The sequence below is a fragment of the Lithobates pipiens genome, unplaced genomic scaffold (assembly GCF_037356315.1).
Source record: "Lithobates pipiens isolate NorthernLeopardFrog02 unplaced genomic scaffold, aLitPip1_a1.2 Scaffold_13, whole genome shotgun sequence".
NCBI classification, from domain to species: domain Eukaryota; kingdom Metazoa; phylum Chordata; class Amphibia; order Anura; family Ranidae; genus Lithobates; species Lithobates pipiens.
Window position 1 is genome coordinate 227,983,475 of NW_027507718.1, and position 144,179 is coordinate 228,127,653.

At 44.5% G+C, this 144,179-nt stretch overlaps 1 protein-coding gene across 2 annotated transcripts; it reads left to right on the plus strand.

Annotated features, from left to right (window-relative positions):
- Positions 1–16,593: 16,593 nt before the first annotated feature.
- ACSBG2 (acyl-CoA synthetase bubblegum family member 2) lies at positions 16,594–106,395 on the plus strand. 2 transcript variants are annotated; one of them, XM_077476300.1, is made up of 15 exons: positions 16,594–16,728; positions 55,761–55,890; positions 57,122–57,204; positions 65,457–65,707; positions 65,789–65,877; positions 74,469–74,589; positions 74,922–75,002; positions 77,119–77,268; positions 77,369–77,545; positions 77,646–77,827; positions 79,332–79,565; positions 81,286–81,503; positions 82,774–82,913; positions 91,244–91,490; positions 104,677–106,395. In XM_077476300.1, the coding sequence occupies exons 2-15, from the start codon at positions 55,784–55,786 to the stop codon at positions 104,787–104,789; spliced, it is 2,193 nt and encodes a 730-aa protein (XP_077332426.1). In that variant the 5' UTR covers positions 16,594–16,728; positions 55,761–55,783; the 3' UTR covers positions 104,790–106,395. The 2 variants fall into 2 exon arrangements, with proteins under 2 accessions (XP_077332426.1, XP_077332425.1); XM_077476299.1 differs by lacking the exon at positions 16,594–16,728 and adding an exon at positions 53,461–53,648.
- Positions 106,396–144,179: the final 37,784 nt, after the last annotated feature.

Genomic DNA, 144,179 nt, shown 5'->3' on the forward strand with positions numbered 1-144,179 from the left:
TATTAGGTAATAAATGGCGGGTGCCCTGAAACTATAAAAAAATAACTAACCAACCAGCGTCACCTGTAACAGTTATATGGTGATCACTGGTGAAAGGGTTAACTAGGGGGCAATCAGGGGGCTTTATGCGGTAGTATATGGGGGTCCCTGGCGCTATAAAAAGCTGCGGCGAACCTAAATACCTACCTGCCTAACTAGCGTCACCTGTGACATTAATACAGCGATCAGAAAAACGATCGCTTATTAGGCTGGGTTCACACTGGAGCGATGCGGGAACACCACGAATCCGCGACGGGTTCCCACATCACACTGCCCTATGCGAACTGCTGGGAGTGTCAGTGAAATGTTAATGACACCCCCAGATCAGTTCGCATATCGCAGTGCGATCTGCAAACTCGGATCGCATGGTGTGAACACCCATGCGATCCGATTCTGCTGCGGACCAAAAAAAGGGTCCCGTGCGAGTTTGCGGCGGGTGCGGCGGGTGCGATGCGTATTCAGCCATACTATCCTAATGGCTGAACTCGAATCGCACAGAGATCGGATGTGATTTGCACTGCAGTGCGAATCACATCCGTTCTCATAAACCGCTGCAATGTGAACCCAGCCTTAGTGACACTGGCGACGGGGGGTGATCACGGGGTTAAACCTTTATTGGGGGGGTTAGGGGGGTACCTTAGAACTAAAGGGGGCTAACCCTAACTGCCCTAACAGTTATTACAGTCACAAATGACACCCGCCGGGTGATCAGGGGGTTAAACCTTTATTAGGTAATAAATGGCGGGTGCCCTGAAACTATAAAAAAATAACTAACCAACCAGCGTCACCTGTAACAGTTATATGGTGATCACTGGTGAAAGGGTTAACTAGGGGGCAATCAGGGGGCTTTATGCGTTAGTATATGGGGGTCCCTGGCGCTATAAAAAGCTGCGGCGAACCTAAATACCTACCTGCCTAACTAGCGTCACCTGTGACACTAATACAGCGATCAGAAAAATGATCGCTTATTAGGCTGGGTTCACACTGGAGCGATGCAGGAACGCCACGAATCCGCGGCGGGTTCCCGCATCGCATGCCTCCCGGCGGCAGTTCACACTGCCCTATGCGAACTGCTGGGAGTGTCAGTGAAATGTTAATGACACCCCCAGATCAGTTCGCATATCGCAGTGCGATCTGCAAACTCGGATCGCATGGTGTGAACACCCATGCGATCCGATTCTGCTGCGGACCAAAAAAAGGGTCCCATGCGAATTTGCGGCGGGTGCGACGCAAATTCAGCCATACTATCTGTATGGCTGAACTCGCATCGCACAGAGATTGGATGTGGTTAAACCTTTATTGGGGGGGTTAGGGGGGTACCTTAGAACTAAAGGGGGCTAACCCTAACTGCCCTAACAGTTATTACAGTCGCAAATGACACCAATGCAAAAAAAAAATAAAAAATGCAATTGGTGTCACTGTGACTGGGGGTGCAGGGGTGATTGGGGGGGTGAGAGTGTGCCTGGCATGTTCTACTGTGTAGTGTCGTGTTGGTGCAACTCACCGATCCTCTCTCCTCGGTGCCGGAACGAAAAATACCGACACGGAGGAGAGATTACATCACTTCCTCTGCCTGTGTTTACATTACAGGAGAGGAAGTGATGTCACGCCTCACTTCCATTCGTCAGGAGCGATCGCGAGGGGGTGGCCATGAATGAATGGCCGCCCCCTCATCCCGGATCGCTCCTGAACGGATACCGACCGCCGCAGGCACCGGGGGGGGGGGGGCCCGATCGGGCCCCCCACCCGCGGGAAGGCAGGGACGTATATAAACGCCCATATGCCTGCCCGTGCCATTCTGTCGACGTATATCATCGTGCGCCGGTCGGCAAGTGGTTAAGGTACGCTTGCCAACGAACTGCATGGCAGGTCAACATATGTCTGGTCAAGCATGTGGTGCCCAAGCAGCTGATGTTTTGGCCATGCAAGATATGCTTGAGACATATGTTGCATATAGCAGCGGTGCGATCTGATGCACTCCTCTCAAAAAAGTCCCACACCAAAGAACTTTTGGAATAACGTGCAGAGGCAGCACCCTGCACAGGCGGAGCTCTGTGTTGTGATTTAGTCAGTGTGCTGCCCTTAAACTGGCCCCTGGAGGGCATCCTGCCTCATTGGAGATATGCCTCCTCCTATTAGGCAGCCACGTGAAGTCAGTGCCCTCATCATCCCCTCCCTCAACATCACTGGAGCAACCCTGGCAGTATGCTGCAGCTGGTGGAACATGACTGCCAGATTGCTGTTCTTCTTGGGCATCCCCTCTCTCTGGGCTCACGGTACCGCCTTCCTCTAGCTGGATATCATCATCAGAACCTTCAAAACGCTGGGCATACTTCTGGAGCATGTACCCAACACTGTGTTCAAACAATTCGGGGGACTCCTCAGGATGACATGGTGGATCTAGGGAAGGAGTGACTGAAGTCATTGAGACGAGGGAAGAGGCCACGTTGGCAGCTGCTTTGCCAGTACCCTGAGCCTGGGTGAGAGGATGAGGAGGGCTTGGTCATCCACTCTACTAAGTCTTTGGCGTGTTGTTGCTCAACATGTCCAGCTGCTGAAAATAAGGACAAGCGTGTCCCATGGCCACGTGCTGATGACGATGCACCGAGTCCACGACCAGCACTGTTGCCTCTAGACACAAAGCGTGCTTGCCCTCTTATTGGCTCGTGACTGTCTGCCTCTCCTTGTTGGCTTTCCAGACATACTAATGGCCTACAGGGAGATGAGAACACCAGCAATTCGGGTAGCTTTAGGTGCACACTGAGCAGATGACACAGTACACCGACTGTAATTACTGCAGCTGCCTGCGGTACAGGATCAGCAGGACACCAGCAATTGGGGTAGCTTTAGATGCACACTGTGCAGATGACACATTACACGACTAATTACTGCAGCTGCCTGCCTGTTGTATAGGATCTGAAGAACACAAGCAATTGGGGTAGCTTCAGGTGTACACTGTGAAGGTGGCACAATACACCGACTAACTGCTGCAGCTGCCTGTGGTATAGGACTAGAACAGCACCAGCAATTGGGCTAGCTTCAGGTGTACACTGTGCAGGTGGCACAATACACCGACTGTAATTGCACTAGATTCAAATGAAAACACTGTCTCTGTGTCTGTCTCTATGACCCACCAAAACATACTACGCAAGGCCACCACGCAGGTGGCCTATATATATATATATATATATATATATATATATATATATATATATAGTGTGGGGCGTGTACTAAATCCCCTGAGCCTTAATTTGCCACAGGCATCCTGCCTGTGGCCAATTATGGTTCTCCTCGCTCTGTGATTGGCGAAGCATGCGAGTCATAGTGCATGCTTGGCCAATCATCAGCCAGCAATGCACTGCAATGCCGTAGTGCATTATGGGCTGTGAGCGCTATTCAAAAGCCCATAAAATTCTGGTTTAGCCCAAGGGACGAACAGCCGGTGTTCGAGTTGAACATGCGTTTGACTTGAACACCCAGCTCATCCCTACTGTCAAACAAGCTAGAGCCTTTTCCAACAAGAAGTAGCTCCTGAGAACAGGTGCCTGTGCCTAGCCTGAGATGTCATCAATCCCCCAAGTCTGCAGGAGGAAGCACTTCCTCAATCTCTTCTCCCCCAGTAATCAGACTACAACAATGTATCTGAAGAAAGTCAAAGTGAAATGCTTCAGTAGTGGGATGATCTGTGGCAACAGAGCCAAGAAATCCACAGGCACCAGGTTTTACATGATTTTGTTGTTTCTGAGTCAGCATCTCAGTTTAGGAAGCTGATCCTGGATAGTAGAACAAAGATTATGCTATTTTTCCTTTTCTTTATTATAATTGTATACACTGCTTTGTTTACATTTTTCTCCTCTAGCAAGGAGAAAGGGATGCAATGGGGGTAATTTACTAAAGGAAAATCCACTTTGCAAGGAAAATAAAAAAAAACTGCATTTTAACATGCACACGATTGGATGATTCCCCTCAGATCTACAGCGACTGCACTTCCAAGTGCACTTTCAGTGCAAAGTGGATTTGCCTTTCGTAAATAACCCCCAATGTATCTTTTTCTCCATTCAAGAGTAGAAAATGACACAGGGGCAGACTGCACAGTGACTGATCAGTTCCTGATTGTCAGGGGATCTGAAGCTCTCATGAGAGCTTGGTCTCTGTGCTGGGAGCAGTGTTGGTCATCTTACTTTAAAAAAGTAATTTGTTAAGTTACAAATGACTTCTCCCAAAAAGTAATTGCGTTAGTAACTCAGTTACTACATTGGAAAAGTAATTAGTTACTCAGCAAAGTAACTGACTTTTTTTGGGTACGGCTGAGCATGGCTGGGTATCGCCGAGTATGGCTGGGTATTACCGAGTATGGCAGAGTATAGCAGAGTATTGGCAGGGAATGGGTTAACATCAGGGTGATCAAAGAGTTAATTGTGTGCCTAGCCTGTGCGGGAGGTGATTTGACTAGGGGAAGGCATTGATCCATTTGCAGGAACACAGGATCAATACCTTCCCTTCTGATAGAATGGCAATCTGCCATTCTGGCTGTGTACTGTCTAATTGGCGGGTGCCAGCGGACATCGAGTCTGCGGTACCCACTGCTGGGCTCCCGTGTGATCTCAGTGGGAGCCGGTCGCTGGTGCTGTGCAGGCGCTCCCCCGATCCGTAAGCATCCGATTATGTACTAGGTACGTGATCTGGCACAGAGTAGCTGACCTGCTGCAGTATATGTACGGTGGGTGGTCTGTAAGTGGTTTAAGTGACTGTAAAGCCTTCTTTTTTTTGTTTTTCGTTAAAGTAATAAACATGCCATTCTTACCTGCTCTGGGGTTTTGTACAGAGCAGCCCTGATGCTCCTCTTCTGGGGTTTCCGTACTGGTGTTCCTGGCATCAGCAAATTACAAATATTTTCTGTACTGTCTGCCCTGGAACTCAAGGTTGGTAGTCAAGCCTCATTCCTCTATTGGCGGTGACTTGATTAGCAATTCAACCTATTCTCCTGAAGTTTGGTGGTCGGGCCTCATTCCTCTGTTGGCTGTGTAGGAGACTTGTTTAGCTTGATTGAGAGCAGTTGTTCCAGATTTGGTGGAGAGTCAGGTATCTTCTTTAAACCCCTTGCCGCCGAGCATACGCAGATGTGCATACTCGGCTTTTGAGAGATATACCAGGATGATGCCCGCAGCTGCAGGCATCATCCCGGTACCGTTTTTTAGAGCCGGCGATCGGCTTTCCAGCTATAACCACTGATGCGGCTAAAAGCCGTTCGGCTGTTATGCCAGAGGAGCGGGAGAGGACATCCTCCCGCCGCTCTTACCGGGGCTCCCATTCCATTGGGGGCCCCGATCAACAGTCCGATGCCTCCGGCGCCTAGGAACGCAAGCGGCTTCATTCCAGTGTCCTGATCGTAAACACGTGTTTGTGTTTTAGGATTGTCGTAAGCACCGTTTTGTGTGTATTTGTTCCTCCTGTGTCAGTGCCTGTTGGGATTGAAGATTGTTTTTCGATCTCCAACAGCTAACTTTCTAGGTTTCTTAATGGTGGCCCTTCTATATACACTGTCTAACGTGTTTTAGTGGTATTTAAATAATTTTTGTACAATAGTGAGTATTTTTTCAGAATCATTTATGAATTAAATTTTCAAAAATGTATGCACTAGTGGCCTTTTGTTCCTCAGTGAGCCTCACTTTTCTTGGGGTTACCTGTCTTTGGGGACCCATGTTTTTGGTTCATATATTGTGTTCAAGGTTAGAGGACAATCTCACACATTATCTGCTACACGTAATTTCAGTAGACCAGCTTTACCTTTCTTTTTGCAGCTGATCGTAAACACGGAAGTGATCGAAAGTAGACAATGCCCGGGGAAATTTGATAAAATTTGGTCATCCTGGCTAGATGCGTCTGCTGATCCTGGTTCCCCCTCCCCCTAACTTTGAGCTGAGCTGAGACGGTGGTGATTCCCCCACCCCCCCCTGTCCTCTCTCTCCCGACCATTTCCTCCCTGGCCTCCCCCTTCCGCGGGCTCGCGCAAATGTTAGGTACCTGCATGATGGCTGTGAAGCTCCGCTGGGGATGTCCTGCATTTATGATAGGGTAATGGATACTCCTGTTATCTGTACTGCTGGATTATTGATATTTGAATGGATACTGGATGAAGGTGGTTTTTCTTTTCCTTTTTACAACTGTGTAATATCGGATTTACTGTACTTTGCAATGTAATGCTGATTTGTCTAATAAAAATTTTCTGTTAAAAAAAAAAACACGGAAGTGATGTCATGATGTCACTTCCCGTTTACTCGGCTGCCAATGGCTCTGGTTTTAAAAAAAAATATACAGTATTCAGAATCACTGAAAATGGCGATCTGAATACTTTGAAGTGCAAAGGAGGGATCGGGGGTCTTTTAGACCCCCGGTCCCTCCATAAAGAATACTTGTCACCACCTATTACTGTCACAAGGGTTTACATTCCTTGTGACAGCAATAAAAGTGATCACATTTTTTTTTTAAACAATTTATTTTAAAATAAATAATATATATATATATATATAAAAAAAATTTAAAGCGTCCCCATCGCCACGAGCTCATGCAGCAAGGAAGACGCATACGGAAGTCCCGCCCGCATATGTAAATGGTGTTCAAATCACACATGTGAGGTATCGCCGCGATCGTTGGAGCGAGAGCAATAATTCTAACACTAGACCTCCTCTGTAACTCTAACCTGCTAACCGTAAAAAAGATTTTAAGGTACCGTAGTTTGTCGTCATTCCACGAGTGCGTGCAATTATAAAGCGTGACATGTTTAGTATCCATTTACTCAGCGTAACATCATCTTTCACATTATACAAAAAAAACTGGGCTAACTTTACTGTTTTTTTTTAATTCATGAAAGTGTCCCTTTTCCCAAAAAGTTGCGTTTAAAACACTGCTGCACAAATACTGAGTCACATAAAATATTGCAACAATCCATTTTATTCTCTAGATTCTCTGCTAAAAAAAATATGTATAATGTTTGGGGGTTCTAAGTAATTTTCTAGCAAAAAATATGAATTTTTGGTATACAAATGTCAAAAATAGGCTTAGTCATGAAAGGGTTAATCATGTTCATTTTTGGCTTTGTCAAAGACACTAGATAAGTTTGTGAGGATAGTGATGTTATAAATTGTTTTTGTTTTGTTATTATTTCGACAAGATCAACTCAATGTTAGCAGATGTAAAAGGTGTGTCACAAACTCGCCAATATAGTGGAAAGCATAGAGATCCCACAACAGCAGATTTAATTTTTGAAATGTGGAACCACATGGTTTCAGTATTATTAAATTCTTCTCTTGAATTGTTTTACAATCATGAAGTTCCTTAAATAATATAATATCTTTTTCTGAAGAAATAAGTAAGCATAAACTTGGTTTCAGTTCCAGGTCAGCTGTAGGTGCCTAGCTAATGAAGGTAGGTGATGGGCACTTTGACCTGCAGCCGCATGTACATAAAGCCTCGGACACACCATAAGACTATCGGGTGAATGATCATCCGTTTTTAATTTTTGTTTTGCTAGTCTTGTGTCGAAAATCAATAGGTTACTAAAGTTACAAAAATTCTCATTTAACAGAATAAAACATCAAAAAGCAATGTATTGTAATGTATTTTTTAATTTCCAAGCATGTGTGGTCTTGGTCACAAGATGTTTATTGTACAAATACGATATTAACTACATGAAAAAGGTTCATTGTGTTATTAGGCAAGAATTTTTTTTTTTCGTGCCTGTGATATTTTCACATGAACTGTCAGTATTGGCTCTTGAAAGCCGAGTACTAATGATCAGGTTATTGTGCGATCGCTGTATCTTCCTCCAATCTTCTCATCGTGTGTACTAGGCATAAAAGAGACAGAGATGCGTGTGACATCATTAACCTAATATGTCCCCCCCCCCCCCCCCCCCAATTGTGTACATGCATGTGAGTGGTCCAGGAATGACAACCGCCTTCCAGGTTCATTTGAATCCAAGCTCATCACTAGAAATAACCGTAGGGGATGTGTTTATAAGCCTGGGTTCACACTTGTACGACAAATGCTCGGACGTTGGGAGCTCATGTCGCATGACGTGTGAAAATCATCGTACCCCTACCCCTTCGCCTAAAACAAAAGTGTCAAAAACAAAACGCAGTACAGTACACAGGTTTTTAAAGTAATTAAAACATCTCCAGTGTCTCTTCGGATTTCCTCTCTCCTATCCGGCTCTTCTCCATCTTCTTGCGACAGTTTCTGCCTCGGCAGGGTCTTCTAGCCCTCTCTGGTTCTTCTGCCTCTGCCAGGTCTTTTCCGCTGTCTTCTCGCGCTTTTGCCGGGTCTTCTCCCGATTTTGACTCTATGTTCCCTCTCGCTCTAATGCTGGGTGCACTGTCTGCCACTACTTATATTGGCATGGGGCGGGGTCACCAGGTGACATCATATGGAGGACCCGACCCCTTATGATGTCACCCCCCATCATGCACCGGGCAGTCCCCGTGACCCCGCCTCATGCCAATATAAGTAGTGGCACACCGAGCAAGCACCCAGCATTAGAGCGGGAGAGAGCACTGAGTGAGTCAACATCGGAAGAAAAACAGAGGGAGAAGACAGCAGATAAGACCTAGCAAAAGAGCGAGAAGACAGCGGAGAAGACAGCGGAGAAGACAGCGAAGAAGACAGCGAAGAAGACAGCGAAGAAGACAGCGAAGAAGACAGCGAAGAAGACCCTGCAGTGGCATAAAACAGTGAATAGAGGCAAAAAAAATGGAGAGGGCTACAAGATGTCACCAGAAGAGGGAGAAGAACCGGAGAGGGGAGAGGAAGTCAGAAGACCCGCCAAAGCTGTCTTAATAAATTACTTTAAAAACCTGTGCACTGTTTTTTTCTGACACTTTTTGTACCTCATACTCATTCACACAGGGTGGGGGGCCTTGTTAAAGGGGGCTTCCAGATTTCAGTAAGCCCCCCACCTACAGACCCCGACAACCAATGACCAAGGTTGTCAGGAAGAGGCCCTTGTCCTCAACATGGGGACAAGGTGCTTTGGGGTGGGGGGGCACAAGGAGGGGAGAAGTGACAGATCATCTGTTCATACAGAGTATGAACAGCGAACTCTCTTCCCCTACACAGTCCACTCCCCCCCTCTCCCCAGTTAGAACACACTCTAGGGAACACATTAACCCCTTGATCACTCCCTAGTGTTAACCCCTTCCCTGCCAGTGACATTTTTACAGTAATCGCAGATCACCGCCATTACTAGTAAAAAAAAAAATAATAATAAAAATGGCATAAAAATTTTGTTTATAGAGCAAAAAATAAAAAACACAGGAGGTGATCAAATACCACCAAAAGAAAGCTCTATTTGTGGGGAAAAAGGGACGTCAATTTTGTTTGGGTACAACGTCGTACGACCGCGCAATTGTCAGTTGAAGAGACGCAGTGCCAAATCACAGAAATTGCTCTGGTCAGGAAGGGGGTAAAATCTTCCAGGGCTGAAATGGTTAATTGTGGATCTTTTCCACTCTGACTACATGTGATTTGATTGCAAGCATTCTTCTAACAGCTTTTTCAAGTGAAAGCTATCATGATAGCACATTTCACAATTTTGCTGCCCCACTCTCCACCTATCAGTGAAAACTTTGCATTCATTGGGATAGTACAAAGCATTCTCTGAGCAGCGTCCATGCTGAGTGGCTGACCTCTTGTTTTCACAATGCAGCAGGGAAGACACTCAGCACAGGAAACAGAAGCTAGTGGAGAGCACTGGAGTTGTAGTTCCTACTCCTCTTAGTGATTTCCAGCTTCTAGAGGGACCTACTGGTATGCTATATGCATAGTCACATTGGACCAAGCTGGATCAATGCAAGTACAGTATGTATTTATGCCAAAACTGAAAATCTACAAAACAAGCACATGGCAGCAATACCAGTTGCTGATGGGGGTCTTGCTGTACTCAATCAAATCGGGAACAGTGAAGGAGGGACATTAGGTGTCTCTCATGCCCCTGATGTTTCCATAAGGAAAATTTGGCACTGAACAATACTATCGTATAGAGAGCTCAATAGCTCATCTGTAATATTAGCTATTACATTTTCTGTGTTCCTCCACCACCAGAGGGAACGTTTTACTTTGGTGGGGATCAATACGTATTCTTCCAGATCCTTGTCCTTTAACTGTTCCAGCACGGAACCCTGATGATTTTCTTTGGTGGAACCTGGCCCATTGAACAGCTGGATTTGCTGCTGTCATAAGTCCTAATACTGACATCACCTCTCTCACTGTACATTTGGTACTGGTTTGAAGAAAGGACATTCTCTGCTTCAGATTCAATGTCTTTTCCTCCGGCAAGACTATCCTTTGATCTACAGATAGAATATCCTGTATTTGGGCTACAAGATTCTATGTTGGAGTTGTTTTGGATTTTTCCAGACTGATTATCCACTCCAACTGACTCAGCCTGAGTTGAGTTAAAGCACTGCATACTAGCTCATTATAAAAATACTTACCTTAGAACAAGGCCACGACACCTGGACCGATCCATGCCGAGGGAGCTGACATGTTCCCTCTGCGTTTCTTCTCGGTATCGCAGCTCCGCCGCTGTGAGTGGCCGGAGCCGTGTCTGCCGGACTTTCAGCCGAGAATCCCCTGTGGGCATGCGCCCCTGCAGTCAGCGGCGCATTGCGAGGGGAATATCTCCTAAACCGTACAGGTTTAGGAGATATTTTTTTTTACCTACAGGTAAGCCTTATTATAGGCTTTCCTGTAGGTAAAAGTCATAAAAATTACTATACAACCACTTTAAATCTAAGTCCTGACAAAGTTGTTTCTCTGAGTGGGCCACGAGGAGCAAGTAATCTAGATATGGAATGATCCAGACTGACTGAAGTCTCAATGGAACTAGTGGTTCCCCGAGAACCTTGGTAAAAATTCTCGGAGAGAACGATAGCTTAAAGGGCAGTGATTTGCACTGAAAGTGATAAATTGGTGTCTATCTGAATCGCCATCCAAAGAAATTTCTGGTATTTCTTCCTTATTGGGATATGCAGATAGGCATCCAGGGTAGCTATAAACACCTCTTTTGGAGAAGATTCCATATTGAGTAAATGGACTCCATCCGAAATCCTTTATATCCGATGAAGAGGTTCAGGGGTCGGAGGTTCATGATTCATCTGAACTTCCCGGATGATTTTTTCACCACAAAGATGTGCGAGTAAAAACCATCCCCCTGTTCCTGAATAGGGACTGGTGTCAATACCTCTTGATCCACAATTGCCCATATTAGTAATGGTAAGGCTCTGGCCTTTTCTAATTGCCTTGGAAGTTTTGCGACTAGAAATTTTGAGGGTGGGATGCTGTGAAATTCTAGCACATAATCTCTTATTATGTTTAACAGAAACTCGTTTGAGGTTATTTTTTCCCACTGTGGGAGAATGTTTTTTTTTTATCTTCCTCCCACAGGGACCCTGATGTCACTGGGGTTTTAGGGTTTGACTGGGGTGCTTAAAAAGTATACCCCCTTTTCCTTTCCCTTTTTGCCGTCTCCAGTGCTTTTTGGGTTTGAAGTGCTTCTCTGTTTTTCTTTTTAACGGGAAAAGTTTTCTTTTTATCCACCGTTTTTTCTAAGGGCAGAATCTAATTCAGGGCTGAAAACTAAATCTCCTGTAAAGGGGACACTGCACAACGCTGTGTCTCCCCGCCAAGTTTTCATCCAGACTGACCTTCTGGCTGTGTCAGAAAGTGCCGCAGCCTTAGCCACAAATTTTATGGAATCACTTGAAGCATCAAAAATGAAGCCTGTCGCCTTGAAAAGCATAGGGAAGGTTTTTAAGGTTCCCCTCTAGGAGTGCCTGCCTTTAGGTGTTCTTGTAGTTATGACAACCAGAACTCTAGATTTCTAGCTACACACGAAGTGGCTAGGGCTTGCTTCAGGCCTGCCATTGAAGCATCCCAGACCCTTTTTAATGCCCTGTACACATGGTCGGACATTCCAACCAAAAATTCCATCGGATTTTTTCCAACGGATTTTCCCTGAAACTTGTGTTGCATACACACATTTGCACAAAGTTGTCGGAAAAAATCCAATCATTCTGAATGACGTGACGTCAAACACGTACGTCGGTTCTATAAACGGGGCAGTAGCCAATAGCTTTTGTCTTAGTTTATTCTGAGCATGCGTGGCATTTTGTCCGTCGGAATGGTCTACACACGATCGGAATTTATGCGATTGTATTTTGTTGTCGGAAAATTTTAGATCCTGCCCTCAAACTTTGTGCGGTGGAAAATCCGACGGAAAAAGTCCGATGGAGCCCACGCGATCAGATTTTCCAACAACATGATCCGATCGCACATTTTCCATCAGAAAGGCCGACTGTGTGTACAGGGTATCAGACTACGTCTGTTCTCCTGTCCATTGGGTCCTTTAAATCAGTGGTCATCAACCCTGTCCTCAGGGCCCAATAACAGGTCAGGTTTGCAAGATAACTGAAATGCATCACAGGTGATATAATTTGCTGCTCAGTGATTGCAGTATTCTAGTCTGCATCTCCCCAAGGTAATACATAAAACCTGGCCTGTTAGTGGTCCTTGAGGACTGGGTTGATGACCACTGCTTTAAATGACCCATATCCTCAAAAGCCAGGTCAAACTGTTTAGACACTTTGGACAGTGGGGCGTCTAGTTTGGGATTTTTATTCCAGACCACCTCTGGGCTCTCTTCAAAGGGGAATCTCCTTTTGAGAGAATTGGGAAAGAAAATGTTCTTATCTGGCTCAGCCCACTCCTTGTGAACAAGATCAGAAAGCACATTATGTATAGGGAATACTTTTGCCTTCTTTTTTTCCTAGTGCCTCATATGCCTTGTCATGTCTGGACAACTGAATTTCTTCCTCATCAATTTCCAGGGTATCATAAATAACGCTCAACAGCTCGTCCACCTCCTCAAGGGACAGCTTGTCTTTTGCTGCTTTTTAGCTACAGCCAGATCCTCATCCCGGTCAAAGTCTGCATCAGAGGATTCAGGGCTAACTAACATGGGGCTATGCTCCCTGACTCTACGGGGCTCCGCAGAGCTGGGTGTTGTAAGGCCAAGTGAAGAGGGAATCGCAGCTGCTCTACTGGTGGAAACATCTGCGATTAATTCCCTGAGAGATTTAAAGGTTGACGCCATCTCATCTTTAAAGAAGCTAAGGAATTTAGTCAAGGGAGTGTCTGCCTCTGATCTTAGTAAGCCTGCAATACACTGTTTGCATAAAGCTTTGTTAGAGCCTGAGTATAACTTGTTTAATCAATTAGGGCACTTTTTGCGCCTGACTTGTCTTCCCTTGGAGGCTCCTTAGCCTAAAAATAAAAAAGATGATCTCAGCGTCAAAAAACCTTTTACCCTCTTTAAACACCCGTGATGCAACCACCAAACTGCCAGGACAGTGAGACATCCACCACCATGGAGTACTACAATTCCCAGCCTTACAACTACCCACATGAAAAAAAAAAAAAACACACTACAGGGCTTGCCCGGCAGCCTACCTGGGTTGGCTGGTGCCTGCATCCGCCGGAGTGACCTGGAGATTTGACTCCATGGTCCCCCTTCCTGCTCCGGATCCTGACACTAGTCCGGTATTGCTGTATGCTGGTCGGAATATAGTAGGCCCAGCCTGGGTTTTTCCCTTCCTCCTTGTGCCCTGGAGAACCGGTACCGGAAGTCTCGGTGCGTAGTGATGACACGGTTCTGCCAGGAATGATGCAAATTACGTCTTCAGCCCCTACCGCGTCTCAGCAAGGAGCTGAGATGGACGAATCCACCTACACAGCTCCTGGGGGGAACCTGCGTCACCCTGCCACTGGCACACCTCAGCACTGGAAGGAGGGGGTAGCGGCGGGTCTGCTCCTGTAATGTTGGATGGTACCCGACTGGCCAGGGACCTGAGTGACCGCCTTTTGAACTGTGGCAATGTGTGACAAAGGCTGTCCTGGAAGACAACTGGGGAATTTATTATAGCAAAAATGACAAAATAGTGTTTTTTTTTTTTTTCAAAATTGTCACTATTTTTTGTTTATAGTGCAAAAAATAAAAACGCAGAGGTGATCAAATACCACCAAAAGAAAGCTCTATTTGTGGGGAAAAAAAAGGACAAAAATTTTGTTTTGGTACAATGTTGCATGACCATGCAATTATCAGTAAAAACGACGCAGTGCCATATCACAAAAAATGGCCTGGTCAGGAAGTGGGCAAATCCATCTGGGCTGAAGTGGATAATTTCATTGTAGTGTTCACTAAAAATATACGTTTGATAATAGTTGCGCAAATATTTTGTGATGTAAAAATATGCAACTACCATCTTTTTTTTTTTTCTACGTGCCTTTTGCTTTCTGAAAATATATAATTCTGGGAGGAGTATCTGAGTAATCTCAAAGTTCATGTTTAGAACATGTTACACCAGTATCTAGGGGAGTGATGGCGAACCTTGGCACCCCAGATGTTTTGGAACTACATTTCCCATGATGCTCATGCACTCTACAGTGTATTTGAGCATCATGGGAAATGTAGTTCCAAAACATCTGGAGTGCCAAGGTTTGCTATCACTGATCTAGGGTGTAACGTGTAGCATTTTCCTTCCTCATCCCTATGGTCCCTCCCCCCCAGTGAGGGTTCTTCTCTCCTGCAGCCGCTGTCACATTTAAAGCCAGCATGGCTGTTCACAGCTGCATCATTCATTCAAAGGATCTGTGAATGCAGAATGTAGAAGTCCCATCTGCCACAGTGGTAACTTGCTGATCATCACACTCGTAACCCACTGACACTTTCTGCGAGCCTCTACCAGGGCCGGATCTAACCCATCTGATCTGGGGGTGCAAACACCCTTGTGGTTATGTGCACTATGGGCTGGGGGAGAGACCAAAATCTGGAGGGTGGTGGGGGGACAGCCCACCCCAGCAGCCCCCTAGATTCAGCCCTGACCTGCATACAGATATAGACAGAAAGTGTGAGGAAGTGTCTGCAGGAGCCTGACATTGCACGTGCAATTCACTGATTGCGGGTGCAATGCTTTGCAGGCTCCTGTATAAAAAAAAATAATAAAGGCACATTTTTTTTTACCTGCAACACCCAGTCAGTCATGGAAAAAGTATTCCCCCCCCCCCCCCCATACTAGGTCAATGATGTCAAGACCAACCCTGCCCCTTTGTTACATGGGCAGGGTATGTCCTGGTCACAGCTGATCTAGTGGGAGTGACAGCTTGCTTCAAACTTATGTTCAGATCAAACCTGTCCTCATCCCTACTGCGCTTATACAAGCTAAGGCCTGTGTTGGTTTAGATTTACTTCATTCACTAAACTTAGCAAAAACTCACTCTTTTCCTTAAGGCCAGATGCACTTTTTACAGATTCAACTCTTTTCCTTAAGGCCGGATTCACACCTATGCATTTTTTGTGCTTTTTGCAGATTTGCACTACAGAACGTGTTCCATTGGAAACCATGTTAAATGGACTGTAGCGCAAATCTGCAAAATGCACTAAAATGCATAGGTGTGAATCCAGCCTTAGAGCCCATTGACAACCTAGTCTGCTGCAATGCATTGAACATTATAGCAGGCCAGTGGATCAAAAATCATGCATACAGAATTTTTGGCACTGCTACGCAGGTTAGTGTGTTGTGCAGGACTGCAAGTACTCTGAGAGCATGTGTTGTGGTTCCATGCAGAATAAATGGCACTGCATTGCAACAACATGCATTACTGTGCATTGTGGAAGTGAGCAGGAGGGTGTGAACAGGCCCCGTATAAAGAGAACCCAAAGAACCATTCTTTATTTTCCTCATTACCACATCGGCACGGAGGACCACAAGAACATTTATGGTATTGAAGATTCTGCTGTCGCCTATACCTATCCATCTATTTATTAGTCTTGTTTTTTTTTATCTCTAAATTATATATTTGTTTACCAAGCCTTATGTTTTCAATGTATTTCTCTATGCCTATATTTATCTACCCATCCTTATATTTTATACTTCTGTTTTATTTTTCTTTATTTCTATAGTTTACATTTCTCTATATAGCCTTATATTTATCCAGCCCTATATATTATACTTCTTTATCCATCCATTCCTATATTTTAAATTTCTCTAACTATCTCTCTATAATTATATATATATATATATATATATATATATATATATATATATATATATACACACACACTAATTTGCCTATATGTCTTAATCTCTCTCTATTTTGTCTCTATTGATCCCTTTAACTTATATTTCTATATCTACTTTATATTATTAATCTATCGACTTTTTGCTATAACATATTCCATTCTAGCCGTGTTTTCTATGTCTGTATCTATCCTTATAGTCTATACTTTCCTATCTCTTTAGTTGATTTCTGTCACTCACATTGGGCTTTCTCTGTGTACAGTGGCTGTTCTCCTCCTATAATAGAAGGTTCCTCATACCTTCCCTGAGCTTTTATGATCTATAGCTTACCTGACACCTGCTCGATGGGCGGGGCCCTATACGCACTAATGAACGCCTCGAGCATCTGTCATCTGTGAATGCGACACACCCTTTTTATTTATTAGTCTGAAGTTGGGTAACGCCCTTCCACCTGCCGGCACGTGTCAGCGGACTCTCCCGCCACATCTAGTGTTCGAGGCGCTCAGTATAGCAGAGTGTGGAGAGCTGTGCGGTGGCTGAGTCCTTTCCTGTCACGGTACGTATGAGCTGTGTGAGGATGCTTTCTGCTCTGCCCCACGGTCCGGGCTGATGTCAGCTTCAGTAACCCATAGAAAATACATTTGTTTTGTGTAGTCAGCCTGCTCTGTGTCTGAGGTGTGCATAAATTTAAGTGTACGTGTGTGGATTGGGGGGGGGGGGTTTGTCAGGTTAGGGATTGGGGGGGGGTTTGTTAGGGATTGGGGGGGGGGGGGTTGTCAGGTTAGGGATTGGGGGGGGTGGCTTTGTCAGGTTAGGGATTGGGGGGGGTGGCTTTTGTCAGGTTAGGGATTAGGGGGGGGGGGGTTGTCAGGTTAGGGATTAGGGGGGGGGGGTTGTCAGGTTAGGGATTGGGGGGGGGGGTTGTCAGGTTAGGGATTAGGGGGGGGGGTTGTCAGGTTAGGGATTAGGGGGGGGGGGTTGTCAGGTTAGGGATTAGGGGGGGGGGGTTGTCAGGTTAGGGATTAGGGGGGGGGGGTTGTCAGGTTAGGGATTAGGGGGGGGGGGGTTGTCAGGTTAGGGATTGGGGGGGGGGCGGGTTTGTCAGGTTAGGGATTGGGGGGGGGGGGGTTTGTCAGGTTAGGGATTGGGGGGGGGGGGGGTTTGTCAGGTTAGGGATTGGGGGGGGGGGGTTTGTCAGGTTAGGGATTGGGGGGGGGGGGGTTTGTCAGGTTAGGGATTGGGGGGGGGGGGGTTTGTCAGGTTAGGGATTGGGGGGGGGGGTTTGTCAGGTTAGGGATTGGGGGGGGGGGGGGGGTTTGTCAGGTTAGGGATTGGGGGGGGGGGTTTGTCAGGTTAGGGATTGGGGGGGGGGGGGGTTTGTCAGGTTAGGGATTGGGGGGGGGGGGGGGTTTGTCAGGTTAGGGATTGGCGGGGGGGGGGGGGGGTTGTCAGGTTAGGGATTGGAGGAGGAGGAGGGTGGGGGGTTAGGGATTGGACGGAAGGCGAGTTTGGCCAGCCAAATTGTGATTGTGGGGGGGATTTGATGTATTCAAACTCGTCTGCCAGTATTTATGTATCCCCAGCACAGACTTAACATTTGCTGTCATGTTCAACAAGGTTGTCAACTGTCATTTTGTTGTCACTGTTCTGTCCCATGCACACGGGTGTCAAGTTGCATGTCTGAGTTTGGTGCACATTTGGTAACTTGCACATAATGCTTTTCTATGGCTGAAGCATTCTAGGCTTTCAGAAGTTCGTTTAGTTCTATCTTTATGTAAACAAGTGTGTGTGTGTGTGTGTGTGTGTGTGTGTGTGTGTGTGTGTGTTTGGCTTTCTATAGTAAGGTTTACCTTTAGGTTAAAAAAAGATATTCCCCCTCGCAATGCGCTTCTGACTGCAGCGGCACATGCGCACAGGGGATTCTCGGCTTAAAGTCCGGCAGACACCGGACCCTGCCAGAAAGAAATCTCCAGCGCACAGGAGTGATATCGCGGCTCAGGCCACTCACAGCGCCAGAGCCGCAATACCCAGAAGAAACGCTGAGGCAACATGTCAGATCCCTCGGTGTGGCTCGGGCCAGATGTTGGGGCCTCGTTCTAAGTTAAGTATTTCATAATGAGCTAGTATGCGGTGCATACTAGCTCATTATGCCTGTTCCTTTGCAGATCAGAAAGAAAAAAATAAAACTTCAGTGGGTTTACTACAGCTTTAAAGTGGTTGTAAACCCTTACGAACCACTTTGACCTACAGGTAAGCCTAGATTAAGGCTTACCTGTAGGTCCAAGAAATATCTCCTAAACAGTGGCGGAACTACTGCCATAGCAACACATGCGGGCGCTATGGGGCCCGCAGTCAAGTGGGGCCCGGTGAGGATAGGTGCGGGCGGCTCCGCGGGCGGCCCGCGGGTTAGAGCGGGCGATAGTGGGAGGCAGAGGAGAGTGGCCGGTCCGCTGGTGAGAGTGGGCGTGAGCGGGCTGGCCAATCGGGGAGCTGACGGGTGGGGGAGCATAGAGATGACATCATCTCTCGCCGCCCTCTCATCCCTGCAGTGCAGTTCCCCCCTCACTGTGCAGGCAGCCAGGAAGCAGAGAGATGACATTATCTCTCTGCTGCCTGACTGATAATCTGCTGCCTGACTCTGTGACACAGCAGGAAAGTGGCAGAGCAAGTGACAATCCATAATGTGTGGCAGGTGACGTGGCAAGTGAAAACCCATGACGTGGCAAATGACAATCCATAATGTGTGGCAGGCAACGTGGCAAGTGACAATCCCTAACGTGTGGCAGGTGACATGGCAAGTGACAACCTGGATGTGGCAAGTGACAATCCGTAACATGTGGCAGGTGACGTGGCAAGTGAAAATCCGAGACGTGACAAGTGACAATCCGTAATGTGTGGCAAGTGACAACCCGGGACGTGCAAGTGACAATCCATAATGTGTGGCAAGTGACAATCTAGGATGTGGTAAGTGACAATCTGTAATGTGTGGCAATCTAGGACGTGGCAAGTGACAACCTGGATGTGGCAAGTGACAATCCGTAACATGTGGCAAGTGAAAATCCGTGACAAGTGACAATCCGTAATGTGTGGCAGGTGACGTGGCAAGTGACAATCCGTAATGTGTGGCAAGTGACAACCCGAGATGTGGCAAGTGGACAATCCGCAACATGTGGCAGGTGACATTCTGCAACGTGTGACAAGTGACATTCTGCATCTGGTGGCAGGCGAAGTGGCAAGTGGACAATCCGCAATATGTAGCAGGTGATGTGGCAAGTGACAATCCATAATGTGTGACAATCCAGGACGTGGCAAGTGACAATCCATAATGTGTGGCAAGTGACAATCCATAATGTGTGGCAGGTGACTTGGCAAGTGACAATCTGTGATGTGGCAAGTGGACAATCCGCAACATGTGGTAGGAGACATTCCGCAACGTGTGACAAGTTGCAATCTGCATCTGGTGAAAGGCGATGGCAAGTGACACGCTTGGGGATCCCACTGATTTTGCATTATGGAGAGTTGAACTATTTCATTTTATATAACAGAACAGAAATTGGCTAAAAGGCCTGGAGGTCAGCAATGTGTTCCCTTCAGGGGCTGCATACAGTATACTACATACTTTGTTGTTCAAAATTAATATAAGCTGTTGCCTGGGTACTGTGCCACAGGGGTGTGGTAGTCTGTTGTTTAATGGCATTAGTTAATTTTTTTTTTTTTTTTTTTTTTTTTTTTGGTGGGGGGGCCCATACAACATTTTGCTATGGGGCCCTATGATTTCTAGTTACGCCCCTGCTCCTAAACCTATACGGTTTAGGAGATATTTGCCCGAAGACAGGCACCGCTGTCTACGGCGCATGCGCCGTAGACAGTGGTGCGCAGGTGCACTTAACACGGCATTTCCAACGATGGAGCTACCGCGCATGTCGGCTCCCGTGCGCATGCGCGGGAGTGACGTCATCGCGGCTCCGCCGAATGACAGCGGCGGAGCTGCGAGACCCCACCGAAAAGATGGATGCACCGGACTACAGGGGACAGCGGTGACATCACTGGCTCCTGTGTCAGGTAAGTGACACATAATGGGCTACTATGCGATGCATAGTAGTCCATTATGCTTTGCCTTTGCAGGGAATGAAAGAGGAAGTAAACCCATTAGGGTTTACTTCCTCTTTAAGCTTGTGTTTTTTTTTTGTTTTTTTCCCTAACAGTAAAATGAAGTGGTGAAATACCACTAAAAGCAGCTCTGTCTTCAGAAGATGATATAAAATTAGTTTAGTTAGTGTTACAGCATGATGGAGTGATTGTCAAATTATCACAACGCTGAAAACTTGCTCAGTAACGCAGCGATATTTATAGGCTAATGATGTAGTTTAATATACCGCACCGGAATCTTGCTGCTCCTTAGTGGGGAAGTAAAAGATATTTGCTGTTTAGCAGTAAGTGCAACAGGAAAGGTCTGTGCAGCTGTTAGCTGTGGTGAAAAGCTTGTGGCTCAAGTTTTATTGGTAGCAATTAAAATTCATGTTGCTTCAGAGTATATCTAAAGCCAAATGCTTTTTTTTTTTTTTTTGGGGGTGGGGGGGGGGGCAGCATAAAGAACAGTTAAAACCAATCGTGGTGTTTTTTTTTCTTTGTATTGTAGTCTACACGGATGTCAGAATTGGCTTTCCAGTCAAGTCCCCTTGCACACCTCGGTGTCTAGTTGTGGTGCACCAGGGAAGGAAAGCAGACGTTCATATTAATCGGGCTGCGTTTGGACAGGGCTGATCACTGTACGGCGTGGGACTCATGTTTATGGCTCAATACACATTCAGCGTGCAACTTGCCATAGACTTTGAAAGGCTGCAAGCAGTGGGTCTGTATGATACACTAAGTCCTCATGTACACTGCTGCTGTTAAACCGACGTTTGGGGGCAGTTGGACATTTCCCCCCCCCCCCCCAACTGCTCCTGAACACTCTTCTAAGTTATCTTATCGGTACATGTACGCAGGGTCGTTTATAGTAGTTTCTAGGCAGTTGAGCTTGGAGGATTTTTTTTTTTTTTTTTTTTTTTTGGAACGCATAAAAATGTGTTCAGATGTTGAGTTTAGAGGCATTTCAAACGTAACTTGTGTTTAGCCGCGTTTTGTTTTTTACAGGCGTTTTCATTTTTGGCTATTAAAAAAAAACGCAGAAACTGACTTTTTTAAATGTGGGTTACTATCTGTCAAATCGTTCAGGAGATGTTATAAAAATGTTCTGTGTACATGAAGCTTTAAATGTCCAAGGGAAACACAGCAGATTTCAGAATGTGCAAGAGGACATGGACAGCTGTCACAGGAACAAGTGTCTCCACTGGAAATGTGATTTTACCCTCACTTTTTTTTCTGTGACCTTGGTGTTCAGCACAGTTTTGCCACTCACAACATGGAAGGAAAAAGTTTATGCAGTGATACCCCAGTTTTCGAGTAACTTGGTATAATAGGGGATAGATTTATGGCAATTTTTTTTTTTTTTTTTTTTTTACACTGCTAATGGTGATCTGCGATTATTATCTGGACTACGACATTGTGGCGGACCGATCGGACCCTTTTTTGGGGACCATTGATATTTATACAGCGATCAGTGCCAAAAATAGACCCTTTGGTCTGGCATGGGTTTTAACAAGCGTGGGGGTTCCCCCCCCCAAATCCATACCAGACCCTTATCTGAGCACATAGCCTGGCAGGTCAGGAAAGGGGATGGGGGTGAGTGACCCCCTGCTGAACCAGGCTGCATGTCCTCAACATGGGGGGGGGGGGGACAACTTTAAGCTCCCCAGATCACAGCCCCCCCCCCCCACCCTATGTGAATGAGTATTGGGTACATTCAACTAACGTGTCAAAGAAAACAGTTTTTTAAAGTAATTTGGCAGCTCCAGGGTCTCTAATGCTGGGTGCATGGTGTGCCACTACTTATTTTGGCATGGGGTCACCATGTGGCATCACCCAGAGGCCCTGCCACTCTTAATGTCACAGCCCAGGCATGGTGGGTGGTGATGTCATAAGGAGTGGTCCTCCAGTTACCCCACCCCATGCCAATATAAGTAGTGGCTCCCACCCAGCATTGGAGCAGACGAGAGCATTGCGTCGGAAGAACAGAGAAGATGGCACAGATGACCCGGACAGCAGATGGAGGGCTGGAAGACCCGGAGAGGGGAGAAGAACCTGCGGAGGCAGAAGTCATCACCAGTAGAGCCCCCTGAGCTGCCTACTAAACTCCTTTAACTGATTGCTGCCCAGCCACCATCAGTATACTGCGGCCGGTTGGCATGATCCCACGAGCTGTCGTAGATATACGTTTGCTCCTTTAAGCGGGAGAGCAGGCTCACGCTGCACTGCAGGGGTGCTGATGCTGATGGTTGTGATGACCACCAGGCAGAGGCAGAACGGGGACCTGTGTGTGTAAACACACAAATCTGTTCTGTGAGGAGAGATGGATGTGAGTTCCTAGCAGCTAGGAACCAGCTGCTCCTCTAGGTCAGTCCCCGCCCCTACAGTTGGAGAAACACACAGAACACGGTTAACCCCCTATTTGCCCTCTAGGGTTAAACCCTTCCCTGCTAGTGACCTTTTTTATAGTAATCTGTGCACTTTTATAGCACCCATCTGTATAAATGCCAATGTCCTAAAAAGTGTTCGATGTGTCCGCCATAATGTTGCAGCTAAAAATCTCACAACGCTGCCATTATTAGTAAAAAAAAAAAAAGAAAAATGCTATAAATCTATCCCTTATTTTGAAGACTCTATAACTTTTGCTTAAACTAATCAATATACACTTATTGCAATTTTTTTTCTGGGATGTTTAAAATATTTTGCATACAGAAATCTAAAATGATGATTTATGTATCTTCCCCTCCTACATCCTTTTTTTATTTTTAGCTGGTGGAAGAAGTTGTATGAGTGTTTCTAAACCCTTTTCCAGTTGATGCACCCTTTGTGCATAAATTTAATCTTGAGGCACACCTTTCTAAAATGTAAAAAAAATAAACGTATAGCTTTGCTTGTTGCTGCAAAATCCACACATCTAGGACACCCAGCATTATAAGTGGTTCAGGCCTCATGCACACTGGATATTTTTAATGCCAGGGTTTTTTTGGCATTTTTATTTACCGGCGTATAACACGCACTTTTCTCCCCTTAAAATCAGGGGAAACTATTTTTATTTTTTAATTTTTTTTATAATTCCCTCCTAAACTTGGGGTGCGTGTTATATGCCGATAAATACAATATTTTTTTTTTTGTCTCCAAACACCTCTGCATACTAACTGTACTTTTACCCCTTTCTGGCCTAGACCAAGTTTCAACTTTTAGTGCTGTTGTACTTTGACAGTTGTGTGGTCATGCAACACTGTACCCAGATGAAATTATTTCTGTCTTTTTTTTTTTTTTTCGGCTTTCGGTGGTATTCAATTACCACACTTTCACTTTAGTGTAAAAATAATTTTGAGAAATATTTATAACATTTTGCAATTAAGTAATACTTTTTTTTTTAATTTTTATTTTTTTTTTTATCACTGATGTGCACTGATACTGATCAGTTCCTTGATTATCAGTGTAAGCAGTGTGCTGACAGGCTTGCCAGTTATTGGCACTTCTTACACTGGGCACAGCTGATCACATGATAAAGGGCAGTTGTAATTGTCCCCTTTACCCCCACCCTGTGATCCAAAGGACAGAGTGGTAAGGGTGCACCATAGGGGCGGCGTTCTGGAAAGACGTCTGGTCGCCCTCTAGAACCATAGTACCGTGCTGTAGCAGTCTTTTGGCTATAGCGTGGTACTAAAGTGATCTGTATGTCCATGCAAACCTAGTATTTTAGAGGCGGGACATTTAGCGACACAAAAAACCCACTGCCGGCATGGACAGGAGCTACAGCGTTTTGGCAGAAAAAAACACTTGATGCGTGTAAGCCTATCTAAACTCATATTAACTCTAGGTGTATTTGGTGCTTGAGCACAAATGTGTTTAAATTGGCCAAAATAAAAAAATATCTTGGCTAGAGCTGCACAATTCTGGATAAAATAAGAATCGCAATTTTTTATTTTTTTGGATTAGGATAAAGATGATTCTGAACTCAACCCCTAGCCCCCCCCTTGTGAAATGTGTAAAAATATTGATGAACAAAGCAAACACACTTTAATTCATTTATAAAATAGAAGTGTGTGGGGGGGGGGGGGGGGGTGGTGAGAGAATCAGTAGGAAAACAATTTGAAGAGAATAAAGTTTTAAGGGTTAAACTGGAACAATTTTTAATAGAGATTTATTTTTATTTGACAAGGTTGCTTTAAACTGACTTAATTTACAGGCTGCAGTATCCCATTGAACTTTAAATGAATAGAAAAATCCAAAGTTTCGGTGATCAACATTGCCGGCTGCTCTTTTTGACAGCTGTGAGCAGGGAACTGCTCTGCACTTGTTACATGAATGGTGGAAATGCTGGATTAAGACTGTGGGGGGGTTGCATTGAGATTGCAGTCTTTTAACTATAGTGCAGCTCTAATTTCCCCAAACGCGTTTTTAGGACAGCACACAAATGGCTCCTCCCCACTTGCCAACAGGATACACCACTTCCACCAAACTTAAAAAGGAGGCTTCTCCCCACATCTTGTCAGTTTGTTTCCTCCGGCAAGGGAACACCTGGTGGGCAGTCTGGTACTCAAGGTGCTGTCCTGAGAGGCCAGGCTTCCTTCTCCACCATTGGCTTATTTTTTTCTTTCCTCAAAGCCTTTTCCACCCATACCACCATACCATACAGCTGGATGGGCTCCTTCTCCCTATTCAGGTGCTCAGGAAAAGCTGGTACTGCTGTGAAACGCTGCTCCTATGGGGCATGTTTGTCATGTTTGTTTTTTTTTTTTTTTTTTTTTTTATGGGGCCCACCCATCGATGTGCAGGTGCCTCTGCCATCTTTTGACTGGCAGTTTAGAGACTCGCCTAATCAGAAGACTGCAGCACCACTATGGAGAGTTTGGTTATGGCAGCAAGTGGGACAGGCACAAGCAAGGCCCAGGTAAGGGGTGGATAATAACTGCCCTGATTACTGTTTTCTTCTGGAAGGAATATTCTTTGGGGAAGAGAGACAAGAATAAAAAGGTCCAGAATGTAGTAGCTATGCTAAAGACAAATCGGGAGTTATCGGTCAGAAAGGTGATGTCAGCCCTAGAAACCTTGACCTCAACTATGCCAGCCATTCAATGGGCAAGGCTCCATTTTAGGCCACTCCAGGGTTTCTTCTTAAAGGTATGGAACCACAGTCCAGAAACCCTAGACACAAAAGTAAAGATCCCACCAGGGTCAAGAGAACCCTTTGGTGATGGAAGAATCGGTAGACTTTTGTCAAAAGGCTTACTATGGTCTTTCCTGATTGCAAGAAGTGGTGATGGATGCCAGCTTGTGGGGCTGGGGGGCCCAGTGTAATCAGAATATATAGCACAAGGAGTTTGGTCCTGAACAAAGGCAGTAAAGTCCTCAAACTGGAGGGAGTTAAAGGCAGTAGCACTAGCATTGGCTGCCTTCTCTCCAGGGATTCCATGTGATGATTTTCCAGACAATGCCACTACTGTGGCCTACCTGAACAAGCAGGGGGGTATGAGAAGCAAAGGTCTTCAGTTGCCGTCGTCAAATCCTGGAGTGGGCAGAAAATCGCTTGATTTCAAAGGCACTCTAAACTAAGTGGTAGACTTTGAGCTGATGGCAAATTCTGGAAACTGTGGAAAAGTGGAGCTTGATTCCAGAAATGTTTGCATCAATTACCAGGATGTGGTGGCATCCACAGGTAGAACTGTTTGCGTCAAAAGAACACACAGCTCCCTCCCTTCTTTCTCTTCACTAAGGCTGTTCTCTAGGGATAGATGCCTTGGTACATCCTTTCAGGTGGCTTATGCCTTTCCCCTGTTCTAGCCATTTCCGTTAGTATTAAGGAAAATTCAAAAAGAAATGGTGTCTGTAATTCTAATTACTCCATTCTGGCTGAAAAGAGCCTAGTTCTCCACCATTCTGCAAATGCCAGTCAAACCATTCTGGCAACTTCATCTCAAACAGGATTTACTGCTTCAAGACTCATTGTCTTACCCAGATGTAGCCAGGCTAAGCCTCATTGTCTGGAATCTGAGGAGCAGCTATTAAGGGATTGTCAGAACCTTTAGTAACCACTTTACTTTCTAGTAGGAAGAAAGTAACTAGAGCCATTTACGCTAAGGTTTGGAGAGTTTACAGTACTTGGTGTCATTCGGCAAATTGAACCTTGGAAGATATTGTCATTACTGGAATTCTGAGGTAGTGCCCTCTACTTCTAGGTAGGTGCTTAGTTGTGTTTTTGAGAATATAGGAGTTAGACGGGTAAATTTAGCCAGGGTCTTGCTCTTTACTAGGCCTGGCTGTTCATTTTGGGGATGGGAGTGTCGGAGTAGAAGGGGATGTGGCAGCCTACACTAGGGCTCAGGTATGCCGCCTCTGCTTGACAGGGGATTCTGCTGAAAAGAGGGTGGGCTGACACCTGAGTGGCAGGAAACCCATGTGAGAGCATTGACCAATGGTTACTTTCTTTGGTCAATGAGTGGTCTCTCATAAAAAGGGAGGGTCACATGGTCCGGTGGAGAGCACGGTTGGAGGGCTGGAGACCCTGTAGTTCAGAGATCCCGGAGCCGGATAGCTGGAGAGTCCAGGGAGGCTGAGGTCTGGCCCCTGGAGGAAGACTAGGTGTCCCATGTGGGGATGTACTGGATAACTTGGAGGAAGTAGGAACTAAATGGAAGGAGGAAACTGGGAGTCGACTTTCTGTGAGCAGAACACAGGCTCTTGATTGGGAGAGAGCAAAGTGAATGCAACCCAGTAGAACTACTCAGTAACTTCATACTGTGTATCCAAGGACTACAGTATCAACACTTTCCAGGACTGAGGGGAGATTGACATCGCAAGTCATGGTAATAGGCAGTGTGGCCTGTGACTTCGGGGTCAACATCTGCAGCATTATTCAGAGTGATGTTTATCTGTCCATATTGGAAGTGAAACCTAAGAGAATTGGAGCCAGGAAAGGATCACTTTAAGGGACTTGACTAACAAAAGCTACGGCTACAGATGTGTACCCTTTCTTGACCCAAAACTGGGATTGGATGGGGCCTCTCGTATACCATATTGAACAGACCACCGAATATGCCCAGAATAAAGCATTCTAAAATCGAGTTCTGACTGGTGTCATGTGCTGCCTTGGAGGACTGGAAGTGGCACCATCTGACAAAAGGTAATGAACAAACTTGGCAGCCCCCACGGGGGTACCGCTACACCTACAGACAAGGGTCTTGTTGGCACTATTGAGGTGCAAGTGGCTGCCTTGGGAGTGTTCCTGGAGACCCATTTCTTCAGAATCGTTGGTCGCAAGATTTTATTTTTGGCCCTTGCTAGATCCAGACCAGCTCCTGCTAAGCATTTTCCTAAGTGGGATCTGTTGTGGCTCTGCAAGCCTTCACAAAGGTACCCTTTGAACAATTACAATCTATTTCTTTAAGAAATCTAACTTTCAAGATTTTCAGTTGCAATCACATCTGAAAAAAAAAATCAATGAGCTGCACGCTCATCTATCTTGTATGTTTACCCACATAGCAGTATACTTAACCACTTCCCGACCGGTGCACGTCTATGTAAATCTGGAGAATGGCACGGACAGGCAAATGGGCATACAGGTATGTCCCTTTAAACTTTCCTCCATGCCATTGTGTGCACGCCTCTGGGGTGTGCGCCATTGGAACCTCTGTTAGTCCAATCGTGGGTCCCGTGGACTCTATCGCCCCGGGTATACCCGTAATCGTCTCACTGGGAGATGCTAGCAACAGTGAGACTGATCTCTGCTCCCTGTGATTGGAGCAGAGATCAGTGATGTGTAAAACACAGCCATGCCCCCCACAGTTAGCAACATGCCCCGAGGACACACGTAACCCCTACACGACCACCTCCTGGTTAACCCCTTAACGGCCAGTGTCAGTTACACGGGAATCGGTGCATTTGTATAGCACTGTTGTATAAATGACAATGGTCCCAAAAATGTCATGTCTGCCATAATGTCGCAGTCACAATAAAAATTCTGTGTCTCTGTGTCTCTGTGTCTCTGTGTCTCTGTGTCTCTGTGTCTCTGTGTCTCTGTGTCTCTGTGTCTCTGTGTCTCTGTGTCTCTGTGTCTCTGTGTCTCTGTGTCTCTGTCCAGAAAAATGGTCCAGGGCTTAAGTGGTTGTAAACCCTTACAGACAGCTTTGTGGTCTAGGCTTACCTGTAGGTCCAATAAATATCTCCTAAGCCTACACGGTTTAGGACATATTTGCAAATGACAGGCACCGATATCTACGGCGTGTGCGCACCAAGCATGCCACTGCTTATGGCAATAATGCCGTTAGTGGAGACTCCTGTGCGCATGTGAGGGGGTGATGCCATTGCGGCACTGGCCACTCATAGCGTCGGAGACGTGATACCCGTAAGTCACTCTGGGTATCATGGCGCCAGAGGAGGACAATGAGGGTTGCTTCGGGGGTGCTTCCATCTCAGGCAAGTTATTCATAATGAGCTAGTATGCTATGCATACTAGCTCATTATGCCGTTGCCTTGCAGGGTCTATTTATTTTTATTAAGTCTTTACTTCCTCTTTAAAACAGATCCAGGGTTTTTGACAAAAGTAACGTCTGTTCATAACCGGTCTCAAAAGATTATCCTGCCAATTGTTCAAACTCTTCAGGGGAAAAGTCTATTTCACAGTTTGGATGTGAGAAGAATTCTGTTATCTGGAAGTAACAAAGGACTTTGGGTCTTCAGACTCATTATTTCTGGCAACATAAAGGGTCACCAGGTATCAAAGGGGTCAATTCCCTGCCAGTGGCATGTTTACTCTTTGCGTGGTCGTACAATACTCTACCCAAATGAGATTTTTATAATTTTTTCCCCACAAATAGAGCTTTCTTTTAGTGGTATTTGATCACCTCCGTGTGTGTGTGTGTTTAAAGGGGGGGAAAAAAATGAAAAACCATTTTTATATTGTTAATAATTTTGCAAACAGGTAATTTATTTATTTTTCTCCTTGAAGGGGGTAAATCCTGCCGGGGCTGAAGTTGTTAAACCCCCTCCCTGAGCACATTGCCCAGCACTGGTAACCAAAGTGACACCCTGGGTGCTGTGCTGGAGAGTCTGAAGGAAAAGCATTTCTTGTGACACCTAGCAACCAAGTTCTCCATTTCATTTTGTGCGTGATGTAAACTCCACATCTTCTGGCATGTGTAACTGCTGCCATTCTGCTTTTCTTGTTAGTGGAGCAGATTGAGACACAACTTCTCAGATTTCATTTTGCTTTCCAATCTGAAGAAACTACGTTTTAAACTTTCACACTCACTTATGGTAAAAATGAGCGTAAGGGGAAATTGAAGTTTAATAAATGCTCTGATGCAATTTATGGGAAATCCCCAAAATTGTTCTGCAAAGTGCCTGTTTGTTTTTAATTTGGGAAGGATTTAGTTCCTCCCCAACCTACAATGTAAATAAGGGAAAGTATAAGGGCCTGTACTTAAGAGCTTCTTTTGCAATCCTATACAAGTCTATGGAAAGGCAGAACCGGTTTTGAAGCGCATTAGGTACACCTGTCGGTTCTGAATGGTCTCAGATATGGCTCTAAATGTTTTAAAACTGATACTCAAGACGGGCTTCATTCACACTTTCACTCCTGCATTTACTTTTTTGTTGAAGTGATCTGAGAAGTGTATATAAACTCCCAGATCACTTTTGTTTTTTTTTGTTTTTTTTTTGGCTACGTTCACACTGGCGATTAAGGCTGGTGTGAATTGTAGCTGCAGGAAAATTTGACAGCTGTGGATGCAAGTTGCTAGGTGCTGCTGCTGGCCTTGATCACTAATGACAGATCAGCGGGCACAGCTTTTTGCAGCTCTCCAAAGCCAGCAACTATTTGCGGTGATTGCTGCTGGCTGCAGCTTGTGTTTAGCAGCGATCTCTGCTGGTAATTACTGGCTGTGATCGTCTGGGATCTGTTCTTGGATTGACTGAAGCTGTACTTGGCCACTCTCATCCAGAGCGGTAACATTTCCTATAGCTACAGATTGCACTGGCCTTAACCACTAGGCTTAATGTAGCCTAAGGGCCAGTTCACACCAGATGCAGTTCTGTGTTTTTTTTTTTTTTTTTTTTTCTGCACCAGAAACTATGCTACACCAGCATAGTGTGAACAAGAGCCGTTGGAATACATGGAAAACACAGCATGTATTTTAGTGCAGAAAAAAGCGCACGAACTGCGTCTGGTGTGAACTGGCCCATAACCACTTGACCACCTCACGCCGATGTACGGTGGCATGGCTGGGCACAAGCACGTACCTGTACACTGCTTTTTAAGTGCCCAGCCATGGGTCGGGAGCGTGGCGGCATGCTCCCGACCCGGTCCTGTGCTCCGTGGCCGTGGGACCAGTGGACCAGATCGCCGCTGGTGTCCCACGATCGGGTCACAGAGCTGAAGAACAAGGAGAGGTCTGTGTAAACAAACCTCTCCCCGTGCTTCCCTGTGTGGCTGTCACCGATCGTCTGTTGCTTTTTTTTTTTATAGGGAGGGATTATCAGTGACATCACATGCCAGGCCACACCCCCTACAATAAAAAAAAAACTTCATACATAACTCCTTCACTGCATGTGTCATTTACACAGGAATCAGTGCATTTAAATAGCACTGATCGCTGTATAAATGACTGGTTCCAAAAATGTGTCAAATGTCTGAGGTGTCTGCCATAATGTCGCAGTCACAATAAAAATCGCTGATTGCCACCATTGCTAGTAAAAAATGCTATAAAACTATCCCCTATTTTGTAAATGCTATAACTGTTGTGCAAACCAATCAATAATCACTAATTTCGTTTTTTTTATAACAAAAATATGTAGAAGAATGCGTATCGGCCTAAACTGAGGAAAAATGTTTTTATTTTTTTGGGGATATTTATAGCAAAAAGTAAATATTGTATTTTCCAAAATTGTCCAATTTTTTTTTTTTTTTTTGTTTATAGCGCAAAAAATAAAAACCGCAGAGGTGAACAAATGCCACCAGAAGAGGGCTCTGTGGAGGAAAAAGACGCCAATTTTGTTTGGGAGCCACGTCGCGACCGCACAATTGTCCATTAAAGCGACGCAGTGCCGAATCGCAAAAAGGGGCTTGGTCCTTTGGCTGCAAATTGGTCCGGGGCTTAAGTGGTTAAAGCAAGAAAACGTGACCTGGGAGTTTATATACTTGGATCACTTTAATAAAAGTAGATGTGACCGTCTCAATGAAGCCTTTCTCAGCATCCGTTTTAATACATTTTTAGAGCCATATTTGAGATCATTCAGAATTGACAGGTGTAGTTTATCTGCTTCAAAACCAGTTCTCCTTTCCCATAGACTTGTATGGGATTTCAATAATGGCTCTTAAGTACAGACCCTTATACTTTTTCCTTATTTACATTGTAGGTTGGGGAGGAACTAAATTCTTAATTTTTGAAACGGGCACTTCATGTTGGAGCAAACAATTTGGGGTATTTCCCACAAGTTGCATCAGAGCTTTTTCTTTTTCTTCCCAATTTACCCTCACTTTTGCCATAAGCGTGTGTAGCAGTTCACCCATGTTATCAGACCGGGAAGCCATGACAGAACTGGTCTGTTGTGTGACTCCCTCTTAATGTGCCCAGCTGCCCCCCATGCTAAGCCACAGTGGATGACAAAAACCCAGTTACCAGGATGCAATTTATAGTCCCCTTGGCAATGGATTTGTCGAGCTCTGCTCTAAGTGCATGTAAAACGTGGCTATAAGCAGAAACGTAAGGCTTCATTCACACTGGCGATTAAAGCGGGAGTCCACCGGGACTCCGCGTTTTTTTTTTTTTTTTAAAAGCCAGCAGCTACAAATACTGCAGCTGCTGACTTTTAAATAGTGACACTTACCTGTCCAGCGCGCCCGCGATGTCGGCACCCGAAGCCGATCGCTCGCTCGTGCCGCCGCCATCTTGGGTATGGGAATCAGGAAATGGAGCCTTTCGGCTTCATTTCCCAGTTCCCTACTGCGCATGCGCGAGCCGCGCGGCGCAATCCGGACGGTCCCCGCTGCCTCTGGGAGCTGTTTCCCAGCAGGCAGCGGGGCACTTGCTGAAGGGGGCGGGCGCTTGCGGAAAGGGGCATAACGTACGCCCCTTTCCGCAGAGAGCTAGCCCGGAAGTGGGTGCAGTTACCTGGATTATCCAGGTAACTGCACCCCCCTCCCCCCTGAAAGGTGCCGATTGTGGCGCCGGAGGGGGGGGGTGGATTCCGATGAGCGGAGGTCCATTTTAGGGTGGACCTCCGCTTTAAGGCCAGTGCAATTGTAGCTGTAAAATTGTCAGTACAGAAATCTGTGCTGTGATTGGCTACAGACAAAATCTTTGGCTGAAATCTGTTGACAAACTTATGCTGTGCCCAATCACTGCAAGGGGTTCAAGTGCATAACGTGTTCATAATTTTATTTTTTTAAGAAATGGCTGTGTATAGAAGTGGGTGCTGAAGCGACCACCAGCTGGAAATGTAAATGGGGTGAGAATCACTGGCACATCATTGATCTCCAGGATGGGTCCAAAGCTTTATTCAGTGAACACATCGTTACAGAAAATGGCAACATTTTGGCTCTTCAAAGGACCTTCATGTCACATGATGGAAGGGGTTATGCGGGGCTCTCGTATGTTGCGATTTGCTGTGATATGTTCACTGGAATAAAGCTTTCACCTATTCTGGAGATCCCTGGTATGCTGGTGATTTTCTTACACCAGGAAGTACATCGTGGAGCCTGGATGTGCGCCTGCATGCAGTATATATATGGGAGCAGGGTGGCAAGCGGTTAAAGCTGAACTCTAAGCACAAATGCAGTATGTATACTGTCTTGTAATTAACCTGTGCAGAAATCTATTCTGTGCTAGGAACCAAAAAGGTCCACCTACTACAGACTGCATGCATAAAACGGGAGATGTTGTGGATACAAGATCAGTTTGCCCTGTACAAAGAGCAGCACTGGCTAGTCTTTATTACAGGAAGCTCTTGCAAGTTTCACACTGGCTGTTTACACAAAGCACGCAACCTTTCAAGTAAGGCATTCCACTTTATTTCTGGTTATAATGGGACAAGTCTCTTCCAATATTACAAAAGCCATATGCTTTGCTTTCTGCTAAGCAAGTTTTTCTACTTTGTGATGCATTAAGAGGACACTTGATTTCTGCATACCACATCCTGTTTTCCAGATTGGCATGATTCCTGCATTTTTTTTTTTAAACATCTTTTCTATGACCTGATGTAATCTCTACATCATGTAATCAGGTCCCTAGGGTATACATGTGGAGAGCATACTAAAATGTAATTGTGACTAATGAAACCTAAAGGGATCTCCTATATTCTTCATTTTTGTTTTTTTATTTTTTTTTATTTTTTTGGTAAAACTTTTTATTTGGCAATAAGACATACAGCTTATTCATGCAGTGTACACTTGTCATATCTTGGCAGTGGAGAAAAAAAAAAAACACAGGAGAAACAAGACCAGACATGGGTAGTTTAAGTAGTTAATTCTTTGACCCAACGGTGAGGTCACACTTCAGTCCTCTATACGGTCTAATTCCCTAGAGGTATCAGGTGGTGCCTGTGTAGCCTCCAGATGTCCTACAATTTGAAAATTTAGGTCTCATAGTTGAGCCAGCGATCCCAGATTTTGTGGTATTTAGCTGGGCATCCCCTATTAATATTGAGAATTTTTTTTGTACAGGACTGTTACTGACCTCTGTTTTCCACTCAGCCATGGTGAGGGGGGCTCGCTCTCATCCATTTCCTTGCTGCTATTCTTCTAGCCATGAAGGGGGTTTAATGTAGAAATATTTTGGTAAACTATCTGGTTCAGATTCTGGAAATATCCCTAGTAGGCATGACTTTGGATTTAGGGTGAGAGGTGAGCCCATGGTATTGTTGAGAAAATCAACAATCTGTTTCCAAAGTTCTTGAATCGCAGAACAGGCCCATATTAAGTGGAAGAACGTGTCTTGTTTACACATCGGGCATAAACTGGAGCTATCCCTTTTGTAGCGACACACACGTAGAGGTGTAAGATATGATTGGTGTAGGATATAAAATTGAACAAGTGTGTATCTATCACAGGGTGGTATCTGTGGATACACTGATAGACAAAATGCAGCGTCCTAATTATCACTTTGTGAATGTAAATATTGACAGGGAAAAGGGGAAGTAAGGAAGAAAAATAAAAAAAAAAGGAATAAAAGAACCTTCACATAAAAGACCTCAAAAGAAAAAATGTGGGTTCAGTTGGACTTTTTAGGCATAAAGTTGTGAGCACAACCAGTATATTCAAAAAGAATTATTTCTATTTATTTTTAAAAAAGACAATTTTTTAAAAAGCACAGGGAAAAGTTCAATTTCCTTTTTACACAAAAAAAAAGGAAAATGTTTCCTCCTTAAAACTACACATTTAAGACCTAATTGACATCCTATCAAACATAGTAAAATCCATTTCAAATTTCCAAAAAGGAAAGAAAAAAACAAAATGTATATCTATACAAATATAGGATCAAGGATATCAATCATACAGTCAACGATTACATATATTTTTGGTGCTCTACATGTTTCGCGTCTACGATGACGCTTCTTCAGGAGCTGATAATAATGTTCTAAATTCTAAGGAGAGAATATAAATAAGTAAAAGAAGAAAAACATATATGTGTATAAAATACTAGAAAGAAAAAAACACACATCTATAAACATTCGTATAAATAAAATGCATATATCCAAATATATATAACATATTTCGTTATATCACCCATCAAGGTACTGAGGTGTTAAAAAAAAAAAGGGGGGAGGGAAATTTCCTGAGACCACAATGTGGGGGCCGATATAACATTCCTATTTAATACCATATAGTATCAAACACTCGATACTTACATTCCTTCGTAAAGTGTCCCAAATAGGGAGATCACCGTTTCCAAAGGAGGAAGTTGGTACGATTGATTACACAAAACTTTTCTCCACAGAGGCAAACAAAAAAGGAAGAGAGAGAGGGGGAGAGGAAGAAAAAAGAAAAAATAATTGTTGAGCAAATATATATATAAAAAAAAATGAATAGAGAAATATATTTTTTTGAGCTTAGTGGAATCACTATAAAGGTGTATTCACCTCATAAAGTTTAAATCTTCAGTGTTTAGTAAAAATTCTTGAGGCGTAAGTGAACACAAGTAAATCCGTGATGGATACTGTTTAGTATCCCCTGAGCTGTATAATTGGGAGATAAAGAGAAAAACATAATCAAAAGAAGTGGGGATTTTTGCGATATATAGATAATATCCAAAAACATAAAGAAATATATCCTTAAGGATAAGAAAAAATATATATGGACTCACTATATAGGTGAAACACCAATTATTTAAACAGCAAAGAAAGAAAGAGCCAACAAAGAATTGTGCAGTGTATGCTAAAGCTAAGCTATTGATAGTGCCTACACCATAATGAATTTAAAAGAGATGAAAACAATATATCGAATAAAAGCATATATAAAATTGTGTAGACCAATTACCTCAGGTTGCAAAAAACGGATCAAATTCCCAATGGGTAAAGAAGGAAAGTAAAGGGGGAATCAAAGAGGCAGACTATTCGGCCCATTCACCCCTATCATATTATTTTTGTGTAGAAGATGGCCGCCATTCATGGACACCAGCCACGTGTGTCCTTTTATATACATCCGTCCCGGTAGTGACGCCACTCCGCACTCGACGGAAGTGACGTTCACCTACCCGACCAACGTCTCCTACGATGCGTTCGGTTAATACCGACGCTACACACGAACGTGCAGCGTCCTCGCATAGAGCACGTGTGTACGTTCGTAAGGCCAAAAACATACGTCTGGCCGCCATAACAGACGTGCACCAGATAGGGGAGGAGCACCTCAAAGGTTCCTCCCCGATCTGCGGAGGTAGAATAAGGGTCCTCGTTCCGATGCAGCGAATGGGGACAGTACCAGAAGGAACTGTGAGAACAACCCACAAGTCCCTATGGTGGAGCGCCAAACCCCATATCCCAAATGGGGTAGTTAGGGGTCGCGCTCGCGTGGTCGCACATTGTGGTCAAGGGAAAAAAAAAACACCTAAGCGTTGATGAAGTAATAATTACAGTGAACTCTAAATATACGTAGTTGTTTATAAGCAAATTAGACTGTTACAAAAAGGCAGATCAAATTTGGGTTGATCAGCCAGATCATTAATTACATCCAAATGCGGTATGTATAAAATTCAAAACAAACAAGAAAACATCCATATATTCAAAAAGTATTTAAATTCCGCATTGGGTTATTGTGTGTGTATATAAGCGAGAGACGGGAAAGACAAAAAGGGAAAAAAAAAAAACACAAGCGTTGATGAAGTAATAATTACAGTGAACTCTAAATAGTAATGGTGTAGGATATATATTTGCGTCAATCTTTCAGTTTTGGGGACTCTGCTTTACATGTGTCCAGAGCCTCGTTCCATTCTTCGTCCTCCATTGCGCACACCTCCCTTTTCCAGCTTGGCTTCATGGAGGAGGGAGTAATAAGCATATTGTAAAAGGATGATATGAGTTTTCGGTGATCCGTACTCTTAACTATGGCTATGATTGAGTTAGGTGAAGGTAGGAAACTTGGTAGAGAGTGTGTCGGAGGTACTGAAATAACATGGTATTTGGGAGTGTAATTCCTCTTGCAGGGTGTGAAATGGTTTGATTTGCTCCATCCAATATTGGGTGATGTAGGTAGTGTTTGCCTCGTGTGTACCAGAGTTCTGGGTTGGGAATTTGAGACAATTCAGGTAAAGGCCTATTATGCCACAGTGGAGTATAATTGTAAATGGGTGAGATCCCCAGTTTAACCATAGCAATATCCCAAACCCGCCTATATTGGTATAAGGTAGTGTCTCCCTGATAAGTGAGTTCCTTGTGCGCCCACGGCTATTTCACTGATGGGGTCTGTGGTATGTTGCATCTCCTTTGGGCAGAGAAGGAAAGTGAACCTTTCTTTGTCAGTTTTATTGATATTAAATAGTTGGGACGCTATATAATATAAGTTGATATCCGGCATGGCTGTACCCCTTAAGTCTGTGGGATTAATAAGCGTGCGCCAGGCTAATTTATGCCTGTTGCTGCCCCAAACAAAGGGCTTCAAAGTACCTGAGGGGAATGTATATCGCAGAATGCCACAGGACATATAGTAGTTTAGGGAGGAGAACCATTTTTATCAAATTAATCCGCCCCCATATGCCTAGCAGTAGTCGGGAACATATTTGAATTTATATATATATATATATATATATATATATATATATATATATATATATATATATATATATATATATATATATATATAATTTTTTGGGGGGGATATTTATTATAACAAGTAAAAAATGCTGCGTATTTTTCAAAATTGTCACTTTTTGTTTATAGCGCAAAAAATAAACTGCAGGGGTGATCAAATACCACCAAAAAGCTTTATTTGTGGGATAAAAAGGACGTCAATTTTGTTTGGGAGCCACGTCGCACGACCACGCAATTGTCAGTTAAAGCGACGCAGTGCCGAATCGCAAAAAGTGGTCTGGTCTTTGACCAGCAAATTGGTCCGGTCTGTAAGTGGTTAAACACTAGATATTATTGAACTTTTCAGATCATTTTCGGGGCTTAAGATAAATTGGGGCAAGTCCTTCCAATTGACCACTTTTCACCCTCCGAAGAACAAGGACGGCTTCCCCTTCTTAAAGTACCATAAAGTACCTCAGGATCCATATCTCCGGCTGATCACATTACTCTTAACATTGAACTGAGAATTTATATATATATATAAAAAATTGTATGCTAAGTTTACCCGCTTTTTCTCCATGCTCGTAAAGCTTTTGCCTGGAGAGGAGTTTGTGTCTAGCCTTCTCATATTTCAAGTTTAGATTTACTACTCTGGTACATGGTTTAAGGAGCTCAGCCTGAGCGGGGGAGGGGTCCATCACATACTGAAGCTCCGCGTTAACCTGCTCAGCCACGGCCCTCTCCAGAGCAGCAGCCGAATCCCCTTTATCTTAATTGTTGCTTTGAGACATGACCGTGTATGCAATTTAAACGCTTCCCAGACCACCAAAGGAGATGCCGAGTGGTCATTATCAAAGAAGTGTTGAAAATCCTCCAGAAGGGTATTATCTTCTGGCAGCAGGGATAACCAGAAGGGGTTAAGGCGCCAGGGATTCAGAGGTTTGTGAGTTAGTCCCGATAGTGACCCAATATGGGCAATGATCAGAGAGGAGACATGGACCGCATGCTGCTGACTGTAGGCGGGGTAGTAATGTTTGGGAAAGGAGAATAAGGTCGATGCGAGACATAGTGGTGTGTGTGTGTAACGAGAGTATTGCTGGGGAAACTAGAGTATTGCCGTACTTGGGGGTTAAGATGTCTCCAGTTGTCCGTTTTTTAGATTAGTTAGTAAGAAGTCTGGAGAACCTCGTAGCTGATGGAGCCTCTATTGTTAAATCTGAGGGCCTAAGTCTATCTATACTGGGATTAAGTGTTTCATTAAAGTCCCCCAGCCATATCGCTTGTACCGCTGGGTACCTAGACATAAATGCAAATCCCTCTACTATGATTGTAGCGCAGAAAGGAGGTGGGACGTAGAATGCCAAAATCAAAAGCGGTTTTCCATATAATTTAACATGCAAAAAGATGTAACGCCCCTGTATATCTGATACAACATGGCAAGCTTCAAATTGCAACGCCTTGGACACCAAAATCAAGACCCCATGGGCATGTGACGTATGGGTGGAGTGAAAGGTACACCCAATCCAGGGCCTATGGAGTGCCAGCCATAGCCGCCCCTCCACATGTGTCTCAACTAGCACCATAATATCCGTCCACTGTTTAAGAAAGTGAAGGGCTGCCGATCTCTTAACCTTGTCGCGGAGGCTCCTCATGTTCCACGTTAAAAACTTTATATTGGCCATAGTCTAGGCATTAGCATGTACAGTACTTTCAGAATATTGCACTTTAAACATGGATATAAATTGGTGTTCAATAGGAATATCTCACCCGCTGAATCTGGTAGTTTATTAAAGTCAACATACGTAAGTTTCCCATGCTGTTCGTAGACCTACGTATAACATAACATTGCCAAGCCGAAAAAAACAAACACCCACACCTCCTCTACGCCCTCCCAAACTGGCGCGGGCATTAACCCAAAACATGCTTCCATCCAACAGGTAGTAGTAAGGACTGGGAACTGTTTTCGGCATACGCAACAGTCTCCTGAAACACACATATCGAAAAAAAATAGTGATAGAAGATGACTGATGTAGAAGGTGCCAACTGGGCACCAGCGCGCTCACCAGCAACAAAATAGCTATCCAGGATCCATAACCAGCCCCCTGGGTGTATTCCTGCGTAGTGATGGAAGATCGAGCAAAATTACGCTGCACTTTGCACGATTCTGGTAGGTGTGCAGTAAAATAGGAGCCACGAAAAGGAAAGTAAAGGAGCATTCATGTGTTTGAGTCGTGGCGCAAAAGAAATAATAGAAAAAATGTAAAAAGAAAAACGGATGGCTAGACACCAAAGAGTCAATATTAAGAGTGTCTTCTGGGGGGGAGGGGGGGGGTTATATCCCCATGGGGTAAACGGCCCAAAGGGAAAACTTATATGGAGAGTAATCAAGAATCCTTGCGTAATAGGTCACAGAACAGCTGCAATAGTGTGGTACTCAGAAGACCCCACTAATTTTAGAGTGATCTCAGGAGGGTGAGCGTGGCATTCATCGCTGTGAATGAATGAAATGCCTGTATAGCGCACAATGCCAACTGAATCGCCTCTAGGCGCTGTGGCGAGCTTTGATCATCTGCTAAAAGAGGAAGGTCTTGAGTTTTTTTTCTAAAAGCCAGGTGATTTTCTTACAGGCGGTTGTTGATTGGTAGAGCATTCCATAGCCGAGGACCTTGGACAGCGAATCTCCGATCCCTTGGATTTATACCGGGCTTTGGGCACGAGGAGGAGGTTTTTGTTGGCTGATCGAAGACTACGGTTTGGTGTGTAATTGATTTTCTCCATTGGGTATTGTGGAGCTTCTCTATGCACGCATTTGTGGGTGAGGCAAAGGCTCTTGAACGTGATCCGATTTTTTTTTTTTTTTATTTTTTTTTTTTACGGTTAGCCAATGTAAGCTCCACAGCGAAGGAGAGATGGATTCCCAGGGTTTCTTTCCTGTTATCAGCCTTGCCGCTCTGTTTTGGATCAGTTGTAATCACGCAAGTTGATATTGTGGTAATCCTATGTAAAGTGAGTTTGCGTAGTCCAGTCGTGAATTAATGATTGTTCCAACTACCCCTGCTTTGTCATTCTTTGGGATAAAAGGGATGAGTCTGCGAAGCATGCGCAGCAGGTGGTGAGATCCACTGACTACAGATCCTATTTGCGCATCCATTGACATTTGTGCGTGTAAAATAACCCCGAGACTCTTTGCTTTGGTCTTTGGGGAAATAGTCTGCCCAAAGACGGTTGGTGGAGACCAGGAGGTTTTGGTTGCGGGTGTAAGATGAGCTCTGTCTTTGATTCGTTCAGCTGGAGGGAGTTAGTGGTCATCCAGTTCTCTATTGATTTGAGGCAGTGTTCAAGTTGTTGGTGATCTTTTTTTTCCATTGATCCGGAAATAAAGTTGCGTGTCGTCAGCGTAAGCGTGGAAGCAGAGATCTGAGCATCTGATGATTTGAAGGAGTGGGCCAATGTAAATGTTGAAGAGAACGGGTGATAAAGGAGAGCCTTGAGGGACTTCACAGGTGACTGCCTGAGTTTCGGAGAGGAATTTTCCTAGTTTCACTGTCTGTGACCTATTTCCTAGGAAGGACGCGAACCATTGGAGATCTGTCTTGGACTCCGGCTACTTCTGTGAGGCGGATGAGTAGAGTATTGTGATCTACTGTATCAAAAGCTGCACTTAGGTCTAGCAGTACGAGGAGACACGGCTCTGTCATCTGCTGCTTCGAGGGTATCATCCCAAATCTTGAGGAGAGCTGTTTTTCTGTTCCATGACCTGGGTGGAAGCCTGATTGAAGCGGGTCCAAGAGTTTGTGAGTATCCAGGTGAAGTTGTAGCTGATGTACTACAGCTTTCTCAATGATCTTAGAAATGGTGTTGAGGCTTGTAATTGGCCTACGGTTGTTTGGATCCTGAGGGTCCAGGTTGGGTTTCTTGAGTAGAGGCTTGAGGATGCTGGGAACAATCCCTTTGATGAATGATCGGTTTATGAGGTGGGTTATGGTTGGAGCCACGATGTCGGAGCATTCTTTCAGTAGTTTTGTGGGGATGATGTCAATAGGTGAGGTACTGTCACGCAGTTTATTAATGATGATTTTTGCGGTGTCTACGGTAACTGGGGATAGTGAAAATTTTGGCGGTTGCGGTATGTTGGTGCAGACATCCTCTTTATGTATTTGCTGGCTGAAGTTGGATGTTTTCTTCTGACAAATTGTTTCCCTGATGGTTTTGACTTTATCGATGAGAAAAACTGACAGTTTGTCACAGTAATCCTGGGATTCACTTTCTGTGCATCTCTCTGAGCCTCTTGATGTTCGAGCCAGGTAAGTACTTGCTCAGGGTCCTCAAAGAAAATGACACGGCCATCCACCTCCACCCGCAATTGGGCTGGAAATAACATGAAGTACTTCAGATGTGTAATACTCAGCCTGCGCTTCACCTCCCATGAAGCTCTGCCTGCGGCGTTGGACATCTGCGGAAAAATCAGGGAAAATGGTGACCTTTCCGTTGCCGTGGGGGATATCCCCCCCCCCCCCCCCTCCCTGGCCAGGCGGAGGGCTGCATCCCGATCCTTATAATTCAGGAACTTGGCAATGGGGGGGGGGCTCCCGGCGGGGGATTTCTAGCTGACATACGGTGAGCTCTCTCTACCGCCAGAGTGGCAGAGAACGCCTCCCCGACCGTATGCATCAATAAGGAGCTATTCCAAATAGGTAGTCGGGTCTTTACCCTCTGCGCCCTTGGGAAGACTTAGGAAACGAAGGTTGCATCTGCGCAACCTATTTTCCATATCATCTTGCTTCATTATTAGCTGATCTATTTGGTGCTGCATCTGGTCGGATCCCGTCTGCAGGGGCGGGATGGCATCCTCCAACAGGCCCAGCCATTTCTCCGCTGCGTGACTGTCTCAAAGCTGAAGAAAGTCCTGGCGGATTAGTGAGATATCCACTTTAACTTCCTCGATCTGCAATGTCCGGCAAAAAGGTAATGCCTTCCAGGAGTGTAGCGGTGTCCCCACTCGCCGGAGGTTGGCTGGTACACGAGGCGCCGCCATCTTCCCTCCTGGTCTATGTCCATTCTGTGGAATTGAGACAATTTAGCTGCGGCTGTCTTCTGAGCCTTAGAAGGGGACATGGCACAATGGAACGGAGTGTCTCCCGAGTCCTCTGCCAGTACCCAGGGTGTTGTATGGTCGTAGGATAAACTTGTTCCAGGATAAATGGACGGAGCTCCTACTCAATGCGACCTACTTCATGCTGGTCCAGGCCATGCCCCCCTCCTATTCCTTTCTAGACCTGTTCTGTGACATTTTATACGTTTTTTTACTTGTAGGTAGCATTTTAATTAGGGACCCCCCCCCCCTTTTCTGAGTCAAATGTGGCTGATCATTATAGGGGTCATGCTTGCTGCAGCATTACATGGTTCAGAGGGCTGGCAGGCCATATGACATGCTGATATATTCCATCTTTCATGAGCAAAAAAGATAAAGGTGTTTGCATAATTGAAGGTGGCACAGAGAGAGAATTCCAAATGTATCCCTAAACCATGAGCTTGAGGAGAGATGGCAGCTTTAGTTTTTTTCTATTTCATTTTGGGCAGCAGGAGAGCATTTAAAAGAGGCACTAGGTTACAATAGTAAGCAAAGGATTTTGATTTTTTTTCTTTAGAGTGACCGTTTAAAAGAAAATTGCATACAATTTTGTGCCTAAATCTAAACCACAATTTGTGTGATTCTCCAACCTATATCCTAAATGGCATATATTACCTATGTTAGAGGGGATTTGTACACACACAGCTAATGGATCTGCTTAGCTGGTTTCTTTTAAAACTGAAAGATCCCTTATTTTGCGCTGTGTATGGAATAAGTAATGGTAATTTTGTCTGATTAGCTGGATGCTGCAAACACTTCCATGAGACAGGTACTCATGTAAAGAATAAGTATAGAAAAAACAATGGTGCTGCGCTTCCAAATTGAAGTTAATCTTAAAAGTAAACACTATATCAAACATTAGAAGAAACTTATTGCTAAATAAATGTGTGACCTAATGTAATGGTGCGTGATCACCTTAAATACCCTTGGGACCAGCCCAAAATTCTATTATGAAAAAAAAAAAATATATATATATATATATATATATATATATATATATATATATATATATATATATATATATATATATATATATATATATATATATATATATATATATATATATATCTCAAACAAACCGTGGTGTAATCAGGAGGAATATCCCCAACTAAGGTGCTCATATAAATCTGTGTATATACAAAAACTTCATGAACAACAAAGTGTAAATGGTGATCTGAGTGCATATAATAAACGTAGAACAAATTAAAACACACAATAATCCGAACAAAGTCCAGTGAAAGTATCAAATGCAATTATAAAGTGGCTCAGTGCTTGTAAAGTGCAAGAAGACTCTTCCTCCACTCCGGTGATTCCACGTGTTAGTACGCACACTAGGTAATTACCTCACTGCTGTAAGGTATACCGCGTATCTGCAGCCTTCTCAGAGGTACACAGGGAATCAAGGGGGGGGGGGGGCACTTCAAGTAGCCACTCTTTAGTCACTGTCCATGTAACCGCTCCATAGGTAGATTCCAATATGGCTCAAAAGATAAGTGTAAGGGCGACCATAGTGTAGTAAATTTTAAAATCACAAAATTTATTCACAACTTAAAATTACTCTCAAACAGCCGAGGTGAGTCGGGCAGTAACAACAGAGCTACAAGCAAAACGCTTGGGTGCAGGCGTCACTTCTGGTCTCCGTATCCTACGCGTTACGTCACTTCCTGTGACTTCAACTAGGATGTGAGAACAGTAGACGGAAGCGCAGCTAAGAGGACTGGGCGGGAGCGGCTCCGCCCTGTATTCAAATGCGGACACTCCCTGTCTAATCTACCCAGCAGAGCTCCAGGGCAAGACATGCTATGTATAGGTCATAAAAAGATATAGTTAACCGCTAACAAGAAAACACAACCCCAAAGGCACATTAGATGAGCCCTATGAAACATATATATCATTCAATCGGCGTCATCCTATGTTTAATCGACTGTATTATAGGGCACATACCACGGCCATTTTTTTTTTTTTTTTTTGAGATCATAACAGTCTCCTCCACACATGGTAGCCATTTTTTTGGAGGTTAACCAGCTGCCATGGTGGTGTCCGCAATGTATGCTAGACCACCGGTGAAGAACTAGGGAAAACAATTGTATAAAAAAAACGAAATTAATATAAAAACCGTTATCCATATAAACTATATTAAATGTGTTAATTTTAAAACCTAAAATTAAAAACAAAGTTTACATTAATTTAAAATTAACTTTCTTTAACCACTTGCCGACCAGCGCACGCCGATGTACGTCCTATTTTTGAAGAGGGATATCTCGGTAACGGCAGCAGCTGCTGCCACAACCGAGATATCCATCTCTTCAGGCGCCGGTCGGCTGTACGATATCTGTGGTCTCCGCGGCGGATTCGCCGCGAGATCACCGCTATCGGCGGTGGGAGAGGTGCCACCCCCCCTCCCTTCCGCCACTTACCGGAGCCGTCGGTAGCGACGGAGGCGATTGGGTCCTTCTGCTAGCTGGGTATGGAGACGAGTCAGGCTAAGATGGCCCCCACTCATCTCTATACCATAGGAGGGCGGAAGCAACGTCAAAACGTCACTCCCGCCCATACCTCTTAAAGGTATACCGTATATACTCGAGTATAAGCCGAGATTTTCAGCCTCTTTTTTGAGGCTGAAAGTGCCCCCCTCGGCTTATACTCGAGTCATCGCCGTCTGCCTGCCCGATCAGCGTGTCGAGCAGACAGACGGCAGCCATTCTACAATTCAAAAGCCGCGCCTCCCTGTCTGTGATAGACGGAACACTCAATTTCCCAGCAGTCAGTGGTCCGCCTATCACGGACATCCGCTCATCCTCACACTACGGACGAGGATGAGAGGATGTCTGTGATAGGCGGAACACAGACTGCTGGGAAATTGAGTGTTCCGCCTATCACAGACGGAGGCGCGGCTTTTGAACAGTGGCATGGCCGCCGAGGCGCCGACGCCGTCTGTCAGACGAGAAGAGCGGCGATCCGGGCATCAAGGAGAAGATCCCAGGCACCGTCTGGAAAGGTCAGCAAGATGTCATTTTCTGTTCCCCCCCCTCACCACCTCTGCCCTTGTAGCTGACCCGCCTTGTGAACAACCCACTGCCTGGCACTAGCAGGGTGTTTTAACCCCCCCCAATGGCGGAACTTCCTACACTGTGCATGGACGCCTGCTGCAGGAGGACCCAAGCACCATCCTGTCTTTTGACTACCTGACCCTCAGATGTGCACATATATCCCACATCCACTGTGAAGTGATCTATTGGGGGCTTTTTCGTTTACTGGCGAGCGTTTTAGCAAAACATTGCTACTAGCTCGTTTAGTCTAAGGCTGCTATCTCTTATTGCAGCCTCCTAATTACTTGGTCTAACCTGAACTTGCCTACTACTGGACACACACACACACACAGGGATGGATGAACACACACATACACACACACACACACACAGGGATGGATGGACACACACACACACACACACACACACACACACACACACACACACACACACACACACACACACACACACACACACGGATGGATGGACACACACACACACACACACACAGGGATGGATGGACACACACACACACAGGGATGGATGGACACACAGGGATGGACAGGCATGTCTCACCCTCGGCTTATACACGAGTCAAGTTTCCCAGTTTTTTTGGGGTAAATTGGGGGCCTCAGCTTATATTCGGGTCGGCCTATACTCGAGTATATACGGTATATTTTTTAAATCCTCTTTTTTTTAATTTTTTTTTTTTCTTTCTTCTTTGTTGCATTTTAGTCCAAATATGAGATCTGAGGACTTTTTGACCCCAGATCTCATATTTTAAGAGGACCTGTCATGCTTTTTTCTATTACAAGGGATGTTTACATTCCTTGTAATGGGAATAAAAGTGATCCTATTTTTTTTTTTTTTTTAAAGGTGTAAAAATAAAATCAATTAAAATAAGAGAGGTTTTTAAAAACGCCCCGTCACGACAAGCTTGCGCACAGAAGCGAGTGCATATGAGTAGAGCCCGCATATGAAAACGGTGGTCAAACCACACGTGAGGTATCGCCGCGATCGGTAGAGCGAGAGCAATAATTCTAGCCCTAGACCTCCTTTGTAGCGCAAAAAATGCAACCTGTAGAATTTTTTTTAAATGTCGCTTATGGAGATTTTTGAGGCTAAAAGTTTGACGCCATTCCACGAGCGGGCGCAATTTTGAAGCGTGACATGTTGGGTATCAATTTACTTGGCGTACCATTTATCTTTCACAATATAAAAAAAAAAATTGGGCTAATTTTACTGGTGTCTTATTTATTTTTTTTTATTCAAAGTGAATTTTTTCCCAAAAAAGTGCGCTTGGAAGACCGCTGCGCAAATACGGTGTGAAAAAAGTATTTCAATGACTGCCATTTTATTCTCTAGAGTGTTAGAACCCCCCAAACATTTTATATTGTTTTTTTTCTAAGTAATTTTCTAGCAAAAAACTGTTTTAAACATGTAAACGCCAAATCTGAAAAAGAGGCCTGGTCCTTAAGTGGTTAAAATATCATCAGTTTTTGATGCGTAGGTTCTGAAACTCGGATCTCGGAGGTGACTCATGCATTACAGGATTCCCAGAGTAAAACATATTCTAAGGCAGGGAATATATAATAGAAGAATAGGGAGAAGGGGAATATAAGTATATAAGATAAAGGAGGGGGAGGGGAAGAGACGAGGAAAAAAACTGAAATGAATGAAAACGCCATAAGAGGGGAAACAAAGGGGAGGGCATTTAAAAATTACTGATAAAACAATTCAGATCGAATTCGACATTAAGTCCCCTAGGAGTAAAAGTATCAAGAGAAAATATCCATTTAGATTCGATCTGGTTCAGCGTCCTCACCTTGTGCCCCCCCCCCCCCCCAAATGTTTGGTGTACGGTACAATCCCCCAAAATTTTAAATCACAGGGGTCCTTCTTATGATGTATCGTGAAATGTTTAGAGACGCTGTGTTTGTCAAAACCCTGTTCTGCACATGCTCCTTGATTCTTGCCCTCAAAGGTCTTTTTGTTTGACCCACATACTGTAGGCTGCAGATACACTGTATACCTTACAGCGGTGAGGTAATTGCCTAGTGTGCGTACTAACACGTGGAATCACTGGAGTGGAGGAAGAGTCTTCTTGCACTTTACAAGCACTGAGCCACTTTATAATTGCATTTGATACTTTCACTGGACTTGTTCACTTAGCCGGATTATTGTGCGTTTTAATTCTACGTTTATTATATGCACTCAGCACTTTGATGCAACTTTGATCACTATTTACACTTTGTGCATGACACTTTAAGTTTTTGTTTTATGTATATACACATTAGATTTATATGAGCACCTTTAGTTGGGGATATTCCTCCTGATTACACTACGTTTTGTTTGGCTATTTCACTTATATATGTGGATTTATTTTAATTTTAGATGTATATGAGTAGTTTTTCATCACAGAACTTTTTTGGGCTGGTCCCAAGGGTATTTGAGGTGATCACGCACCATTAGGTCACACATTTAGCAATAAGTTTCTTCTAGTGTTTGATATAGTGTTTACTTTTTAGATTAGCTGGTTTGAATCGTGGCCAGTTCAGCAGAGATTTTGTACCACCTATGGGCAGGCTGATTGTACCCAAGTAGCCAGTTTCCACCAATGTAGGGTGTTTATCTTCTATTTTTTTTTTTTTTTTTTCTGTTTATCGACTTGCGTACAACCAGCATGTCAAATTTTTTTGGCATGTAATTCCTGCCAGTGGCTATAGCCGTTGGCAATAATCGTAGTGCTCTCCCGGTAGAGAGAACACCCACTCCCCGCCGGAAAAAAATCTGTCGGGTGGATTTGATTTAAATCAAGTAGATTTTGCATTTCCAGCTAGGGGGCACCTGCTACCACGCGAAACAGCACAAGACAATCAGTGGGTCCTGGCCAACAGATTATGGCTGGAACCCATCGATCAGCTGAGCAAATGATGGAGCCCTATGTAGGTAAATAAAACAGGGCTTTATACTGTCAGCAGCAATGTGTTGAAACATAGTAAAAACTGGCGCTTTGCTTAGTAAAGTACACATTCTAAACGAAGTTGGGCACATGTTTTTAACCCCTTGATTGCCCTAGATGGTAACACCTTCCCAGCCAGTGTCGTCAGTACAGTGACAGTGTGTAGTGTTGGCACTGATCACTGTACTGGTGTTGGTGGCAGTTTGGTTTGCATGAGATGGATATCTATCAATATACAGTTATTGGGATGGGTTTTTTACAGTTGGTCAAAATGTATTCAGCCAAAAGGCTGCTTAGTTTTTGTGGGGAAAATAAAAATAAAAATAAAAATTTAGTTTGGGTACAGTGTTGCTTGACTGTGCAATTGGCAGTTAAACTAGTGCAGTACTAAATGGCAAATGGTTTGGTCATGAAGGGGTTAAAATCTTCCGGCGCTGAGGGGGTTAACAATGTTGCTGTCCAATGTCTGTTGTGCATTCATCTAGAGTGGGGGCACGCTAATAATGGAGGTGTTGCCAGATCACCAGGTGCAAACGGGGACAAAGGCAAAAGAACTAATGCAGGCAGCACATCTGATTTGCTAAGCTGTTGTATATTACATTTTTGTTCTTTGGTTTAATGATGCTTTAACCGCTTCCTGACTGCCTCATGCAGATATACAGCGGCAAAAGTATAGGCAGAATAACGTACCTGTACATTGCCTTTTTAAGAGGCAGCTTGCACGAGCCTCTGCCAGGAGCTCCATGAGAGCGTGTCCTGTGGACTCTGTCCGCTGGGATTCCCGCAATTGTCTCGGAGTGGAAGAATGGGGAAATGCTAATGTAAACAAGCATTTCCCCATTCTGCCTAATGACACTGCTCCCTGTGATCGGGAGCGGTGATCAGTGTTGTCACACAGCCCCCCCAGTTAGAATCACTCCCTAGGACACGCTTAACCCCCTACAATGCCACCCAGTGGTTAACACCTTCACTGCCAGTCAAATTTACGCAGTAATCAATGCGTTAATTGCACTGATCACTGTATAAATGTGGATGGTCCCAATATCGGGCCATAATGTTGCAGTCCCGATTAATGATCGCGGCCATTACTAGTAAAAAAAAAAAAAATGCCATAAAACTATCCCCTATTTTGTAAGCACTATAACTTTTGCACAAAACAATAAATCGCTTATTGTAATATTATTGGAAGGATAAAATGTAGAATACGTATCAGCCTAAACTGAGGAAAAGTGTGTGTAAATTTTTTATTTTTTTATAGCGCAGAGGTGATCAAATACCACCAAAAGAAAGCTCTATTTGTGGGGGGGGGTAAAAAAGATGTAAATTTTGTTTGGGAGCAACGGCGCATGCCCGTGCAATTGTCAGTTAAAGCGATGCAGTGCAGAATCGCAAAGTGCTCTGGTCTTTGGCCAGCCAAATGGTCCGGTGCTTAAGTCGTTATTTAACATGGCACTCGGATGCATTGTGGTGGAGGATCTTATGTAGATGAGGTTTATTAACAGACTTATTTTGGGTTGTGTAGGAGTCTCACTACCACTGCTGCTCCTCCTGTGTTTTCCTGGTGTTCGGTTTCAGCACAATTGAAGAAACGTATGTTAAGATCAGCTTGTTCCTACTTTAATAATATAATCTTTTGTAATACCAGAGCAGCGTGGTATTTGCATGTATTCAGTTAAGCAGCTGTTCAGTACCATAGTAAATCAAATTAGCTGAGATCATGTGATACCGTGCAGAGGTTACTATAGATCATTCGGTAGGGATGAGTCAATGATTCTACAGCACATTTGTGTGGTTGTCACATGACTTCCTTTTTATAGGACAGAATGACGAGCCTTGCCAAAGTAAAGTGGAAAATATGATTTAAAGCACATGTCAAAACACAGTTCAGTAGAGATACCCTTGGTATATTCATCAAAACTTTAACTTTTAAAACTAAAAAGCCATGTGATGTTGGATTTTAAAATAAGCTTAGGAGGAAGACGTGCCAGGGAGACTAGTACTTGTAAGAGATAACATTGAGAGCTCTCCCAATGCATTCAGTAGGGGTGGCACAGGGAGGTACTATGAGTGCTGGGAGAGGTGGCAAATTGTTGTCGTTGGAAGTGACTTCTCTGACCCACTGTTAACTCACTGATGGTCCCATTCACTTTAATGGGACAGCTGGTGATGCGGCAGTGACTCAAGGTGAGGGACGTGGCCTGTGAGTGGATGCCAGCTAATAAGCGTTACCACCATGGATCTGAAATAACAGGTGCTTTTTAAATTGAAGGACTTATTGTTGCTGGTAATTGGGAAACCTTCATTTTGTTTCTAAATATTAAAGATTCTATTTAGAGTATTAAGCTGTCAGGTTAGTAAAATTGTCGCTATCAGAACCGCTTCAATCCTACAGTTTGTAGTGTACATAGAATTGCAAAATAATGGGCTAAAGAAATATTCCTGAACTTTGTTTTTATCTCATGGTTACTGTGAAAGTGTGAATGCATCAATGCACTGCATGTTATCTCAGCTTGCAGAGCTTGGATTCATTGAGTTTATCAAAAATGTAAATATTGCAGAATCTACAGCCTCATGCTCCATTTGATGCTGAATAAACTAAATTGAGGTATCTCAAAGCAGATTTCCACCCAAAAGTGGAACTTTCACTCCGTTGTCTCCTCAGGTACCACAATTGACACCTTCGAGGGGACAAGATACCTGTCTTTGACCACTGTGGGGCTCCCCCCCCCCGGTCTCGAGGCCAGTAAGAGGAGCAGGGCCTCTCGCATGCGCAGTAGGGTTCCAATCATGAAGCCCTAATACACTGCCGGGTTCCCTTAGCCACAATAGTGGCTGCAGCACCTGATGGAAACATCAGCTGTGGTGCTGACATCTCTGTACACAAGGACAGGTAGGTGTGCTAGTTAAGTGCAGTATGTGTAGCTGCTGGCTTTTTTTTTTTTTCTTCCAAAAGCATTTTATTAAAATTTGATAAATGTATATCCACCCTGGATGTCGCTGTACCAACATCTGACTGTTAGTACACTGACTCCAACCTGAGCTGTCAGTATTTCAGTAACGGGACACGCTTGCCACTTACTACTGCATGTAGTATTGCCATGCTAGCTTCCTTTTTGTTTTTTTGTACCTGTAAAATGAAGTCTTTCACTTGAACGCCCCTTGTATTTTGTGCTGATTGGTATATTCGTTTGTTATTTTTATATTTATGTGCACAGCTGCTTTAGAAATGAGTTTCATACATTGAGAACTTGTGGCGTCTTTCTTTCTTTTTTCTCTTTCTCTTTCTCTTTCTCTCTCTTAAAATTGCACAAACCTGAACTTGGGTATCGGCAAATATTTAAATTAATCATGTGCGTTCTTAAATATTGGCATGCTTTTGGGTATTTCATCCAGATCTGTGCAGTAATCTTGTGAAGCTTTTACTCTATGCAGGAGCTTCCTGAAGTAGACTTGTCACTGCTGCTCTTTGCTTGTGCGGGGTACATGGTCTTCTCTCCACATCTTCTGTAGGTATTCTGGAGTGGGTGGGGCCTCTGGGTCCCCTCCCACAACTCTGCTTTCTGCTTGGGTTATGTTCAGCGCAGTGATGTCACTGCTAGCTTTACAAGGTAGTATCTGGGTTTGTAAAGAAGTTTGGTGTGCTCAGACTGGGTTTATATTCTGTGGCTACAAATGTTTAAATGGTTTTTGAACCTGTAGTTCAGCATCCAGTGAATCTATGGTCAAAATGTCAAATCATACATTAATTTCCACATTTTCTATTCACTTGACTAGCTTTGCTTGTAAATGTCAAAGATCCCCAGATATTTACTTCCTTGAATTTGGTGACACAATCTCTATGCCCTGTGAGTAAATGCTGTCACTTATTTCAGAGCCTGCCTTCTGCAAGAGCTGAGGAGTACAGGAATCTGCTTGCAGGCAACAAGGTACCATGGGATATGTAGTCCTTAAAAATGTAAAGAGTAAACGGCAAAGGAGAATCTGTAAAGCATGCAGAGAATCCAGGAAGTTGTGGAAAGATGGCCAGTAGACAAGCAGTTGAAAAGCACCTGGTCTCTTGTCAGTTCTAAGTTTGTATTGGACAGCCAAATGCTCATTTGTATTGCACTTGGTTGCATGACTAATGCTGTGTAGTACCATTCACATGGATGGTTGCTGCTAAAAGTGTGTGTGCGTATATATGTATATATTTATATTTTAACTTACTCTTAAACCCCTCCAAATTCCCAGCCACAAAAGTAAACGAGCACTAATATGCTTTTGAGTTAAATGTAACCTGTAGACACTGAATATTGCTTCACTAAAAAATAAAGTTCCTGTAGAACGCTGACCTTGTCCCTGTCTGCTGTGTACTGTCTGAGTTGGATTTGTTTTACATGCAATATACCTAGTGTCTCTTGTAATATTTGACTTGTCTGCATGAGGATAGTGTTAGTCTCTAACGAAGGCTGTGCTCGAGATCAGAAACACTAACAGATGACCACATGTCATGCACTGCAGTATACTATATTTACCATCATTGTATTGAGGGTGGCTTTTTTCCCCTCCTAAGCTCTGTGTGTTAGACTTGGTTTTATGTCCTACAGCATCATTAATAATTTATTATACACTCATTGGCTTCTTGTGAAACACCTGTGCAATTCTTTGCCTTGCTGTCTGCGTGTTTATTTTGGTCTGACCGAAAGTAACCCTGCTTGGAGCATTATACGCGGTTCTAGTGGGAAGGGAAATGATCTTCACATCCTCTGGGAGGCTAGCATAGTGATGCACCACCATGTGCAGAGTGGGGGCTGGTTGTCAGGCCATACGAATAAGGAGTGAGGTTTGTGGGCTGATAGGAGACATCCAATTGCAGAAAAGATAGGTGTGATGTCACACTTTACTAGTTTTTCCGGATGGAGGTTGGCTTAATCAGCTCTGCTAGTAAGAAGCAGGCAAGCTGTGCTGCTGACTAGTACATGCTGCAATAGGGAGAGGTGTATGTGCGACTGTGAAGATGCTATGTGAGTATGACCTTCATCTCATGCTGTCATGTTCTAAAATACAAAATGTCTGTTCATTGCAACGTGTGTGGGTTTTTTTTTTTTTTTTTTTTTACATTAGGTGACATGCATTCTGGAAAACCATATTTTAATCCATGGTGCACTTGTGATCATGGAATGTAGCACTGCTTGGAATGATTGAATTGCATCAGACTGGTTCATCTTGCTCTGATGTATGGCTCTATTTTAAAACTGAAATTTTGAATGTGATTAGATGTAGCACGCCCTTCCTAGTATGTGGTGTTAAAGCATACCTATGGTATTCTAATGTAGCCAAGCCAGCGCTTTCCATTAACACCAGGTTTGTGGCTTCCATATGGTAGGGTGTACTGGATAAAGGTTGCCAGTATTTCTGAATGGAGGCTTGCTGGTGGTCTAGGCATGTGGAAGTGACTGCAGTATCACACCCTCATTACCTATAAATGGAGAATGAATGGATTTCCTCATTTGTTTAGGGATAGATCCGGTGTTGTGGATGCAGGATGTGAGCAGTGTTTTTCACATCTCCTCCATTCTAATCTGATTAAATTTCCTTGATGTGGAAAAGCTAGCATGCTGGAACATCTGTTACTGGAAGTGTTTAAATATCATGTAATGTTTGAGCAAACATTTTTGACATTGGATTTTTGGCTTGCCTTTTTAAAAGCATGTTGGCTCATGTATATATTTCGTGTTTTTTTTTTTTTTTTTTTTTTTTTTAATCTGGTCATACACTCTACAATCCAATTGTTCAGTCTTTAGAGCTAGCAACAGTGTAATGTAAGGGTTGGCACAATTTCATCTAAATATAATGGCTTGTTTAGGTTTGTCCGTCGATTCGTTTTTAAAAATCTAAAGTAGTGTATTAATCCAGATTGTAGGTAGCGTGTTTACTCTTAGGCTTCATGTATCAACGGATAGAAGTAAGAATAGCGTATGGTATAGCTTTTTGCTTCTGTTTTTTAAGGACATCCATAGATTTGAGGTGGCCAATTTTGGCTTGATTGGGTATCCAGACTTGCTAGTTAACCTGTTCAGTTAATATGTATATCTATATATCATGCCCATCTGCTCATGCCACTGCCTAGCTTGATTACAAATGCTCTGCCAAGCCAGATGCCCCCAACATGACTAACGGCAGCTGGGGCGTGACTGCCCACCTGGCTGCCCTCTAGTGTCTTTGCATCTTATGAGCTTTTGCGATGGACAGATCACTTGTCACATCCACTAGAAGAAAAGGTATAAAATTTACCTTTTTAGTGGTCAGACCAAATATGTCAAGTGAGGGTATACCACCAGACTAAACAAATATTGGTAAATTTTTGTTCTGATCTGGAGTTTGGGCGTGGCCAGCATCAACTACTGCTTTCAGTTGCACGTTGATGAATGGGGGCTCCACCGTGAGAAATTCCTGGCTTGCTAATAGTGGTCCTATCACTGTTTGGTCCATGAACACACTGGGCTGCTTGTATGGTGCAATCTGTTGGAAAGGTGTTCAAGTAGAACGCAAGTCGGATGTTTCTGGTTTTGGAATTCATAGTTGTGGGCTTAAATATTGACGTCACATTTTGCCTCTGTGACATGAGTGGAAGTCTTACCAATATCCCCTCTACCCCTGTAATGGTTATACCCCATCATTGGTGTCAGTGGGAAGAATTTTGCCCCAGAGGCCAAGTAAAAGCAAGCAAAGGGCCATAGTTTGGAGACCGCTGCTATATAATTTAGCGCAATCTCCCCAGTGCGAGACAAATGGCAGCAGTAAACAGACATTTGGACTAGAGTTCTACACTTAACACTGGGGGAGTTGGGGAAGGAAACATGAAATCCTAACTTTTAAACCTATTTGTGGGGGGCTAGACAGATCTGACAGTATATGAAATTTGGCCACGTTGTCTGTCACATGGTGGAAAGTCTTCCTTTCCTGTGGCAGGCAGCCTGACGAGTATGTCTGATAAGGGGAGCTTACAGCCAGAACATCCGTTACCAAGGCACTTTTCACAGTTCCAAATCCATCCATAGTGTAAAAAACATGAAGTGTAATACAAGGTTTAGACACGTGGCCTTACATGTGCTTATTCTTGGTATTTGTTACAGTGACATTGCAGTGTGATCCCGACATGTCTTCTATGGTAACGAATGCTGCTACAGAAATCCTGAAAAACACGTGCGACACTCCAGAGGAAGATGTGTGTTTAAAAGATATACATGTAACTGCATCACAAGGGTAAGTCTTTTCCGTGACCTAGTTGTAGAGAATGCAAGCAGAATGAAGGACGGCAATCACTGCCGCCAAAACTGCCTGTACAGCAAACCTTTCCAATGATGGTGGGTGTCCTATCAATCACTGCCTCCCGTCAGCTAATGCCTCTACCGGGCATGCGCAGTACACAAGTTGTGCCACCTGATATTTTGATCAGCTGGCGTGACGTCAACACTGCATGTGCGCAGATTGTCAGAGGTATTATCAGACGTGCTGCAAAGCGCAGAGGGAGAACCCAATTGTCAGATTCTACCTTACTGTTGCATGGCAGGTTCAGTGTTGACCGGCGGTGTCTAACAGAGGCATCCGACATTGTGCACATGCGCTGTTGACGTCACGCCAGCTGATTAACATATCAGCTGGAGTAAAGTTGCGTACTACGCAGACCCGGCGGGAGGCATTGTTTGATAGAAATTGGGCTGACTTATAGAAGTCGTCTGAGGGCCACGCCTATCTGAACTTAGAAAAAACATTTTAGTGGTGCGGCAAATGTATAAATTTAAACCTACAAAATTGCTAGCCACAATAACTTTTCTTGTGCTGGGGCCTAGACTGGTTTTAAACAAGTAAAGCCAAAGCTCTTTTGGCTGTACGTCTCTGGATTGCGGGAGTGCAGATTGTTTTGCGCTTCTGCCACCTGGTTTCAGCTGACAATGGGCTAAAGCCAGCTTTCGGCTGATGTGTCAGAGCCGGTCCAGGCTCCGGAAAGCTCCTAACATTATCATGGTCCACCCAGAAACCTGGATTGGCAACTGGCTCAACCTTTTGGCTAGCTGCTCCCAGTGAGTGCTGGAGGGGCAGAGAAGCCCAGTGGAAGCCACCAATGTGTTTAATTTATGCAGCTGAGCTGCATGACAAATGGCACTTTTTTGCGTGACTAATGCAGCCTGATTGGGCCCATTGTAAGGGCCCTGAACTGTTTTTTACTTCTGACCCCGAATGCGGTGGGCTTGATATTACTAAAGGCAAAGTGCATAGTCTGCTTGCCTTTAGTAAATCCACCCGTTTTACTCTTTTGCAGCATAGGTTCAGGTTTAACCTTAAGCTCTGTCAATATTTTCCACATCAATTCTGTTCTTGTAGTACCCAAGGTAATTTGTGGGTGCAGCTACATTTGAGGATATGTTTGTCCACTTTGGAGTTTTGTTTTTAGATTTTCAATATTTGGCTCCATTCAATTTTTTTTTTTTTATAGCTGTATGGAAGAGAACCATGAGGAACAGCTGAAAAACAAACCTAAATCGAATGATGATGCAAGTCCAGAAGCAGTATCTGTGGGTATGTGTCCTCTCATTTTTATCTTTTTTATTTTTTTTCCATGATTGTGTGTGTTCCCGACATGCACAAGAAGTTAACCTAGCCTTGAAATGCAGGTAGGTTTGCATTTTAAATATGTTCACTTTTGAGAAAAAAATAATAAATTGAGCCTGTAAAGCATTGCACTACTGATCAGCAGATTGCAGGACCTGGAGGAGACCTGCATGGCTACAGCAGAGTATGTGTGCCTCTACATCCTATAAGGGCAAGCGGATACAATCTGACAGGAAGAATCAATGAACTACCATGGTGCTCCACAGAGCTATGGTAGTTCATTGAGAACCAAATGCTAACAGTCACAAAGGATGTCTGGGCATGTATAGAGCTGCACAATTCTGGCTAAAATGAGAATCGTGTTTTTTTTTTTTTTTTTTTTTTCCCCTCAGAATAAAGATAGTCTCACGGTGTAAAATTTTCCATATTCTACAAAAAAAGGTGCTAACTTTACTCTTTAATGGTGGTTTTTTTTTTTTTTCCTTTTTTTTTTTTTTTTTTTTTTCTCCCCATACATCATGAAAGTCGGGCTAATATTCATTACCTACTAGGTCATACACCAGGTGAATGGACATTCGTAGACCAAAGGTCTTCAGACAGGAAGTGATCCCCCATATAACCCCTCCCACACAGGAAGCACTTCATTTTTTTTATTTTATTTTTTTAATCAGTGTCTGCAAGGTGGATGGCACGGTTTGTTTTGAGCTCTGCTCCTGGTCTCTAGTCCCACAAACTCTTCTTAAATGAATCAAGGGATTGACCGATCAGATGATGCATATGCTTAGGTAAATGGTACCTGAGCCTCGCAAAAAAATTCAAGATCCTGAGCGGTTTTGCCTGTAATGTGGCCTCTGGGTGCTGGACCCTGCAAAGTAGAATCCTGGACACTACAGCGCTAAGGCATTCCTGCAGGGTGCTGTACAGATCCAAGGGAGTGGACCCCAAACATGAAAAGGGTACCCAGTCCTTGAAGGTCTTCAAGTGACGGGAACCTGCCGTGAAGATTGGGCTTTGTTCCTAAGCTGCCCTGCACCTTTTGATGCTGCAATCTGCTGTTAGCAGAGTCTCATGTCCAGTGGATAGATAATGCACTGATGTTGAAGGATCCAGAAAATTAAAGTTTCAACTTAATTTTAAAGACAAGATGTCTTTTGCAGTCCTTTCTGCAATTGGTGTATCTCAGTCCATTAACCCTTTAACGTCTGTACCACCATTTTGGTGAAGCACATTTTGAGTCACGCTAACTCATTGAAAAATGTGGACTCCAAAGGGTTAAGGAACAGTTTATGGATATATCGGAGATTCTGCCTGATCAGCAGGCCCGGTAATAGGCTGGTGTATCTGACGCACTGTCTCACAGATGCTATGAAAGACTATCGTTGAAGCCTTATGGATTATGCTTGGACTAGTGCATTCTGGTGGAATTCTGTGGCTGAAATATTAATCTGCCGAAGCACCATGTGAAAGCGGTTAGCCAGTTTGTTTACCTTCCTGGGGTACGGCTATTTAGATGGATATGTACATCCAAAAAGGTAAAGCTCTTTACCAGTAAAAGGGAGGTTAAAACATTTCTCCTTTTTATCATGCTGCCTCTCCTATGCCTGGGGAATCTGCCTCTAGGCAGTCTTGATGGTCTCAATTGTCGGGTTCAAGGGAAAGTCCCCAACGGCAGCACCAGGATCTTGGGGACAGAAAGCCCACAAAGCAGAAAGTTAAAGCCTTCTCATGAAGGTGCACCCCCACTCGTTTGTGTGAGGGGAAAGGTTCTGTGATTCTCAATCTGGCAGGAACAACGTCACAAGCAGTGGGATTTCTGCAATCTAGAGTTCTGAGAGCATGGATGGCTTCAGTCGGCTTTTGATCTGAGGGTTCCATCCCTGTTGAGGTGCTGCCTGTGGGGTCCTTGGGCTGCTGATGGGGCAGTCTTTATGCAAGAGTTTGTCTCCTCAGAATGTTCCCAAGGATCCAGAGAAAAGTCTCTGGCCTCTGGATTAGCTGTTATCCCAGTCGGTGATATCAGAGGTTCCCTTGGTGGAACAGGGTTTTTAGGCTCAAACCTTTTAAGGTTCCAGAGGCAAGACCCATTCTAGATCTCGAAGATCTGATTTGGCGCGTAAACACCCGATCCTTTCATAAGTTGATTGGCTGTCTCCATCCTGCAAGGAGGGGAGTTGCAGATCTCCATGTGCCAAAGTTTCCCGCTTACCAGAAACTTCTGCGGTTTGAAATATAATTTTTTTTTTAGTTGAGGCCCTGCCATTTGGCTTGGCCACAGCACCATGAGTGTTCTGAAAGATTCTGGCACCTCCTTTAGCCAGATTAAGGGCTCAAAGCATAGCGGTCCTAGCCTATTAGAAGATCTACTTTTAATGGATCATTCAGTCTCGGGTCTAAAACCAGAGTCTGATCTCAGCCATAAATATCTGTAATCTCTAGGTTGGATTTTCAACCTAGGAAGATTTTCCTTAAAACTATCAAGGAGATTATGGTACTTGGGGGGCTGGTTATAGAAAGTATTCTTACCCCAGACAAGAATGGGTTCCTTTGTAGGACTAATTCAACTTATTAAAACAAAGGAAAGTCCCTTGTTCGGCTGTGCAGGAGATTTTTAGGGGAAATGGTGGCCTGCTTCAAGGCCGCCCCTTACGTGCAGTTTTACTCAGACTGCTTCAAGACACCATCCTGTCGGTCTGGAATAAAAATTCAGGCCTTGTTTGGTTCTAATACGCTTGGCTCCCAAAATGGAGCCTAAACTGGTTGTTATCCAGCAAAAGAAAATCTTTATCCTGGAAGGTGTTAACAGATGCCAGCCTTCTAGGCTGGGGGGCAGCCCTGGAAGAAGATTCTGTCCAAGGGAGATGGTCCAGATTGGAGGACCTTGCCTATCAACTTTTTCAGGCAGTAAGTCCGGCCCTAGAATCTTGGCGGTCAGACTACAGACTGTCCTGACAGGATTCAGTCTGACAAGGCCACGGCGGTGGCTTGCATCAATCCCCAGGGGGGTATGAGAGGTCGTGCAGCCCAAAAAGAGGTGAATGTTCTAGCTTGGGCAGAACACAACACTCCTTGCCTATCGGCCATTCTCATTTTCAGGCGTACTACTTGAGTCAGCAACAATTATTTCTGGGAGAATCTCTTCACCCTGACATCTTCCTTGCAATATGTCAGAAGATGGGGTATTCTGGAAATGGACCTCTTACTGTCCAGATTCATTAACAGTCGACAACTTTGTCGCTAACAAGGGGGTCTGCTGGCAGGCAGGACAGACTCATTTGTTTTCCCATGGGATCAGTTTTCACTGATCTGTAAATTTCCTCCAGTTCTGCTACTTCTGCACAGGATTAAGCGGGGACAAAAGGTGATTCTGGTGGGCCCCAGCTGGTCCCAGAAGACTTGCTGAGATCATAAGATGGCAGTAGGAGTCATTCAGACTCTGCCATTATAGCCAGACCTTCTTGCACAAGGTCCAGTATTTCATCCTCCTTACGGATGACAAATTTAACAGTTCTGACTGTTGAATCCCACTCTATGAAAGATCGTGGGTGATCTCCTTTTGGTAGTGCCTACTTTGATCCCAGGAAGCCAGTTTCCAGAATCGCTTACTGTGTATGGAAGGCATATTTGTCTTGGTGTGGATCCAGGGGTTGGCAACCCAGGAAGTATGCCAGGCAGGTATCCTGATGTCCTGCATATGGGATCTGAAATGAAGCTGGCCTTGACTTCTCTCAAGAGCCTGATTCCAGCCTTGTCATGTTTTTTTTTTTTTTGCTTCCCACTCTTGGTGCATAACTTATTCAGGGGACATCACTGTTTATTCCCCCCCTATCGAGGCACCTCTAAGTCCTTGGGATTTAAAATTGGTCTTATCGGCTTTGCTGAATCAGCCGTTTGAATCTTTACGAGAAATTTCCTTGATTCTTTGACCAGAAAAATTATCTTTTCTGGTTGCCATTGCTTCTGCTAGAGTATTGGAGCTAGCGGGTTTGTCTTGTAAGAGCCATGTTTCTTCAGGCGTAAGGATGAGGTGGATTTATGTCCTCATCCTGGATTCCTACCAAAAGTGGTAACAGGTTTTCATTTAAACCAAGATATTCTTCCTCCTTTCTCCCCAGAGCCTTAATCTAGGGGAGAGAAGGCACTACATTCTCTTGCTGTAGTAAGAGCGATCAGTCTGTTAAAAGCAACCGCTCAGATTTGCAAAACACAGGTTTTGTTTCTACCTCCAGAGGGTCCAGGATGTGAACAGGCAGTGTTAAGATCCACTAATTTCCAAATAGATTTGTCGAGTGATTATTCAAGCTTCAGCTTGAAGAAAATTCTCCCTTCTCATATTAAGAGCACACATCCAGGGCGATTAGTGCCTCTTGGGTGGTGCATCATCAGGCCTCTATGGCTCAGATCTGTAAGACTGTGACTTGGTCTTCGGTTCAGACGTTTATACGATTTTATCAAATCGATATTAAAGGTCATGAGGATATTGCCTTTGGGCACAGTATACTGCAGTATGAGTCCTCTGGCCTCCTGTTTTTTTCTCTTGCTGCCCCCCCCCCCCCCCTTAGTTGCCATTGCTATGGGACATCCCACATAGTAATTACTATGGCTCTGTGTCCCCTGATAAAAGAAAATATGATTTTTAAAATGTCTTGCCTGTAAAATCCTTTTCTTTGATGTACATCAGGGGACACAGAGGTCCCTCCCTTCTTCAGGATACACTTGCATTACTTGGCTACAAAACTGAGGACTCCCTGTAATGGGAAGGGTTATATAGGGGAGTTACCTGCCTTTTAGGGGTGTGCCAGTGTCCTGGCACCCACATAGTAATTACTATGACTGTGTCCCCCCTGATGTACATCAAAGAGATTTTTACAGGTAAGCTGTTAAAAAAAAAAAAAAAAAAAAAAATCCATGGGCTAAATTTTTTTTTTTTTTTTTTTTTTTTTTTTTTTTTTTTTTTTTTGAGCATGCCAGCAGTAGATGCAGCAGTCTCTTCCTTGAACAAGAACTTGTTCGATAATGCACAGGGCTTGAAAGACCCTGTTGACAAGAAAGTTGAGCCTTTATTAAAGGCTTCCTTTTCTTTGGCCAGTTCAGCTATTCAGCCAGCTGTTGCAGCAATTGCTATCTGCCAGTTTGTAAAGGGTTAGGTCAAATGGCCTGATAGGTCTAACCAGGAGGATTATCTGCCTGAAAGTAAGATGGATATTTCGTTTTTGCTATTGATGCCTTAAAGGATTCAATACAGCGGGTTTCTTTTTGGCTCTTATCCGCATATATGTGCAGTCTCTTATGGCTTAAGAACTGGCCAGCCAAGCTTCTTTGTAAAAAGTTATTGGCATGTTTCCCTTTTTAGGTGAACGTTTATTTGGTGATCATTTGGACAAATATATCCAAAAGATTTCTGGAAGAGAGTTCTCTACTTCCTGTGAAGAAAAGCACCAGATGTCCTTCGTTTAAAACTTCGGACTGCTCCCTCCAATGTCAGTGTCTAACCGGTTCCATTGCCAACATGGTACTAGGGTCAGGGACAAGCCGCAGGGCCAGAAAAGGCCCTGCGTCCAGTATTCTAAACCCAAGCCCTCCTTTTGAGGGGACGCACCCACTCCATCGAGTAGGGGGAAGGCTGCTGCACTTTGCAGACATTTGGAGAACAATAATTCAGGAGGAGTGGGTCACCTCAATTGTATCTTGCAGCCGCAAGCAAGAGTTGCGGGGGGTTCCCCCTCAGGTTTTTAAAGTCTAGCCTTCCCTCAAATCCTCCAAAAAGTAACGTACTGCTTCAGGCACTACATCAAGGAGTGATTGTACAGGTTTCGTTATCCGAAAGGGGCACAGGGTTTTGCTCAAACTAGTCTACAGTTCAGAAACAAAATGGGGACACAAGGCCCATTTTGGACATAAGATCCCTGAACAAGTATCTACTGATAGTCCTTTTTGGATGGAGTCTGTCCGCTCAGTATCCTCACTCGAGAGGGGAGACTTTCTAGCCTCCATCGATATAAGATGTGTATTTACACATGCCTATCTTTGAGCCTCATCAGATTTGTCAACATTTGATATGGCCAGAGGTCGATCGATTGGAATTTCAGATTCAACAAAAAGCTACAGCAATTTGGGTCCCTAACAAGGGATCCTCTGGCAATCTGAGCAGATGCTCTGATCGTTCCATGGAGACTGTACTGCCTGGTTTATGCTTTCCCTCCAATTCTCCTGCCACTTTTGTTGCACAGGATTCGGAAAGGGGGGGTTCCAGTCATTCTGGTGGCACCAGCCTGGTCCAGAAGGCCCTGGTTCCTGAAGATGGAGACTGGCAATAGACTGCCATGGATGCTTCCACGTTACCCCCATCTACTGTCTCAAGGTCCTGTATTCCACCCCAATTTACAGTCTCTAAATTTGATGGCATGGCTATTGAAGCCAGGGTGTTGAAGGACCATGGTGTCTCGGATCAGTGGGGTCTACCCTAGTGAATGCTAGAAAAGCTGTCACTAGGAAAATTTCAGAAGGGCTAGAAAACTTGTATTGCTTGGGGTGAAGCCAGAAAAGGGCATCCTCTGAAATGTGTGATTGGATGAATTATTTTCTACAGTCAGCTATGGAAATCAAATTGTCTCAGTACAATTGGGTCAAGTTTCAGCCTCATCGGTGTTCTTCCAAAGTCCTTTAGCCTCCCATTCACTGATCTGAATCTTTTTATGCAGGGGCTAACTCGCTTGCTCCCTGCCCTCATTGGGTCATCTGTGTCCTTGGGACATGAACTTGGTGTTAAGGAAATTCCATTAGACTTGCTGTCACGCAAGCTAGCCTTCCTGATGGCCATCACCTCAGCTAGAACGGTGTTGGAGTTGGCGGTTCTTTCGTGCAGGAAGACCTACTTGATTCTACATCATGACGGGGGTTGTGTTACAACCTGTTCCATCAGTTTTTGCCAAAAGTGGTGTCTGCCTTTTCATTTAAATCGGGATGTTTTTGCCTTTTCTCTCAGCCTCGTTCGGTGGACGAGAGGCATTCTTTGGACGTTGTCCAGGCAGTCGAGATTTATTTGTCTAGATCTGCAGAGATCTGAGGATCAGACTTTTTGTTTTACCAGAAGGACCCAAGAAAGGGCAGGCAACTTCCATTGCCATTGGATCCGTCAATTGGTCATTCAGTACTACGGTCTGAAATGTAAAGCTCCTCCGTTTAGGGTGAGAGCTCATTTTACCATGTGCTTAGGAACCTCTTGGGCTTTTTGCACTCTGGTATCTGTGGCTCAGATTTGTAAGGCTGCTACCTGGTCTTCAGTGCATAAGTTCACAATTTTATCAAGTGGCTGTTCGAGCAGCCGAGGTTCCGACTTTTGGCTGTAGTGTACTGCAGGCTGCTGTATAAGTTCTGATGGCTATTGTTTGGCAGGGTCTCTCCCTTGCCTCCCAAGGCTTGCGCTGGAACGTCCCAGTAGGTAATGAATATTGGCTGTAAAATCCTTTTCTTTTTCATACATGGGACACAGGCTAAGTATGAAGAAAAATCCTATTTTTTATCAATTGCGTTTGAAAGACCACTGCTAAAATATTGCAACAGCTATTTTATTCTGTGGGAATCAAAATCTCAGTGGCTGCAGCACTGGAATCATGTTGCATGTCTGTCCTGTGGCCTGTCCCCCCCCCCCCCCCCCTCCCCCTAAAATGGAGGGAACATGTAACCTGTTCCCAAAGGTGAACTTATCCCTTTTAACACAACACAAACTCATATTAACTCAACCAAGGTAAAGATGTCCATTGTTTGCCACGAAGTGTTTTTATCCTCTTGCAGACAGTCAGATTCACTGTGGCAACCAGTATCATTATTAGCAGGTTAAATTGCTTATCGGTCCAGGGGAAGAACTATAATTCAGCCTTAACTTTGACAATATCCTAAGCTCCTAAAGCTTCTCTAGGCAGATATGTTTGAGGTAGTTAAAATCGGTGATGGATTTCATGATGTGTAAAATGTTGCTAGCTAACTTTTGTTTTGGAAGAGACTTGTGAAAGACACACACAGTATTCGATAGTTGTTGACTTTGACATCAAATAGGTGTAAATACTACCAGTACTCCTTGATGGCATCTTGTTTGGGTGACCTGTTGTGCTAAATGGCAACCTGCTGATTGGAAGGAAATTACCTATTCAGCCCATATTTACATATAAAATGAGCGACATGTCAAGTTATAATTTTTTACCAGATAAAACTCTTCTTTCTAGGTCAGCCAAACGCCTCTACAGCTGACATGAAATTCTGGACTACGCAGAGGGATGGCTGTGTGGAACTGCGGACAGAAGAGTCTGGTATAGCCAGTCTCCCACCAGTCACCATTCACCAGTTAATGCAAGATTCTGTTCAGAAATATGGTGATTATGTTGCTCTGGCATCAAAACAGGGAGACCAGTGGAACAAATTAACTTATAAGCAATACTATGAACAGTGCAGGATAGCAGCCAAAGGATTTATTAAGGTATGCTGCTATTCTAGGTGTAAAATAAATCTGTTTTGGTATGTACAATTTTCTTACATTTTCCTTTTTAAATATTTGAAGTTGGGCCTTGAAAGATACCATGGAGTCGGAATCCTGGGATTTAACTCTGCAGAGTGGTTCATTTCTGACATCGGAGCTATACTTGCTGGGTAAGTTGGGTTTTTTTTTTTTTCTTTTTTTAAATGGAAATGGCACTGCCTTGTACTTTGCCTCAACCCAGCTTTGGCCATTTATGGAATTCATACTCATAATTATGTATTTGATGCTGCAGCTTTCTGGACTAGCTGCAACACTTGTGGAAAGGGACCAATGTTTGATAGGGAGCTCTAAATGGAGAGCAGTGGGAGACCAACAAATATCCATTTGCTGTTTTATGCTTGATCAACGTCAGCGCAGATACATCTAATGGGTCTATTGGAGGAGTCCTCAGTCCTGTCTCCTTTAAACGTGTCTCATATAGTGCTTTTCAGCCCCCTTGTGATGACAGTTTCCTGTTAAATTGGAACATTAGTCAGAAAATGAAGTCCTGCTAGATCACTTTAAGCTGGCCCATTTTTTCAGATGTAGCTATGTAAAACCTTTTAAGTGTCTATCCTCTGTAAAATCCTGTTATGCTGACCCTGCTCTGCACATGCTCCCAATTTTAGGCACTGCTGAGTTTGTAAAGTCCAATCTGCTGACAGACTTGGCTTCCACTTTTGTCTTTCCCCCTCCGGTGCTACATTTGGCACCTTTCGGGTTGAGGGGAGAACTCATACTGATGTTTGACAGGTACTCTTTCCCCACTTCCAGAGGTGGCAACACTGTGCCATCTGTTTGGCCCCCTGCTCCTCTCTCTGCCGCCGGGCTAATTAAAGTGCAGCGTGCATGCGCAGTAGGGAACAGTCTGGCCGAGAGGCTTCCCTTACCAAAAAACCGGCTGGGGTGCTGACATTGCGGGAACTATAAAGTCAGCAGATTGTATCTGCTCACATTTAACTTTTTCGTAAGTGGGCAGAACACCTCTTTAACTTCTGTTTGGTTTGCAACTGCCATGGTGCTGCATGTGATCAGTTATAGCACCAATCATTTGATGGTTTGACAGTTTGTGGAAACAAGCATGTGACGATTAGCAATCCTGGCATGCCAGGAATGTAACTTTTTTTTTTTAAACCGTTAAATCTAGTTCCACTTTATGATTTAGTGTTGTACATTGGCTCTGGGCTTCAGCAAAATGATGGCAGGAAGAAACGGGAGCAATGCTGGAGGCAATTTGCAGTGCACTAATTTTCATAGCATAATGTAGAATACATGCACTTTGCTAAAGAACTTTTTTTTTTTTGTCAAGTTATTGTAGGTAAAGCAGAACTTCGAACTGCCTGCCAAATATAACCTAACCCCCCTTAAACCATGTACATACAAATGCAACGTGTGTCCATTGGAGGCTTCCCTTTACTTGTCCCATAGCCAAACAGGAAGTGAGGAAATCCCTACAAATGAAAGTGATATAGTGTTGCTAGATCATATGGTGCTAAATCTCTATAGCAGGGATATGCAATTGGCAGACCTCCAGCTGTTGCAAAACTACAAGTCCCATCAAGCCTCTGGTTGTCATGCTTGTGGCTGTCTTGCTATGCCTCATGGGAATTGTAGTTCTACAACAGCTGGAGGTCCGCTAATTGCATATCCCTGCTCTATAGTGTATGATCTAGTGGTGCTATATATCTAGATCGTATGGTGTTCTATCTAGTCCCAAGGGTAGTCATTGCACTGTTTAATTGTCCAGGTGCTCACTCAAACCAATCCATATAAATTTTAAATGGGTATAGAGGCATTCACAGGTCTTGCTGCAGCAAAAAATAAAAACTGCTTTATAATCTCCACCTGTTTCCAAGTCCTCTTCCAGGATGGCTTACAGAGCTAGGTTCCTCGCTCCTAGCACAGGGAACACATGATCCACATTAAAGTACACCACATAGTTATGGTTGTATAGTAGGTGAGATTGAAAAAAAAGACAAGCCCGTTAAGTCCAACCTATGTGTGATTTTATGTCAGTTTTACATTGTTTATCCCTGTATGTTGAGGTCGTTCAGGTGCTTATCTAATAGTGAGGAGCATTGATAGTTTCAAGAAACTGAGTCCACTGCCCGTGGAAGGGAATTCCATATCCTTGCCACTCTAAAGTAAAGAACCCTCCTATGTAGTTTAAGGTTAAACCACTTTTTTCTTTGAGTGCCCACGAGTCTTTAAACTCTCTTTTGCAAATTTTTATCCCTATTGTGGGGTCACCAGTATGGTATTTTGTATATTGAAATCATATCCCCTCTCAAGTCTCTTCTCCATAGAATAAGGTGCGGCTGGACCAGAGTCTTGTAGAGCAGGAGAATTATCGTTTTTAGCTCTGGCGTTTATCCCCTTTTAATGCATGCCAATATTCTGTTTGCTTTGTTGGCAGCAGCTTGGCATTGCATGCCATTGCTGAGCTTATCGTCTACTAGGACCCCCAGGTCCTTTTCCATCCTAGATTCCCCCAGAGTTCTCCCCGTGTATAGATGGCATTCCTGTTTTTGCCACCCAAATGCATTATTTTACATTTTTCTACATTGAACCACATTTGCTATGTAGTTACGCACCCAATATTTCAGATTTTTTATTTTTTTTTGCAAGGTTTCCACATCCTGTGGAGAAGTAATTGCCCTGGCTGAAGGGTATTTAAAGTGTGGGAAGCCTACTCCGCTAACTTTAAACCAACCCTAGCCACTATATGCGTAGCTTGTCCCCTTTATGGCTAAAACAGCTCCACACTCTTCTGGAGTCACACTCCCAGAGAAGAGATTTTGACCGTATTACCAACGCTAAGGTAGTAACCTATATAGTGGCTGCGTCCACGGATTCTGTAAGGTTGTCGACCAGGTTTAAAGCATGGACCGCCTCCTGCACATATACGTCTGCAGAATGGCATGGTTGAGCACAAGCATGTACCTGTCCATTGCTCTCGCGGGTCGGGAGCGCGACGCCGACTGCCGCCTGGTCCTGAGCTCCGTGGCCACGGGACCAGCTGACCCGATCTCTGCTGGTGTCCCACAATCGGGTCACAGAGCTGAAGAACGAGGAGAGGTCTGTGTAAACAAGCTTCTCCCCATGCTTCCTACTGAGCCTGCCACTGATCGTCTGTTCCCTGTTATAGGGAAAGACTCGTTGACATCTGACGCCAAGCTATGCCCCCTACAGTTAAAAAAAAAAAAAAAAAACACACACACTTAACCCCTCACCGCCCTCTAGTGGGTAACTTCACTGCCAGTGTCATTTACACAGGAATCCGTGCCAGGAATCAGTGCCTTTAAATAGCACTGATTGCTGTATAAATGACAATGGTCCCAAAAATGTGTCAAAAATGTCCGATGTGTCTGCCATAATGTCGTAGTCACAATAAAAATCGCTGATCGCCGCGATTACTAGTAAAAAAAAATGCTATAAAACTATCCCCTATTTTGTAAACACTATAACTTTTGCGCAAACAATCAATTGCTAATTGCGTGTGGTGTGTGGGGGTTTTTTTTTTTTACCAAAAATATGTAGAATATGTATCGGCTTAAACTGAGGAAGTGTTGTTTTTTTTTTTTTTTTTTTTTGGGATATGGCAAAAAGTACAAAATATAAAAAAATTTATTGTCGCTCTTTTTGTTTATAGCGCAAAAAATAACCGCAGAGGGAGCAATGTTGCACGACCGCGCAATTGTCAGTTAAAGCGATGCAGAATCTCAAAAAGGGCCTGGTCCTTTGGCTGGAAATTGGTCCAGGGCTTAAGTGGTTAATGAAGCCAGGAGGGCTATCTGGCTGAAGTCCTGGGGTGGAGAACTGTATCAAGGCCAAGCTCTGTTCCCTCCCCTTCTCTGGAGATTTGCTCTTTGGTGAAGAGCTAGAATCTGTTCTAGAGAGGTCAGCTGATTAAAGTTTTCCTTTCCCCAAATTTTTTTTCATCCTTTCCAGAGGTCAGGTGAAGAACTATCGGACAGATGGCAGCATAACAAGGGTTTTGCAGCTACGCAAGACCAGAAAACAGGGTGGCAGTACAGAAGGGGTAGAGGTGGCTTCCTTTCTAAACTCTCCTAGTCGAAGGACCCTTCCCAGTGACTCAGTCGGCCATGTGGGAGGATGGTTGGGGTCATTCCTCCCACAGTGGCAGGCCATTTCCAGCAACAGTGTTATCCTGGACCTGATGAAGTTTGGGTACAGTTTAGACCTTTTTCTGATTAAATAAACCTTGAACATGTTTGTAAAGTACCAACTATTCAAGATGGAGTCCATATATACCACCAGAGATTTGTTAAACCCTGGTGTCTTTATGATCTCATTAGACCTAAGATATCTACCTGCATGTCCCCATTTGAAAGGAGTCTAAGCAATACCTCAGGTTTGCAGTGAAGAACAGGTTCAAGATCCTCTATTTTCAGTTCAATGTTCTGCCCTTCGGATTGGCATCAGCACCACGGAGCTTCATGAAGATCCTGGCAGAAGCCCTGTGGACCCTGAAGTCAGAGGGGATTCATATAATCTCCTACCTGGATGACCTTCTGATTTTTGCAGACTCTGCAAAGGAAGTGAAACAGAACCTGAGTAAATTTATCGGCCACCTTTTAGCAGCTAGGGTGACTGTTAAATTGGGAGGAGTCAGTACCTACTTAAAGTATAGCATTTTTAGGATATTTAAAACTCTACTACATCCCAAAAAAATTTCTGACGAAAGAAAGTGGCAACAATAATCAGAGGCGAGCAGCCTCTGATCTCCTGCGCATGTGGAGATCTCAATTGAAGGCATAATGTGAGGGTCCTTGGATTGATGACAGCAGCTATCCCAGGGGTCCAATGGGCCCAATTCCACACTCTAGCACTTCAAGCGTTCATGCTCTCCATCTGTAATGGAAACCAAGAATCTCTGCAGAGACAGATCCCACAGGAAATTAAGCTCTCAAGTGGTTGATCCCGGCAAATCTTTCAGCAGGGCGACTCTGGTCCCAACACCACGCACTAACTGTGACCACAGACCCCATTGTTTGAGGTTGGGGAGCCCACTCGGCCGCACAGATGGCCCAAGGGATCTGCAACTGGCAGGAAGCCTGTGCCTCCTCCAATGCAAGGGAGCTTAAAGCAGTTCTAATGTCTCTAGTAACCTTTGGTCCAACTCTAAGAGCAAGATACGCGCAAGTCCTTTGGACACTATTGCCACCGTAACCTACATCAACAAGCAGGTTGGGTACGAAGGTGGCAGGACTTGTGCCTCTGCCCACTGAAGGATTTCTTCTGCTAGCCTCATCTTCTATCTCTGTCTTCAATTCACTTAAAAAGAGAATTCAACACTCTGAATGTCTGAAGCAGGGAGTCTGTCCCAGACAGGTGCTTAAATTGAAGTGTTCGAGCAGATCGTGCAGAGGTGGGAAGTCCCACAAATGGACGTCTTTGCTACAAGGCAAAATGGGCAGGTGGAACTCTGTATCATGGAGCCTTTGAGACTGCCTTACAGGACAGACCACTTTTTATCAGGGAGAAGTGAATCATCCATCAGGGAGTTCTTTCTCTGATGGCCTGGCTACTGAGAGGGAGCTGTTAGTGTCATCGGCGTGAGTAATCAATACTATCCTTGGTAGTCAGAAGCTGTCCAATAACGCAATCTACAAGAAGATCTGGAAGAAACTAGGGGCCTGGTGCATACTCAACAACGGAGTGTCAGGAGCTATGATCCCTGCGGTTTTTTCTTTTCTCCAAGCTGGAGAAGAGCTAAACCTAGTGGTCAGTACCCTGAAGGTGCAGGTATCGGCTGTCTAACTTTTTGAATCAGACTGGTAGCACCCTTGGTCGAGAGATTTCTTGCGTCCATTAGCTGTAAGCGGGTCCCCAGGTCAAGGAGGTTGCCTTCCTGGGATTTATCCACAGTATTACAAAGCCTTTGTAAGACAGCATTTAAACCACTAGAGGAACTGCCCATAAAGCTTTAAACCTTAAACAGTGATTTCAGTGGCCCTAGTCTCTGCTAGGAGGGTTAGTGAAAATACAAGTGCTCTCAATGGCGGATCCCTTCCGCATCTTGCAAGACAAAATTATCCTCTCAGGACCCAGAATGTGTCATAATGTGTCATAACTTTCATGGACCGGAAGAGATTGTTACCTTTTGCAGAGATCCTAAAACTAAGGAAGCTGGATTTAATAAAATGTCAAATGCTTGATCACTTAGAGCAAACCAAGGAATAGTGATGTTCCACCAGCTTGTTTGTGGGTTCAAACCAGGGTAAAAAAGCATCTAAAACTACCATCACAAGGGAGATTAAGTCTGCCATTGCAGAGGCATACAAAGCGGCATCCTTGACACCACTGTTGGGAATAAAATGCTCATTCCACAAGGGCAGTTTCTACTTGAGCTGAAAGGGCCACAGCATCTGCCCTCCAGATTTGCAAAGCTGCAACCTGGTCCAGACTCAAGACTTTCGTAAAGCATTAGACTGGATCTGCTTGGCAGGAAAGTGCTGCAGGCTGTGGTTCCGCCCAGATCTGGTAGTCCTATTTTTGTCCTGTAAGCTGTCCTGGAAGTCTACTTGGGGGGAAAAAACCTGTGTTTACCTATTAACTACTTTATCCAGGACAAAGTCAGTTTCCTCCCTACTTTGTTGGTGGATAGCAATGTAAAGCATAAATCAACGCTAATGAGGGTTTAATGACTGCTTATTCTAAAGCCTTCAGTTGTTTAATACAGGGGGGCAATAGCATGTGGTGTACTTTATTTTATTTATTTTTTAATGTGGATGTGTTTCCTGTGAGGAGCCTAGCTCTGTAAGCCGTTCTGGAACATTCCTGGAAAAAGTAGTTAACAGGTAACATTGTTTACCTGCATTCAGTTAATTAGAAACCTCGCTGAGGTTGTATTCCATCATCCCAGTGTTTACTAAGGTGTACAGCCTTATCAGGGTAAGATATGATAAAAGGTAATGGATGATGAGCTTTAAAAGGTGATTTGAGGAATTGTACCTTTTTAACCTAGGTTCACGTTTGTGCGAACAGACATAGCATGTTTGCACCCACACTGCAGGGCAGATGGCATGCCATGTCTGCAATGCAAATTCAGCCATACTAGCATTGAATCTGCACAAAAAAGGTGCAGTGACCCCCCCCCCCCCCCCATCCTATTCCTGTGCGAATTCAGTTCGCGCTGTGATCTGTGAACCAATATGGGGTGTCATTAATAATGTATTGACACCCACAGAGGGCAGTGTGAACTGCCTGTGGGAGAGGAGCGATGCAGGAACCTGCACTGTAATTGCGCTGGTTCCCCCATTGCACAATGGTGTGAAACTAGGCTGAAGATGCAGGTTCATAACATTTTAGTGCAACGTTCACTCTTCTGAAAATGTTAAATTAAAGCTGCACCTCTCCCTTTCCCAATTCATAAACGGCCTATCATTGCAGAATCTTTATTCCTCCTATGGGGCTTAACCTCCTAAGCAAAACTCATGCGAGCCTTAAGCCATCATAGTTTGAGCAATTTTCTTGCGGTTACAGGAAAGAACTGCTCCATTCCCCCATCAAGTCTCCCTATTGAGAGAACGCTAGGACAGTGATGGTGAACCTTGGCACCCCAGATGTGTTTGAACTAAATTTCCCATGATCATGCACTCTGCAGTGTAGTTGAGCATCATGGGAAATGTAGTTCCAAAACATCTGGGGTGCCAAGGCTTGCCATCGCTGACCTAAGGGTTGACTTGATTTACTAAAACTGCAAAGTACAAAATCTGGTGCAGCTCTGAATGGAAACCAGTCTGTGTGTCTGTGTGTCTGTGTGTCTGTGTGTCTGTGTGTCTGTGTGTCTGTGTGTCTGTGTGTCTGTGTGTCTGTGTGTCTGTGTGTCTGTGTGTCTGTGTGTCTGTGTGTCTGTGTGTCTGTGTGTCTGTGTGTCTGTGTGTCTGTGTGTGTGTGTGTCTGTGTGTCTGTGTGTGTGTCTGTGTGTGTGTCTGTGTGTGTGTGTGTCTGTGTGTGTGTCTGTGTGTGTGTCTGTGTGTGTGTGTGTGTGTGTGTCTGTGTGTGTGTCTGTGTGTGTGTCTGTGTGTGTGTCTGTGTGTGTGTCTGTGTGTCTGTCTGTGTGTTTTTTTTTTTTTTTTTTTTTTTTTTTTCTTGGAGAAGCTGAAGTTAAAATTTGATTGGCTATCATGCCCAGCTGCCACAGATTTTGTCCACTCCCATTTTAATCAACCCCACAGTGATTACTAGTGGCTATAGCCACTGGCAATCGCATAAACAGGCAGGCTGATTGTACCCAAGCTAATCAACTTTGGTACAGTCTGCCTGCCCATACATGGTTTGAATCTCAGCTGGTCCCTGCTGAACCAGCTTAGGTTGAAACGGTCTATGGTCATCTTTAAAAGTCCAGATCAGATTTCTCAGCATATTGATAAAATGTCAGTGATCGTTGCCCTGCTTGCGGTATCAGATTGGGATATTTCTCATATTGTAATGTACCATTACTGCAGTACAGAGATATTGGCCCTTGGTTCTGGCTTTCAAAAGCTGTAGCCTTTCATTGTTGAATGCCTTGTTGAAAATAGGGCACAGTTTATGGAGAAACATTTAGTATAAATGGATATGAAGGAATAAACCGTTGTAAAAATCCTTTCATCCAGTAAAGTAGCATGGTCTCTGAAAGCAACTTTATAAATGCTGTATGTGGCTAAGATGGTTGTTTTCCTACTACCTACATAATCGTTTTTCTTTTCATCAGAGGGTTTGCTGTGGGTATCTACACAACAAATTCTGCAGAGGCTTGTCATTATGTGGCAGAGAACTGTGAGGCCAACGTTCTGGTGGTGGAAAATCATAAACAACTGCAAAAAATTCTTCAAGTAAGTAACCACGAGTAGGTGTGATATGCTTGGCTGCACTTTAACTAAATTTTAGTTTAATGGTCATTTTTAAATATTTGTGTACTTTACATCTAGATAACTCGGACAGCTTCCACAGCTGGTAAGAGTAATTTTTAGTCTGCACTGACCTACTGGATAGCATAGTTTTCTGTAGGATTGTCATTCCTCTTAGACCCAATCAACCTGTCTAACATTGAACTACCAGGTTTTAACATTAGTTTAGTTACAAACTCCTATGCAATGGATTATTTCACCAATTCTTCTTTTTTTTTTTTTTTTTATATAATTCAACATTTTGATGTATTTTTCAGTTTCAGGACCAGCTTCCCCATTTAAAGGCAATTGTGCAATACAAGGATGAGCTAAAAGAGAAGAGGCCCAACCTATACACGGTTTGTTTAGAAATTTTACTGGCAGCATATGGGAATTTGGTCATTTTTGCAATAAAAAAAAAGACCAGATTTTTTCTTTAATCTGTTACTGGTAGTATGTATCCAGTATATGTAAAAGCAGTGGTTTTGTATGTGGAAGCTTTTTTTTTTTTTTTTTACCTAGATCTTTTTTCACTGATGGGTCCGCGCTTCGTCTTAGTCTGTGGCGCTACTTTGTCCGATCATGTCTAACTGGCTAAACCCCCTTAAGAGATCAGCGGCATCTATAATTGATCTCCTGTCTATTGAACCCCCCCCCCCCAAAGCCGCCATTAGTAGTGCAAGAACTACTTTTGGGAATTGTTGTGGCCCAGCACTAATTGGGATTGTGCCATTGCTGGCAGTAGGCTGTGATTTTGACATGTCAAAATGGCCCGATGTGACTGGGCTTAAAGCCTGCTTGGGTTCTCCTATAAGACTTTCCAAGGTCCTGCTGCTTAAGCCTTTACATCAGAGGCACCCGACCTTTTTGAAGAGCAAGGGCCACTTAAAGTGGTTGTATAGCCAAATTGGGGACTTTTACCTACAGGGAAGCCTATAATAAGGCTTACCTGTAGGTAAAAAAAAAAAATCTCCTAAACCTGTACGTTTTAGGAGATATTGCCCTCGCAATGCGCCGCTGACTGCAGCGGCGCATGCGCACAAGGGATTCCCGGCTGGAAGACCAGCAGACGCCGGACCCTGCCGGAGAGAAATTTCCTGCACGCATTCGTGGGAGTAACGATATCGCGGCTCCAGCCACTCACAGCGCCGGAGCCGCGATACCCGGAAGAAACGCCAAGGGAACATGTCGGCTCCCTCAGCGTGGATCGGGACAGATGTCGGGGCCTCGTTCTAAGGTAAGTATTTCATAATGAGCTAGTATGTGGTGCATACTAGCTCATTAGGCCTTTTGCTTTGCAGGTGAGGAAAAGAAAAATTTAAGCGGGTATACAACCGCTTTAAGCGACTTGGTAACCAGTCGTGGGCCACAATGAGCAGATGACAGGTCCGCGTCCACCCTGCTTATGCAAAGCGGACACACACAGCCCACTCTACTCTATGGGCCCTCACATCTGATCAAATGGAAGGGGACCGAACCACTTTATTTTTTTTTATTTTTTTTCTCTTTCTGATCGCCTTGGAAATAGACAGGTGTAAATGGACACAAGTCTGTTTACATCTGCTGCTTCATAGAGGTGAATGGAACTTCCAATTGGGTCAGAAAGATCATGTTAAAGAAGCCCAAGACTACTTTTACACTGGTCTGCAGTCTATCCACTCAGTGGACGCAGCACACCTGTGGCTTTCCTGCAGGTTAGCTGTACTTTGCCATAAAATTCTATTTTCTGCAGGTGTTTCTGACAGTGCACTAAAACCAAAAGTCTATGGCTCAGTGCAGGTAAGCCGCAGGTGCACTACACTACACCTGTGAAACTGTTTGAAAGCAGCCCAGTAACCACTGCATAACAGCTATGTCCATATATACACTGATTTTAGTAAAAAAACTTGCTGTCCTAGACAGAGTGCATTTGGTATCACTCCACCTATGACAGGAGCCAGTGCTATACAGGAAGCATTGGCTTATGCAGCTTTCTTTCTTTACCACTGGCTTCATTCACAACACTAATGCTCTGGCATGGCGGGTAGGCAACCTGCAATCTATGCTTGCCAAACCACCATCCCAGAGCAGGAGGTCATGGGCCACATCAGAGGGCTCCATGGGCCACATGTGGCCCCCGGGCCACTGGTTGGGCACCCCTGCTTTACATGTTAGAATTATTGGAGCCTGTAGGGCACTGTGGGCTTGATTTACTAACACATGAGTGCAAAATCCGGTGCATCTGTGCATGGTAGCCAATCAACTTCTAACTTGTTTAAGACAAAAAAAAATAAAAAATACTTGGAAGCCGGTTTCTATGCAGAGCTGCACCATATTTTGCACTCCAGTTTCAATAAATCAATCATGTCTAAACTGCATGCAGTAAAAATTATGTCCTGCTCTCCTAATCACTACTTTTAATGGTCTCCATGTGACTTGTTTCTGTGTTGCCATTATTGTAATGGACCCATGTCAACTAATCTCTGCTTTCTGTAGTGGGCTGAATTCATGCAGCTTGGAAAAGATGTCCCAGATGCTGAACTGGACAAGATTATCTCGTCACAGAAGCCAAATCAATGCTGTACCTTGATCTACACCTCTGGAACCACTGGACAGCCAAAGGGGGTTATGCTAAGCCATGATAATGTAAGTTGCTCTCAAGAGATGTTTACAAAGTTGAAGCTACTGAGCACAAGTAAAAGATGTTTTAGGCTTTGCATCTGACTTATCAATACTGCCTTTTCAGATTACCTGGACCGCAACAGCAGCTGGAAAGACTGTACGTCTCAGGGAAGCCACTGACCAGCAAGAAACCGTTGTTAGCTATTTGCCGCTTAGCCATATTGCAGCACAGATGATTGACATCTGGCTAACTATGAAGTATGGTGGAGCCACATATTTTGCACAGCCAGATGCTTTAAAGGTGACTTTTTTTTTTTTTTCATAAACCTTTTATACCAAAAGGAATTTGTAACTGGAGAACTTTGTTTTCTTAAATCTTATCTCCTCCCTCCCCTTGCCAGGGGTCACTAGCAAACACTTTGAGAGAAGTAAGACCAACAGCCTTCATGGGTGTTCCTCGAGTATGGGAAAAGATGCAAGAGAAAATGAAGGCTGTTGGGGCCAAGTCTTCCACAATCAAGCGCAAGGTAGCCACATGGGCAAAAGGTGTGGGCCTAGAAACCAACCTAAAGAGAATGAGTGGGTAAGCAATTGCTTTACTAAGGGGTGTGGTTTTTTTGTTTTTGTTTTTTGTTTTTTGTTTTTTTTCTTCCTTTTGAGTTGACTTTGCAGTAAAAGGCAAGGATTGCTCAGATTACATGGCTCACGTCCCCTTTACAATCTGGTACCCATGTGCTGGTGTAAAATATACCTGTTTAAACATTTCTACCTGCCTTGCCTCTATCATTGCTTAGCGTGATATCACTGTCCTGAGAAGATTGCTGGTGAATGCAAAGCAGGTGAAATGTTACAGAAGATGCTCTGTCCTTTGCTAGAGTGTCAGCCTGCATGTTTGCATATGATCTGAGCCCTGGGGTCCACTTAAAATTAGCGTAATGTCATCCTTGCTTAGGCACCACAGACTGATTACTTTTTGAATAATAGATTTTAAAGTTTGACTTTTAACCTCCTCCTGTCCGAGCTATAGCCGAATGATGGCTACAGTGCGTGGACCTACATTGCCAGGAGGCCATCAGACATCCTCCCTTTTGCAGGGTCCAACGCTCTGTGATCCCCAAGTCAATGAGTCTCAGATGATCAGAGTAAATAATCCCGGCCCCTTGCCATGTGAGAGCAGCTGCCAGCCAGTGACAGTTGATCACGTGATGTAAACATAAGCGCAGTAATTCTTTTTCTTCTTGCGCTGACCGCGCGAGGAGAAAGTTGCCTATCACTGCTTCTGTTGAAGAGACGTCGGTCCCAAAGAGGCATAGCTGCCTCAACTGTGCCAAACCATGCCCACCAGTGAATGTGCCACCTATAAATTCCCACCGGTGATGCCAATCGGTGCCATCTAGCAGTGCTGTCTCTGTCGCCTACCAGTGTCCATTACTGCCACTTTATCAGTGCCGCCTCATCGGCGTACATCAATTAAGGACAAAAATTAGTGATCAAATACTACCAAAAAAGCTCTTTGTGGGGAAAAATAACAATTTTAAGTAGTGTTACATGACCGCAATTTAAGTTTAGAGTGCGAGTGCTGAAGGCTGGAAATTGGTCTGGGCAGGAGGGAGGTTTAAGTGCCCAGTAAGCAAGTGGTTAAAATTCTGGTCATTTGAATGCAGCGGGTGAAATCTCAAACGCAGGCAGCTAACATTTTAAGATCAGCAATGCAGTCCCTGTATTTCTATTAGGACATTTGCTGAAATCCTGTGGTAGTGGTGGGGACTATCACTTTATCTGTAAAAATCCAACAAAAAAGCACTTTGCACAAGTCTCTTGCATGATTGGTAGGATGGACATTTTGTGCTCGTTTTCAGCAAACCTCCTTGCAGCCAGACTGTGCACAGGAAACAATCTGCCCCTCCCAATGGAGCTCTGCTGTTGGTATCTGTCTCTTTATTTAAAGTCCTTTTTTTCCAATATAAAAAATGGGAAGGGATGAATATAGTTTCTGACAAACACTTGTTTCATGTAGCAGGAAAAGTTTTTATTTTATTTTTTTATTTTTTTTTTCTTCACAATTGGTCCACTATTTGTCATCGTAGTGCTTCTCCACAACCAATGAAGTATCATGTGGCGAAAAAATTGGTATTTAAGAAAGTGCGCAAAGCTCTAGGACTGGATCGCTGTTCAAAATGTTACACAGGAGCAGCCCCCATCACGAAGGACACCTTGGAGTTCTTCCTCAGCCTCAACATTCCAGTATATGAACTGTATGGAATGAGTGAGAGCTCAGGTCCCCATACCATCTCTCTGCCTGATGCCTTCAGAATCATGAGGTATGACATAAAACCTGTTCACACATTTTCAGCTTTTTAAACCGTGTCTGCTTTAAAATGTATGTCTGCATGTGAATGAGTGTTTGAAAAATGTTTTTGGGAAGGACCGCACTGAACCAACCTTGCCTTTCACACTGGGAAGATCACTGAATTCCAAGACTTATCCTTCTCACAAATCTAGAAGTGATATTAAGAGACCATACTCGATATACCTTTGCAGATCAACAAATCTCTGCAGTGGGGTCAGGTCTTTGATTTTTGTAGAATTGGATAAACAAATTGATCCATGTGGTCCTCGGATAATGTAATATATTGATGAACAACTTCTACTGTGCATGTCCATTCAGTAATTGCCATGTAAATTGCCACACTCCCTGCCATTTCTGATGGGACCTGCTAAACCACCTTTAAAAAGTCTGCTGGTCCCTACTTGTAGTTGCAATAATGAATTTCTTGTCTTCCCAGTTAGCAGGTGAGACCAAGAGTCTGTGCAGCTTCTTGGTATTGTCCACTTAATGATTGTCACATCATGAATTCATTGTTATCTGAGAAGGTATTGAGAAGTTTTGTGGCAAAGACGCTTTATTCTGCTGTGTCCAGGCCACACCCAAAATAAAATCGGTTTTAGACCATAGTAAACTATTAAAAAAAAATCACTTTTGCAATATACTGTAGATGAAGAAAGTCAATTTGATCTGTGTGCGTTGTCTAATTGTATATAATCGAGGTGCAGCCCTATTTGCTTGTTACGTGCACAGGCTGAGCTTCCAGATTTGCAGCTGAGCACAGCGATTGGTCTTTACAGCTCCTACAATGAGTTTGAGTGGGCTGACCTGAGTGGTGTATGCCCTTTTTTACATTATACCTTCAATTTCTCTGCAGTGACATGGTGTGCTTGCACTAGCTAATCTCTCCAAAAATGTAATTTTACATAACGTCTGCTTTTTTTTTTTTTTTTTTATTAAAGTGCTGTTAATGCATGTCTTGATTTACCTGGAAGGATTCGGTGGCTTCTGCCAGCTTCGTTTTTGTGCTTAATTTTATTTAAGGTGTACCCTTTGCTGTGGGCCACCTAAACTCAATCTCTTCCATATTTGGATACCAATAAGGTGTACTGTACATTTTTTTTTATAGTATTACCATTTGTTTTTATGATAACCTGTTAAACACTTGTACAGTAAAACCTTGGAATGTGAGCATGATTGGTTCCGGAAACATGCTTATAATCCAAAGCAATTGTCTAAGCAAATTTACCCATAAGAAATTATGGAAACTCAAATGATTTGTTCCACAACCATTTATTCATAAGTCCTTCACTTTATAGCCAATATAAAAAGATTATAGCAATGTGATTGTGGGGGTTGTGCAGCCTAAAAATGTCCATCTACAAATGCAAACAAGGGGATTAGAAGCAAAATACAGCAGAAGGTACAAAGTATAAAAAAGGCGCCGCTAAGTAGCAATATTTTGCTAAATGTAACCATATTGCTACACTTAGAGGCGCCTCTTTTTTTTTTTTTTTTTTTTTTTTATTCTGTTGTGACGTGGTGCTGCTTGTATATCAAGTCAAAATGTATTACATTTTGCTTGTCTTGAAAAATGCTCTCAAACTAAGGTTTTACTGTACATTTGTTATAAGCAGAAGTAATCTCTGCTACATATGGTGTACACACTTAACTGGTTGCGCACCAGGTTCTTATTTCAGTACTTTTTCTTTTAGCTGTGGGAAAGTAATATCTGGCTGTAGAACACAAATCTACCAACCAGATGGTGATGGCAGTGGAGAGATCCTTTTCTGGGGACGCCATGTCTTTATGGGATATCTCAATATGGAAGATAAGACAAAAGAGTCATTGAACGAAGAGGGCTGGCTACATTCAGGAGATCTTGGGAAGCATGATGATAAAGGATTCTTGTTTATCACTGGAAGGATTAAAGGTGACTTTAGTTTCTTGTCTGAGCTCCTCAGAAAAGACAGTTTAGAAATTGGGGAATTATGAATGCCTATGTTCTGTGGGTGTGGCCGTTTTCTGGCTATGCGGCTATTGAATCAGACTTTTCTATAAATGGAATTGCATGAGCTTCTATTATAAATGGCATTTACTCTGTTAATATGTAGACATGCAGGCTTAATCATTTCAGCCCCAGAAGGATTTACCTCCTTAATGACCAGGTAATGTTTTTGCAATAGGAGTGGGTAACTGATTTTGATATGTACCTGCTCCCCGATCGGAGCCGCCATTCACCCACTCTCCCCCGCAGCCTTCTGGGACACATCACAGGTTGCAGAAGACTGCGGTGCCAATTAATGCAGCGTGACGTGCAGTTGGAAGCCAGCTGTGAAGCTGCAAGGCTTCTTAGTTAAGATGCTGGTGCCTGAACCTGAAGCCAATTGAAGAATCGGCTTGGGTGAGGACATGGTGGATCCAGGAGCAGGAGTCCAGCTACTACAGTATTTGGCAGGAGACTGAAGTGCTGCTTTAAGGCCATAGGATGAGTGGTAATGACATAAAGTAATCCAGTTATATTACTGTTGGATGAGATCAAGTTTTTTTTTTTTTTTTTTTTTTTTTTTTTTTTTTTATGTAGTAAGGTGGGACTTTAAGAGGAAAGCAACTGCTTATTTTTAAAACCATGTAAAACTTGACATTTTACATGCAGATTAGTTAGTCCCAAATCTGTCCAATTGGCTTTGCTACACTGAAGTGATTATCTGAGGACATGGCAGTAATGCTGCAAGTTTAAAGCTGAACTCCAGCTTTTGATACTGTTTGGGCTAGCTTGGCCCAAACAAATTGCCATCGACATGAGGCCGCTGGATGTGCTGTATAAACTGTAACTGGAGCTACATACAGCACTGTTTTAGGTTTGAGCCAAAACCTCCCTGGTTTGTACCAAGAACATGGTTTATCTGATCGGCAATCAGCCATTCAGAGAAAGCAATGAATACAAAGCTTCCCCTTCTGAGCACTGATCACATACTGTGTCAGCTCGAACAAACAGTGCGGTATTCTGTATATAGCCACAACTACATACAGTTTATACAGCACATCCAGTGGCCTAACATGTTAATTGGTTTGGGCCAAAGTCACTATGTAAAGTGTATGAAAAGCTGGAGTCTAGCTTTAATCAGTTATGGAAACTTTTCTTGATGTCTATTTTTGAGTGCCCTGATTCATGTTCATTGATGATGATGATCTGTTCACAGAGCTGATAATTACTGCAGGTGGAGAAAATATCCCCCCTGTCCCCATTGAAGATGCAATAAAGGAACAAATACCAATAATAAGTAATGCCATGGTTATTGGCGACAAAAAAAAATTCCTGGCAATGCTGATTACACTGAAGGTAAGGGTCCTAATGAAAGTAAAACTGCCTTTCGTCACTTTTATTATAACCGTTTAAGCTTGGCTTTTGTTTTATAACTTGTAATATATTATACCAGTGCTCGACAAAACCCGGTCGCCAGGTCGCATTGGCGACTAGAATCAGCGACGTTGCGCCTAGGGCAGCATAGCTGGGGGTATCCCGTCTCCGTGGACCCCCCCCCCCCCGCGCGATCGCGACGGGCCGCGCCGCAGGCAGCCGGTAATTGAGCCCCCGGCTTTGAGGCCTTCTGTGATCCTATGGTTCCTTCTGGAATCTGGCGCCCTCTTGTGGTGGCCGTTGGAATTACAACCAACAATGCTAATGGGATTGCCTGCCAGTCTTTCTCCATCCCTTTACTTAGAACCCCTAAACAAAAAAAAAAAAAATATATATATATATATATATATATAATTATTTATTCTAACACCCTAGAGAGTAAAATGGTGGTCGTTGCAATACTGTCTGTCACACCGTATTTGCACAGCGGACTTACAAGCGCACTTTTTTTTGGGAAAAAATTTTTATTTAATAAAAAAAAAGACAACAGTAAAGTTAGCCCATTTTTTTTTTTTTTTATATTGTGAAAGATAATGTTACGCCGAGTAAATCGATACCCAACATGTCACGCTTCAAAATTGCGCCTGCTCATGGAATGGCGACAAACTTTTACCCTTTAAAATCTCCATAGGCGACGTTTAAAAAATTCTATAGGTTGCACGTTTTGAGTTAGAGGTCTGGGGCTAGAATTATTGCTCTTACTCTACCGATCGCAGCGATACCTCACATGTGTGGTTTGAACACCGCTTTCATATATGCGTTCGCTTCTGCACGCAAGCTTGGCGAGACAGGGCGCATTTAAAACATTTTTTTTTCTTATTTTAACTTTTATTTTTATTTTTTTCACTGTTCTTTTAAAAAAAAAAAGTGTCACTTTTATTCCTATTACAAGGAATGTAAAAATCCCTTGTAATAGAAAAAAGCATGACAGGTCCTCTTATATATGAGATCTGGGGTCAGAGAGACCTCACATCTATTTACACTAAAATGCAATTTAAAAATGTCCCTCTAAGAGCTATGGGCAATGACTTGGAGACAGGTGGGGGGCTGGGAGCTATCTTCCCCTCACTCGTCTCCATGTCAGGCCAGGGACAAGTCCAGATCGCCGTCACGGACCTGGCTCCTAACTTTTTTAGCTGGCTCCTAGATTCCAAGCAAATTTGTCAACCCCTGTATTATACAATGAATAATAAAATATGCAATCTTGAAACCGTGTAAACAGAGGACCTATATTCATAAATGAGCTGTCTCTGACTTTCATTTGAAAGTTTTCCATTTCCTGGCACTTCCCCCGCTTCATATAAAGACAATCTATTTCAGGACTTGGACAATGCAGGGGTATTGGTCTACTAGAGGTGCCTTGCCATTTACTTTCAGAAACCTTTGAAAGCCTCTTTGAGGCCAAATGCCAGGCTGTTCTAATGCTTGCTGCTTTAAATTTTCCATTGGCCAGTGAAGCATCCCAGCATAATAGTGTTAGGCAAGTAGGAATGTGTGGAAATGGAAGCGTTGTGATGATCATTGTGATGAGCTTCAACTCCAATGTTTGAGAGCAAGAAGGTATTGCGTACACTAATATATATATATATATATATATATATATATATATATATATATATATATATATATATATATATATATATATATATATATATATATATATATATATATATTTTCATTCAACGTTGCTGTTTTATAAAACCTGTAAAAATGTGTTCTGCTTGGAGCCTGTATGTGTAGTTTTATTATTTCACATACTTGTATACCATCCATTTACGCAGCACTTTACATATACATTGTACATTCACATCAGTCACTACCCTCAAGAGCTTACAACCTAAGGTCCCTAACACACATCATATACTAGGGCCAATTTAGACAGGATCCAATTAACCTACCAGTGGCTGTGGGGGTGTGTTTTTTTTTTTTTTTTTTTTTTTTTTTTTTTTTTTTTTTCTTCCCTCAAAAAAAAAAAAAAACCCACACAGGGAGAACTTGCAAACTCCAGGCAGATGGTGTCGTGGTTGGGATTGGAACCAGTGATCGTTTTTGCTGCTAGGTGAAAGTGCTAACCACTACACAACTATACTGCACAAGAGAGCTGCCCTGTAGCAGCAAATCTACTTTGGGATGTACGGCAAGTGGTTTAAATATGTACTGTACATACATTCCCTTTTTGGGCCCTTCAATACAGGGTACTTTCACCCCCTTCCTGCCTTCAGCTTTCAGTACTGTCGCACTGACAATTGTGCGGTCATGCAACACTGTACCCAAATAGAGCTTTCTTTTGGTATTTGATCATCTCTGCGGTTTTTATTTTTTGCACTATAAACAAAGGAAAAGCAACAAGTTTGAAACGCACATTTTTTACATTTTGATATAATAGCCCTTTAGCTTTTAAAAAAAAAACAAAAAAAAACACGTGTGGAACACTGGATGGCTCTGTGCTGAACGTTGAAGCTGTTCTGCAGATTGTTGCACCGCTGTTGGAGCTGCTGACGTTTTTTCTCCTCTCTGCATCTGGGAACCTCCTAGGGACTACAGGCACTATTGGCATTCACAGAACGCCTCAGGGTGGTGAGTCTAGCGCCAAGTACCCCCCCCCCCCCCCCCCCCCATGCGGCAGAACCTTCACTGTCCTAAGTCCCCTTGGAGATGGCAGACAGGATAGGGTCAGCATGCCTTCAGAAACTGGTGTTTGTTCCCCCAAAATCCAGGCTATCGCAACAGTGTCACCTGTGTTAAGTGTGGTACGCATGGACACCCTGACGGCGTTCCTAGACTATGTTGCTAAGATAGAGGTGGCAAGAAAGGTGCACATAAGAGGCCCCTGCCCCCCCGTCCTCTGGGGAGAGCTCTGATGCAGACTCCGGCCCTACTGCGGCTGGAGACCCCTGCTCTGGCCTATCAGACGTGGCTGAGGATGATGATTCCCTGTCCGGGTCCGGGTCTGGGCGTGACAAGGCGATGGTTGGAGCACTTATCACAGCTGTGAGTGATACCCTAAAGATTCAGGAGCCAGCGGATTCCTCTGCTAATGTACCGGTCCCTTTTGGGTCCCACAAGCCAGCACGTTCACCTAAGGTGTTCCCGTATTTGACTTATTTTGACAAATTCATCTACAGGGAATGGGATCACCCGCAACAGACCTTTTCGGTCCCCAAAAACTTGGTGCGTTCACTTTTTGAGGCGGCTTTCCTCAAAGAGGTGTCTGCTCCTCCGGTCCTAGACCCCCCAGTATATAGGTTAAATAAAGTAACCACGATCCTGGTTGAGTGGACTCCTGCATTCAAGGATCTCACGGACAGGAAGGCCGAAGCAGTGGCTTGTTCCTTGTTTACGGTGGTGGGGGTCAGCCGTGCGACCTGTACTGGCAACTGCACTGGTGTCAGACACTGAGTGGGCAAAACTTTTGCACCACAAATTGAGAGAGCAGCATGCCCCCCCCCGTCTGTGTGGAGCTAGCAGACCAACTAGTGCATGGCCTTAAGTACATTTGTGACGCAGCCCTGGATACTCTTCCTCTGCTATCCAGGGCCTCAGTGTCAGCTGTGGTGCTAAGGCGCCTTTGGCTGAAATGCTGGTCTGCTGACGGGCATCCAAGAAAGCCCTGACGGATCTTCGATTCCTTGGCAAACGGCTCTTTGGAGCCTTGTTGGATGACAACATTAACAATGTCATGGGTGGTAAGAGTACACTACTCCCACAGGCTAGGAAGGCTAAGGAGCCACACCGCAGGCAAGGGCCCTCCTTTTCTGCTCACAATCGGCTTTTTCGTCCGCCCGGTGTTTCGGCAAAGCGACCCCAGCCTGACAGGACGTCCATGGATGGTCAGAAGCATCCCTGGAACCGCAAGCCTAACAAGCCTGTGAACAAAATTGCTACCACATGAAGGTTTGCCCCCACCCGTGTCTCGGTGGGGGGTTGTCTTCGGGAGTTTGCAGCCCATTGGACCTCCTGGTTATCAGACCAATGGGTCTGCGATCTAATTTCCTCAGGTTACAAGATGGTTTCTCTTGGCCGCCAAACAGATTCTTCCCCTCCAGCATACCCACATCCCCGGTTCGCCAGGAGGCCCTGCTAGGGGGCAGTAAGGGATTTGCTGAATCAAGGGATGATTGTACCAGTTCCGGACTCGAACGCTTCCAGGGGTTCTACTCAAATCTGTTTGGACGAACCCCTTCCTTCTTTGGAACCACAATCTTGGACCTAAAAGCCCTCAATCGCGTTGTAAAAGTGCAGAGGTTCAGAATGGAATCCGTTAGCTCAGTAGTCGCTGCACTCCATCAAGGGCACTCCCTGGCGTCTTTGGACATCCAGGATGTGTACCTGCACATAACCATATGCCTGTGACATCAAAAATGTCTGCGTTTGGCAGTCGGAAGCCTATTACCAGTTTGTGGCTCTTCCCTTTGGCCTGGCATCAGCCCCCCAAGTCTTTACCAAAGTACTGGCTCCAGTATTGGCATTGCTGTGACAACACGTGATCACGATCGTGGGTTACCTAGACTATCTCCTCCTGAGAGCTTCTTCCACCTCCAGAATTGGAGGATGTGGCGATCACCATGCAGACTCTGCAAGAATTTGGGTGGCTGTTAAATCTAAAGAAGTTGGTGGTTGTGCCAACCCAGCGTCTGGAGTACCTGGGTTTACTATTGGATTCCAGGGCAGCGAGGGTCTTTCTCCCCTCAGACAAATTGCAGACTCTCATATCTGCGGTCAAACTACTGATGAACCGCGAGTGGTCATCACTCAGCTTTTGCATGCGAGTGCTGGTAGCCTCTTTCGAGGCAGTACCTTATGCCCAGTTCCACACCAGAGTCCTGCAGAAGGAGATCTTGACAAAATGAGACAAATCTCCGTTGGCCCTGTATCGGCAGATCCAGGTGAGTCAGCCAGTCAGGGTTTCCCTGATCTGGTGGTTGAGGTCCCTGGTGATTCCAGACAGAAAATCGTTCCTTCAGCTGAATTGGACGGTGGTCACTACGGACACCAGTCTGGCTGGCTGGGGTGGAGTGATGAGAATTCAGTCGGCTCCGGGCCTCTGGTCGACAGATGAATCCAAGTTGCCGATCAATCTGCTCGAATTGAGAGCGATCAGGCTGTGCCTCCAAACGTGGTCGACGTGTCTTCAAGGGCGTCCGACCAGGATGCAGTCAGACGCCGCCACGGTTGTGGCATACATAAATCACCAAGGGGGAACAAGAAGCTCCGCCGCTGCTCGGGAGGTCTCTTGCATACTTCGGTGGGAAGAGCGACACGTTCCGGCCCTGTCAGCCATTTACATCCCGGGGGTGGGAAATTGGCAGGCGGACTACCTGAATCGACAGATGCTGGACCCGGGAGAATGGGCATTGCATTGGGAGGTATTCAGGCTGCTGTGCCTGAAATGGGGCACACAAGATGTGGATCGATTGGCCTCCCGACTCAATCTGAAGGTCCTGAGATTAGTGTCCAGGACAAGAGATCCATGGGCGGACACGCTGGTGGCTCCGTGGGATCAGTATCAGCTGATCTACGCCTTTCCTCCGCTGAAACTGTTGCCACGTCTGCTTCGCAGAGTGGAAGCCGAGGGGATTCCGGTAATCCTGATTGCCCCAGATTGTCCTTGGCGGGCCTGGTACGCAGACCTGGTGGCACATGCTCCCTGTCGGCTGCCGTTGCGAGAAGACCTCCTAGCTCAAGGTCCAATCTTTCACCCTGCTTTACCATCGCTGGCTTTAAAGGCCTGGCTGACAGCCAGGTATTGAACTGGGGTCTGTCGGACTCTGATTCCGACTATGCTGAGAGCGCGGAAATCTTCTTCTTCCAGGAAGACATACCATCATACTTGGAAGACCTATATCTCCATGTGAGGAGAAAAGGTGGCATCCGCGCTCCTTCTCTATATCTAGGATCCTGCTGTTTCTTCAGCAAGGTGTAAACCAGAGGTTGGCATTGAGCACCATCAAGGGTCAAATTCAGCTCTGGCTGTTTTTTTTTTTTATTTTTTTATTTATTTTTTTTGCGACCCCCCTAGCGTCTCACTCACTAGTGAGTACTTTTGTTCAGGGGGTGCGCCATGTAGTCCCTCCGGTGCGTCCTCCGTGGCAATTGAACCTGGTGTTGGCGCTTCAGAAGCTGCCATTTGAGAATCGGGGAGATTCCTCCGTTGACCCTTTCACAGAGAAGGTGGTCTTTCTAGTGGCCATCACATCCAGGAGCCAGGAGGCTTGCGGAACTGGCGTCCTTGTCCTGCAAGTCGCCTTATCTGGTCATCCACAGGGATAAGGTGGTGTTGCGTCCGCAACCGTCCTTTCTACCAAAAGTGGTCTCGGCATTTCATATCAATGAGGACATTGTATTACCATTGTGTCCTAAGCCAAAGCATCCCAAAGAGGTGGCCCTTCATGCTCTGGGTGTGGTCAGGGCTCTGAAGGTGTACTTGTCTGTCACCACTTTCTGCACTGATTGCCCTGATTATCTGTGTACATGACCCCTGTTACACTTGCCAGTTACCAGCTCTGCTTTTCTCTTTCTGTGATGGCGTATGAGGAAAGTAATGCCGATAATGGCAAGTCTGTATACATTGTGATCAGCTATGATTGGGTGCAGTCTGGAAGGGTGTTCATAAACGGCAATGCTTGGTGCGGTTATAAAGTGGTTAAAGGTTTGAATGGAACATCCTGAACTGTTTTTGAAGGAGTGGGGGAAGCTTGTTTAGCATATTCAAAAATTATACATACAAGATATTGGGTAGGCAATACAACATGTACAGGGGGTCCCCTACTTACAAACATCTGACTTACAAACAGAGGGTGATAACGGGAAGTAAGAGGAAATCTACCTCCTAGGAAGGGAAATTCTCTCCTGTAAGAGTTAATATGGGAAAAGTGTCTCCACTGATGCTTTATCACCAATCATTGTTTACCTAACAGCCCAACGTTTTCAAAATCCAATTGGGACAAAGTGAGGTGAAATCCTCTGTACAGAGGCACAGACAGCTAAACAAATGTTACAGGGGTGATGACTATTCCCTATGTTATCCAAAAAGTTTAAAAATATATTTTTGCTGGAGCTACTTAAAAAAAAAAAAAAAAAAGTTACCTGTTCCGACTTAGATTCAACTTGATAACAAACCTACAGTCCCTATCTTGTTTAACCCGGGGACCCCCTGTACCAGGGAATTTCAAAAGATCCAGGCATTAGTGTTACCACCATCAATCTATGAATGCACATTCCTGAATCCCAACCCTAACCCTATAGACCAGCATTTATGCACTTCTAATAAAAAAAAAAAAAAAAAAAAAAACATTCCCTTTAGGAGGAAAGAAGCAGCCGGTCCCGCTCCCATCTCAAAAGGGTCAGAACCCCACACCCCCTCAACATTGAAACTTCAAAACATGGGCAGTGGGCTATAGTGTCACATAACCCATATCCCTTCATCCTCCTCATTATTACGGTCAGTGCATTGTACTCATACACTCACCCTCCGGTGAAACCTCACCAGTTGGATTGTGCTCTTAATTGTAGCTGCTACTCTAGAGTCCAGTGACATTGAAGTTCTGATTTAAACGTCACGTGTCCGGGGCAGGAGCTACACAACACCTGCCCTACAGAACTAACATGATTGTCGGCTTTACATGCTCTGTTTTTATCCTTTATGTGAGTGGTTTGTGTTTGAACACACAAATGAAATCTTATACTTAAGCGGTGAGCACTTGGGTAGAAAGAAATGATCCATGACCTGGCGTCCTTGCTGAGATCTAAGAAGTTTATGGTCCGTGTTGACCCTTTTTGATACCCGCTTGCATGACCACCTGTTTGTACAGGGGTCCATGCCATAAGGTGAGAGATTAGTTGGACGGGAGGTGGCGGGATTGTCGTGTTACTGTAAGAAAAAAATGACTTGCATCAGTGCTAGAATTTGAATTTAAAACAGGTTTGTGTGAAGTTAAGTCATGGATTGTGGAAACGAACTAGTGTCGGGTGATTGTATATAGTGTGTACCACATTTACCACTGACTAATGCAGAGATGCAAGGAGATCAGCTAAAAGTAGTTTATCTGTATGTGCCTTATAATTGAAATTGGTCGCTTAATTGCTTAAAAAAAAAAATCTAACGCCAAAATTTTAATCTGTAACGGCCCTAAAAAAAATGTAATGGGCATTAGGGAGCCAATTCAACATGGTTTTGAAAACTAAATGTACAATGACTGAATTGAACTTTAATGTCGCTCAAATTTTTCTTTTTTTTTTTTTTTTTTTTTTAGTGCTATATGAACCAAGACTCTGGAGAGCCAGAAGATGAGCTGACTACAGAGGCAATAGAGTTCTGCCAGAAAATCGGAAGCAAATCTGCAAAGGTGTCTGACATTGTTGGGCATAAAGACAAGTTGGTGTATGCTGCAATTCAAGAAGGTGTTAATGCTGTAAATGAGCGTTCCAGTTCAAATGCACAGAAGGTTCAGAAGTGGCTCATTCTGGACAAGGACTTTTCTGTTGTAGGAGGAGAGCTTGGTAAGCCAAGAATGCAATTCGTAAAATATGGAGACTAAAATATCTGGTATAGAATAGGTGGTTGCTGCTGCATGCCCCCAGAACCAATGGTAAAAAAATGTACACAGACCCGTTGCTTAAGACCTGTACTGAGAAGTATGGAGGCTGCCATAGTTAACTTTCCTTTTTTGTAAATGCTAGATACCTGGCTAAAATGCTGATCAAATGTCTTCAGTAATTTTGAGTCGATGACCTGGTATGCAGATCAGGAGTTTGTTACTGACCTGAAACAAATACACTTGCTTTGGCCCCATTTGTGTGGGCGTTCAGTCTAGATCTGACGGGTCTGAACCCATGTAAACTAATGCCGTCTGTTTACATCCGTTCCATTTTATGTCTTTATTTTTTCTTTAGGTAGGACATTTTTTGATTGTAACCTCTGATTTAAAATGTTTGGGGGTTCTAAGTCATTTTCTAGCAAAAAACTTAACTTGTAAACCCCAAATCTCAGAGGCCCAGTACTTGGTTAAATATTGAAGCGGCGGGGGGAGGGACGTCCAAACGTAGAAGGGACAAGACATGTCCCAGTGGAGCTCCAAGAATCCTGATGCCATCCTGCTAATCACAGCGCCTGTAGTCTCCAAACTCTCTCTACACACACACACACACACACACACACACACACACACACCCACACACACACTCCTGGGCATCACCTGTGATATTTGGCTGGCCGAGTGGGATCCCACAGCCGGCTCCACGACTCAGAATGGCTGCCATCTTGAGGCCTACCGAGCCTCAGACATCCCTGGGCTCAAGTGCCAAGGGGTGAGGGACGCCAAATCTTTCCACATCTGCATTGGCCATCCCTGGAAGATGTCCATTCGGGCCTCTGCTCCATCCAGCTATCGGAGGATCCACAGAGGCTGATCCCGCAGCCCACCAACATCTTGCGGCCTACTACGCCAGGCGCATCCTACTCAATAAGGTGCTGTGCCTCAGCCTTGCTGTACCGGCCTCCCTGTGACACAAGCCGTGCCCCAGATCCACCACATTGCCTTCTCTGTGCCTTAACATTACTCTGCCTTCCCTGTGCCTCCATCCTTGGAGTTGTCCCCTGCTGAGGGCCCTGATTCAACATACAGTCCACCACTGCATCTGTCCTCCTGCTATCTGAATCCCAGAGCCTGCCTGCTGCCCACCAATAAAAGGACTTGTACTCTGAGGAGAGTAAGGAAAGGAACAAAGAGCAACAAAGACCTGAAGTGTGCCAGGGTCACGCAGTCAGTATGCCTAAAAGGGGGCAAAAACTACAGTAGGATGAAAGCTTAACCAGATTACACAGTGAATAACGTCTAACCTGAGGTGGTGGCAAATGAGGTATGTATTTGCTGCAGAAAAAGAAGCGATGGGAATGGCAGTAGAGGACCAACCCAGCGTTATACCAAGCGTTGGTGTTACATTTGTCTAATATCAACACCAAGCACCACACCTAGCCAGACTTCAAGAACCTGACACCAGTGCCGCCCCCGAATGCTGTGACTTGCGAGCATGCAGATGTAACAAAGGTTGGGGTGCCAATCAGTAGATTGGCTAAAGTGTGACCCTGGGCCAGAAGCACCACTCTCCTGGCTTTAGGAACCACAAAGCCAGCTATACCACCCCCTTGAGCCCCAAGCCGGAAATCAATGCAAAAGGAGACCTGAGAGTATGACAAAAGTCACGAAAATAAACCCACAATGGACAGACAGCTTAGCACAGCAGGGAGTCTACTCCGCTGGAACCCTGGACGGCCTCAAACAAAAGTGTGGGAAAAAAATAAAACAACCTGACTGATCATTCAACATGAAATGCTGAGACTTAACTCGACATGCACAGACAGTACTGAGGGCCGATACAAGCTGGAGGAGGCAAAAAAAAGAAAAAAACTGGATGTCAACCATCAGGACTGGAAACCTAACCTGGAAAGCCCAGAAAACATGTGCCAAGCAGTGTCATGAGCCTTCCTGCTATGCAAAACAAACCTAATGATCAAGAATGCTGCGCCAGCCAAATGGAAAACCAATCTACCACAGCTGGAACTAAAGAGTGCAACGCTGGTACCTGCTCCCGAGCCTACAGATACTGGCCCGGGCCCTGAGAGGGCCCCAGGATCCACAAAAGCCCCTGAGCCAGTAGAAGCTGCAGAGCAGCAAAAGGCTGACTAACCGATCGTTTTATACCTTAGTGCAACTCCTGGCCGGATGCAGCTAGGAAATTAGAAGATGGTGAGGAATGAAACCCAAGTGGACAGGAACACAACTAGTGATATAACCGTGAGCAGACAAAGAGAACCTGCGACAAGAACATAACCTCTGAGAAGGAAATGTGATTGTACGAGAAACATGAGTAGCGTGATCTGATAACCATGAGCAGCATAAGAACCGAGGCTGCTAGAAAACACGACCTGCCTAGGAAATGCAGGCTGCATGAGAAACTCAAATCAATGAAAACCACAAGAGAAAACCCTGGGGGTACGAGAGAAACCTGGAAAACGAGAGAAACGTAACTTGCACGAAGACAAAGCGGATGAGAAACTAACTGCATGAGAAACGTGAGTTAGAACAAAATGTGAGTGGTGTAAGAACAGATGAGAAGACTTGCCACCGACCAAGCCAATTTAAAACTATCACCTCAATCTGTTAACCCATAGGCGTGATGGGTAACCCGCGGTGGAAGAACACTGACAACCCGACTGTGTGTGACAACCAAAAACCTAATAACCCACCCGTGACGCAACAAACCCCCTGGTACCGGACGTAGGACCCAAAGTGTAAGGACCTGGGTGCCAAAATGACAGGACCAACAGCGCATGAATGTGAACCTGATGACACCACCCTGATAAATGCAGAAGTAAGTCAGAGCAACCTGCAGTGCTAAGGCAGGAAATTAAAAACGAACACTCGGGACTAAGGTACCCACAGACCTTGGTGGGTATGAGTAAAAGGTGTAACGGTTGAATATATACGTATGATGTGTGGACTACAGGCGAGAAGATTGTGGGACGACAATCGGTTAACAAAACCTCGGCCTGTATGGACCTGTAGACATGACAGCCTGGATGTAAGTACCAGCTAACGGAAATGCCGCAAACGAAGGGCAACATGAAACATCGGGAAAATAAATATATTCCTGATACAGGAAAAAGAGTAATTAAATCTGACTGATGAAACAGGCTTTATGCCAGGTAGGTCCACAGACATTAATATTTATCGCCTGGATACGCACATTGTACACCAGCCCCCGGCATGTATTAAATTGGCTCCCTGTGTCCCCCGTTCCCCCTGCAGAGGCACCAGACAGGGATGCCCTCTCTCCCCGGCCTTGTTTGCCCTGGCCATTTAACCTATTGCTGAGGCCCTCAGGCGTTCGCCCAAGGTCCGTGGGCTGGCTGGAGGAGAGAGTGGCTCTCTACGCAGATGATTTGCTGTTTCATTTATTTATTTTTTGACACTGGGGACTCTCTGCGGGGTACATTCAGTCATGGACGCCTTCTTCACCTTCAGAGCTGAGAGGGAATTGGCACAAGTCTCAGCTTTTTCCGGTGGATGGGGGGGGGGGGCGGGGGGGCGCGCTGCGCTAAGTCCTCCTCGCCCTCCTCTATCCCAATTCAATGGGTTTATAAGTTTACATATTTAGGTATCATCTCAAGAGAGCGGAGACTTTGGTTTTAATTGCCACCAGAACTGGGTCAAGATTGAGCCAGACAAACTGAAGGCATGGGGGCAACCTTCCCCTCTCCCTCATTGGCTGCATCAATCTTAAGATGAAAGTCCTCCCCAAATTCATACATTTTCAGGAACTCCCCATAATGGCTGACTACAACCTCCTTTGACTCTTAGACAGATCTTTCTCTCCTTTATTTGGGGGTCTAAACCACCTAGATTCAAATGCACCACTCTTACCAGGCCTGTGGGTAGTTGGGGTTTGGCTCTCCCTAATTGCCACAAATATTTCGGCTGTAGTGGGGTCTCTGGAGGCCCTGAAGGGGTTGCTTTTCAGGGGGCCAGAAATGTGTTGCTTCCTCACCCCTTCTATGTGGGCCTGGAGGGCAGGTGAGGCGCTGATGGGCACCCCTGCTGAACTCCTGGTCTCCTCAAACCCCCCCCTGTGGCTGAATCCTAACCTAGCACAGTTCAGTACTATCCCGGATCCACAGGCCTGGGCCAAATACAAAATTTTGACCCTTGAGCGTATTGTCACCAAGGGAGAGCTCACTCCTTTTCATGTATTGCGTACCAAATTTAATGTTCCGGCACAGGCCCATATCAGGTATATTCAAGTAGCTCATGCCTACAGGTGTCAGTTCTTGGGCCAACCAATTACCCTGGAGTACTTGAACTCGAATCCACCCTTCAGGTGAAAGATCTGGGGAAACCCACGTCTCAGATATACGGGTCCCTGCTGGTTGCTGCCATCCCCGAGCTGTCCTCCCTCCGCAGGAAATGGGTGGAGGACATACCAGAACTAGATGACTGGAGGGAGGTTTGGGATTTTCCGTTCTCCCCTCTTGGTCTCGGCCAGGGACAAACTGGTCCAATACAAAATTGTACACAGAGCTCACTACACGCCCCACAGGCTGCACCAGATGTCGCCAGCGCATTCTCCAGCGTGTTGGCGCTGGTCATATCAGCTGGGGGACGACTTGCAATTGCTGGGCAAGCCCAGAAAATGTGTAAATTATTGGCAAGAGGTACTCCAGGTGATCACCAAGGTCACTAAGACTAGTCCCTTATGATCCTAAACATTGTTTACTGGGACTGGTGGAACAAATGTCGGTACTCGGAGCCAGACTCGTATCCCTGCTATTATATTATGCACGTAAGGCCATCACGATGAACTGGAAACAAGCATCTCCCCCCCCCTCTGTCAGATTCTGGAAAAATCTAGTAAATGCCAGTTTACCCCTTTTATAAAGCCACCTACTCAGGCAGGGGTTGCCCACAATTTGACAAGGTATGGACCTGCTGGCTGGATGACAATACCACAGCAACAGATACAGTAACCAACTCCTAGAGTAGCAGCATGCTTTAGTATGTTGATGTATTGATCCAACTGCTCTCATGTCACGCTATCCTGCCATTAGTGTTGAGCACAGATCTTCCTGAACTAAACCTCTCTCCACCTTGGGCTATAGATAAGACCGTTATGTTATATGGTTGACCTGTTGCTGCATCACAGGTAGTTTGTTTAATGTATGATATACCCTGATGCGTTCTGTTGCCGCTTCAGAAGACATGCCCCTGCGTGGGTAATGTTTAGCCCCTATGTGGGCAAATTTGTATGCTAACTAAAAAGTCAAAAATTTCCCCCCCAAAAATTGAAGCTAGAGATGGCAAAGCTTTTGGCAGGTCAGTTACGGCTCGCATGATTCTCGGTACACATTTCCTTTTTTTTTTTTTTTTTTTTTTATATTTAAAGTATTCTTTATTCATTTTCTTCATAAATACAATCTTTATATCATATTATATCAAAATTTTAAACATATATATATATAAAAAAAAAAGGAAACCATTAGATCGTCAAGGGTACAATCATTCCTTCATAATTTAACAATTATCTGACTTCACAGCATTATTTCCCTTCAGGCAGGGGCAAAAAACAGATCAAAACAAAACAAAAAAAAAAGAAAAAAAAAAAAAAAATATCCCCCTCTCTCTCCACCTCCCTCCCTCTACATTGGATATCCTATCCTGTCCATCCAAGGCTTCCATATTTTTTCAAATTCCTTCAAGTTTCCTCTTTTTATATACACTGTCCTCTCCTTCCATATTGTTTCTGTTACTATCCTTGTCCAATCTCTTACCGAGGGGGGGTTCTCTGCCTGCCACCTCTGTGCTATAAGCTTTCTTGCCTGAAACATACACCTCAGTATTGCTTTAATTGTACAGGGTGAGCCCCCTATTCCCTCGGCCAAACCCAGCACACATAGTCTGGGATCTCTCCCTACTCCCACTCCAAACGTTTCCTTCAGAGTGTGGGTAATTTCTGACCAGTATCGAAATAGTCTGGGACATCTCCAGAACATGTGCGCTAGGTCCCCAGTATCTTGACATCTTGGACACTTATCATCCTCTCTTTTCCCGAAGCCAAACAGTCTCTTAGGGGTATAGTATGATCTGTGCAACAGCATCAAGTGAGAAACCTTCTGTGCAGGCGAGATTGAGATAGAGTGTCCTGCCTCTAATAACTTCCTCCATTGCTCATCTGAAAATACCCCAAATTCCTCCTCCCATTTCCCTCTGCATTTAAGTTTCTCTGGGTTTTCTATATTCCCTTCAGTTATATATGGGTATATTTCTGCTATGGTTCCCCCTGCCTTTTCTTGCGCGTTCAATCTGTCATAAAAAGGGGGGTTATTCCACACTGGGCCTTGTTTATTAAATTGTTTATCCAACGCATGTCGGATCTGCAAATATTTATAGAATGAATGCTTTGGTATATCAAACTCCGCCCTCAATGCATTAAATGTTTTCAATATCCTTCCTTCATATAATTGGGCCAGTTTATCAATCCCCTTTATCTCCCATGGTCTATATCTACCAATCAGTTCCATTTCTGGCAAATTTAAATTGTTCCATAATGGGGTATGTTTAGTCAGGCCTCCCAGGCCTTTTATTGTTTTGACTGCCTTCCAGACTTTTAAAACCATTTTTATCGTCGGTATCCTATATTGAAATGAGTTTGCCTCCAGGGCTTCCAAAATTGTATTGTGAGGGGACTCTGCTATCATCAATGCCTTATTTGTTCCTCCAATCCTACCTTTACTTATCCCCAGATGCTGTAATTGAGCTGCTAAAAAATAGCTCCGTGGATGAGGTACTGCCATTCCTCCTTTCCTAGTTGGTAACTGTAAGGTCTGGAGGCTAATCCTTGACACTCGACCTTTCCATATGAGTTCTCTAAATAATTCTTCTATTTTTTTGAACCACTTTTTATCCACCCATACCGGGGAGTTATGCAGTAGATACAGCATCTGGGGCAGCCATACCATTTTGATCAGATTACATCTTCCCGCAACTGATAGTGGGAGCTTCTTCCATATTTCAATCTTAGTTCTAAATTTAGTTATTAGTGGGAGTATATTATCACCAATATATTTTCCAGGGTCTCTTTTAATAAGTATCCCTAAGTATTTTATTTGATCGACCACTTCTATCTGCGGGGCTGCCAGCATGTTTCGATTCACTATTGAGTCTACTGGCATTAGGGCAGACTTTTCCCAATTTATAACCAATCCAGTAAAATTACCAAACTCGGCCAGTATAGTCATCCCCTGTCTAAGGGTCTGTTCCGTATCTCCCAGGAAGAGGAGGATATCGTCTGCATACAGAGCTATTTTCTCCTCCCTCCTCTTTCTCTGGAAGCCTGCCATATTTGTATTTGATCGTATTGCGATAGCTAATGGCTCCATAGCAAGAGCAAAAATCAGGGGTGACAACGGGCACCCCTGTCTTGTTCCCCTCTCCAAAGAAAACCTATCTGAGTACTCATCATTAATCCTTATTCGCGCACTAGGACCACTATATAGGGTCTGTACCCAAGCAATAAACTTGGGGCCAAACCCAAATGTGCCCAGTGTTCGCCATATATATCCCCATTCTAGGCTATCGAAGGCCTTACCCACATCTAGCGCCATAATTGCTCTTTTACCCTCATTTTCCGTTGGTAACTGTAGATTTAGGTAAAGCCTCCTAACATTCATGCCAGTGGACCTACCGGGGATAAATCCCGTTTGATCGGGATGCACGAGTCTCGAGATAATTTTATTCAGTCTGAGTGCCAACACTTTAGCTAATATTTTAGCATCAGAACAAAGGAGGGATATAGGTCGATAAGATTTCGTATCCAATGGATCTTTCCCCTCCTTATGCAAAACAACTATCGTTGCTTCGGTCATTGATTTTGGAAGCTTCCCTTCTTTTGCCCAGTTAAAAACTTTAAGAAGCTCTGGCAGCATTACTTTCCCATAATGTTTGTATATTTCTACTGGTAAACCGTCTGGGCCTGGGGATTTCTGGTTAGCCATTTCTGCCACCGCTGATTGAATTTCCTCTAATGTTAATTGGGCTTCCATTACCCCCCTCTCCTCCTCAGTGAGGAACGGAGTTGTAATATTATCAAAGAATACATCCATTTCCCTGTCCTTCGCGGCCCCCCGAGACCTGTACAACTTCTCATAGTATGTTCTGAAAGTATCTATAATCTCTACGCCCTGTGATGTAATTTCTCCTTCTTCTGTCCTGATCGCAAGGGCAGAGGAGGACCAGGAATTGGTGTTTGCCAAATGCGCCAACATTCTCCCAACTCTTTCCCCCTCCCCATAAGCAATCTGGCTCTGAAATAACCTTTTATTCTCCATTTTCCTCATAATCACCATTTTATATTCCTGTTGTTTTTCTAACCATATATTTTGTTTTTCTGGGGTAGGACTTTCCACATATGCTCTTTCGGCTTCCATTACCTCCTCTCTTACTCTATTCTCCCATTTCTTTGACTTCCCCTTAATTTTCGCAACTTGTTGAATAAGGATTCCCCGAAGATAAGCTTTTAATGCGTCCCATATCACCCCTCTTGCTGCAGTATCTTTATTAAACTCCAAAAATTCTTCTAGCCGGGTTGATATCTCTTCTGGATCACCAATTACTTCCAACCATACTGGATTCAGCTTCCATACCCTAGGGGTTCTTTTTCCTTCTATATTTACTGATACTGTCAACAAAGAGTGATCAGATACCCCCCTAGGATGATATACTATATCCCTCACTGCTTTATTTGCTTCCTCATTCCCCAGAACCAAATCTATCCTGGAGAGTGAGGAAAAAGAACTTGAAAAACATGAATATTGTAACAAGGTTGGATTACGCACCCTCCACATATCAAACAACCCTCCCTCCTGCAGGAACCGAAACAGCCAGGTCTCATCTGCCTTCTGGGTGTATCTTCCTGGTGGAAACCTGTCCTGGTTTTTACTAACAACCTCGTTGAAGTCCCCCACCGCTATAACCGGGGTCCCGGGCTTATCCACTATGAACTCCAATAAGCAGTAAAGGACCTCCAACCCAAATGGAGGGGGGATATATAGGTTTGCCAGGATATACTCCCGGTTCTCTATTACGCAATGCAAAAAAACATATCTCCCCTCTTTGTCTATGCTGACCTGCCGACACAGAAACGCAACTTCTTTCCTTATCAATACAGCCACCCCCCTTGAGTAAGAGGTGTGGACTGAGTGGAATTGAAATGGAAACTTTTCTTACTTCGGAGTTGTAACTTAGTTTCTTCAGTTAAGTGCGTCTCCTGTAGGCAGATCAGCTGGACATCACAACTTTCAAAAATATCAAACACTGCTGCTCGTTTTACAGGTGTACCCATCCCCCGGACATTCCATGATCCAATTTTCAAAACTCTAGTCTGCATTGTTTTGAAGAAAAAAAAAGAAAAAGACGGAAAGTAATATGCTCATATATACCAAGAACTACCAAGCAAAAAAGACAAAGGACAAAACATTTTTTTTACCAAAGGAGGGAGAAGCCCAGTATACCGAGAAGCATGGGAAGGAGAGAGGGAGAGAGAGAGAGGACCAGAAACACAAAAAAAAAAAAAAAAAAAAAAAAAAAAACCACCCCATAAACATATACATCTTTTTGCATAACACTATGGTATTTTGTGCTAAACTTGCTCCATAGCCTAAAACCAATAAATTTCCCCTCTACTAGTGATTTCAATCCGTGTTTTTGTATTAATTTTAATTTATAAATTACTCTTGTGTACTCAACCCTATTTTCCTTAATCTTATATCCTTTTTTTATACTCAACCCCTTACCCCACCCCCCCTTATACCATTCTAGGTTACCCCTAGGGGCTTTTCCCGTGACCGTTACATACCGTCCTGTGCAATCATACCTCCCCCCACTCCCCACCCCCCCCTCCCCACTTACCACCCTCCCGTCCCTCCCCCCCTTTCCCCCATTACACAACTTATACATCAACATTATAACACACCTCACCCCTTACACATATATTGTATGTATTATTTAAATGACGATAGTTATTCAATTTACCACACAACCTCAGCCCCATATACATATGTGCTGCCCCCCCCCCCCCCCCAAAAAAAAAAGAAGGGGGGGGAGGGGGGGAAAAAAAAGAAAATAAAGGGAGAGAAAAAAGAAAATCCCCAACCGAAAACAAAAGGAAAGGGAGAGAAAAAGGGGGGAGAGAAGACGAGAGGGTGAGGGAGAGAACGAAAGAAAAAAAAAAAAAAAAAAGAAAAAAAAATTCTCCCTCACCTCCTCCCTATCTGGTCCCCCCTTTCCTCTATCCAAGTTATTACACCAGCCGGTGAGTCAAAAAATAAGGTTTCTCCCGCTGCTATTACACGAAGTCGTGCTGGGTACAGCAGAGCATATGTAATATCCATTTTCTGAAGCCTGTGCTTCACCTCTATATACTCTGCTCTACGTTTTTGCAATTCAGGAGAAAAATCAGGATAAAACGATATTTTAATTCCCTTATATTGGATACTACCCATTTCTCTAGCCTTACGAAGTAAGACTGCTTTGTCTTTATAATTCAGAAACTTTAGTAGCATAGATCTAGGATGTCCTCCCTGTGGCGAAACTCTAAATGGAATTCTATGTGCTCTCTCTATTGCGAATTGCTGCGAAAAGGAATCTCTTCCAAACACCTCAATAAACCATTTCTCCAAAAATCCGATTGGATCCGGGCCTTCACACTTTTCCGGGAGACCAACCACCCTCACATTGTCCCTTCGAAGTCTATTTTCCATTTCATCCAGTTTCCCTTCAAATTTACCCATCTGTACTTTGAGAACCTGGACCTCCTGGTTTAAGGGATACATCTCATCTTCGATTTGACTTATTCTGCCCTCAGCTGATGTTATTCTGTCCGCTGTCTTCTGGAGATCGTGACTCATCATAACTATTTCCTCTTTGATGCCCTTTGTTTGGTCACATAACTCAGCCAGCGATGCTTTACAGGTATTAACAGCCCCCAGCACCTCCTTTAATGATGGCTCAGCTTCTCCTTCTAATGAGGGGGCCAACGGGGGGATTGTTTCAGGTCTTCCAACTATCCCAGTGTTCTTATTAGTTGCACTCTTTACTCCTATTGCGGATGACCCTTGACTCTTTCTATCTGATGGGATTTTTATTAGGCCCCCACCCTTAGTTGGAGTATGATCCGGGGTGTGGGCATATTTTTCCAGTTTTGCCGCGGCTGATACTCCCGGTACTGCACCCGGTTGGGGAGCCCTCTCCCTATCTTTATCTTTATCTCTGTCTTTAGCAGATCTCAATGACTGGGTCCCCACATTGTCCTGGCCGACCTGTTCCTCCCCTCTCCTCCTTGCCGACATATCGTTGCCCTACCACAACCCCTTCTTTAAAGGGAAAAAAAAAAAAAAAAAATACCAACAGCTCTCGTGCTCAAAGAAAAAAAAAAAAAAAAAAAAAAAAGTCCTTACGTCTTGGTTAAAGTATTTAACCGAAGATAGCAGGGGTATCACCAATGATAATGCAGGCCATTGACGGGGTAGCTGTATAGATATAAAAATATATATCCAGATATATCACATATGTCCAAGTGCTTTTATGCAACAGCCGCTCTTCTTGCCTCCTCTCAGCTTGGTTATTACTATCACCACAAGGCTCAGATAAAATGTAATAAGTAACAGTTCATGCGAGGTTATAACACTGTAGTGCAGTATGCTGGTTAGCAGTATGCTGGTTTAGCAATATGGGAGATAACATGTATATAAGCAAGCAAACGTCTTTCCTGCCGACTGTGAGGCTTATCTCTCAATTATCCCATGCATTCAAGGCTTAGTCAGAGTGAGTACATTGCGTTGTATACAAATTCATAGCTTACTATCACCTCGTTGCTCGTAATCTCGCGGGGTTTGTAGCAGCGTGGAGCTCCCTGTCTCTTCACTCAGCTATCGAATCCCATAGCAGAGCACTCGAGCCGCCCAGGCTTTGTTCCACCGTCCGTCCAGCCCTCCAGGACTAGCACAGAGAGCGCACCATACTCAGGTAACCGAGGGGGTTATGCAGGGCTGTGCTGAACTTTAGCTCAGCCAGACGTTTGATTGCCACTTTCTTTCGGCCGCTCTCTCCAGCTCTTTATTCCAGCATCTCCTGAGGCATAAGCGGGGGCCGACTGGAGCTGCAGCGTTAGTGTAACAGACCGGCGCCGTCAATCCATACACGGGGTGAGAGCACACATCTCTCTCACAGCTCACTCCTCACACACTCCCACCGCCATCACCGTACGGCCACGCCCCCACGCTGGCCATTTGACACATTTCCTTTTTACCTGTTGGTCAATTCATCTTATCCAGTGTTTGCACAGAAGTTTGCCAAAGCTGGCATGTGTATGTAAAATGCGTTCTAGCTGAGGCTAGCCGTGAGATTTGTAGTTCATACAAGAGTGCTTCTGATTTATAGTTGGCAATTTTGTACAGAGTCACAAGCTGTGATTCTCATTTTGGCCAGAATCATGCAATTTTTTTGCTTAGAATAAAAATCACGATAATCTCGCGACAAATCTTTTACATTATTCCAAAAAAATTAAGCTAACTTTACTGTTTTTAGTAATTTTTGTCCAAAAAATTGCATTTGAAAGACTGCTGCGCAAATAGTGTGATTTTAAAATTGCAACAACCACAATTTTATTCTCTGGGGTCTCTAAGAAAGTTTGGTGTTTTCTAAGTAATTTTCTAGCAAAAAAGATTTTAACTTGAAACCAACAAATGTCAGGTTGTGTTTTAAGTGGTTAAACTATCCTCATTAACTGTCTATTCCTTTGACAGATTGTTAAAATGTTTATACTTTAGCAGTGGAACTTAAGAATGTTGTGATCCTTGACAGACTGCCCAGTTTTTCTCAGCTCTTCTAAAGCTACAGCCTTCAAAAAGGAAGAGAATTTGCATAGACAGAAGTGTGAAACACTTTTGTCAAGATTGCAATGGGGAAAAATAATCGCAATAACTATTCTTGATCGTGCAGCTCTAATTCACGTTGATCACTAGTTGCCTATAATATAGATTTTAGGTTCTTGCTAAATGAATTTCTGCAAAGTTGTAAATGCGATATATACAGATGTAAACTGTTTGTTTTTTTTGTTTTTTTATTTCTCCCCCAAGGTCCTACAATGAAACTAAAGAGGCCAGTGGTGTCCAAAATGTACAAAGAGCAAATTGATGGCTTTTACCTGGATGCTGTAACCCCTTCTGACAACTCCATTCCAACCAAGTAGAAAAGTTTACAGCCAGCCTTGTAAAGGGCAGTGGAAGACTCCTGGCAGAAGTGCATGAAGAAAACATGGTGTGAATATTATTTTTTTCTGTAAATTTAAATCTAGGTAATGGGGACACTTTTCCATCCAGTATCATCTCGCCTTGTCTGTTTTCAGGCTAATTTGTCTTATCAGTGGGAGTGCACATATGTTGGGCAGAATTGGTTCTATTTCATAAGTGCCTCCTGAATTAAGAGATTAAAAAGCTCACTGAGCCTGAAATGCCTCTTTGCTTAAGCTATTTACTGGCTGTCTGCACTGTATCTCTCGGTCAGTTTGGCGTGCGTGTAAATATACATGCGTATGAAGGGAAGATGAGCCAAATTTTGAACTGGGTGCAATCAGACTAACTTTGGATTCTGATCCCATGCACCAAAAAGATGTAAAGTGTAAATGTGAATAAGAAAATTAATATGAATGTTTTGATAATCTAATGTATAAAACTATAATTTATTTTGTAAACTTTTTTGTTTTTGTAATTTTTTTTTTTTTTTTTTTTTTTTTTTTTTTTGAGAAGCAGTCTGACTGTTTACGTAAGCTGTTCATGCCCTCTTTCTACTGGCATTTGACTTCAGTCAATGCAAACTGTGCTGTAGAAGTGCTAATTTGTGAATCTGAAGTAGTTTGGATCTTATAACTGAGCAGGTTCGTTAATTCCCAAATGTTAATCCTTGTGTATTTTCCCACATTGTTTTTTGGCAGAAATTGTTACATGCTGGGCAATAAAAATGTTTCCTTAGATCCATTAGGCATTTCTGACTGTCCAAGGGGTGTGCTCTTTTGGAGACATCAATGTAACACTTCCCCGTCTTTGAAAGCCTGTGCCGACCGCCAAGTGTAGTCCTTGTACAGTCATTTAAATCCCCCCCCCCCCCCCTTGTTTACTGTGCATTACGCTCTGCAAAGATACCCTGGCATAGTTGAAAAAATGGTTGTGTACAAGACCTTGGACTGGCTAGTCGGATTTGTGCTGTGCATTATGCACAGAGATGGCATAAAGGGAAAAGATAAATGTACTTGTGATTGAGCATTTCAAAGACAGGGCAGGGTGCACCACAGCAAAATTGTCATCTTGTTTGTCTCAATGTGACTTGATGTGCAAATGTCTTGACAGCGTTGATACGTTTTTGTAACCAGCATTAAGAAGCCTTTCATAATTGTCACTGTTTTGACAGTTCCCCGATTTGAAAATTCTTTGCCAGTTTTTGAAGTACGTGCTCCGTTTCAAATCTGCTGTGGTCTTTGAAGTACCATAATTGATGTAGTGCAGCAAATTTGTCTTTTTGCGCACATGATTAAAATATTTCACCTTTTCAAACAAGACTTGTAAAGTTTGGATTAAGACTGCTCTGCACTACCAAAATAAGGTGTATCAGACCATTTTGATGTCTGAGCATAAAGTTGCAATTTTCTGTTTAGTGGGTCATATCATTCCAATGGGAATTTAATTTATTATTTAATGCACTAGTTGACATTCTTTAATAAACGTAGAACGGTGTTTAAATGCTGATCTTTGTTTCTTGTCCCTCCCTGCTGAATCTCCAATAAAGTGAGCATTTTGTCATAACCCCTTGTGAGTTTTTTGAGTTTTTACTTACTGTGACACTAATGCAGGTCTCCGTGTTCATGTGGTGGTGGTTTTTTGTTTTTGCATTTAATTTTTTATTTAATTTTTAATTATGGCTGGGTTTATCCTGCTTTACCTGCGCACACCAGGGTAGTTTTCATTAAAACAAGTTTGCATTGCAATTTCCATAGATAAGCCTAAAACTTTCAACTCACAGGAACCATGTGATATGAAAACTGAAAATGGCACATATTTAAATGTTGTCTTGTGGTCTGCACTAGAAAATTCACAGCTGCAATTTTATGTTTTTACATTTTAACCTTCAGTGCCAGAAGCTTTTCCCCCTTAATGATCAGGCCATTTTTGCAATATAACACTGCGTTTCTTTAATTGACAGTTGGGCGGTTGTGCGACGCTGTACCCAAACAAAATTTACGTTCTTCCCCCCCCCCCCCCCACAAATGGCTTTCTTTTGGTGATATTTGATCACCTATGCAGTTTCTATTTGTTTGCACTATAAAAACACTTTTGAAAAACTATTTTTTCCACTTTGCTATATCCCCAAAAATGTTATTCTATATTCTACATATTTTTGGCAAAAAAATCGCAATAAGCGCATATTTGGGCAAAAGTAATCTAAAAGAAAAAAGGATAGGAAAAAAAAAGATAGGTTTATGGCATTTCATTTTTTTTACTAGGAATGGCGGTGATCTGGGATTTTTAGCGGGACTGCAACATTGTAGCGGGCAGATCTGACACTTGACCTTTTTTGGGGTGGGGGGATTTTAGACATCTATACAGTGATCAGTGCATTTTTTTTTTTTTTTTTTTTTAAGAGCACTGATTTTTTTTGTGTAAAGGTCACTGGCAGGTAAGAGGTTAACTAGGGGCAGTCAAGGGGTTAAATGTGTTCCCTCAGTTTCTAGCTGTGGGGGTCAGGACTGACTGGAGGAGACCTATTGATCGTAATTACTGCGAACAGCAGGTCTGTCTTCTCTCCTGTCAGAACGAGTTACATACACAACCCCATTTTGGCACTTGCGCCCACCGGCCACACGCATCAAGTCCCCCGTGTGTGTGCCTGCTATGGCTCTTAAAGGAGCCCCCACTTTACCGACTTATATGTATGTGAGCCAGTCGGCAAGTGGTTAAGTACACTTGTGCGCAAAAGTTTGCATACCCTGGCAGAAATTGTGAAATTTAGATAATATAGATTAATGGTTTCATATGATCACTATCCTGTTAAAATAATAATTATGAAATGGTTGTTTGGCTTTTTTTTTTTTTTTTTTGGCTGATGCGAGAAACTGCAAAAATCGCTGATCCCCCACATGGCAATCGCATGGCATCCATGTTGACATCCAGAAACAGATTGTGAAAAGTGCGATTGCCAGAAGTCGCATTATATGTATGTAAATACCCATGTGGTTCAGGGTGCAGGGCCCTGCACAATTTTAGTACAGATGCGATTTGAGCTAGATGCACCACAGACATTGCATGTGATGCGCACAGGAATGTGGTGTGATTTCTGTGCAAATCGCATTCTGTTCCACATTCACCACTGGCTTAAACCCTAACTGAAATCGCCCAAATGGCACTGATCAAAAGTTTACATACCTGAAAATGTTTGGCCTCGCTACACAAGATGACACAGGTTAAAATGGCAATGAAAGGTGATTTCCCCACATCCATGGCTTTTTAAACTGCAATTAGTGTCTGTATAGTCCTGCACTCACATGGATGCACTGAGCAGGCTAGCTGAGCGGTGGAGACCATAAAAGAACTGTCGAGACATGCATAACAAGGCAATGAAACTTTATAAGGTCAAAGGATATAAAAAGCCTTGAATATGCCGGTCAGTACAGTTCAATACCTTGTTTAGAAGTGGAAAATTGAGGAATCTCTGGATACTGTGCCAAGGTCAGGTAGACAAAGATTAGACACAACTGCCAGAAGAATTGTTTGGGATAAAAAGATAAACCCACAGGTAACCTCAGGAGAAATACAGGCTGATCTGCAAAGACAGTGTGGTTGTTTCAAGGAGCATAATTTGATGGCTCTTCTAACAAATGGGCTGCAAGGTAAAGTTGCCAGAAAAGAAGCCTTTACACCAATGCCTGGTGAGGCATAACAAGCATATTGTAACCAGGCTTTTTTCTGTAATTGGCACAGTTAAGGCTTCCTGGCAACATGACCGTTCAGATCATTTTTGGCAACAGCAACCTTCATTTCTCCTGAGATTATGTATCCCATGTGAGAAAATGTCTATGTGTACCCAGACAGCATGTAGAGCTCATTTCTAATAAAATGGCCTAGCTAGAGGTCAAGTGGAAAACTACACAAGTGAATGTCAGCAGTGAGTGATCCCTGCCTTTGGCTCTGTGGAAGGAAACTATAATCTCTGGAAATAGTCTCCTTTGGTTTTTTTTTTTTTTTTTTTTTAAGGTCTTCACATTTAAAAACCATTTTGAAGACAAAAAACCTTAAATATGCAGCCTAGGAAAAGCCTAATTTCAGAGGCTTCAAAAGAACCTTTACTGAAAATTTGAAGGTTAACACTGCTGGCCCGTGTGCTAGTTGTCTGGCTGTCGCTTTGAACTAATGGCTCCAGTTCCTTTAAAGGACTATACTGCAACTGAGCACTACAAAGCAAAAGATGCTAATCATTTTATGTACAGAGAAGCTGTTCTTTTGCATGCCAGCAATATTTAATTTGCATATATACACTGGGCAGAATTAACACTTGTGTGCATGTATAAGTTATTCAATCCTGCACTAGCCAATCAAGATGGCCAAAGATGACAACCCAGAAGACTAGGTGAAACTGCCAGTAAACAAGCTTGCGTTCTGCTTTATGTAAAATGGTATAGTCCAGTGATGTCAAACCTTGGTGTGTAAGAGAAATGCATATTGGCCTTGGTGTAATTTGGTCCCAGGACATTTCAGACATTCGGATGCAGAATGCTATATTCGAAACTAGAATTCTGGTCTGTCTCCACCCCAACTCAAGCTGTCAAACTGGCCAGCATCCTCACCAGTATTGCACTCTTTGGGTTCATATCCATTGCCCTGAGAAAGGAGATATTGCAGGGTTTCTATGCCAAAGACTATAAACAGGGCAGGGGGCTGTATTCACCCTTCCTGTGGGCACACATGAGTTTACCATTCACTTTGGCCTGCCCTCGCACCATCACCATGGTGCTATCGCCCTGGTTTTTGCTCTGGTTTTGTTCAGAGCACACACCTGCTCCCTGGTGGGATGTCTGGCAACAGCAGTCTGTCAGCCAATGCCCATTAAGCCGCGTACCCTGCAGAGATTTGGTGGATTCCAAATCTTCAGAAATTGGTGCTGCAACTGTTTCCCTGACTGAAGTATCTGGGCCTGATTCTGTATATGACCTCGTCCATGCTCTGCCTTCCCCTAAACAAACTGCTCCCCACATTTTCGATTCCATGTCCTGTGTGTTTGATCCATGGTATGGATGGCTGTGCTTCCCCGCCCCACCCCTCTTAAAGGATTTGATCGAGAGTAGCAGGGGCCAATGGCTCTTACTGCTGCCTATGGGCACAGCACTGCATTGAGATAGGACTTGGGTAAGCACAAGGACACATCCTATGGACTAAGTTATGTCATGGTTTGAGTTTGGCTGCACTTGTGTTTTAAACCTGTGGGAGCAGCAAGGAGTCTACGTCCTGTATACAGAAATCTCCAGTGCTGGCTGCACCTGTGCAGTAACCACACACACTCACACACACACACACACACACACCCTACAATATACATACTGAATACAGTAGGATTGATGGGGGGAAAAAGGGGGGTATAAGTGGCATTGTTCTGGTCTTTTTAACCAGTTGCTGACTGCCGCATGACGATGTACGTCGACAGAATGGCACGGGCAGGCATATGGGCGTACCTGTACGTCCCTGCGGGTGGGGGGGCCCCCCGGTGCCAGCGGCGGTCGGAATCCGTTCAGGAGCGATCCGGGATGAGGGGGCGGCCATTCGTTCATGACCACCCCCTTGCGATCGCTCCTGACGAATGGAAGTGCAGCGTGACATCACTTCCTCTCCTGTAATGTAAACACAGGCAGAGGAAGTGATGTAATCTCTCCTCCGTGTCTGTATTTTTCGTTCCGGCACCGAGGAGAGAGGATCGGTGAGTTGCACCAACACTACACAATACAGTAGAACATGCCAGGCACACTCTCACCCCCCCCATCACCCCTGCACCCCCAGTCAGTGACACCAATTGCATTTTTTTATTTTTTTTTGCATTGCTGTCATTTGTGACTGTAATAACTGTTAGGGTTAGCCCCCTTTAGTTCTAGGGAACCCCCCAATAAAGGTTTAACCCCGTGATCACCCCCCCCCCGTCGCCAGTGTCACTAAGGCTGGGTTCACATTGCAGCGGTTTATGAGAACGGATGTGATTCGCACCGCACTGCAGTGCAAATCGCATCCGATCTCTGTGCGATTCGAGTTCAGCCATACAGATAGTATGGCTGAATTCGCATCGCACCCGCCGCAAACTCGCACGGGACCCTTTTTTTGGTCTGCAGCAGAATCGGATCGCATGGGTGTTCACACCATGCGATCCGATTCCTGTCCGAGTTTGCTGATCGCACTGCGATATGCGAACTGATCTGGGGTGTCATTAACATTTCACTGACACTCCCAGCAGTTCGCATAGGGCAGTGTAATGCGGGAACCCACCGCTGATTTGTGGCGTTCCCGCATCGCTCCAGTGTGAACCCAGCCTAATAAGCGATCGTTTTTCTGATCGCTGTATTAGTGTCACAGGTGACGCTAGTTAGGCAGGTAGGTATTTAGGTTCGCCGCAGCTTTTTATAGCGCCAGGGACCCCCATATACTACCGCATAAAGCCCCCTAGTTAACCCTTTCACCAGTGATCACCATATAACTGTTACAGGTGACGCTGGTTGGTTATTTTTTTAGGTTCAGGGCACACGCCATTTTTTACCCAATAAAGGTTTAACCCCCTGATTACCCGGCGGGTGATATAAGTTTGAGGGTCAGATAAGGTCTGTGTCGCCCCAGGCAGCGCCAGGTTAGTGCCAGTACCGCTAACACCCACGCACAAAGCATACACCTCCCTTAGTAATATAGTATCTGATCAGATCTATATTAGCGTCGCCAGCAGTTTAGGTTTCCCAAAACGCATTGTTAGCGGGATCAGCCCAGATACCTGCTAGCACCTGCGTTTAGCCCCTCCGCCAAGCCCAGCCCACCCCACCCAAGTGCAGTATCGATCGATCACTGTCACTTACAAAACACAACACACTTTACTGCAGCGTTCGCAGAGTCAGGCCTGATCCCTGCGATCGCTAACAGTTTTTTTTTGTAGCGTTTTGATAGTCGCTGACAGCCTAGGTGCTTTTTTACCTGTGAGTCTCACTAGTGTACCCCTAAATTTAGGGGTGTCTACTTTCCAAAATGGGGTCATTTGGGGGGGGGGGGGTTTGTGCCATCTTGGCATTTTATGGTCTTCAAAACTGCGATAGGTAGTGAGGAGTAAAATCAAAAATTTACACCCTTAGAAATCCTGAAGGCAGTGCTTGGTTTTCGGGGCCCCGTACGCGGCTAGGCTCCCAAAAAATCCCACACATGTGATATCCCCGTACTCGGGAGAAGTAGCAGAATTTATTTTGGGGTGTAATTTGACTTATGCCCATAGCATGTGTGAGCAATATATCATTTAGTGACAACTTTGTTAAAAAAAAAAAAAAAAAGTTTGTAATATTCCCGCAACTTGTGGCAAAATATAAAATATTCCATGGACTCAACATGCCTCTCGGCAAATAGCTTGGGGTGTCTACTTTCTAAATTGGGGTCATTTGTGGGTGTTTTGTGCCATCTTGGCATTTTATGGCCTTCAAAACTGTGATAGGTAGTGAGGAGTGAAATTACAAATGTATGCCCTTAGAAATCCTGAAGGCGGTGCTTGGTTTTCGGGGCCCCGTATGCAGCTAGCCTTAAAAGTCGACCACATGTTGTATCCCTGTACTCAGGAGAAGCAGCAGAATGTATTTTGGGGTACAATTCCACATATAACCATGGCATGTGTGAGCAATATATCATTTAGTGACAACTTTGTGTAAAAAAAAAAAAAAAATTTTTTTGTCATTATTCAATCGCTTGAGACAAAAAAATAAAATATTCAATGGGCTCAACATGCCTCTTATCAATTTCCTTAGGGTGTCTACTTTCCAAAATGGGGTCATTTGGGGGGTTTGTACTGCGCTGCCATTTTAGCACCTCAAGAAATGAGATGGGCAGTCATAAACTAAAAGCTGTGTAAATTCCAGAAAACGTACCTTAGTTTGTAGATGTGACAACTTTTGCGCAAACCAATAAATATACAGTTATTGACTTTTTTTTTTTACCAAAGACATGTGGCTGAATAGATTTTGGCCTAAATGTATGACTAAAATTGAGTTTATTGGATTTTTCTAATAACAAAAAGTAGAAAATATCATTTTTTTTCAAAATTTGCGGTCTTTTTATGTTTATATCGCAAAAAATTAAAATCGCAGAGTCAGTCAAATACCTTTTAAAAGAAAGCTCTATTTGTTGGGAAAAAAAAGGACGCAAATTTTGTTTGGGTACAACATTGCATGACCGCGCAATTACCAGTTAAAGCAGCGCAGTGCCAAATTGTAAAAAGACCTCTGGTCATTGACCAGCAAAATGGTCCGGTCTGAAAGTGGTTAAAGCGGAGGTCCACCCTAAAATGGACCTCCGCTCATCGGAAACCCCCCCCCCCCCCCCCCCTCCGGCGCCACAATCGGCACCTTTCAGGGGGGAGGGGGTGCAGTTACCTGGATAATCCAGGTAACTGCACCCACTTCCGGGCTAGCTCTCTGCGGAAAGGGGCGTATGTTACGCCCCTTTCCGCAAGCGCCCGCCCCCTTCAGCAAGTGCCCCGCTGCCTGCTGGAAAACACACAGCTCCCAGAGGCAGCGGGGACCGTCCGGATTGCGGCTCGCGCATGCGCAGTAGGGAACTGGGAAATGAAGCCGAAAGGCTCCATTTCCTGATTCCCATACCCAAGATGGCGGCGGCAGGACCCGCTAGACGAGCGAGCGATCGGCTTCGGGTGCCGACATCGCGGGCGCGCTGGACAGGTAAGTGTCACTATTTAAAAGTCAGCAGCTGCAGTATTTGTAGCTGCTGGCTTTAAAAAAAAAAAAAAAAACGCGGAGTCCCGGTGGACTCCCGCTTTAAAGTGTTTTAAGCCCCTGGCTTATACAGAGTGAGTTCCTAGTGTACTGACGGTGTAGATAATATCACGGGTTGGATTGTACACCTATCTGCATTCTAGTAGCATCACACCAGGATGTTGCTATACTCACTCAGATAATTTGTATATTTCAACTCTTTGGGGCCAGTGTGAGATCGAGCCAGCTGTTGCGCCACACACACACACAGCCCAGCATTCCAGTGAGGGCTGGAGGGGCAGAGCAGAGAGCAATTGATTGATGGCCTTCAGGCTGTAGAGCTGGAGACTGAGAGTTGAGTGATCAGTGGTGTTTGCTTTTTCAGTTCTCAGTCTTGGCTCTGGCAGGGGACATATGCAGCCACGGACCAATGCTGCTTCCACCTAGGTGAGTAGCTTAACTGGGGTTCTACATTGTGGTGGATGTATATCCAGCTGATGTTTCAGTGCGGAGTAGTGTGCATTGATACCCAAAGCCTCCCCTCTAGTTGAGGTTTCTATGAACTCAAATCCAGGTCAGACAAAGGATGAAATTTCCTTGTCTTGCACCAAGCAATATAGGCTTTCCAAGTGCAATAGTAGATTTTGCAAGAAGTCCACTTCTTTACCCTCAAGAAGGTAGGGATGAAATTTGTCGGAATCCTGTAGCTTATGAAATGGGTTTCAACAACCATGCCTGTAATTGAGAAGCAGGCTAGCGGACTGGTCCTTAGCACAGAAGTTTTGGATGATTGCACAGAACCTACGGGGGCTATCACCACATCATCCTAGGTCAGTCTGGTACAAAGCAGATGGAGAAGCACTGGATACAAACATCAGAGACTTCATGTAACCCTCCTGGAACTGGCACTGGGCCCAAATATCTGAGAGTTCCTGGGACCAGAAGACCCAACAAACAATCCCCCACTCTGTGATAAGAGGGTTCCCCATCCCTGAGAAGAGAGCTTGTAGCTAAAGTTAGTTGGCTTAAAGGATTGTTTTCTCTGAAAGTTATTTGTTCCAGACTAAAGCATTGTACACATGGTACGATTGTTGGCAGGGGATTGCCTGACAGACTGCTGTCCTAAAAGCTTACTATTAGTATGCTTCTTTTGACAATTATCTAACTTTGACAGGCTAGTAAACTTTTGGCAGACCAGCGGTTTGACGTCCAGATTTTCCTATGGTCCGTACACAAATCCATTAATCAAAAGTACAAACCCTCATGCTCTGAATCACCAAACATCAAATTGGCAGAAGGGGCCTGAAGGGTGGCACTCGAGAGCTAAAGTTCCTCGAAGTACGTCACTACATTCATGTTTGTGGCATGACAATTGTGTAGCGTTAGTATGCAAGACAAGATCCTTGCACATGGCCTTAAGACAAAAATCAGAGACTCGGTTGGCCAACAATTGTACTGCGTGTACGAGGCTTTAGACTTTGAACTGGAGGTCGGGAGTATTGGGTCTATCTATTGAAGTGCAAGCCTTCTTTTTCTGGAGTGTAGAGAACAGGATTCTCCTCTGAGATAGTATCTTGTTATGAAAAGAAGTGGCAGGATCCACCACAGGGACTCCATTTTAGCATGAAGTTCTTAAATGGGTTATTGCAGAAAAAAAAAAGTTCTGAAGGCACAAATAGTTTTTGGGATGAGGCCAGGCATTGTACAGTCAGTGGACTTGGAAGGTCCACCATTCTTGGGCTTAGAAGGGACCACATGCAGAAGACCTTGGGGGGAGTAGACTCAGACTGCTTTAACACTAAACAAGAGCATAAAGCATCAATAAGGCTAGCATTTATAGACCCTGGGATAGTTTTAAAGGGTGCAAGCTCTGCACTTACAGCAGCAGACAACTTTGAACAGAATGGAAAGGGATGAGACCCCATCCTGTCTTCCTTCTCCATGGTGGGCATACTCTTGAAAGGGTCCTCGGGGACAGGGCTCTGCCCTCGGCCACCTGTATAAAGAAATCCTTTTGAACCTTTATTTGTGAACTATGCAATGCTCGGTGGTCAACAAACACTATAAATACACACACACACACACACCCCCAATTCCAAAAAGTTGGGACACTGAAAAATACATAAAAACAGAATGCAATTATTTGAAAAACTATTTTATTCACAATAGAAAACGATATTTAAACTGAAAAAAATGTACCATTTTAAGAAAAAATTAATAAAAATACATACACATATATATATATATATAGCGCCTAGAGGCGATTCAGTTCGCATTGTGCGCTATACAAGTATTGCATTCATTTATGTATATATATATATATATATATACAATATTATGAAGGTAGTTTTTGAAATTGATGGCAGCAACACATCTTAAAGTTGGGATAGTGCAAAAAATAAAAAAATAAAGGTTTGCAAAGTAAGTGATGCTAACTAATAAGAACATTTTGCAACTAATTGCAAAGTTCACCAATTTGTGAAAAACTACATCTAAAAATTGTCTAGCAATTTCAGTAGAATGTTCCTCAACAAAAAAAAAAAAAAATTGCAAAGACTCTAAATATATTCTCATCTACAGTACAAAATATCATCAGATGTTTCAGAGAATATGGAAAAATCTCTCTGTACAAGTCCAAAAAGCAATCACTTGCCTACTGGGCACTTAAACACCCCTCCTGCCCAGACCAATTTTCAGCTTTCGGTGCTCTCACACTTTGACAATTACTCAATCATGCAACACTGTACCCAAATGAATTTTTTGTCCTTTTTTATGGGCCACCTTCAGATGTTGACACTGGTATACCCAGTACATGAAGTTGACTCCCCTATATAACCCCCTCCTTCCAGGAGTACCTCAGTTTTTTCGCCAGTGTCTAAGGTGTTGGTCACGAGTGAAGTTGTGCCATCCAGGCCACTGCAGCCACAGGATGGTACCAGGGCATTGCATAGAAGAACAACGTTTTGGCTGTAACGCTTCTCTTTGAGGGCTGCACCCTAGGAACCAGGACTCTTTGGTATTGCTACATTACCTGAACTTGTCCTCAGGGGTGGTATACAGGTCCAAAGGAGTGGCACCCCTATAAAAAGAGACATGGTCTTTGAAGCTTTAACTACGCTGTTGCGATGGGTGAAGTTTGGATCTGTTTTCAGCAGTATCCTGCTGCAAGGAAAAGGTAAGAGAAGCATAGGAACTGCATAGTCCACCTATGACTTTTCTTTCAATATATAATATTGTAATGCCTTAAAACTCCTCTAGAGGGAGTAAGAATGCATATACCCTGTTAATCTGTGCTAAACTTACAGCGTATCCTAGCAGCTGGAGGGGGTTCTCCTCTCCCCCCAATTGGAGAAACTGATTGGCTGGGGGTACGTGTACTATGGTACATTACATTTGTAACCGCTATAAATCGGTGTAATAAGCACTAGGGGTTGACAAACTGCTAAAGGTACACCCCCCCCCCCCTCGAGGGGTGCAGGGTGGCCTCTGGCTAAGAGACATTTACTTGCCTTTTAAAGTGATATCAAGTGGATGTATACACAAGCCGATTATTGCCCCGCATGGTGGCTGCAGCCTCCTCTCCTGGTCTTAGACCGAAGCCATCCGCGTGCACGAGGCTGAGGTTTTTACTTTGAAGAGGCGGGAGGGTCAGGGAAGGGCGTGGCTTAAGCGGTCGGCGCCTTGGAAAGCATATGGCACATAGACAATCAGGTTTACACCTGAGGGGCTTAAAAGCTATGCTCTGAGAACTAAAGATGTCTACCAGAACAGCTGAAGCAAGGCTGCCACAGAACACAGGAGTGTGTGAGGGGTGTACACAGGCATTTTTAGTACAGGAAAATACATTATTGTTTAGCATCAGATCTATGCTTGTTTTTCCTACTATTGCTCAGCAAATAGAACAGTTCTTAAAGTGCGTCTGCTTTTGTGCTTAGCACTATGGCTTCCAAGGTTACTACTAAGGCACCCCCAGGTGCTGGGAACTCCAGCCATGCCTCCACACTGTCATCCTCTCCGGAGATACCAGATATGGCAAGCCAGGGTGAGTCTTTGGAACCGATTGGTGGTGCAACTGCTTCTCACACTTCAGCTCCTGTATACGTGATTGAAGATGCATTTTCCTCTGCCCTGGAGGGCTTAGAAGGAAGATTAGCGGCTTTAATCGCATCCTCCATCCAAGAGGATAGGAAGCGTGCTAGATCCCTCTCTCCCGCTCCAAAACCCTTTACCAAGGGAGCCGTGGGGTTAGAGTGAGGTGTTACTCTCAGACAATCGAGAGGAAAAACAAGCCAATTATTTCTCTGCGGAGGAAACAGTTGATGAATCAGCTTCACAATCTGAGGTACAAATCCTTACAGAAATAGTCTGCTCCACTTTCATGCTACCCCTAACAGAGTTAGCTGAAAGTCTGCTTTCCTCCCTGGGTTCTTTGAAACATTTACAACCTTTGCATGTGTTTCTGGTCCATGTATTGCTAGAAAAGCTTATTTACATTGAATGGGATCATCCAGATAAGCATTTTCTCCCTCCAAAGAGCTTCTCAGTTCTCTATCCCATGGCAGAAAAATTCACCAAAAGATGGAAGGTACCAGCAGTTGACGCTGCGATTTCCATTGTGAATAAAAGTCTAACTTGTCCAGTAGACAATGCACAAATGCTTAAGGATCCAACAGATAAGATGGAATTCCTGTTAAAAATCCACTTTTTCTTTAGCAGGGACCGTTACTCAGCCTGCAGTTGCAGCAATAGGCATCTGTAAGTCCTTAAAGGACCAATTCACAGAGGCTCTTAAAGAGCTCCCTGCACAACAAGCCCGTGAGTTGGCCGAGTTACCAAAAGCATTATTTTTTGCCATAGATGCTATGAAGGATTCTATTCACCACGTGTCTTGCCTTACGCTTGTCCTAGTACACATGCATAGAACCCTTTGGTTAAACGATTGGTCTGCTGAAGCACTTTGCAAAAAGCTTCTGACTAGTTTCCCTTTTCATGGGGAGCGATTATTTGGCAATGATTTGGATAAATACATCCAGACGATTTATAGTGGAAAGAGTACTATTTTGCCAGTCAAAAGTATAAACGTCCTTCATTTAAACTGACTTTTTCTCCTGCACCAGGGGGCATCTGCTTCTAGGCAGTGGCGACGGCATCTGCAGTCAGACTCTGGAGGAGAACCTCAGGGTCAGACCCAGGCACAAAAGAAGACCTGGGGCCACAAATATGCAAAGCAGAATACTAAAGCCTCATCATGAAGAGGTGTCCCCCATTCACCAGAGTGGGGGAAGACTTCTGAAATACTCAGAAGTCTGGCAAAGTGAAATTCAGGACAGGTGTGTAATCTCCACAGTGTCTCTAGGATACAAACTAGAATTTTGGGAGTTCCCACCACCTCGTTTCCTGAGATCAAACGTTCCCAAGGACCTAGGGAAAAGGCAATCCCTGTTTCAAGCATTAGACCAATTATTGTCTCGGGGTGATCATACAGATCCCTACAGAAGAGCGAGGTTTCAGGTTTTATTCAAACCTGTTTATGGTACCAAAGCCAAATGGGGATGTCAGACCCATTCTAGATCTAAGTATTCTAAAGCAGTTCCTGAAGATCTGCTCCTTGCGCATGGAGTCAATCAAGTCAGTAGTTTCCATCCTACAAGGAAGAGAACTTATGGCATCCATCGAAATCTGAGATGCATATCTGCATGTCCCTATATTTCCTGCTCACCAGAGATTTCTGCAGTTGAAAGTAGAACAGCACTTTCAGTTTGTAACCTTGCCCTTCGGGCTAGCTACAGCACCCCGGGTGTTCACAAAAGTACTGGCCCCACCTCTTGCCCGGCTAAGGGCATAACAGTCTTGGCGTACCTAGACAATCTATTGTTAATAGACCAGTCAGTGGCTCACTATGAGCAAAGTGTATGCATTACAACCAGTTACCTAGAATGTCTGGGTTGGATCCTCAACCTAGAGAAGTCTTCCTTAAAACCGCTAAGAAAGCTGGAGTATTTGGCCTGATCATAGACACAGCCCAGAAGAGGGTGTTTTTGCCTCCGGCAAAGATCAGCTCCATACAAGAGCTGGTATGGATGGTCAGGTTAAAAAGATATCCCACAATTTGCCTTTGCATGAGGTTGTTAGGAAAGATGCTAGACAATATCCTGTCTGCTTGGAACAAAATAACCCAAGCTTTGGACTTACCAATGCAGCTGTCCCCAAGAGTGTCCCAAAGCCTCAGTTGGTTACTAACCCAGAATCTGCTGAAAGGAAAATCCTTCAGACCAATTATCTGGAAAGTAGTAAGGACAGGTGCCAGCCTCTCAGGCTGGGGAGCAGTACTAGAGAAAACGACTGTCCAGGGACAGTGGTCAAGATCCAAAAGAACCCTGCCCATCAACATCCTATAGCGGTGATGGTGAACCTTGGCACTCCAGATGTTCTTGAACTACATTTCCCATGATGCTCAACTACACTGTAGAGTGCTTGAGCATCATGGGAAATGTAGTTCCAAAACATCTGGAGTGCCAAGGTTCGCCATCACTGTCCTAGAGATTCGGGCAGTGTCTGGCTTTGAAAACCTGGACCTCCAGGTTAAAGAATAGTCCCTATCAGGATCCAATCCGACAATACCACGGCTGTGACCTATATCAATCACCAAGGAGGCACCAAGAGTCTCAGCTCAGAGAGAGGTGAACCATATTCTAACTTGGCCAGAAAAGAATGTCCCATTACTAGCGGCAGTTTTCATCCTGGGAGTAGAGGATTAGCAGGTGGATTACTTGTGTCGCCAGCAGTTATTCCCAGGCAAATGGTCTCTTCACCCCAATGTCTTTCGGGCTGTTTGCCAAAGATATGGGACTCTGAACGTAGATCTTCTAGCGTCCAGATTTATCATGAAGCTAGTCACCTTTGTGTCCAGGACAAGGGATCCATTCGCATGCGGAACAGATGCGTTGGTGACCCCGTGGGATCAGTTCTCACTGATCTATGCATTCCTCCCTATTCAGTTGCTGCTACGGCTTCTTTGCAGGATCAAGCTGCAAAGAAAGCCGGTAATTCTGGTAGTACGCATAAATCGTAAAGATTGCAGTGGAGGGTCCATGTCCCACTTAGGCCAGACCTGCTTTCACAGGGGCCGATATTCCATCCTACTTTACGAACCATAAATTTAATGGCCTGGCTATTGAAACCCACATTCTGAAGAAACATGGGCTTTCCTGTTATGTCAACTTTGATTAATGCAAGGAAACCAGCTTCCAGAACTATATTATAGAGTTTGGAAGGCTTATGTTTCCAAGTGTGAATCCAAGGGTTGACACCCTCGGAGATGTATCATAGGCAGAATTCTTGCCTTTCTACAATTAGGCGTAGAGATGAAGTTGGTCCTGAGTACTATTAAGGGCCAAGTCTCAGCCTTATTGATTTTATTTCAAATGCCGCTTGCTACACATTCTTTAGTCTGGGGTTTTATGCAAAGGGTGATGCGGATTAATCTGTGAGTTAAAACACCCTTGAGCCCTTGGGACTTGAATTTTACTTAGTTTTGTCAGTGTTACAAAAACAGCCATTTGAACTGATACAGCATTATTCCCTTACTCCTTCTGACAAGGAAGCTGGTATTTTTGGTTGCTATATTCTCAGCAAGGAGGGTTTCAGAATTGGCTGCTCTTTCTTATAAAGAGCCATATTTGATTATTCATGAGAACAGACTGGTGTTACGCCCTCGTCCAGGCTTTTTGGCAAAGGTAGTTTTAGGTTTTCACCTGAACCAAGATATTGTCCTGCCATTGTTTTTTCAAAAACCATGTTCCAGGGAAGAAAAGTCACAACATTGTCTTGATGTGGTGAGAGCAGTGAAAATCTATTTAAAGGCAACTGCTCAGATGTCTTATTTATTCTGCCAGAGCGTCCTAAGAAAGGACAGGCAGCGTTGAAATCCACTGTCACCTAAGTGGATTTGACAGGTGATAATTCAAGCTTATGCTTTAAAGGGTAAAATTCCCCCGTTTCAAATTAAGGTGCCCTCTACCAGAGCAGTTAATGCTTTTTGGGCAGTGCATCATCAGGCCTCCAGATCTGCAAGGCCGCAACTTGGTCTTCAGTGCATAGATTAACAAAATGTTATCAAGTGGATGCAAGGAGGAATGAGGATATCGCTTTCGGGCGCAGTGTGCTGCAGGCAGCAGTATAAGTCCTCAGGTATGGGGGTGCCCTACGGGTTGTGTCTCCCTCACCTCAAGTAGCATTGCTATGGGACATCCCATTAAGTAATTACTTAAGGCTCTGTGTCCCATGATGTACTATAAAGAAAATAGGATTTTTATTACAGCTTACCTGTAAAATCCTTTTCTTGGAGTACATCATGGGACACAGAGGTCCCGTCCCTCTTTTTATGGGGTTTAAGTATATTGCTTCGCTACAAAAACTGAGGTACTCCTGGAAGGAGGAAGGGTTATATAGGGGAGTTAACTTCCTGTATTGAGTATACCAGTGTCAACACCTGAAGGTGGCCCATAACCCATTAATTACTTAAGGCTCCGTGTCCCATGATGTAATCCAAGAAAAGGATTTTACAGGTAAGCTGTACTAAAAATACTATTTTCCAGCACTGCTTTATCCCTCTTGGGCATGGAGTTCACCAGAGCTTCACAGCTGTCCACTGGAGTCCTCTTCCACTCCTCCATGACGATATCCCAGAGCTGGTGGATGTTAGAGACCTTGCGCCACCTTCTGTTTCAGGATGCCCCACAGATACTCAATAGAGTTTAGGTCTAGAGGCATGCTTGGCCAGTCCATCACCTTTACCCTCAGCTTCTTTAGCAAGGTAGTGGTCATCTTAGAGGTGTGTTTGGGGTTATTATGTTGCAATACTGCCCGGTGGCCCAGTCTCTGAAGGGAGGGGGATCATGCTCTGCTTCAGTATGTCACAGTACATGTTGCCATTCATGGTTCTCTCAATGAACTGTAGCTCCGCAGTGCTGGCAGCACTCATGCAGCCCCAGACCATGGACACTCCCACCACCATGCCTGACTATAGGCAACACACTTGTCTTTGTACTCCTCACTTGGTTGCTGCCACGCTTGCTTGACACCATCTGATCCAAATACGTTTATATTAGTCTCATCAGCCCACAGGACATGGTTCCAGTAAGCCATGTCCTTAGTCTGCTTCAAACTGTTTGTAGGCTTTCTTGTGCATCATCTTTAGAAGAGGTATCCTTCTGGAATGACAGTCATGCAGACCAATTTGATACAGTGTGCGTATGGTCTGAGCACTGACAGGCTGAACCCCCACCCCCTCAACCTTTGCAGCAACGCTGGCAGCACTCACGTCTAGATATGATGCTGAGCATGTGCACTTAACTTCTTTGGTTAACCATGGCAAGAACTGTTCTGAGTGGAACCTGTCCTTTTAAACCACTGTATGGTATTGGCCACTATGCTACAGCTCAGTTTCAGGGTCTTGTCAAACTTCTTATAGTCTAGGCCAGTGATGGCGAACCTTGGTACCCCAGATGTTTTGGAACTACATTTCCCATGATGCTCCTGCACTATGCAGTGTAGTTAAGCATCATGGGAAATGTAGTTCCAAAACATCTGGGGTGCCAAGGTTCGCCATCACTGGTCTAGGCCATCTTTATCCGGGTCCCGACCAGCGCACGCCGATGTACGGTGGCAGAATGGCACGGGCAGGCATATTGGCATACAGGTACGTCCAATCTTAAATGCCGCCCTGGCGGCGCACTCGTGTGCTGGTCGGGACCCCCATGAGTCCGGTCGCAGGTCCCGCAGACTCGATCGCCGCGGGCATACCCGCGATCATCTCACGGGGCGGCTGAACGAGGAAATGCCATTGTAAACAGCATTTCCCCATTCTGCCTAGCAACTAGTGACGCTGATCTCTGCTCCATGTGATTGGAGTAGATATCAGTGTTCACTAAATTAAAGCCCAGCCGCCCACAGTTAGTAACACACTCCTACGAACACTTAACCCCTTCACTGCCAGTGTCATTTACACAGGAATCACTGCATTTATATAGCAGTGATTGCTGTATAAATGACAACGGTCCCAAAAATGTGTCAGAAATGTCCGATGTGTCCGCCATAATGTCGCAGTCACAATAAAAATCGCTAATCGCCGCCATTACTAGTAAAAAAAAATATTAATAAAAATGCCATAAAACTGTCCCCTATTTTGTAAACGCTATAACTTTTGCGCAAACCAATCAATAATAGCTTATTGCGATTTTTTTTTTACCAAAAATATGTAGAAGAATACGTATCGGCCTAAACTGAGGGATAAAAAATGTTTTTTATATATTTTTGGGGATATTTATTATAACAAAAAGTAAAAAATAATGCATTTTTTTCAAAATTGTCACTCTATTTTTGTTTACAGCACAAAAAATAAAAAAACGCAGGGGTGATCAAATACCACCAAAAGAAAGCTCTATTTGTGGGGAAAAAAAGGACGTCAATTTTGTTTGGGAGGCACGTCGCATGACCGCGCAATTGTCAGTTAAAGTGACGCAGTGCTGAATCGCAAAAAGTGGTCTGGTCTTTGACCAGCAAAATGGTCCGGGGCTGAAGTGGTTATGTAGAGCAACAATTCTTTTTTCCGATCCTCAGAGTACTTTGCCATGATGTGCCATGTTGAACTGCCAGTGACCAGTATGAGAGAGTGATTGTGAGAACACCAAATTTAAAACACCTCCCCATTTACACCCAAGACCCTGTAAAACTAACGAGTCACATGACATCGGGGGGGGGGGGGGGGGGATATAGCTAATTGGGCCAAATTTGGACATCTTCACTTAGGAGTATACTCACTTTTGTTGCCAGTGGTTTAGACATTAATGGCTATGTGTTGAGTTATTTTGAGGGGGCAGCAAATTTACACTGTTACCCAAGCTGTACATGCACTACTTTACATTGTAGCAAAGTGTAAATTTCTTCAGTGTTGTCACATAAAAGGTATAACAAAATATTTACAAAAAAGTGAGGGGTGTACTCGCTTTTGTGAGATACTGTATTTCCCTGATGGTGCTCCCTGTACATTGGGCCTCTCTGTGGAAAAGTCTCACACGTTGTATCCCCATACTCAGCAAAAATGACACCCTAAAATACATTCTGCTACTCCTCCTATGTACATGCTATGTGTTAGAAATATCTTATAAATTGACAACTTTGTGTAAAAAAAAAAAAAAATGTGTTTTCATTTTCTTTCCAAATTTTCCAAAAACTTGTGGGAAAAAACAAAAACCACATGTTCAAAAGACTAATAATGCCTTACAGATTATATGTTGGGGTGTTTACTTTCCAAACTGGGGTCATTTTTGGGCTTTTCCAATGTCCTGGTGCCCCAGAACCTTCAAAAGTGTGGCCGGGCTGTGTAAAAGTCTCACTCACACATGTGATATTTGTATTGTCCTGGCTTGTTAGGGTTTTAAGAAATGAGATAGGCTGTCAGTACATCAGGTGTGATCAATTTTAAACAATTGGCACCATAGCTTGTAGACTTATGCAGGCCATACACGGTCGAATTTCAAACAAATTTTCTTTTCAAAATCAGAAAGTTCGTTTTTTTTGCGATCCGATGATGCCACCATTGATTTTCGAAATTCGGCCGACCAGGCCTTCAATTTTACCTCATGTTGCTACAGAAAATAATTTTCGTGGCCGGGAATCTTCTTTTCTCTCCGTAAATTTTCTTTTCTTGTTACATTTCTCGCACGATTCTCCCATCATTGATTAGAATATCGTTTGTTTTTCCAAAAATTTCCAACATGTCCGATTCCTTAAATTTGATTTCCCACACGAAAATCGGCTGTTGCTGCAGCCCACTAATGGTGCGAAATTCAAACGAAAATTCTTAGATACGATTCTCGAAAGAAAATTCTTTCGAATTTCAAACCATGTATGGCCGGAATAACTTTCACACAGACCAAATAATTTACACTGATTTGGGTTATTTTTACCAAAGATATATAGCAGTATACATTTTGGCCAAAATTTAAGAAGAAAAATTACTAAATTGCAAAATTTTATAACGGAAATGAAGAAAAAAAAAAATTATATATATATGTATATATGTATTTTTTCATTTATAGCACAAAAAATAAAAAAGTATTTCATGACTGAGCAATTGTCATTCAAAATGTGAGACTAAAAGATTAAATTTTGTCTGGTTAGGAAAGGGGGGTTAAGTGCCCAGTGGGTAAGTGGTTAAAAGGGTAACTCCACTTTTGTGGGGGGGAAAAAATAGCAAATAAAGAAAAAAAATAGGATTTTTGTACTCACCATAAAATCCTTTTCTCTGAAGTTCTCTGACTGACACAGCTCCTTATTCTTGACCATAGGGTTGTTACGCCACCTTCAGGAGAGGACTAGGCAGAACATGTTAACATGTACAAAGACAGAACTTTCTAGTTCCGCCCAAGGGGCGGTCCATTCAGTAAAGACCCCACAACCTGCTTCCTGCAGCCTCAGTACGTCAACAAGCAATATAACGTAATCAATAGGAGGGGAGGGTGTGACAGTCAGTGAACTTCAGATAAAAGGATTTTACGGTGAGTACAAAAATCCTATTTTCTCTTTCGTTCACTGACTGACACAGATCCTTTATTCTTGACCATAGGGAGTCCCCAAGCAGTGTCATAACGCGGGGTGGGAAACAGCATAAAAAAACTTTACCCACAACCACCTTATCTATCCGCATCAGAGCTTGTGGTCAACAGTGCATTATACTTAAAGGTAACTGTATTTTCTTATCAAAAAAACTGAAAAAAATAAGTGCAATTGCAACATTACATGGCCGCCTGCAAAACTTTGCAGCCAAAACAGGCATTAGCCGATGCGCTTACATCCACCTTGTAGAATTTTGTAAAAGTGTGAACGGATGACCAAGTTGCCGCCTTAGACACTTGAGCGACTGACGATTCATGTTGGAAAGCCCAAGAGGTTCCTGGTGGAATGGGCCGTGACAGGAAAGGGGGGGCACCTTCAAGGGGTAGGCCTGCACCACAATCTGTCTGATCCACCTGGTAATCGTGGCCGATACTGCCATACCTTTTTTCGGACCAGCTACCGAAACGAACAGAGTCCGACTTCCGAAAGGGAGCTGTGGCAGACAAATACACCCTTAGAGCCCGGACCACATCCAGGGAATGAAGGGCCACCTCCTTATGATGTGTCAGTTTAGGACACAAAGATGTTAACACAATGTCTTCATTGATGTGGAACGCCAAAACCACCTTCAGCAGAAAGGAAGGTTGCGGACGCAACACCACCTTATCCTTATGGATAATCAGATACGGCGACTTGCAGGACAAGGCCGCCAGTTCCGAAACCCTCCTGGCCAATGTAATGGCCACTAGAAAGACCACTTTCTGGGAAAGAGTCAACAAGGGAATTTCTCTGATATTCTCAAACGGCGTTTTCTGAAGCGCCGATAACACCAGGTTCAGATCCCACGGGGGTAGCGGTGGACGCACCGAAGGAACTACATGTCAGACCCCCTGAACAAAGGTGCTCACTAGAGAGTGAGACACCAGGGGTCACTGAAAAAAGACAGCCAAGGCCGATATTTGTACTTTAATGGTGCTCAAAGTCAACTTCTGGTCGTCTACTCGCTGTAGAAACAGCAGGATCCTGGAACTGGGATAGGTGCGTGGACGCCATCCTTTCTCCTCACACAGAGATGCATGCCTTCCAGGCACGATGATATTTATCCATGCTCTCAACATAGTTGAAATCACAGAGTCTGACAGGCTCCTGTTCCTTAGCACCTGGCTCTCAACAGCCATGCTGTTAAAATTAGCGATGGTAAAGCAGGATGGAGAATCGGACCTTGAGACAGAAGGTCTTCTCGAATCGGTAGTAGACAGGGAGCGTCCGCAACCAGGCGTAATAGGTCGGCATACCAGGGGCGTCAAGGCCAATCTGGGGCAATCAGAATTACTGAAATCCCCTCGGTTTCCACTCTGCAAAGGAGACATGGTAGTAGCTTTAGGCATAGATCAGTCGGTACTGACCCCACGGAGCAACACCAGAGCGTCTGCCCAAGTATCTCTTGTCCTGGATACGAATCTCGGCACCTTCCAATTGAGACGGGAAGCCAGGAGATCCACGTCTGATGTGCCCCATCGCAGGCACAGTAGCCAATAGGGCCGGTACATGTCGCTCTGCCCACTGAAGGATGTGAGTGACCTCCAGTGCTGCAGCGAGCTTCTTGTTCCTCCTTGATGATTGATATATGCCACTGCCGTGGCGTTGTCCGACTGGATCCTGATCGGACGCCCTCAAAGTCTCATTGACCATGTGGAGAGGCAAAGCCTGATCGCTCGTAGTTCAAGCACATTGATCGGCAACTTGGATTCCTCCCTCGACCAGAGGCTCTGGGTCGAATGTACTCCCAGTACTCCACCCCAACCGGTCAGGCTGGCTGTCCGTTGTGATCACTGTCCAATGTAGGGGTAGGAACGACTTCCCGGACCGAAGTTCCGGGGATCTCAGCCACCAGAGCAGGGAGTACTTGATTGACTGGCTCACTCGAATCTGCCGATTCGGGAATAACTGAGATTTGTACCATTTCGTCAAGATCTCCTGCAAGACTCTGGTATGAAACTGGGCGTATGGCACTGCCTCGAAGGAGGCCACCATGAGCCCCAGGACTCGCATGCAGAAGCGTAGCGACGACTACCTGCGGTTCATCAACAGTTTTACTACAGCTCTGAGAGTCTGCAGTTTGTCTGAAGGGAGAAACACTCTCGCTTCCATGGAGTCCAGCAGTGAGCCTAGGTACTCCAAACGCTGAGTCGGTATAAGCACCGACTTTTTTTAGGTTCAACAGCCACCCAAAATCCTGCAGGGTTTGCATGGTGATCTCCACATCCTCCTTTAATTGTGAGGCGAAAGATGCTCTCAGGAGGAGATTGTCTAGGTAACCTACAATTGCGATCCCGCGTTGTCACAACAATGCCAAAACTGGAGCCAATACCTTGGTAAAGACTTGGGGTGCTGATACCAAGCCAAAAGGGAGAGCCACAAAGTCGTAGTGGGCTTTCCCAACTGTGAATCGAAGAAACCTCTGATGCCGGAGGCATATGGATATGTGCAGGTACGCATCCTGGATTTCCGAAGATGCCGGGGAGTCCCCTTGATGGAGTGCAGCGACTACTGAGCCAACTGATTCCATTCTGAACCTCTGTACTTTCACGAAGCAATTGAGGGCTTTCAGGTCCAAGATTGGACGTACGCCTTCCTTTTTTGGAGACTACAGATTGGAGTAGAACTCCTAGAAACCTTTCCGACTCCAGAACAGATACTATCACCCCGCGACTTAGCAGGTCCCTTACCACCCCTATGAGGGCCTCCCGGCGAGCTGGGAGTAAGGGTATGCTGGAAGGGAAGAATCTGTTTGGTGGCCAAGAGATCTTGTAGCCAGAGGAAATCAGTTTGCAGATCCATTGGTCGGACAGCCGAGAGGCCCACCGGGCTGCAAACTCCCGAAGGCGAACCTTCATGCGGTAGCACTTTTGCTTGCAGGCTTGGGGTGCCAGGGATGCTTTTGTCCTTCAGAGGTCGCCCTGTTGGGCTGGGGATGTTTAGCTGAAGCCCCGGGCGGACGAAAAAAGCCGTGGCTCCTTAGTCTTCCTGGTCTGTGAGAGCAAGGTACTGTTCCCACCTGTGGCATTCTTAATGATGTCATGCAACGAGGCTCCCAAGGAAGGGTAGATTTTAGATGCCTGGTCCGCAGACCAGCATTTTAGCCAAATCTGGCACCTCAGCACCACTGCTGACACTGAAGCCCTGGATAACAGAGGGAGGGCATCCATGGCCACGTCACAAACGTACTTAAGGCCTTGCACTAAGTGGTCTGCTAGTTCCACGCACACAGGAGAAGCCTGTTGCTCCCCCAATTCGTGGTGCAAAAGTTTTGCCCACTCAGTAAGTGTCTGTGACACAAGTGCAGAGACCAGTACTGGTTGCATTGCTGACCCCACAACCGTAAACAAGGAACAGGCCACTGCCTCAGCCTTCCTGTCCGTGGGGTCCTTAACCACTTCAATACCGGGCACTTATACACCTTCCTGCCCAGACGAATTTTGAGCTTTCAGCTCTGTCGCACTTTGAATGACAATTGCGCAGTCATGCTACACCGTACTCAAACAATTTTTATCAGTTTGTTCCCACAAATAGAGCTTTCTTTGGTGGTATTTGATCACCTCTGGGATTTTTATTTTCTGCTAAACAAATAAAAAAAGGCTGAAAATGTTTTGTTTCAGTTACAAAACTTTGTAAATAAGTAAGTTTTCTCCTTCACTGATGGGCACTGACGGGGCTGCAGTGACGGGCACTGATAAGGCGGCACTGATGGGCACCAATGATGTTGCATCAATGAAGTGGCACTGATAGGCGGCACAGATAGACACTGATAGGTGGCACGGATAGGCAGCATGGATGGGCACTAATAGGCGGCACTGATAGGATGCACAGATGGGCATTGTAGTGTACAGTATTGTAGGGATGGATTCCAATCAGTGCCAACCAATAATGCATGGCAATCAGTGATGCCCATTATGGGCATTGATTGGCATCCATTGTGGGCACTGACAGGCATCCCTGGTGGTCTAGGGGGGCATACCTGGTGCTGGGCATCCCTGGTGGTCTGGTGGCATCCCTGGTGGTCCAGTGAAGGCATCCGGGGGGGGGGGCTGTGCTGATAATCGATCAGCACAGACCCCCCGTCAGAAGAGCAACCGATTGGCTCTCCTCTACTCTACTAGTGAGGAAAAGCCGATCACTGGCTCTTCCTATTTACACTGTGATCAGTCAGAGACTCTTTACCGAGATCGTAGTTGTGGTGTGTCAGACTCACACACTGCAACAACGATCGTCGCGATGCGCGCCCCAGGGGGCGCACAGCGGCTTAATATCCTGATCACGTCATATGATGTCCAGTCAGGATATTAAAACCTCTTTGCCACCGTAATTTTGCTATATGGCGGGTGGCAAGTGGTTAAACGCAGGAGTCCCCTCTACTGGGATCGTGGTTACTTTATTTAACCTGGATGGAGCCGACCATTTTTTAAGAAGGCTCTCCTCAAAGGGATAACGCACTGCCATACTTTTTGGGACCGAAAAGGTCCGTTGCGGTCTACCCCATTCCTTGTATATGAACTTATCAAAATAAGTCAGATATGGAAACACCTTGCACGGGCTGGCTTACGGGACCCAAAAGGGACCGGTACATCAGCAGAGGGATCTACTGTATCCTGAATCTTCAGGGTATCACGCACAGCTGTGATAAGTGCTCCAACTAGCGCTTTGTCACAAGCGGACCCGGACGGGGAATAATCCTCACTGTCCAATCGGTCCTGGTCAGCGTCCTCTGAAATGACAGAGCAGGGGCCACCAGTCTCAGTGGGGCCCGAGTCTGCGTCAGAGCTCTCCCCTGAGGAGGGGGGGGGTTCGTTGCCACCCTGGCAACAAACGTTTCAAGGACCGCCGAAAAAGCGTCCAGAGGCACTGCACAGATGAGCCGGTTGCAATTGCCAGGAGTTTGGAGGAAGAAACACCAGTTTCTGAAGCCATGCTGACCCACCCTGTCTGCCACCTGATGGGGACTTAGGACAGGTGTATAGTCCCACCCTCCTAGCTGCTGCAAGTCGAGGGGCCCCCACCGCAGGACTCACCACCCTGAGTTCTGCGCTGTTCAGGTAGTAGTGTCTGTGTCACCTCCCAGGTGTCTGAGTGAAGAAACCGCGCTGTTCTGAGCCTCAGGGACCGGCGCTAGGCATGAAAACCACGCTGGACTACAACAAAATGGCCACCGAGCATTCAGTATAAAGGCCATAATCACAGTGAAAATGGCCACCGAACTACAGTAAAATGGTTCCTGACCATGCTTCTCCCTGAGTCACACCAAACATGGCCGCCAAACAACTGTACACAGAGAGGGACAGTTAAAAGAGACAGAAAAAATGGCGGCAGAACCGCGCTATGGCGATGAGTATGTGCAGACCTCCAGCCACCCAGCGGGGAGACAACAGACACCCAGGGGCACAGCCACCCAGTGCAGGCCCCACCCAAGGTGAGAGCCCCCCAGGGGACCCCTATCTATATGGCCCACACACTGCTCAGCAGCCAATGCAGCATCCCCCATGGGGACAGGGAGAGAAGAGAGGGACCCCCGAATCGACCTCCCAGGGAATACCCAGCTGCTCAGCCCCACCGAAGCAGGGAGAGCTGTACTTACCATACGGATGAACTGGGAACATTCTATCACAGTCCCACTTCCGAAGAGTACGGGGTGGCTGCTGGCCATGGCACACTGTAACTCAGACATTAGTAGCCCGGTCATATGTGTGCCCCGGAGCATTGCACTCACCGTCCGCCCCTGGAGCCTGAGGGGCATGTCGTGGCCAACCCAGCGCGTAGCTATGGTCTGCACATGCTCGATGGCCAGGCTGGGGAGACTACAAGGATAAGGGTACCCAGCCTGTCATACCGCTGGCTGTTGATAGTAGATCACAGGATCTAATCTTGCGCAAAAGGAAAACCGCAGGGTTCCTAGTTCCATCTCCTTCACTAGGCAGAAAAAAAACTGAGGCTGCAGGAAGCAGGCTGGGGGGTTGTTACTGAAGGGACCGCCCCTTGGGTTGAACTAGAAAGTTCCAACAACCCTATGGTCAAGAATAAAGGAGCTGTGTCTGTGAACGAAAGAGAAAATATAGCAAATATAATTGCGACACTAATCATATTGTGATTGATTGTTATAAAACTTACCTTTTACATAGTTATAAAGTAGGTGAGGTTGAAAAAAGACACAAGTCCAACCCTCTGTGTGTGACTATATGTCAGTATTACATTGTATATCCCTGTATGTTGCGGTCGTTCGGGTGATTACCTACTAGTTATCTAATCGTTTTTTGAAACCATCGATGCGCCGCCCCCCCCGCTTAAACCACTGGGGAATTCTACATCCTTGCTACTCTTACAGAAAAGAAACCCTATACGCCGTTTAAGGTTAAACCTCTTTTCTTCTAATTTTAGTGGGTGGCCATGTGTCTTATTAAACTCCCTTCCGCAAAAAAGTTTTATCCCTATTGTGGGGTCACCAGTATGGTATTTTGAAATCATATCCCCTCTCAAGCGCCTCTTCTCCAGAGAGAATGAGTTCAGTGCTCGCAAACCTTTCTTCATAACCAATATCCTCCAGACCCTTTATTAGCTTTGTTATTATTATTATTATTCAGGATTTATATAGCGCCAGCAATTTACGCAGCGCTTTACAATATAAAAAGGGAGACAATACAGTTACAATACAATAAAATACAAGAGGATTAAGAGGGCCCTGCTCAGAAGAGCTTACAATCTGAAAGGGTGGGGCAGGTGGTACAGAAGGTTATAACTGTCGGGAATGAGCTGATGGAAGTGGTAGGAGATTAGTTCGAGACGTGATAGGCTTCCCTGAATAGATGAGTTTTCAGGGATCGCCTGAAGGTAGCAAGAGTAGGGGATAGCCGGACCAGTGGAGGTAGCGAGTTCCAGAGGATTGGAGAGGCTCTGTAGAAATCCTGGAGACGAGTATGGGAGGAGGAGATGAGAGAGCTTGAGAGTAGGATGTCTTGAGAAGAACGGAGGGGACGGTTTGGGCGATATTTGGAGACAAGATTGGTGATGTAGCTCGGGGCAGAGTTGTGAATGGCTTTGTATGTTGTGGTTAGTATTTTGAATTTAATTCGCTGGGTGATTGGGAGCCAGTGTAGGGATTGGAGGAGAGGGTTGGCAGACACTGAGCGGTTGGTAAGGTGGATAACTCTGGCAGCAGCATTCATGATAGACTGAAGATGAGATAGCCTATGGAGAGGCAGGCCAATGAGAAGGGAGTTGCAATAGTCAAGGCGAGATATAACAAGGGAGTGAATGAGGAGCTTGGTAGTTTCATTTGTTAAAAAGGGGCGAATTTTAGAGATGTTACGGAGGTGAAATCTACAAACTTTTGACAACGATTGGACTTGGGGCTGAAATGACAAGTCAGAGTCTAGGGTTACACCTAGTACCCTGGTGTGAGGGGAGGGCCTGATGGTTGCATTGTTGATTTTGATGGAAAAGTCATGGAGGGGGGCATGTGCAGGGGGGATTATTAATAGCTCAGTTTTAGAGAGGTTTAATTTAAGGAAATGGTGTGACATCCATGCTGATATGTCAGTTAGCAGGTTAGTAATGCGAGAGGAGACTGAAGGAGTGAGGTGAGAGTAGACAGATAGATTTGGGTGTCATCGGCGTATAAGTGGTATTGGAAGCCATGGGCGGTTATCAAGTGACCAAGGGAGGCGGTATAAATAGAGAAGAGAAGGGGTCCAATAACAGAGCCTTGGGGGACCCCCACAGAAAGAGGCAATGGAGAGGAGGATACAGAGTTGTAGGTGACACCGAAGGAGCGCTGTGATAGATAGGCAGAGAACCAGGATAGAGCAGAATCTCGGAGGCCAAGGGAATGTAGTTTATTGAAGAGGAGTGGGTGGTCAACAGTATCAAAGGCAGCAGAGAGGTCAAGTAGTAGGAGTATGGAGTATTGGTTGTTGGATTTAGCAGTTAGTAGATCGTTAGTGAGTTTTAGTAAGGTAGTTTCCGTGGAGTGCTGAGAGCGAAAGCCAGACTGTAATGGGTCAAGAAGGTTATTTTTACTGAGGTAGGAGCTAAGGCGGTTGTAGACTAAGCGTTCTAGAAGTTTAGAGGTGAATGGGAGCAATGAGATAGGTCTTAAGTTATTCAGGTTGGTGGGGTCCAGTGAGGGTTTTTTAAGTATGGGGGTGATCTGCGCATGTTTTAGAGGGGAGGGGAAGGTGCCACTTGATAGGGAGAGATTGAAGATGTGAGTGAGGGAACATAGGATAGAATTAGAGGGTGACCTTAATAGTTGTGAGGGAACAGGGTCCAAGGGACAATTGGTTAGGTGAGCATCTGAGAAAAGTTTTGCAACCTCTTCAGTAGTAGCCAATTCAAAAGCGTAGAGTGTTGAATGTGCTATTAGGCCAGGTATGTTGGGTGGGGAAGATGTACGCACAGCGGAGGTGTCCTCGTGAATTGCATCAATCTTGTCTTTGAAGTGATTGGCAATCTCTTGGGCAGTGAGTGAGTTAGTGGGTAGAGGGGGTGGGGGACGAAGCAGAGAGTTAAAAGTTGAGAAGAGCCGACGGGAATTGGATGACAAAGTATTAATAAGAGATACAAAGTAGGCTTGTTTGGCAGCATGGAGGCAGGAATTGTATTTTAGAAGGGCAGATTTATATATGGTGAAGTCTTGGAGGCATTTGGTTTTACGCCACAGCCGTTCAAGAGCACGGCATTGTCTCTTGAGATCTCTGTTGTTGTCAGTTTGCCAGGGTTGTAATGGTCGGGGCCTGATTCTGCGTGTGGTTAGAGGAGCAAGTGCATCTAGTGATGAAGAGAGTGAACTGTTGTAGACAGAGATGGCAAGGTCAGGACAGGACAGGGGAGAGATTATTTCATATAGGTGGTCAGTAGCAGAATAGAGAAGAGAGGCTTAAGGTGGCGACGGTTTCTACAAGTGATAGTTTGCTGCTTGGAAGGATGGGTGGTTGGAGACAAAGATACAGTGAAACTAATGAGGTTGTGATCAGAGAGAAGAAAGGGGGTGTTTGTGAGGTTGCCAGGGTTGCAGAGATGGGAGAATACAAGGTCAAGGGTATTACCATTAGAGTGAGTGGAAGTATGTGTCCATTGGGTTAGGTCAAAAGATGAGGTTAAGTCAAGAAGTTTAGCTGTAGTTGGGTTGTTACGTTGATAGGAATGTCACTTTTGATAATTTTTGATAATTTTTTTTTTATCAATAAAAATGCTGTAAAAAACTATTAATAAAAATGCCGTAAAACTATCCCCTATTTTGTAGACACTATAACTTTTGCGCAAACCAATCAAACGCTTATTGTGATTTTTTTTTTAACTAGTAAAGGCGGCATTCGGCGATTTTTATTGCGACTGCGGTAATGGTAACTTTTCTCAATTTGAACATTTGACATTTTCTATTGTGAACAAAATATGGGCTTCCGGTCCGATCGGACCCCCTCCCGCTGGATGCGGCGGTCCGTTTTGCTTCAGGAGCTATCCGGGATGAGGGCATGGCCGTTGTTTTCTGGCCATCCCCTCTCGATCGCTCCTGGCGAATGAGAAGCTTCCTCCCACTGTGTATTGTATACACAGGCAGGGAGGAAGTGATGTCATTTTCCTCGGGGCGGTCTTTTTAAACGGACTACGAGGAGAAGACTAAAAGTAAGTGCACCAAACACTACATTGACACTAACTAACACACAGGCACACAAACCCCCCCCCCCCCCCCCCGATCGCCCCCCCCCCCCCCCCCCCCCAGTCACAGTGTCACTGATTGCAGTGATCATTTATTTACTGATTACTCAGTTGTAAAAGTAAAAACTGTCAGGGAAGTTAGTGTTAGGTCCAGGGTAGCCCCCTACCACCCCCCAATAAAGGTTTAACCCCCTGATTGCCCCTAGAGTTAACCCTTTCACCCCCTTTTGCCAGTGTCACTAACCGATAATTTTTCTGATCGCTGCATTAGTGTCGCTAGGTAGCTAGTTATTTTTTTAGGTTCACCGCCAGGTTTTTATAGCGCTAGGTACCCCGATATACTACCCAATAATGGTTTTAACCCCCTGATTGCCCCTAGTTAACCCTTTCACCCCCTTTTGCCAGTGTCACTAAGCGATCATTTTTCTGATCGCTGCATTAGTGTCGCTAGGTAGCTAGTTATTTTTTTTAGGTTCACCGCCAGGTTTTTATAGCGCTAGGTACCCCGATATACTACCCAATAATGGTTTTAACCCCCTGATTGCCCCTAGTTAACCCTTTCACCCCCTTTTGCCAGTGTCACTAAGCGATCATTTTTCTGATCGCTGCATTAGTGTCGCTAGGTAGCTAGTTATTTTTTTTTAGGTTCACCGCCAGGTTTTTATAGTGCTAGGTACCCCCATATACTACCCAATAATGGTTTTAACCCCCTGATTGCCCCTAGTTAACCCTTTCACCAGCAATCACCGTATAAGTGTCACTGGTGACGCTGGTTAGCCAGTTAGTTATTTAGGTTCCCCGTCAGGTTTTTATATAGCGCCAGGGACCCCCATATACTACCTAATAAAAATTTGAACCCCCTGATTGCCCCTAGTTAACCCTTTCACCACTGATCACCGTATAAGTGTTACGGGTGACTCTGGTTAGTTTGCTTTTTATAGCATCAGGGCACCCACCATTTATTACCCAATAAAGGTTTAACCCCCTGATCACCCGGGGGGTGATATCAATTAGGTTTTAGGGTCAGGGTCTGCGTCGCCCCAGGCAGCGCTAGGTTAGTGCCAGTACCGCTAACACCCACGCGCAAAGCATACACCTCCCGTAGTGGTATAGAATCTGAATAGATCAATATCTGATCTGATCAGATCTATACTAGCGTCCCCAGCAGTTTAGGGTTCCAAAAAAACGCATTGTTAGCGGGATCAGCCTAGATACCTGCTAGCACCTGCGTTTTGCCCCTCTGCCCAGCCCACCCAAGTGCAGTATCGATCGATCACTGTCACTTACAAAACACTAAACACATAACTACAGCGATTGCAGAGTCAGGCCTGATCCCTGCGATCGCTAACAGTTTTTTTTGGTAGCGTTTTATATTTAAATCCGGAAGGCAGTGCTTGGTTTTCGGGGTCCAGTATGTAGTTAGGCTCCCAAAAAGTCCCCCACATGTGGTATCCCCGTACTCGGGAGAAGCAGCAGAATTTATTTTGGGGTGTAATTTGACTTATGCCCATAGCATGTGTGAGCAATATATCATTTAGTGACAACTTTGTGCAAAAAAAATAAATAAAAAATATTGTAATATTCCTGCAACTTGTGGCAAAATATAAAATATTTCATGGACTCAACATGCCTCTCAGTAAATAGCTTGGGGTGTCTACTTTCCAAAATGGGGTCATTTGGGGGGGTTTTATGTTATTTTGGCATTTTATGGCCTTCGAAACTGTGATAGGTAGTGACGAGTGAAATCAAAAATTTGCACCCTTAGAAATCCTGAAGGCAGTGATTGGTTTTCGGGGTGCTGTACGTGGTTAGACTCCCAAAAAGTCCCACATATGTGGTATCCCCATACTCAGGAGAAGCAGCAGAATATATTTTGGGGTGCAATTCCACATATAACTATGGCATGTGTGAGCAATATATCATTTAGTGACAACTTTTTGTAAACTTTTTTTTTTTTTGTGTCATTATTCAATCACTTGGGACAAAAAAAAAATATTCAATGGGCTCAACATGCCTCTCAGCAAGTTTTTTTACTAAAGACATGTGGCTGAATACATTTTGCCCTAAATGTATGACTAAAATTGAGTTTATTCGATTTTTCTTATAACAAAAAGTAGAAAATATCTTTTTTTCTCAAAATTTTCGGTCTTTTTCCATTTATATCGCAAAAAAAAAAAATCGCAGAGGCAATCAATTACCACCAAAAGAAAGCTCTATTTGTGGGAAGAAAAGGACGCAAATTTCGTTTGGGTACAACATTGCATGACCGCGCAATTACCAGTTAAAGCAGTGCAGTGCGAAATTGTAAAAAGACCTTAGGCTGTTAATTGGTCCGGGGCTGAAGTGGTTAATTTGCACATACAAAAACATAATTTTTCCTAACAAATTTATTCAAGACCATGTTGCAAAAAGAAATACACCCCAATGAAAGTCTTAGGAGCAAAGCTAAATTTTAGACAACAAAAGCCTAATTAACCACTTCAGCCCCGGACCAATAAACACCTTAAGGACCAGAGGTCTTTTTCCAATTTCGCACTGCGCTGCTTTAACTGGTAATTGCGCGGTCATGCAATATTGCACCCAAACGAAATTTGCGTCCTTTTCTTCCCACAAATAGAGCTTTCTTTTGATGGTATTTGATTGCCTCTGCGATTTTTTTTTTTTGCGATATAAATGGAAAAAGAGCGAAAATTTAAAAAAAAAAAAGATATTTTCTTCTTTTTGTTATAAGAAAAATCGAATAAACTAAATTTTAGTCATACATTGAGGGCAAAATTTATTCAGCCACATGTCTTTAGTAAAAAAAATGTCAATAAGCGTATATTTTTTGGTTTGCGCAAAAGTTATAGCGTCTACAAACTAGAGTACATTTTCTGGAATTTACACAGCTTTTAATTTATGACTGCCGATCTCATTTCTTGAGGTGCTAAAATGGCAGGGCAGTACAAATCCCCCCCAAATGACCCCATTTTGGAAAGTAGACACCCCAAGGAAATTGCTGATGGGTATGTTGAGCCCATTGAATATTTATTTTTTTTGTCCTAAGGGATTGAATAATGCCAAAAAAAACAAAAAGTTGTCACTAAATGATATATTGCTCACACATGCCATAGTTATATGTGGAATTGCACCCCAAAATATATTCCGCTACTTCTCCCGAGTATGGGGATACCACATGTGTGGGACTTTTTGGGAGTCTAGTCGCGCACGGCACCCCGAAAACCAATCACCACCTTCAGGATTTCTAAGGGTGCAAATTTTTGATTTAACTCCTCACTACCTATCACAGTTTCGAAGGCCATAAAATGCCAAAATAGCACAAAACCCCCCAAAATGACCCCATTTTGGAAAGTAGACACCCCAAGCTATTTACTGAGAGGCATGTTGAGTCCATGGAATATTTTATATTTTGCCACAAGTTGCGGGAATATTACAAACTTTTTTTTTTTTGCACAAAGTTGTCACTAAATGATATATTGCTCACACATGCTATGGGCATATGTGAAATGACACCCCAAAATACATTCTGCTGCTTCTCCTGAGTACGGGGATATCACATGTGTGGGACTTTTTGGGAGTCTAGTCGCGCACGGCACCCCGAAAACCAATCACCACCTTCAGGATTTCTAAGGGTGCAAATTTTTGATTTAACTCCTCACTACCTATCACAGTTTCGAAGGCCATAAAATGCCAAAATAGCACAAAACCCCCCCAAATGACCCCATTTTGGAAAGTAGACACCCCAAGCTATTTACTGAGAGGCATGTTGAGTCCATGGAATATTTTATATTTTGCCAAAAGTTGCGGGAAGATTACAAACTTTTTTTTTTTTTGCACAAAGTTGTCACTAAATGATATATTGCTCACACATGCTATGGGCAGAAGTCAAATTACACCCCAAAATAAATTCTGCTGCTTCTCCCGAGTATGGGGATACCACATGTGGGGGACTTTTTGGGAGCCTAGCCACGTACGGGACCCCGAAAACCAAGCACTGCCTTCCGGATTTAAATATAAAATGCGGGGGCGTGGCCAAGCGCATGGAGGAGAAGGACGTGTGAGAGCTCAGCTCCCGCTCCACTGCACCCACCGGCACACAGCGCCGCCAGTCCGCACCGACCCGAACATCTCCATGAGCAGGAGAGGAGGCACCAACACCCCCCGCACCTCGGGGACCCAGAAAACCGGGGACATCGGCAGTTTTTTCCCCTCGAGGGGACCGAACAACAAGGCCGCGCCGGAATCCAAGATGGCGGCGACCCGCTCGGCAGCAGCACATGCGGCGCACGCCGCATCTAAGGTACAGGCCTCTCGACCCCCCTCGCCTCGGTCCTCTCCCGGATCCCCGGAGCGGCATAGTGGGAGCCCTGACAGCCCAGCACACTCAAGGAGCCCTTCCCCGGCCCCTGGCACACAACATGGAGGCTGGGACATGGAGAGCTACATTAAAGCTCTCCCAACTAAGAGAGACATTGAAGCATATATCAGCAGGCTAGAGAGGTCATATCAGAGGGAGATTAAGGACTTGCGCCAGGACATAGGCCACCGCATGGAGGACATCGAGATTCATGTGGAAGAGTCAGCACTTAGACTCAAAGAACATGACCACGTCCTGCAGCAGCATACCAATCAAATTCAGCACTTGCTCTATGGTCTCGACGACCAGGAGAACAGAAGTCGCCGCAACAATATCCGCATCCGCGGTATCCCTGAAGCGATTGAAAACAAAGATCTAATGTCAGCCGCCTCCACTATGTTTAACCAGTTGCTGAACAAACCCAAAGAAACCCCGATCGAAATTGATAGGATTCACAGGTCCCTTGGCCCTCGCAACCCTAATCCTGCACACCCTAGAGACGTCATCTGCCGCGTCCATTTCTTCAACGTCAAAGCTGAAATAATGCATGCTGCCCGCACACAAGACTCCATCCTGTTTAATGGGTCACCGGTCATGCTCCTGACGGATCTATCAAAGCAGACGCTGCTGATGAGGAAAGCCCTGAAGCCAGTAACGGATGCTTTGCATGCTAAACAGATCAAGTTTCGATGGGGGTTCCCGTTCCACCTTTTTGCATCCCATGATGGTAAATCTGCCACCTTTCGCACATTGGGAGATCTACCCAACTTTCTTGGCACCTTTGAACTACCTCAAATCAGGATTCCGGACTGGCCACTAACGGCCGTCACCCCGGGCCTACCTACCACTTCAGCCTGGGTTACACAAACCAAGAAGAAGAGGTCCCGCTCCCGTACCACCAAATCCCCTCCCGGATGAACGCATTGAGTACCACTGATAAGTGGTTGTCTGACTTCCACATCTCTGTCTCTATGTCTCTTTTGAGACATATGCCTCAGGTTATCCCCCTGCACTTTGTGACTTGAAAGTCCTTCACTCGACCCCTTTCCTGCTCTTATTTGCTCTTATTTTATTTCATCTTATTTTATCTCATTGTTTTATTTTTTTTTTTTTTTTTTTTTTTTTGGTGTGGATCAATCCCCACCACTCCTCCCCCTAGCTATAAGTTTTACGAGCTTCTTCTGTTGATATGAGCTCTCATGGTTTTGGATCTGTATTATGTTACGCTATTCAGGTGTAGGGGTGGAGGGTGGGGGGACGGTTCATTGGGTCTTTGTACTGTCTAAACAGATCTGTATGTCATTTGGTAAGCTTTTTCACACTCTTTAGATTCAATATGGTGAATGGTAAATGACTATATGCTAGACCCACTTGATCTCTCCATTGATACAGATGACGTGCACTTTTTCTGCCCCTCCGGATGGAAGGCTGCCTTGTTGGCTAGCCCATTGTTAACTTCTGCACACGCCATCGTATGATCCCTACATATATAGACGCTGTGTGCTACATATCAGCTTATCCAGTTTCACAGTTAACTACAGTTGGGGCGGAGCCCTCGAGTTCAGCTTGACCGCGTATCCCCACGTTAGGGTGTACAGAGTCGATTTCTGACTTTGTTACGGTTGTACCTGTTAGTTTTTCACTGTAGTGCTCATAGATTTAACCCCCCTATGGACACTAGAGGGAGTTTTCTCCCTATAACTTTACATCCTCAGCTTCCTAGAAAGCATTGCATCACGCTGTTGCAGGAATTAGTTTCCCACCCTCTTTTGCACTTAGCACCCCAGGCTCCTCTAGAGGAGCACACACGAATTTTCCTACTCCAGCGCTCTGATCTTCTTCTTCCCTATCCATCCTTGATCTCCCCTTCTTCCCTTTTCCCCTTCACCTTTGTTGCACAGCCTACCAGTACACTCGCCTACCCAGTAGCATTCAGTAGCACCCAGGAACATTCCTCCCACCTCTCCATTCAATGGCCGCAGCTCTAGACCTTAAGTTTTCCTCTCTTAATTGCAGAGGCTTTAACACCCCGGAAAAGCGCAGACAGATTCTACACCACTTTCACAAGGCCGGATCGCAGGTTCTTTTACTACAAGAGACTCACTTTCGATCCGACAAGATACCTCCCATTCCAGATAGACACTACACGACCTGGTTCCACAGCACGAACCCCCTAGCAAGATCCAAAGGGGTTTCGATTGCTTTTCATCGTTCCTTTACACCACAAGTACTCGAAAGTGTCATAGACCCAAAAGGGCGGTTTTTATTTTTGAAATTGCAGTATCTACAAAATGTACTAACTGTTGCCAATATTTATCTTCCTAATCAGAACCAACTTCAGTTCCTCTGCTCCGTGACTGCGCGCCTTAAATCTTTCCGGACTCCTAACCTGATCCTAGGAGGTGACTTAAATGTTCCCCTTGTGCCGAGACTGGACTCCTCTACCGGTAAGTCTCACCTATCACCCACCTCACTTAACAAAATCAGGGCTGCCCTAGCTGACATGTCTCTAGTAGATACCTGGAGATTGCTACACCCCTCAGATAGGGACTATACCTACTTCTCCCCTGCACACAACTCTTACAGTAGGATAGACTACATCCTTCTAAGCCAAAACCTACTGGACTTTGAACCTCAATGCGAGATTGGGATGCGACTATGGTCGGATCACGCTCCGGTACATTTGACACTTGGGAAGCTTCCTCGCTGCCCCCGTCGGGGTACGTGGAGGCTGAACGACAACTTACTGACTGACACGGTGTGTGTAGCGGCAATCTCTCAAGCGATCACAGATTTCACCAAAGACCATGCCCAAGACGAGACTAGTAATATGACTAAGTGGGAAGCCCTGAAATGCGTTATTCGCGGGATTTTTATCCAACACGGGTCTAGATTGAAGCGAGCTCGTACAGAGGAGGTACACCGGCTTTTCTCTCAGATAGCTCTCCTAGAGACCTCCCATAAACGTTCTTTAGACACTCGGACTTTGGCGGAGCTCTCTAACGCACGGCGGGAATTGCTTCAGATATTTTCAGATAGATCACTAACCGCATACCATAAGGGCCGCCATACCCACTACTCACAGGCTAACAAATGCGGAAAACACTTAGCACGAGTTATCCACCCTAGACAACAGAGACAAACCATCCCTTGCATCTTATCGGCTGCTCAGCAGAAGAGGTTCAGGAACTCCGAGATTGTTTCGGAGTTCAGGGACTTCTACTCCTCCCTCTATAATCTTCCCCCCTCGGGTACCTCGAACCCCACTTCAACGCCCGACTTAAACTGCTACATTCAGGACACTGCCTTGCCCTCTATTCCCTTAACTGATAGAGCTGATTTGGAGCTACCCCTGTCTACTTCTGATTTTCTGACAGCGATTAAAGGCCTAAAGAATGGCAAAAGCCCCGGCCCTGACGGTTACTCCCCACAGTTCTATAAAACATTTGCACACCAACTCGCCCCGATTTTGGCCAAAACATTCGAGGACATAGATGATGCACATCCCCTCTCACTCCAAATTCTCCAGGCACAGATAGTTGTTATACCCAAACCGGGTAAGGACCACATGCAATGTGGAAATTATAGGCCCATATCCCTACTGAACGTAGACCTCAAGCTTTACTCCAAAATCTTGGCAACACGTCTCGCTCCCCTACTCCCCTCCATCATTCATAACGACCAAGTGGGCTTTGTCCCGGGCCGAGAAGCTAGGGATAACACCACTAAGACTTTACATCTCATTTCATACGCCAAATCCCACAATATCCCTACCCTCCTACTAGCCTGCGATGCCGAAAAGGCGTTTGATAGGGTGAGCTGGAAGTTCCTCCAGGCCTCCCTGCAACAGATAGGCTTAGGCCCGCGAATGCTCTCTAAAATCATGGCCCTATATACGAGCCCATCTGCCAAAGTCTTAGCTA

Coding starts and splice junctions, on each gene's coding strand:
- ACSBG2 (XM_077476299.1), top strand. Junction 55,891..57,121: donor CATGTAACTGCATCACAAGG/GTAAGTCTTTTC, acceptor TTTTTTTTATAG/CTGTATGGAAGAGAACCATG. Junction 57,205..65,456: donor TCCAGAAGCAGTATCTGTGG/GTATGTGTCCTC, acceptor TCTTCTTTCTAG/GTCAGCCAAACGCCTCTACA.